Genomic DNA, 144179 nt, shown 5'->3' with positions numbered 1-144179 from the left:
TATTCTTGTTGTTGATTAACACACTGAAACAAATGAAAACTACAGTCAAAAAATAAAAGTAAAATTATAATTAACTGCATTTGTCATTACAACTTAAAAAAATTAGCTATGATTATTTTATTTATAATATTTTAGATATTTTTTAATTACTGGTTATCACTAGGCTCACTTGTACTTAATTACAAAAACTTAATAATCTCTTGATGTATCTTCAAAAATGGCACTTACTGTAAAATTATTTTCATTATATACCTACATACATACACACTTAGATATATAAAAGAAAAAAATAAATTATTTTTGATTGTTACAGAACTTTTGACCTAGACATGTCGCCAATTGGCGTTATGATTGTAATTTTAAAATAAATAAGTGGTTATAGCTTTATACTCAAATTTAATATAAAAAAGTAAAAAATATTTTTAATAAAAGAAAATAATTTTTTTTTTTAATTTCATGAAAGACTTAAATAATTTATTAATTTTCTTCATCTATTATAACTGATAATTTTTGCGCCATTCAATTTTAAAATCAAAAAATTGAAAACAACGAATGAATGTCAATATTATAGTGGACTTATAACATGTATGTACATATATATATACATAGTTTTAAGAGTTAATAATGACTCCCAAAAAGAGTTAAACTGTTACTTTAAACCCGAAAATTTTACCTCATTACATATGATGGCATAACCGCATAATGGAGTTATGCCCCATTATTTTTTAAAAGATTTTGATAAAATATTTTTAATTAAGTTACTTACATCCTAAATATGCTTTCACAAGCAAATGAATACTATGTATATGTATGTATATACTCGTATGTATGTATATGTAAATCTTCTTGGATGTAAGCAGTAAGTTGAGTGGTCCGTTAAATTAAGAAAGACGATAACGTTTTTTGCAAGACTATAAAACATAAGAAGCTACGTTACAAATTTTTAAAAGTCAAATTCAAGTCTATCTTGGCTTTAGTATGAAACATTAACATGTTATCTGTTAATTTACTAACATGACTTTCAAATTGAGTGTCGTAAGGTCCAATTTTTCAAAAACAAAGCTTTATAACATGCCAAATGGTGAGACACTATGTAGATATCTCAAAAATCAACGTTTCTAAATGAGAGAAAACTTAAGTTAACCAAAATGACTGAAAATCAAATTTGCTTAAATTTGTTCCCTAAAAATTGAAGAATAAGTAACTACAGTTAAATTTTACATTAAAATTTTATGGTTAATTAACACTAAAAATTTTATTACTGATTACTTAATTTGCAAATGCAAATTTTTAAATATTAGAATCCTTAATTCCAAATCCTACTGTTGAACTTTTTTTAGGAAGTAAGTAAGTAGAATTGAATGTAGCAATAAATTTAAAATATTAATCAGTTTATTCACACAATGTATATTTTATATTGTACATACATAAGTGAGTACATATATTAGTACATACATACATACATATGTATTGTGTACGTATAAAATTATTTGAATGTTATTATTATTATTATTATGTAACAATTTGCTTGTTCATCCAGAACGGATTACTTATTACAATAAAAAATTATGAAGATATCCTCAAATATAAAAGAAGTCCCTGTGCAATGGAAATCGTTTACTAATTAACAACAAAAAATATTTTATATAAAAATTTTCAATTACATTAAAATATGAAATGAAAGCAACAATATATAAAAAGACAACAATGATTTCGTATTGGGAGCAAGGAAAATTAAGCATTCATTAAAAAAGGAAATCACTATTGTACTTCTACATTTGCAATTGTTACCTATAGATGTACTTATAAATGCTTTTATTATTTCAGAATGCCGGTAGAAACTCATTTTATGCCATTGGTATGTACACAAATATGCTCATATATGCTTAATACAACAAATTCTATATATGCACTTAACAGATAGAAATACAAAATGAAATCATCCTTAAATCAACAATATATACAATAATTTCCAACTAAAAGATTTTAATTTTAAAATCATAATAACTATATTTTAAAAGATTTATATAAAGCTTAGAGGATTGTGATATTAAAATTATCTCTCCTTCATTTTACAACAATATGGGAAATGTGCAATGAATTTCTAATACGTATGAACATTTACATGTACATATAATCAACAAAAATGGATAAAGAAAAGTAGATATTGAGGGAAAAAACCCTTCATTTTCAATGAATATTTTATTCTTTTCTTTATACAATTCTAGCATAAGAAAGTAAATAAATGCATTGTACTATAAATGCAATTCACTTTTAATAAAGAATAAAAAAAAAGTAGAATTAATTTTTCAGCCGGAAAACATTAAATCACTTGTAAGTTTATGTAAATATGTAAAATATACATGAAAAAATAAACGCATAATGTACTGGATTTTTTGTAAAATTGGAAAATTATGTTGTTGATTAAATTAAGCTAAAATTCAGAACGTAAAGGAAAATCTTATCATTCAAATCTTAGCGAACCTAAGCAATATTCGACACAATATTACAACAGATTGTCGAATTGTTATACAATTTTAATTTGGTATAGATCTTGTTTAAAAATTCCAGTTAAATGATATTTACAAAATTTTTATAGTCTTCCGAAAAGCTGTCTTGATTTAATAGAAACGTAGAGCACTCAAAAATTATGAAAAAAATTCATTTATAAAAATAACAATTGTACTGAAAATTAAGTAAAGGTTGCTTATAATTTGAAAATATTCGACTAAAGTGATTTGTTTTTACTAGTACCAAGACATTAATAACTGCGATCATTTCAAAACGATTGAATATTTTGACATGCAGTTGAAAATTTGTGATTTCATCCGCATGTCAGGTTGACAAAACTCAAAAATAATCAGTTAGATCAGCTTGTGTTATGACTGATCGCCATGTTTTTGAAATTGCTTAAAAATTTACGATTTAAAAGATAGTTAATACTTTTAACTAATACTCATTGTATCAAAGTTAAATTCGAATTAATTGCAATTTTGATCAAAATATTTTCTAGATTTCAATATGAATTCAGGTTCAAAATTACTATGACGAGTCTATTTATTAAATGACACGCAGTGCGAATGACAAAATTACTTAGAAATTAATTACGAAAAATATTATTTCTGAAATCTATTTCATGTACTTTTAACATTTTTAAGTCATTTTGCCACTTAGTGTTCAGTATTTTTTTAAACTTAATCACAATTCAACAAAAACCAAAATAGAAAAATACTAGAATTAGAGTTTTAACAAATTATGTTTGCAAATTGACTGATTTGCATTGAAATGAACGCATAATTTAAATATGCAAGAATTTTTTTCTTGCATAGCTTAGAAATTTACAATTTAATTCTGTTATTTTTTTGCATTAAAACAGAGAAAACTCCAAAAACAAAAAAAAATTTAAAATGTTACTTAATTGAGGAAATGCAAAATATTTTGCTTTGCTCATTATTGAATTTGATGTGTTTATGAGATCACTGCACACACACAACATTTCATCTTTTACATTTGAAAAATGTGTAGTTTTTTATTAAGTACTTACTTATTTAGTTGAAAACTAGATCACAATTTTAAAGCATTCATTTTTATGTTAAAGTAAATACACAGTCATTTTGTGTTTTAAAGGAAACAAAACTGAAGTTATTTAAATGTTGCGAATTCATTTTTTTCTTTTCTGAAATTTTCGGGGGGTATACCAAAATTCTTATACTTACTTAACATAATGAAATTCGTAAAATACCTAAGTACTTTTGTTCAAAACTTACTTGCATTAATAATTATAAGCTTTGCATAAATCTAGATAATTAAATTTAAGAAAATTTAATTTATATTAAGTATAAATAAGTATTTATTCTTAGTAAAAAAGTTTAAAATTCAGAACTAATCTTATCTAAAATCAGACTGTTAAATGGACAAATGTCATATGATATGACAGAGATGGCGAACCTAAGGCACGCGTGCCCAAGGTGGTACTCGTCTCTACTTTCCCTGGCACACGCTAATAAATACTTTAGTGCAAATTTTTTATATTTCCGATATTATATTTGCTTAAAATATAAAAATTATATTTGCTAAAAATTGTTTCCAAAAATTTTTTAACTGAAGCCTGTATTTCCTTTAAAAACAACTAGTTATCATCCTGATATTGATGACTTAGCGGCAGCAATTCAACAACAAAAATCTCATTAATTCTATATTTATAATGTGTGTATAAAGAAGATTATGTCAGTTATAAATTAATCGACATATTTGTGTAAATGACAAATATATTTTGTTTATTTTAAGGCACGCGAGTATTTTAATTTTTCTAAAATAATTATTTTTGGCACGCAGTCCGATAAAGGTTTGCCATCCCTATTTTAACATGTCGTCAGCAGTCCAAAAGCATGTCCAAATTAAATAAGATCGACTTATTTGAATTGAAAGTAAACGCATTTACATACAAGTATAGTTTTAGGCAAAATTACAAATTGTGAAACGAAACAAAATGTGAAATTTAATCTAACCCACAGCTTGTAACAGTTTCAAAAACAACAAAATTTTTCGAAATCTCCAAATGATAAGTCAATGATTAATCTTCTCTTATATGGCAATCGATAAATTTACATATGCAATTTTCCCTAAAAATTTTAGTATTTGTTAAGCAATTCAATCAAAATTTCAATTTAATTCTATGCTAACACCGAATAAGTATTTACATACGTAGGTATAGTACACATACATATCTCAGCTTTTTATGCAAATAAAAATTTTGAAAAGTGTAGTGTGCATTTCATTTGCAAAAAAATTACAGTAAATTTAAAGTTTTAAATATTTAAAAAAAAAATTATAAAATCAATTTTTTAAGAAAAAAAACAATTCCGTTTAACGCTGAATAAAAAATACTCAAGTGATAGAAAGAGAAATCATGTATAAGCATGAGTAAGTATGAGTAGTACATAATTAAATTCTCTATAATTACAAAAAAGAGCGAGAGGTAAGAGGGCATTTTACAAAAAGAATCAATAAAAAATCATTCCAGCGTATCCGCAACGATGAGAAGTTTTAATGCATAATAAAAAAAAAAAAACAAGCTCTTTTTATTCATAAAGTTCCAACATAAATGCATTAGTGCATACGTGCACACATACTTGTGTAAGTACTTAAAGAGTCTTACAATACAAAAGTATTTACTTACTTGCTTATAACTTTTAAAATCAAGCGAGCAAAGCATTTTACGTAAATAATGCAAAAAATAAATGCAAAATACTTATAAGAACAAAAACAAAAAATATCGCTTGCAATTTTTTATTTTATGTTTTCATTTTAATTACAAATAAAATTTCTGAACGATTGACCGTCATATTTAATACGGTATTTGAGTAGCATTAAAATGCATTAAACCTACTTATAAGTATACTCGTATGTAAAAACTATTCATACATTAAAAGCATTTTTTTATGATTTTCAATATAGAAACTCCAGCTACTGCATAATATATACATATGTATATGTATGTATATATAAAAATACATTGGTACATACACTTATGCACATAAATATACCAACATTTAAAGTGGGAATTAAATGACTGGCTACTGAATAACTGAACAAAAGAAATTGTTTTATAATCAAAGAACTTTACTTTCTTAAATTTAATTATGATTTTACGGTATTAAATATTACGGATAATTTAACTGCTAAATTTATAACAAATTTTTTTAAATTATTTCAACAAAAGAAAAATTTTTTATTAATAATCTGTTAAAAACAAATATATTGAATTAATTTAAAGAATAGCGACAAACATACATACATATCTAAATAGTTAAATACTCTTAGCAAATTTATTTGCTTCATAAGTGAAAAGAAATCCGAAACCGATTAAAAATTTCTTAAAAACCTAAATGTACATGCATATACACATGTTTATATACACATATAACTTGAAACAGAACTTTTTAAGTTGATATTCAGTACTTATTATTAAAAATGACTTCCATTATTTAATTACGAGAACGATTTCTAGCGCAAATTAAATTCAAATTTATTTTAAGCTGAGTTTAAGAAATTTTTTTGAAAATTAACTTTAATTTTCACTGCCTATAAGTATTAATAATAAATTTTAAATTTAAATTTGATTCAAAATTAATTTTCAATTGTTATATGTTCCCTCACCGACAAAAAAGCCATTCTAGAAAAAGTTCACGGTTTTTTCCAAACAGCTATTGTTTTGACTACATTAATTTTCGATTTTTACGATTTGCATTAGTAAACTTTACATATATTTTTGAAAATAAACCAAAATCACGTTAGAAGTTCGGAATCCCTGTTACTCCAAAAGAGCAAAGGAATTAAGATTAAATATACTTATGTTTAAGCGTTTCTTTTAAAAAAAAATTATAAAATGCTTAATTCCATTAAACTGCCCTAATAATAAAACAAATGGAAATTGAAACCAGTATTTTTTGATTTTCAAAAATTATTACTAATAATTTCCATTGTTTAAATATAGTTTATAGTACTAGACAGAAGACAATTGTCATAATTACACAACAAACTATACTTGCTTGAGGGTCTACTAATGAGTATAAATTCAAATTTTCAATTTAAAAGAGTACCACTCAAAAAATGTAGGAATTTAATTGTGTGATTATAAAAAATTGTTTTCGGTATCGCAGAACTCTATATATACACAATGCTAATACTAAATACCTTAAAATTAGAGTAAAGTATTGAAAGAAAAATTGCACTTGCCTTGTTTTTTGACGGTAAATGTAAAATAATTTCTTACTTCTTACTACTTATTTCTTTTTATTTTCTCATGTACATAATTCAGTTTGGAGATGACTTGCCATTAATTTAGAAAATTATTGACATAAGTAATCTTTGTATTTAAATTTGTAGGTTAAGTATTTTTTAATTCTGTAAACAAGGGATTTTGCTTTCAAAATAGGGCTTCATTTACAAGCTGTTCCAACAATTCTTAACTACATACTCTTTTCGTTTCAAACATATTCAAGAATTAAGTAAAAATGTGCATATTGTGTTAGAATATTTCATATTCTGCACATACCACCAACTATAACTACATACTTATTTATTTATTCCTATAAAACAAAATGACAAATTGATTTCCGGCATATGTTTTACTTACATAAAATTTTTTACATTAGAATTTTATAACAAAAAAATTAAAATTCTAAACCTAGGTATATAGCTCAAAACGTATTCATATACGTTATCAATTCATTTAAATAAAAAAACTATTTATTTTCCAAAATTTTTAGAATCGACAGACCGTGTTGAATTGTAAAAAATATACGTGCAATACTTCTTTTATGCATTTTTCCTCAGAAATTTTCCACTTACTTAAATAAGTCTATAATATATGTTTACTGTGTTGCATACATAACTTTTTGATGGAATAAAGTAAGTACCCCCCATTTTAAATTTTTGCAAGCTGGTTGTCAAATATTTGCTAACATACAGCTACTTTTGGCTCTACTACTTATAGGTTGCCAACTAATCATATTGCATATTTATAGTGTTTTTAATTTACATTTTAATTCATTTAGAATAAAAGCAATAAAAATGCTAAAATTAACTTACTTACATAATAAACTACTTATATTTTTGCCAAGTATACCCAAGAATGAATTATAAGCACTTTTCACTCACATTTATAACTATTTTTAATTTCTTAAACGCTTTCCCATAATGCGCACAATACAGTCACGTACAAACTTATATTTGAGCATACACTTAAACCCATATATGTATATACACACATAAATATATTAACATTTGCATAAAATTAAAAAACGGCAAAAAAAAATAAATTAAAAAAAAAACAGAACATTTTTTATAAACGTCAAGCATAACGCTTGTACACAAAAAAAAACCCTTATTAAAAAACTAAAGGATAAAAAACAGAAGGATAAAAGTTTTTGTATATATGTATATATGTGAATTTCCCATGAGGCATTTATTCAGCCAACTTGTTATAAGTATACCTTGAAAAAATATGAAAAAAGGAAAACAATTTTTTACCTTAACAATTTTCATAAAACGCAAAAAAAAAATTCAATGCTCATAAATTATTCAATTATTAATAATTTTATTACTCAAATAGAACGCTTCTAGTTGCATGAAAAATTATCCTTAATTTTATGCAATTTTTTTAAATTTTAACTTAATAAAAGAAGCACTCTATACACTCCACGTAGTTGGATATCCTTAACATTAATCTTGGTATACTTATTTTCTAAGATTAATTTAATTTAGTTTGAAAGTTTTGCAAAATTTAAGACCTAGTGTATTGTGTAAAAATATCAATACAATATCTTGGGGGAGGGAAAAGGAGAACTTGTAAGATTTACTATCGACTTCTTTTCAATTCAAAAAAAATTTTGAACTACCTCTTTACGAAATTGATCACTAAAAATTGTGAAATAATTTTACAAATGCCCTACGTACTTTTTGTTGTTTCCCAATCAGTGATACTAATCGGTCACTGTCTTATACCTAACCATGAATTTCTGGCTAGGATGGCGGTCATACATGAAGAAATCTCATGCCATACCCGGTAAGATATTGTCGCTCGGGCCCGGTATTTTTCAAATGTCTGAACACCTCAAATAATAGGTGTTCTCCTACTGATCCAATTTCGGGAAACAAGTTCCTCATGGTCTAATTTGGGAAGACCTTCGATTCTGCATAATATTATCTATCATTTACAGCATTCAATAAGCTTCCCATTCTAATAATTTTATAAACACTGAAAATGTTATATAGATTTTGCCCCGCCGAAATACTTTGAAATTAAATGAAAATTAACGAATTGATTCAAAAGAAATTTGTTCATTTTCCGATAACAAGTTTTTAGTCTAATTTATAAGACTAGCCTATTTGAAAACATTTCGTTATTCGAAAAGTTGAATTTTATGACACAAATAAGTGCCTAATTAATATTTCGTATGAGTACTTAGCTTTTCATATTTCAACCCAAATAAGTACTTAAGTGCTCACAAAGTATCAATTTTAGTGATTAACTTTCAACACTTAATTTCAAATAGTGGTACTGTACTCATTTGAATACTCAATTTTACGATATTCGAAATTTCAATTAAAGACTAGCAATATGAAATTTTAATTTTTTCTTTTAAATACAAGATAATGCAACACTCGAGTACTTTAATAACTAAAAATACGTTGTAAAGATGCGTATTCATACTGGCATTGCATTTTTAATGAAATAAAAAAAAAATGGTTAGGTACACACTGGTTTTAAATTTCCATACACTTGTAAAATAGTAGCAATTCCTGTTTCAGTAGAAAATTTTAATCAAGCAAGTATTCGACTTGATATTATTTTTGCACCTGTTGCTTACTTTTCTTTTTTTTTTGGTTAGTTTGTTTTAATGGTTTTCTTTTGGTTTTATTTCTCTTCTCTGTTCGAACAACTTATGCAGCTATCGTTGAACCATTTTAGTGAATGCCATTGCGTACTCAAGTAATATTGAAATCGAAATTTTTTATTAATCATAAAAAAAAAGTTTCTGTTTCCCTTATCTTTTAAGCAGCATTGAAGAGATCCTTTCAATCATCGAATTTTTCTTTGGATTCAAAATGAAATTGATTTTTAATTTAATATTACTTCTTTTTCCTTGATTGTTATTTTATAAGTAATATACAATATTTTTACACCTGGTCAGAAATTCAAGGTTTTCTTAAAGAAAACAAAATAGCATCATGTTTAATTTTTCATTTTTCCATTTTATTATTACTTTCTTATCACTTGTTATAAGGCAAAAGTATAGTTACTTATTTAAGTATAATGAAACATAAAAAATTGATTATTAAAATTGTAATTGGTTTTTTTTTCAATTTGCGGCTATAGAATATTGCAATCGTTCTAATATTCGAGCAAAACGCTAGCTTACATTTGGTTATTTAGGAAAAAAAATTCTAACGTAACTACAAGTTTTCGTTTTGCTTAAGTATTCGAAATATTCAATTGATCCTGAAATTCAGTGTCATAATCTGAATTGTTGGAAACAATATCTGCTGCAAAAATCTCTATTTAAGCATTTACTCTAACAAAACGGTGAGTTAGCATATTCCACAAAATAAATTTTTTATTAAAAATTAAGGTGCGCAATACCAAATATTGAACCTTATTCTAGTTGTCGAAGTAGAGCGACAATTGTCGTTATGACTTGAATTTGATATTCTAAGCCGCGATTGCAGTAACACTTGTCGAGGAATAGCGGGAAAATGTGTTTCAGCCATATTCTAGTCGTCGTTCTGATGCGATATATGTCGTAGTGAAACGACGTTTTGTGACGACAAGTGACAAGCAAGAAAGATACACCAAAAATGCAAGTTAAAACAAAACAATTTAACAAAATCATAAAAAAATAATTAATTTTATACATAAATTAAGTCATAAAATATATAATTTAATTTTTGTTTTTAGCGTGAAAGTATTTATAAATTTGAAGAATTGGAAATTTAATGACAGAGAACACCTTTTACGGGTACTCGTTTCTCCCTAGAATATATTCAGTAAATATACAAAGGCAGATACTTTGGAAGTCTGTAATAGTTTATAAATCTGTACGGAATTATTTAAATAAACTAAAAACACCATGAAGAGTCTATCGAAATTTCAATTGAAAAAATGAAAACGAACATCCAATCGAAAATAATTATGTAATTTACATTTAAATACTTTAGTACATTTTTGTTCCCACACAAGGTCTTAATTAAATTGAAAATACTAAATCCAAATTTCTGTTCTTAGCGTTTCATGTGGTGTTCTCAAACAGTTAAAAATCCAGAAAACTTTCTTTAGGCAATTTAATTTAGTAAATAAATGGTTATGTTCAAATTTAACATTCGAAGGCCCCCTGCAATCAACATTTTTATAATTAAGTATCCATAGTCAATAACAATGTTAATTTTGAAAAAAAAAACTCATCAAATACAAAGATTTTATTTATCTATTCTACAATCGACATTAATCTCCAATTTCAATCTAACAAACAAAAAAAAAACCAATTAAAATCAAGTTTGGTGATTACTTGAACTATTTCGAAATCTTATAATCAAAAATTATTTAAAACCTGAAAACAAAAGTGAAAATGCAACCACCTTACTACTTCGAAAGCCTCCTTTATTTTTATCTTGTTTAAACTTTTAATCGGAAAATTTTAATCAAAAAAAAAAAAATTTACTTTTTGTTTTCATTTTTCCTCGTGTCATGGAAAATAAAACCGTTCTACACTCATTTTAATTATACCGAAAAAAGAAAAAAAGTTTAAAGGTTAGAAATGGTTAGAGAGCAACTACAAGTAGGTAAAACAAGATTTGTTACCATTTTTTTGTTGTACCCAAACTAATAATAACTTTCAAGGGCATTAAATGAAAATCGATTTTTTTCTGACCTAGATTACCTATATTTGTTTTGTAACATTTTATGAAGAAATTAAAGATGCAGCCAATTATGTAAGTTATTCAAATGACTAGTTGAATTTCAAAAAAAAAAAATTGTTTAAGGTTAAGCAAAGCAGCTAAATGAATTGTTCTTGTTGCACTCGTATTAATTATTTTTTTTAATTCTTGTTATTTTAAAGTGTAATGAAGGATTGGAATAAGTGGACTGCAGAACTTTTTCTTTTTCAACATATTTTTAATTAGTCTGGTAAGAAATGCTACTTATATAAAATAAAAAGATATTGAAAAAAACTAGTGTTGTTCATAAATCAGTTTTACAATACAATTTGCTGCACATGCACTCGAGTGTGGGTGAGTGGTTGTCCATAAAATTAGAATTAACCTATGGCTTAACAAGAAGGTAGGTATGGAACTTTTTTTCATAATTCAAAAAATGATTTTCGAAAACGCATTTCTACTCGTATTACTGAAAATTTACCAAGTATTGCTAAAAGAAAAAAACAAATCGTAGAGTTGAATTGCAAGGAAAATTTACTTATGTAGAAACCTACATATCTAACTGTAATTGTAAGTATTCCAAACACTTGGGCAAAAAAAAAAACAAATTTGAATCAAGAACGATTTACTAAATTGGTTGCAGTTCAATAACTGAAATTGAGTCTAAAAAATTGACGGGCACAGTAAAACAAGTTCAATTTCGTACTAATAAGTAGAATTCTAGTTCTCTTAATTTTCAATTAAAAAAATAGCAAATTCCCGGAAAGTGAAATAAGCACATTTGCCCAATTATTTTATTCACCAACATATTTACATAAGTAGGTACTTAAAACAAAAATGCAGAAATCACGAAAACCCCGATAAGTACGATAAGTTGTTGCTTCGAAAAAATTTACTTTATCGACATTACTAAATGTTTAAAAAAACATGATTTAATTAGTGTGGTTAATGACTAACAAAAAAGAAATACTTAAAATAAATTGAAGGCCTCAATTAGTAAGTAAACACTCTTGGCTGGTAAAAGCATATCGCAAATATCAGTGAAGGTTTGCATGTTTTACTTATACCTTATTACAAGATTATTCAATTTTTGAGTATGCCCAGATACTAGGTTTTTATTGCATTTCAGTAGATGCAGGTTACCGGGGTCTCTTCGGTAAGTAGACATGATCGCGTTTGGAAGGATACTAGATTGTTCAATGTTTTAACACAAATACAATGAAATTATTTTTTTCGAATAAGTATTCCTAATATAATAACAATAAATATTGAAAAACTGTTGGTAATTTTTGTTGGTAAAACTGTTTATGTTTTTGTATTTTTACATTTTAGCATAAATTATAAATTTTACCTGTTCAGGATCAGAATCCGTTGATGGTAATCGTTGTTTAACTGGTACACAAAATAGATCCAGTATGTAAAATTTTTAATTCAAAATTAAAAAACAATTGAAATATCAACAATTTTACATTAAACTTGATACAATTACATTGTATGCAAACGCACACATTTGAACTAAAAATTTTAATAAAAATTCACAATATTAAACACACCTGTGGCTTTAATATGATATTATTTTATATTAATTTACACACACAAATAAACAAGCACTATAAGTAAATATGATTAAAATGGTAAGTATTGTTATTCAAAATAGCAATGCACTATTGCAATCGGAGCCTGTTTATAAACCAATATTTAATACAAAACTTGTATATGTACATATATTTTGTGTTAAAAATGCAAATATTATATTTTAATATACATATTTTAAAGACAATATTAATAATATTAAAAACACTTAACAGATGGAGCCTTCGCAAATATGTTTTATGCAAAAAAAGGCGCAACGTAAAAAAAAGTGAATGCTATTAAAAAAATTTTTAAATTTTGTGTAAATAAATGCACTTTTATTACATATTTTTAATATTTTCTTTTTTTGTTTAGTTTCACAATGAACACATATTATAAAATTCTAAAGATTTCTCTTAAAAATGAATATATAAATATAAGATTATATATTCAATAAGAAAATTTTATTTTATACAATCAAATTTCGATTTTAATTTTAAAACATTTTTTCATTTAATTAAAAATATTTTTGCTTATTTTTTCACGATACAAAAAAATAAAGTAAAAATAACAATAATTAATAGTCTCACAAAAAATACAAAACAAAAAATTAAAATAAATTCGCGCGAAACACCGTATAAATCACTCACAAATTCTAAACACGAATCAACCAAAATGTGGTGAATGCAATACAAACAATTTCAAAATCCATTTCAAAACAAAGAAATTTGCAGCGAGATGCAACATAGGCAACATAGAAAGGAATTAAAGTGTCACTGTCATATGTTAGCTACAAAAATCATTAACCACAATTTCACTAAATGTCAGTTGGTTTAGAGTTGCCACATAAAAAAGTCTTGGAATTTTATGTCAATTTCGACTGATACAAAAAGTAATGTCATGGAATTAAAAAAAAAAAACAATTTTTTGCTTCAAATAATCAGATTATAAAATTCTTTAATTTGATCAGCGAGTCCAAAATATTCATTCATTACGTCCTACCTGTGAGCAATTGTTGAAAATTTTACAGTTGTGCCAAAAGTTTCGTCGGTCGAGTTAATCGAATCAACAGCTTCGAAAATTTGTCAAATGTCTTATAGGCTTAATTGATAGAGATGCATTGCAATTCCAATATTAAATTTAATTGAAATTAAATAGCAAAGCGCTAAATAGCGTATTACTCTATTTACACTACGACGGTAATACTCTGTTTATACTAGGACGGATAACTTGTTATTCTCGAATAATATGTTATGTTATGCATAATGTTTAACTAAATTTTTATATGGAAATATAATCTGTCAAAATAAGACATGTTTTTCAGGATATCCTTTTTAAAACGTATTTTTTATGGTGAATGATTATTTTTGGCATATTTCCCTCAAATCAAAGGAAATTTTGAAAGAAACTTGAAAAAATTTAAAAAAGATTTAAAACCATAATAATGTTTAGTATAATTTGAAATCCAAAAATATTTCAAAATTCAAAAAAAATATTTTTAAATTTTTAAATAAACAAAATATAAAGCAAAACAAGTTCATTGTCAAATAAAAACAGTTTATGTAGTGTGAATCTAATTTTCTATAACAAGTTAATCGAACAGTATAACATGTTATTCTTCTGTAGTTGAATGGAGTACAAACAGTTTAGATTTAGATTCTGAATTAATAACTTTAGAATGTAAATTGTGAATATGTTAATATTTCCTTTAAAGGGAAATTTCTCTCATGTTTAATTTTGGACAATATAAATTATTTTATTAAAAAATATTTTCGATTGCGCAAGTGTAATAATGTAGCACCGTTATTATAAATATTGCTAAATTAAAATTTAAAATATTTCGGATTAATAAAAAATGACTTTACCACCGCAAGCAGTGCATCTAATGTGTTTAACAGTCAACGGAGGGAATCCAGTTTTTACAAGAAAAAAAGGGAATGTGGAAAGCGTAATTGAAAATTATTTTTATTCCTATTTTATATAAACATTCTATTTAAAATATTTGATTTTATATTTTAGCTTCCATTCTCAACAGTAGCATCTCTCAATGGAACACATATGTTTTGTAAATCTCAAGGAATTGAACTTAAAACAACCCATACAGCAGATTGGATATTTGTTTGGAAAGATTATGACTCCGTGACTCTAATATGTGCTGGGAAAAATTACACGGAAAAACATTTGAGTCAATTAATAGTATTGGTTTACAATGTTTTTCTTCTATTTATAACAGAAGACGATTTAAAAGCAACTAACAACTTTGATAGAATACGTAGAGAAACAAAAAACTTTATGCCACTAATTGAAAAAATTTTGAATAACTTTGATTCTGATTTTCTTGAATACAGTGAGTGCATTTTAGCTGTAGAAAATACTCAAATATTGGGAAAATTGAATGAATTTGCATTACAATTTGGTTCATTATTCTGTGCAATTATGATCGGATCAAAAATAATTGTAGCTACAGAAGGATGGTGGGATCTAAACGAAATTGACAGAAAACTTTTGATTATTTTATTTCAAACAACAAACAATCAATTGCGAGATATTCCAGTATATTTACCTAAGAAGAGCCCAAATGTAATATTTATTTTAACTTTCAATAAAAATTATTTTCATTAAATTACAATCTACTGCAGACCGCTTATAGATTCGTAGCAGTACCAATTGTTGGATTAATAACTCTTTGTGTAAATGTTAAAAAATATTTATTTGATTTCTTTTTTAAAATATGCATGTTTTTTTTATTTTTATTTTAAGGTTCTATGTGGCTCAGAACCATCGTACCACGACATCAGTTTACTAACCCAGCAAATATTTAAAAATGATTTTGAAATATTACAAAATGCAGAGAAATGCATACCAAGAAATATTTCTAATACAATTGAAATTGAAGAAAATATATTAGGGTTTGTAACATATCCTCTTAAAAAATTTTACGAGTAATACATATAACACATTAAAATATTTCTATCTTAAAGGCTTTTAGTTATCAATAAAATCCAAAAGAAATATGTTATGACCAGGAATCTTCATCAAGCATCAAACTCAAAGCGTCCTTCAAGTGGATCTCATAGATTAGATATATTGAAATTATTTTTTTATCAAGCCGTTGATATAACAGACGAGTTTTTAAATAGAAAACCAGAAGAGAATAAAGTTAATGCAACTGAATCATATTGGAGTTTGGATTATCATAAATGTCATGCTTATAATGATAATTTTGGAAATTTGATTATAGCTTTATATGCATCTTCAATACCAATTCAGGCAATGAGGTAAATTAGTTTTCTCTTTTTTAATCAATTTTCAGTTTTAACTGAATACTTAGCTCACTTTGGTTCTTCTGCATTAATTATGTGTGTATTGCAGGCTTACAACAAAAAAAACTTTGGAAAATTTAATATCACATAACGAAAGCACATGTTGGAATAATTAAAAATCATTGAATTCTTGAAAGTTACGTATCTTACATTCATTACATTAGATGCGGAGAAATTTTCTTACACATTCATTACACAGGAGATTTTCTTATATAGATTATTAACTTTATAAATACGATTTAAAAAAAAGGAAACGCAAAGTTTAAATTTTATTTTTAAATTACAATCGAAAATTTATTTTTAATAACAAAAATATACACATTTTCTACATGATATTTGTATTATATTCAATTTATTTTAATAATATTATTGTCATTTTTAAATGTTCTTATGGTTTTAATCTTCATTTTCAAAATTAATATTCTGTTATTTGGTTTCTTTTTTTTAAGTATGTTTGGATCGATTAAGTGTATATTTAGTTTTTATAACATTTACTTTTTATTGTATATTATATATTTTTTAATAATAACATATTATGTAAAATATTTAATAATGTATTTGGTTTTATATGAAATACATAATAAAAATGCAATTTACGGATAAAATTTTTTAAAAATTTATTGTCTTTTTTTTTATAGTTACTATGAACGTTAGTATGCCCATTAATACTATTTCTTACAATATGAATTTTTTTATATTATTAAAACTATATTTTAAAACAATAACATAAAATATATGAGAAATTTTAAAGAAGATTAGACACATTTAAAACGAAAAAATAGTAGAAACCTTGTATAGATGATTAAAAATTTATTTATATGAAGTACAATATATTTATTTACCATCATTTTCAGAAGACTTACGCATTACAAGATAATATTATTAAATGATTAATTTTTTCTTTTCATCTTCCATTATTATAAAATTGATATGAGGTCCGTTAAAAATTGATATTGAAAAGTAATATATTCAAAATATTTAACTTTTTGGGGTCCAATTTATTTTATATATGTATAAGTTTTAAAAATGTAAGTAATTGAATTAAATTAAAATAATTCTAATATTAAGTGTAAGTGAATTAAGGAAATTTTGTTAAGAATTTATTTTTATTAATCATTGTGTACAAAACTATTTCTAAAAATTCCTTTACATTCTTTAAAACACATTTTTCCATTGGAGAATATTAAAAAGTCTTATAGCACACATTATCAAAAATTATATGTTTGCAAAACATTTCATAAAATATTAGATAAATAACCTTTATTCTCTTAATATAATCGTCCATATTCTGTTAGTCGTATCACTTGTGGTGGTGAACTTATTGAAAACTATGTGGGTTTTTAAATAGAACTCCAATTTTGGATAGGATGTTGTTCGGAAAATTAAAAAATTTTTAAATAACTCATCACCTCAAGAGATAGAAGTAACATAATGTGTACATACATCGAATATTTTCACATTCTTTTCCTAGTTTCTTGCCATTTTTACTTGGCAGAATTTAATATAATATTTTACGATATTTGAATAGAATTAATTAGAACCTAAATTAATATTTCTTAATTTGAAAAAATTTTTTATTTATTTTTTTTTAGCATACTTAAACGAGATACATTACCAAACCTGTAATTTCTCACAATGTAACGCGTTATAAAATTTTATTTGTCTGTACATTACGCAAATTCGCAAAATATTTGAAACTACAACAGCTTTTTTTTTCTAAATTAAATTAAAATTTAAAACAAATAAATATTTTAAAATATTTTAGAATTGCCTTCAATATTTAATTTCGGTTTATAATATAAAAAAGGCAATCCGTTGCAATTTTAAAAAGCAATTCTATTTAAATATTAAAATTTAAAATTAAAATTATTTTGTTAAAATATACATTTTCAATTACAAGGAGAAAATAAGAGAGCCACTATTTTAAAATTTTATTAAAATAAAGTGTTTATCTAATTAAAACTAAATTTCTATTTTAATTATTTTCTAAACTAAAATGTTTTCTTCATTTTGGAATATTCTCTGTATTGTAATTTGCGATAAAGCTCACTCATATTGTGAACCTTGCAAATTTCATGAAATCACAAAAAAATATTTAAGTTTTTAATTTGGAAGCTGTCGTAAAAATAATTGTGAACAAAAATATAAATAGTTTATTATATAAATAGTTTATTATATAAATAGTTTATTTTAATTCGTTTTGGGAAAACGGAAATTATTGCTATCAACATAAGTCTCGTTGGCATGGAACTTTGAGGTTTTCTTTTGATTTATTACAAAATTTTGAAACATAATTTATATTAGGGTAAGTTTATTTAGTTCTTTTTTTAAAACTGTTTGATTTAAAACTATTTGAAAATACTGAGAAAAACAATGAACACCAATTTTTTAAATTCAATAAAAAATAATAAGTGAATTTTATAATAGTGGTGTAAAATATAAAGAAATTTTTCAAAACAATAAACAAATGAAGTACATTATATTGAATTATTAAATTTGATTTAGTTGAACATATCATAATTACAAGCAGCGACAGCTAAAACATTATTATTTCAAAAAAAATATTGTGCTTTAATTTTGTGACTGGAATAATTAGTAGAAAATGCATTATGAGTAAATAACAAGTAAATTAAAATTTTGTATTGTCCTGTTCAATTACTTTATCACTTTATACCTAAATTAGGTAGTTAAAAAAATAATTACATGATTAAAAATATTTATTTATTTAAATATTTTTAATTTATTTTTCGGTATTGTATTTTAATCTTATTTATGCAAAAACGTTTCTATTTTCATGAAAATAATTTATTATATAAGCAAAAAATTTCTTATATTTATAAGTTTTTCTTTTTTTGTATTATAATTTTATACGCTTTCAAAGCAACAAAATAAAAACTATTATTAAATATATTAATACAAACATACATTAATATAATAGGCTGATAATTATTGTCAATTTGTATTTGTTTTTTATATTTTTTTGTGCATTAATACTATTAAAAACAATTTCTTTTCAGAAATTTTACTTTAATTTATGCACATTATATTTTAATTTAATATATATATATTTATATATATATACAAATATGCTTCTATGAACGTAAACCTTTTGAATTTCATTTAAATTAATAAAAACACAGTGCAAATCACAGTTAAGAAAATTTTAAATTATTTCTTAACAATTACAAACTTATTTCTATTAATAAATAAAATAAAGATTAAGCTTGTAATATTAGGCTTATTACTTATTTTATTTCAGTAAGCAAGCATAAATATAATTTATGTTTATATTTGTTTTTTCTTTTTACATACATACATATTTAATTATTTCTTTTTTTTCTATTTTTTTTAAATATTAGAAATTAAAACTTATAATTTTTGGCGTACATAATCCATTGGAAAATATGCAATAAATTAATTTTCGTAATTTCAAGAAAAGGATGTTAATAACAATTAAAATTTAATCAAATTAATTGAATAACAATATTTTATATAATTTGCAAAGCATTTTTGTTTCAAATTTTATATCTGATTTTATATTAAACTGTTTATTTTAGAAATAAATAATTAAATATTGTTACTATTGTAACAATTTAATTAAATATTGATAACAAGCAAATTGAAATTCTAACATGAAAATAATTTTGTAACATATATTGATTTGGTAACATATATGTAACGCGATATTTTAACTAAATATTAATTATTGATTACTAAATATGTACATTTCATATATATTAAAATCCTTATTACATTACTGTTCAAATTTCAAAAACATATTTTACTCAAATATAAAGATTTCATCCAATATATTTTTAATTTTTTGTACATGTTAATCTAACCTTAAAAAACATTGTACGCCTGATTTCTTTTTGTTTTTTGTATTTTTTCTTTTTCAACACTTTTTATGAAAACAAAAAAAAGTTAAAAAAAATAATTTTTTAAACAAATGCAAATAAAAAAAAAGAAAACATTTACGAATAATGTAAATTTTTTAAACATAATTTGAGACTTAATGATTAATCAAGGTTTGGATCTAAAATTTGTGCTAAACTTGCATATGTTCCAAATATGAAACCGGCAAGTCCAAACATTAGTATTGTAACATCTTTCCACAGCTTCCAATAATATTTACCGAATCCAACATTCCAAAATGTAACGATTTCAATTATTGGTGGTGCAATCAACGCCAGCGTTGAACTGCTTACTGCTCCAACTAATGAAATAATTTGTGCCAAATTTGGTATAATAGCCGCAAGAACAACTAAAATAATTTAATTATAAAAAAGTTTAAATTGACGAAAATTACAAAATTAAAAAACTTATACTAAGCATTACAAAAAAAAAATGTTCTACAAATCTCAGTTTAACAAAATATTTAATAAGATTTATAAATCTTTCGAGTTCGTTTAAAAATTTAAATTAAAAAGTCATTTGTTCGAAAATATCGTTATATATTATAATTTATAATATGCAAAATATCATTTATAGAACATTTTTAAAATTTCAGATAGCTTTTGTGTAAAAATTTTTAATCAATACCAGTAATGAAAAAAATTAATATTTATTTCATTCTAAAAATTTCAGGTTTGTAACTCAACCCAATATTTTTTTCTATAAACAAGAAATAAATATTAATTTCAAGCATTAAACTAGTAATTTAGATATCCATTCAGTTCAATCATCATTTTTTATTATAAATTATGAATTTCAACAATTATATGTAAGTAATATATTTTTTTGGAAAGAAAATCTTACATGTAAATGTGACCAAAATAATTCTTAATGAAACTTCTGATAATCTTTTAGCTCTTTCTGTATCAAATTTACTTTGAACATATGGGCTAATTATATTAACTGGTACATAAAATTGTAATGTATATGATAAAAATATTGCTACAGCCATCATAACTCTGACCGATTGAGAAAATCTATAATAATGAAAAGTTTTTAAAAAATCTCTGTTGAATATTTAAAAATTTTTGTTATTTATTACTTACATTTCATTTGGTGGAAGATTTAAAGTAATACTTCCTCTAACATTTTCACCATATTTTAAATAACCAAAAAATCCTACCGATGTATATAAACATGCTACAATAACCATACCGGTATTTAATACACCAGTCCAACCACCAAAATCTTCAGGTGTTTTCATATTATTTTCTAATGGTAAAATAACTCCAATTCCTTCAAAAGCATATATTGCTGTACCAAAATATAATGGTAAAGTTGCCCATGTACCAATAGGTTTAACTGTGTCAGCTCTTGGTAAATCTTTTAACATATATAAAAATGTTATAACTAAACCAAATATTGTTAATAATGAAGCCGCAAATGATACTGGTGTCAGGTACTTTAAGTTTCGAACTAAATTTAATGCAATCATTGGAAATAGCATAATTAATAAATAAATTCGTACATCAATTTTAACAAAATAATGTGCAACAACTTCTTGTATATTTAAAGCAACAAATACGAAATAAACACAACAAAAACCAATTTGCGTTACAAAGAGAAATGTATTTACAGCTGATCTAAAAATAAAAATATTAATGTTACTACTATTCACTATTTAATTGAAATATTTTCAATATTTTCTTACCTTGCTAAATTTGAATAACGATTTAAAGTTTTTGGACCAGTTTCAAAGCATGTATAGGCAACTTCAGAAAATGTCAATGATGGTGCTTGTATTCTTCTACATAGTTCATGTGAACAATTAACTAACATATGCATACAATGTGTACAGATAGCACCCATTATTAAAGTACCAAATAAACCAACATAAAGACCAGCATTTTTAAATGCATCTGGCATCGCCAGTATTCCAGTACCAATATTACCTTTTAATAAATGAATCATTGTATCAAGATTCGATGTTGGATGCTCTAATGTTCTATGCATCGATGGATTATAATCGGATTTATGAATACTATCATTTGATGTTGATGCAACTAAAATATAAATATAAATTTAAATTCAATTTTAATAAGGTTAATAAAATAATTTTTAAATATTATTTAAGAAAAAATTAATAATTTTCTTTTAAATACTTACTGCTATCATCGCTTTGAACATCAACCAATCCATTGTCTGGTGAATTACGTATGTCGGGTCTTGGTGGAATGCTATGACCTTGTTCAAAATCAACATCCGATGAACGCAGTAACGGTTGTCGTTCTGTGTTCATTTTCTTCCCACTCTTTAAATTTAAATGAAATTTAATAGATAATTAATTTCTTAATAAAAAAAAAATTATTATTTTAAATTATAACATAAGCCAAAAAAAAATTCTTTTTTAGTGCAGGTGCTTTGGTGTTAATTATAATTTTTTATTTAAGGTGTAAAGCGTTTATGAATTTTGAAACTTCTAAAATAATTTTTTGATTAAATAATTTAGTACCTTAAAATTGTAAGTTTAAGGTATTTAAATTGTTTAAAATTAAGGTATTAAATTATTCAATTAAGTTATTTAAGATGAACTCGGTACTTCATATTTGAGCTGAATTGAATTTAAAAACCATATATGTTACTACAATATCGAATTCATGCTTAAAAGACAATCTGAACAAATCCAAACATTGTTGAAAAAATGTATTGCTTTTGGTTCAGAAAAGTTCTTGGTTTGTAAATTATAAGCTTATAATAATTTTCTCATAAAAATCTTTTTCTGCTTGAAACTAGTTGAAAGGATAGGCCCATATATTCTCCTGTTTTCAAAAAACTAAAAGGTAATTTGAAAAGCACTTAATTATTGAAATTAGGCGATTTTTGTGACTTATTGATTGAGGGAAATGTTAAATTATGGGTGTTATAAATTTATAGTAACCTGTTATATTTTTTCAACTATAAAATTACCCACAAATTGCTTAATGTAAATTCAAATAAGAAACGGTATCACGAAGTTCAAATTACACCACATTTTCTGCTCTTTTTTTTTACCATCTGTTGTCAATAATTATTTTAGATTATTTTATTTATATTGTGATTAATAGATTTTCTATTTATTTATTGAAAACACTGAGATGCATAACTCTTCTAAACCGCATTCAAATATTTATTTATTACATTTGTAAGTACTCTTCATATATAAGTATGTATATATTTTTTTTTTTTAAATAATTATGTACTTGTAATTTTAATTGTTTAAATAAAATCAAAAGAAAATCAAATAATTATTTTGAATCCAGTTCAAAACTCGAAATATTATAAATTCATATTTAATTATTATAATATTTCAAAGAGATTATCAAAAAAGTCATAAGCAGACGGTGCTAATAAAAAAGAAAGAATAAAAATTAGTCTGACACAAAAATATGTAATTTTATACAAAGTAAATTTATTTTTTGTTTTGTTTCTGTTTCAAGGAAACCTTCGCATCTCAAACAATTCACATATAATATTAAATTGGTGATTAAAAATTTAATCATAATCTTGTATAGGAAAATTTTTTAAATGAAATGAAAATAATGCATTTCTGATAAGCTATATTTGTGCATTGAATTTATATATAAGTATGTAGAGTAGATTATAGAAATGAATTGTTCTGTTTTAAGAGAATGCATGCGGTTAGAGAATGCACTTTGTGAATATTAGAACGGTATGTATGCTTTTTTTTTTGTGTTGAAATTAAAGAAATGAAGAAATGAAAGAAAAAATATTCCATAATATTTACTAAAATTTCCATTGTGAATCATAAAAATATAGTATGAATATCGTGACATGGACTCGGCACTTAAAGAACGTGTATTTGAAGTTCAATGAAAGAAGAATATGTTAACATAATTTATTTTCTATTTATCATACGAATTTGAATACCGTACACTATCACGAAAAAAATTAAAATTATTATTAAAGGTCAATGACTTAGAAAGTTTAGATATTAGTTATAAATGTAAAAAAGAAAATATTGTTGAATTGTTAAACTAATTCTTTTAAAATTAAAGTATCCACTCTTTGGGAAAATTATAGAAATATAAAAATAATGAATAGAATTAAAAGTGAACGAAACTAGCTATTCTGTCTCTGCACACTAGAGTGCTTGAAAATTCTCTAAATTGTTCCGCAAACCTAAATGTCTAATTAAACAGTTGTAATTTTCTAATTCCACAGTATTCTAGTGGGGCTATATCTATTTGATTTTAGTAATAAAATATTACAGACTTAAAAACTGAAGTAAAAATTTCCGTTTTGTGATAAATCTAATTTTCAAGGGTAAAACCATTAATAAAATCGTTTCATTCTTCTGTTACTCCATCTTTCTTGTTTCTTTTTTTAAATATGTATAAGTTAAGTGAAAGAAATGTAACTATTGAGAATGTAATCTGTGGCGGGATAACCAAAATGACCTAAATTTGTAATTAATTATGTCAAAGGTCGCACGCTCAATATTCAATGTCAGGTCATCAATTTATTAATTTTATTTAATTAAAAAAAAAATAAAAAAAAATTTTATTATTTTATTTCGAATATTATTTTTCTACTTTTTAAAAGTAAAACGTAAAATATTTAAAAAATAATTTTAAATTTAAATTTATGCTTACAAAAATTTCTAGCAGAATGAGTTCACAAATAAAATTTTAAAGAATTGAAAATAAATTTGGCTTGTATTTTAAATCCAAGGATGCATTTAAACCTGCTGAAATTATTATGTAGTAAACATTAAATGAAATTAATATAACTTTTTATACTATGGGCCAAGCGTTGTTTTTAAAATTGAAAGACCTTGTGAAATTATTTAAATTAAACTTATATAAAACATATAAAAAATAAATAAAATCATACTGTGCAAACCACTGGGTAGGTGCAACTTTGCAAATGATTTAATAATAGAAATGTTGCTATATTGAAATATTTTGAAAAGAAGATAATATTGTTCCGAACCTGCATAACGTAATAATGTGGAACTTTATTTTCATAAAGTTAGAACTTAGATTCCAAATTTTGACTAAAAACAAATAAATTGAAAAACTTTCATGCACATTATATTCCCAAAATAAGACGTTTAATTCATTGCGATTTCATGCATTGGAATGAAGTACTACATATTATGGTCACATTTAATAACTTCAACAATAAGTTATGACTAAATTATAAGAAATTCGTTTTTGAAATTATAATTTGATATAATTCATACACTAGAATTTCAATAAAATAAAACGAGTAAGTACATAAATATATGTAAATACATAAATTAAAATGTAAATGTAATCAAAAACCCTTGAACATGAGCGCAAAAATCTCATAAACACACATAATAAATAAGCATTTATCAATACAAAGAAGAAATTTTTACATAATAGCTGAATAATAATATGGGTTAAAAAATGAAATTACAAGTGTGATTATGAGACATTCAGGCATGTTTTCTGATAACAAAACAACATTATTGTTATATTTATACGGACGTCTTCACATATATTCATATATACATGTACACGTACTTTCGTTTCATATGGTTAAATATTTACTGATTAATAATGTCAATAGCAAAAATATAAAAGGAAAAATAATTCCACATGATTTATATTTATATAAATCCATATGATTTTACGAAATCTTATCTAATAATAAAAATTATGATTAATATTTAACAATATTTATGAAAATTTAAAATAGGCGTTAATTGATTGAATAAATCAAAATTGAATAGTACGAGTATTACTATTAAAAATACGATTAGAACTATTTTAAGTTTCAATTGAAAAATTAAATAAAAAATGGGTGGTAAAAATAATGTGGAATTTATGTGTTATGACCCAAACGAATTTTAAATATAGTTAAAATATAAACTAATTTTTCTAATTAGTTCCTTATCCAAGGAAGAAAAATAACTTCTTCTATAAAGAGGAGACAAACAAAAATTTATATATTCTTTGGTGAGAATCAACCGCTTTTCGTGGATACAATCGTGCTTACAAAATAAAATTTGTTTATTGAAAAAGGGCGTGGGTAATAAAGAATAAAATCTTGCAAGCATGATGTACACATGGAAATCTACGATGATTCAACGGCGCTCAAAAAGAAAATCACTAAATTGTAAACCACTTAATATTTTTCATCATACATAAATCTGATAAATATTTTATTATTCGAGAATTCCGACTACAGACATATTGGTCGCACGTAGTAGATTTGACATTACATACATGACATATGTGACAGATGTTAAATAGTAAAATTGAAGATTCTATTAAAAAATAAAATATTGACAGTGTTCTAAATTTCATGCACTTTAAAAATTTAATTAATTAGATTACAAATTTTTATTTATTATCAATATTTTTATGACTATGAAAAAGTATATTCTTTTTTTAATTCATTGTATTATTCAGAAATCTCAATTTTCTTCTGTTTATTTTTCTCTTTTTTAATAAATAATTTAAGATTAAAATAATAATTATAATAGAAAATGATTACAATGTCAAATTGACCTTAAATTCATAATTAATAGAAAATATTTAATAAATTATAGAATAATAAGGGCGAAATAATAGGACAACAGTCAACATTTTGAATATGAGATTAAAAAAACCTAATATTTAGTTGAAATATTTTTTTTTCAATATACAAGTGATTCGATTTGCAAAATTTAATGTTTGAAAACAATCGATTCTCGATTTAATCGGCAAGATATCTAAAAGGAATCATTTAATTTTAATTTTTTTGAATATTTTCAAATAATTTACAAATATGTACAAATAAAATAAAATATAAATTTTATTTTAATTTTTTATAACTTCAAATTCTAAGCGGGAAGAAATTTTAAAGTTATAATTTGTATAACACTTGTTTCAATATTTGATCATATTTGATCTTACTATTATATTTAAATATTTGATACAAAAATATTTAAATATAATACTTAGTAATAGAATATTGTTACAAATTCAAATACAATTTCAGCCACATATATAAAATTAAATACATATTTTCGTTTTCTATGCGGTCTAAAAAATTAATCACATTCTTTTACCAATACATTTCAAACTCAAATTTAAAAATTTTTTCAAGAATTTCTTTAAAAATGAATGCACAAATTTTTTATAATATTATCAAAGAAAACATTAATAACCTGGCACAATTCTTTATAATATTTGAAAAATAAAAACAAAAATCTATTACGTAATCATAATATTCTTCGAAAAAAAAATCGTCCGTTTCTTCCATTTCCGATAGTATAGGTAGCAAAATTAATCAAGTTTCGATCAATTCAGATAAAAGACTAAAAAGGGTTCTGAATTTCCTACAAATTCAAAGTTATCCTACAAATTTTTTTTATAAATAAAAGCTTAAAATTTACCTAAAGAGTTAAAGTTTTTTTTCGAATTTTTTTATCACTCACCAAAAAGAACAATAATAAATATAATTCAGAAAACAAAAAAACGAAAAGAAAACGAAATGAATGATTCATTGTTAAAAAAAAGTGTTAACCAGGCATTTAAAATTGTTAACAGATTTAAGAAAGTAAGTTTGTATGTGCAAATTGTGAATGTTATACATTAAGTATAATATTTTTTTTACATAGTATGTATTGTTATCGACCACATTGTATAACATGGTCATTAAACAATACTTGGTACTGCATAATGAGCAGCAAATTTTATGCACCATGTTTTTAACGGTATTACAAAAATCGTTTCTCAACTTTCGGAGTAAATTGAGCTCTGACAAAACACAGAATTCTCAAATTTTCAAGATCAAATATTTGAGGTGAATGGAAATTTTTTTTTTAATTTTAGTTTCTTCCTTTCAGAATTTTAAGATTACCAAAGTTCTTGTTGGGTTCACAATATTTTATTACAAACTATTCAAATTCAAGTATTTTTCAGTTTCAAATTACAAAACGCGAAAAGTTAAAAAGTGAAACAAGAACTTGAAAAAAATTCTCTTCTAAAGCAAACAAGAGCGAATTAGTTAATAATTAAATTAACAAATTTTTAATTGTTCATATTTAATAATTAACGAATTTTATTATTTTTTTTTTTTGTCCTTTAAAAATGATTTCTTTCAACTAGCTAACTATTAAAAATATTTTATTTTTAGAATATTATGAAGAATAATAACTTTTCTTATAAGACCTGCTTTTCGCACTAATTTAATATCGTAAATCATCGGTATATATACGTAACCCTTTAAATTGAATAATTTAACAATTAGCGCAGCACGCTCCTATAATTTTAGCGTATTGATTTATTATAAAAAAAAATTATATTTTCTCCGATGAAAACAATCACACCCATTATTATGATGAACAAACATTATTTTTAAACATTATTTATTATTTATTATATTGGGGATGCTAGTAATTTTCCTATTGTATTTTAAGCCGTTGTTAGAAGTGTTCAATAATTTGTAACAAAGTTAAACAATCTATATATTTTTCACTATAGTTGTGATTTATAACAACTACTAAAGGCTTATATACTGATTGTGTCACAAAATAATTACATATATCTAAATATTTGACAACACTATACAAAAAGAAGTTCATAAAAACTGTAAGCTTCACCGAAAACGTATTTTTATGCAATTTCACACGTATCCGCATGAACTTAAATTATTTTGAAAAGTTCACAGAACAAATTCCAAAAAAAAACACGAGATTCCATTGTTTGAATTTGTTAATACATATGTACATACATACATACACATACACTTCTAATAAATATAAAAAATCTAATAAATTCATTAAAATTCATTGTAAGTAGTAAAAAAATTTCTTTATCAAAGTTTTGATTAAGTGGGCTACATCTATAGCTGCGTAATATTATTAATTTATTATGTTTCTAAATTATGTTTTATTATGTGAAAGTGAAATTTGTAATTTTAATAGAAATTACAAATTTTTCATAACAACACGACCAGAACTTATCTTTTATATCATTTTAATATTAATCACACGACAAAACTGAACAAAATCTAATTCTATTAAATTATGCCGTGTGAACTGACATATGTATATGTATGTATGTGAATATGTAAATATGTTTACGATAAAATTGAACTAATTTGAACTTGATATCGGATGGTTAATAAAGCTTTATCAAAATTTTATCATTCAGGGAACAATTTTTCAAAAGAATAAAATCGAACGTACCTTCCATTTTTTATAAAAATCCATTTAGAAAAAATAATTCTGTTCTAAAATATTATTTAAAATTTAATTTTGATTCAATAAAAAAAAACACTAATATTTTACAATTAAACAAATTCAGTACATGTGCACTTGTTCCACCTTTTCCAAAATTTTTGTAATTTATTTTCTCAAAGTCAAAAAATAATTTAATAATTTATTTTATTGTATTTATAAATATTTCAGTTTTAAAATGATTAATTTTAAATTTTATTTTTTGTTCCGCGATTGTTGTTATCACAACGGCAGCACAATAAAGATTGAGAGAATTTTGTTGAAAAAAACATGTAAATTGTGTATGATTTTTGAGTAAGAGAAATTCAAAATACATTTGTTTTATTTACCTACATAAAATGCATTTTTTTACGTTATTCTTATGATTATTATTGTTTTAATTCATTTTAATATGAAATCGTCTATATTTAAAATTAAAAAACAAAATTATCAAACTTTCCTTCCCTTCAAAGTAGTTTTACAAAAAATTCTTGAAAAATTGCAAATTTTTAAATTAAAAATTTTCCACTCGTTTATAACTAGCTATGTACTGATTATTATTTAAAATGTTTGTACTATTTATGCTAAAATATATAAGATAACAGATTTTTAAAGATTTTAAGTAATATTTATGTTTTTTCCAAAATTGTATTAAAGACAGCAAATTTATAAAAGAATGTTTTGTAGGATCACCTTTAAATAAATAGGCTTTTTCATAAACGTAGTCATGAACAAATATTTTCAGTCTAGTTTGCCTATAAACATTATTATATTTTCGCAATATAAGCGAAATTATCATGAGTAGCGCATTTAAATCATATGAAATGCTTTGATTTTATCAAGTTTTAAAATCATGAAATAAAAATTTTTTTTTGCATATTTACGTTATATTTTTGCAAGGGTTACGTTTCTAAATTATTATTTTGCAGTATTGCGTTTATGAAAACCTCTAAAACAATACAATACAGAGAATAAAGTATTCAAAGCAAATCTTTTTATATCTAATATTTTTGTATGCAGAAAGCAGTGTTTTGCATATTATCTTATATTATTAGAAAATTAAATATAAGTAATGAAATTGTTTGAAATCATCTTTAAAAAATTTTACATATTGATTTATTTTTAAACAAGAACAATTTAAAAAAAACATTTCTTATCAATAATAAATTTGTATAATTATTTTTATAGTTTTTGTATTGCTTTATGCAGAAAAAAATTTCTATATAAGAATTTTCTTAATTAACAATTAAAAGTTTTATTTAAATTTTAAAAGTTAAGAAAGAATTCGATAAAGATTTTGTAAGAAATTGATAATAGTTCAAATTTTGATATTGTAGTTCTTAAATTACCCCTTGCTTATCAATAGTTTAAAAAAGGGCTAAAAAATTTATTTAAGCTTGTTCGATTTTTCTATTTAAATTCGATTACAACAATCTTCTAACTCAAACGTATGCTATATGAACTTCTGTTAGTTCCAAATGCATTCTTATGCGCTTTAAATTTAATCTAAAAAGATTTAAAAATTAAGAAATTGAAGTAATTACTCGTAACATGAATTTAATGTTGAGATGGTATCATAATATCTAGAACTTTTGAAAACTTGGTTCTGATTTGTATAACTATACTTTTCTTAATTTTTATGTATTCTAGCCATTTTGTGCAATAAGAAGTATGCAAATACATAATTGTCACGTATATTATGTATATATTTATAAAATATAATATAAAACTCATATTGTCTTTGAACTTTTATATTATTTCAATATGATTTCACATAATGTTCCATTTTAATTGCAATTTAATTTCATTAAAAATTAAAATTATTTATTATAAGTTTTAGTATAATTATTTATTGTAAATTATATTAAATTAGTGATTATTAATAAGATTATTTATTTTCAATCAAATGCACTATTAATATTGTTAATTAAATTTTTAAAAATATGAAAGGTTTCTTTAATATGTGTATGAAAAAATATTTAAGATAATTTTTTTATACAATTTAATGCTTAACGAATGGAAAATTTTTAGACTACTAGATTCAAATTAAAGGATTTATTTGTAATTTTAAAAGTTATGGATTCAGCAAAAAAAAAAAAATATTTTTTTAAAATTTTCCACTATAAAATTAAGGAAAGGTCATAAAATAGGAATTTCAGGTACAATTTTATTTTACGAAACAATACAATAAAAACACTTATTTAAAATGTTTTTAAACAAAATGCATTTAATTCTGCTACCTGGAAATATTTTTGATTCTATTTTTTTTGAACAAGCATCTAATAGTGTTTGCCAAAAACTGACTATCTTGCCTTTTAGTAAGGTTCTTAAATTTTCCAATTACACGTTAATTTTAATGGAGGTCTAATTTTAATTGAATTAAGGAAAGGAAAGAAAACAAAAGTCTTTAATTCAATAAAAAATTGAATCAATTTATGAACATAAAGCATCAAAAGGGATCGAAACCTCAGCTTCATTCAACATTATTTGTAGGTTAAGAAACTATAAAAATACTTTATGTTCAATTTATAATGATATGGTTATCGATTTTAAAAATTATTTTCGGGCCGAAAAAGGTGGTTAAATCTAATTAAACGAATTAGTTGATAATTCTGGGACCAAAAAGGTGATTAAATTCAACTTAAATGTTATGGTTATTCAAATGTTAGTATTTCACAAATAAATTTCAAAACTACCCACTTACCATTGTGAAAAATTTGATAAAATATCTTGACAAAATATGTAAAAGAAAATTTTAGGCGAAAAAATAAGCTAATTGAACAAAAAGCGACAAAAATATTTCAGTAAAACAGGATACCTATATCTATAGATTTCAGTTCACTTTCAATTTTGAATTTATGAGTAAAAAAACTAAAATTAAATTAAACAAATGTGAGTTAACCTTACTTTCTAACATTCGTACAAATTGAACCTATAGTTTAAGTTTTTATGAAAACGTCTTCAGAATATTTTGATAAGCTTTCACTAACCACAAAGTTTGGTGACTAATGTAAAAGGGGACTGGTTGATAGGAAGGGATCAACCGAAGCGAGGAAAAATCAAAAATTTAAGATAAATATTATTCTAAGGAATAGCTTAAATTTAAAGCAATTTTAAGTTTACGACAATTTAGATTATACTATTTATAACTTTTGGAAAACAAATTCTGTAGGTCTGCGTTTAAAATAGTCAAGTGAGATGACAAATTTAAATTTATTTCAACCATTAATTTTACTTTCACTACAAAAAATAAATATCTTCCTTTAATGCAAGCCAAAAAAAGAACAATCTTATAGATTATCAAAATATTTTTTTCCTTTAATTCTAAAAACTTGTATCAAACATAATTCATAAGAAAAGCATATATAGTAGTAATAATAATAATAATAATTGTTAAAATAATAGTTATAGTCATAGTAATAATATTGTTTTTTTATAATATTCTTTTAAAGACAACTTTGTTTTTGGTTTTTTAAATATATATGTAATAATTATTTTTAACTTCATGTTTAACATGCTTGCCTTATGTTAATTTTGACTTTGTCGACTTAAAAATATAAAAAAAAATTAATATTTTTAATAAAACTATATCATTCATTTGAATGATAAAATAATTGTTTAAAAAACAATTAAGGTTTTTTTCTCTCTAAATACATATTTTTAATAAAATAAATTTAACATTGGTATCAAACATTATTTTTCTTATTTAAGTTATATTGTAAATAAACAAAAAAAAAAATTATGACATAGAACTGCACGGTAGTCTTGGTGATCCCATTTGTGTTAAAACTCTATCTAGCCATTGTAATGGACCATTTAAATGCAATTCTATCCAACATGGTGTTGATGTAACAGTTTGCCGTCGATATTCAGCACCCCAACCTTTAACAAATGATATTCTAATTGTACACATACGTGTTAGTTGATAAACAGCTTCAAAACCTTCTGTTACTGAATCTGATAATATTGCAGCAAATTCTTGATTATTAAATATTTTTAAATTACAACCAGGTGGTATTTTACATACAGTTGCTGGATGCCAACCATATCTTAGATTACAATTAGGGCTTTGTACAAATACACTAGAATCACTTAAACATTCTGCAAAAACTTCACCACCAATATAATATAAACGTACACCTTTACCAATGTGACGCCTTGTTTGTTCAATAACATCATTACGATTGACATTTGATAATAATCCCAAACAAAATCTTTCTGAATTTGATGGATCTGTAAAACCGTCAACTGTTATAGATGGTTGTGATGCATGAAATATTTCACCAACTCTTATACTTAATTCATAATAGCTTATTGAACACCAAAATGCTGGTTCATGATATAAAACTGGTTGAACTTCTAATGGTGGACTTGGTGATAACGGAGAATTATAATTTTCGGTTTGATCCATAGGATCACCATCTTCTGATATATAACCTGGTGGCGGTGTTTCAGTTAAAATAATATTGCCTAGTAATGGTAAACGTGGATCCATTTTATGTAATTTTTGTTTAATTATTTTTTTTTATTTTTTTTTTTTGTAAAACAAATGCTGTTATATATATAATATTTGTATGCATATATTACATGAATGTTATTTAGTATTCCAATTTGAAAATATTTAGTTATTGTGATGTATTGCCATTTTTTTTTTTATAATAGGAATGAGAATTTAACGATGATTATTCCTGTAAAGGGTTTGCCAAATCAGATGATACATAATTACTAATTTGCGATAGCCGTATATCAAATCATTGTTTTTTATTTAATGTTAAGTATTAATAACTGTAACTTTAAAGCGTACATTATATAAACCAACAAAAACAACACAGCAAAATTATTATTTTCTTACAAAATAATTTAAATAAATAAATCGGACATATTATTATTAATTTGGCTATGTGGTAAGTTTTTTCTTTTTAATATTAGAACGAAAAATCAAATCAAGCAGCGAAACAAATGATTCAATGATTACGTCTACAATCTGCAGTTTTGAACTTCAATTGCCTTTTTTTAATCATTGAGATCAAAAATTTTATTTGCATTTTTTTTTGCAATTTTTAATAAAATTATTTTACAAAATTTTCTAAAAATCTTTTTTTTTTACTATAATGGCTTAAATGTTTATTTGAAACAATTTTTAGTGATTGTCATACAAGACAACTTAATCGATTAAGTATTGTTTTAAGGAAAAAAAAAACAAGCATATTTCATAGTCATCAATTCGTGAAAATGCTTCAAATACAACACGTGCATAAATTGAAACTTAATACAAAAAAATATTTAGTAAGATTATTAAAAATTTTGTTGGATTTTTGTTATTAAATGTTGTTGCTCCTTTTAAAGTCAAAAAATAAAATAAGTATCTTTTATATTTCAATTTTTTTTGCATTTTATATAACAACACAACAAACATCATGCATCATAATTTTTAATTTATGAGCAAAACTTATTTAAAACAAATTGTACAAACTTTTTTCATTTACTTATTGGCTTCTAATTATATCATTAGATGCTTAGCTTAAAATAAATCAAAAATAGAATAAATATCGCCATCTCACTTTAGTTGTGTCGTAGGTCGAAATTTTCAGTTCAATTGTTAAAACTTTAAATATTTGTATTTATAAAATCCAATTAAGATCTGAATCTGCTATTGACTACTACAGTTTAATTTAGTAGATATTTTAATTGATCAACCTTTAAAGACTTCATCTTAATACAGTCACATATTTTATACTAACAATTTATTTATTTTCAAATTGAAATTACACTAAATAATTAGATCAAAGGGTATTTTATATTATAATACAACGCCGCTAGTTTAAGTTAAAAAGAATAATATAAGATTAATGAAAACAAATACAATACTAAATAAGCTATTACAAAATTTTGGCAATTTAAAAAAAAAACCAAATTAGATGAACAGCTGTTCAAAACCAGAAATTTTTCTTTAAAAGAGAATTACTCCCTTCATAAGTAATTCAATACATTTAAAGTGATAAAATTTTTAAGGAAAAATATTTGCATTTTATTATAAATATACAAAAATTTATAACACAAATTGGAAGGGATAAAATATCGGAGTACTATAACTATTACTCTTTAAAACTGCTATTAAAATGTATGTTAAGGGTTATTTGTAAAATCCAAGTAAAATTGTTTTTAGTAGACAAAAAATTCCACCTAGATTACGAAATATTCAATTTTTTTTTTCAATTTGCAAAACTATAATTTGATTAAATACATACATACATACATATTTGTATATGTTATGTATGAGCTTTTCTAAGATATTGTCAAAAAAATTCTCAAACTGGTTTCACAAAAAAAAATTTAAAAAAAATTCTTACTTCATTTGTAAATTAACCAAAATAAATATCACAGAATATTAATGAATTGCCCTTAACAGTTACAGCTAAAATGTCTGCTAAATGTTTTTAAATAAAGTACTCGTAAATATGCAAAACTATTTAGGTAAAAGTGTGTTATATTAAATCCGTTTTGTAATTATCTTATTCAAAAACAACTAAACATCTTAATCCTACATGATCTTCATATTCTCGCTTTGAATATTTAAACAGTTTCCCATGCTTGTTTGTTATGTTCATGGTAGTGTCCTAAAAACAAAATAATAATCAATATCTATTCTTTCAATAACATAAAAATACTAATAAATTTAGTAAAAACGTAGTCAATATAGTTGACTGTCAACTTGAATTTCTGAACTTCCCGTCCATTCATAATTTTTTACTTGTTTCTTAATTAAAATGCATCTACAATAAAATGTATTAAGTAGGTGCCTACAATATTAAATTGTAAAGGTATGTATATTAAGTAACTAATAAAAATAGGAAAGTCTTTTTACGTCATTTAATATGCACTATTTTCAGTATCATCTTATTTTATAGTCATTCTCTTCTATAATTTTCAAGGTTTTTACGGTTCAAGGACATCTTATAAGGTTCAAGAACATCAAAGTAAAAACAATTCTATATTTAGGAAATTACTATATATTACCTACCTACCCTATCTATACTATACCAATAAACCTATAAGATTTTATAATGTTAAGCATTAATATAAAATTTATTATTTTTTTATATTAAGTAGAATATAAAGTGTTAATGTGCAAAAGTAAGTGCAAAAACTTCAAAAAAGATTAAATCGATTACAAAAACAAAAATTAGGGAAAAACAACAGTGGGTTATCTTCAAAAGAAAACAAAAAACAAAAGAGAAACATGAGCTCATAAAATCAAATCAAATATTTTAAATTTCGTATTAAATAAAAAATATAAGGTAAAATATAAAATAATTAAATATAAAAATATACGTAATTTAATAATTTATGTAAAAATCAAAACTTAAAAAATTAAAAAAATTAGGTAAAATAGGTACAAAAAAAATAAAACACTTACTCGAAATTAAAATAAAAGATGATATTTCGACAAACGTAGACAAAAATCTCAAAATTTGATGACAAATTTAGCCTTGAAATGTTCCAATAAACTCGTATTTCTTTTTTTGATGTGAGCAGTTACGTAGTTATAAGTATATAAGATTATATTTTATTCTTAAATTGGTAATAAATTTTAAATAAAAAAATTAATTACTTAGCAAAAAATTGCAAAAAAAAAAAATTTAAAAAACAGCCTCAGGTTCTTTCGTTTTGATTCCAAAGACACAAAATTATTCAAGAAAAATAAAATGTGTTCTCTATTTGCAAATTAATTTTTAGCCAATTTCTTTTTAATTTCAAAAAATATCAAAATTTTTCTTTCTTTATTCGTGATTTTTGCAGAAAAATTCACACATTTCCTTCTCTTCTTTTGTTCAATTTCTAACCTTCATAAAGGAAACAAAATAATTTTTTTTTTGTATATTAAAAAATGTTTGGAAGTGAATTTTTTTACTTTTGAAATATTAAAATAAAAATTAAAATAAAATATAAATTTTAACTCACCTGTAGAGTGGTTAAAGGGGTTAAATCATCCATTGATTTTTCCCCAAAGCAAACGTAATATGCGTGTGAATTTAAATTACTTTGAGATCAAATAGGAACCTTTTTAATTATAGATTCTTTTTCTTCTTATTTTATAAAGGTCGATTTCTTCTTATTAATTTTAATATTTCTTTTTTTTTAACTTAAAATTAATTTTACTATATAGGTTGTTAAATATTAATAAGAACTTTTTAACATAAATATGCTAATTTTTTGTGTGATTTTAATATTTTATATTTATTTTTTCTTCTGGGGGCTCATTTAACAAAAATCATTGGTTAAATTTGGATTTCTTTTGAACTTTTTTTCTTTTTTTCCTTTTTTTCTTTCTTTTTTTGTATTGTGCAACTTTAAAAATTCATTCCTTTTCTTAAATGTAGTGCTATTGAACAATTTTCAAAACTATTTAAATTAAATAACTTTAAATATATTTTATATGAAATATTAATATTTTTTAAATATATAAAATTTCTATAATTTTTTTTGGTTTGTAAAAATTTGTATAAAAAGAAATGAACCTTCCTCACTCTGCTCTTGCAATTTTTCTACTTTTTTACCTATTTTCTTTGTTTTCATACGAGAAGAGTAATGTCAAAAGTATTGCCAATATGTTTGTTATATTTTTCTAATTTGTTTCTATTAAAAGATTGGTGAATTCAAATGACAAATTAACGAGCAAATAAGTTGATGTCAAAAAATAAGTATGTACGTGAATTATAAAAGTAGGCATAGGGAAATTTTTTCTCACATATTCATACAAATGTTTTTTATTCTGTAATTAAGAAAAATTTCAGATACTTTTATAAATATTCAAAAACCAATACTTTAAATATTATAAAATTATTTGAATATGTAAAAATATTCACTTATAAAATATATGGCCCACTGTACTACTACGTAGTAGTGCTTAGTACTTCTCAAAAAAGTATTTATATATGCCATTCATACAACTCAATTATCTTAATTTAAAAAAAAGATAAGCTTTCTGTGAACGTGTTTTTTTTTATCACCAAAAATTATTTAATTTTTTGACAACTAACTACAATTTTGACACATGCTTTGAGGTCGTGAAAATCCTGTATTGCATTAAATTTAAATGCAAAACACAGAAATGGCACATATCTATATTTTGAAAATTTTTTTAATAACAATTTATTTGTTTTAAAGTAAACGTTTCCAGCAAAATAATGAATGAAAAAAGGTAATTTGAAATTAGGAACGAAAAATAAAACAAATAAGTATGTTAATACGAGATTAAAAGCAAATTAACAAATATTGATGTTTAATTTTTTTATTTTTTTTTTATTTTATTTATTTCCATTTTATTTTTCGTTTCACTAAGTCTGCGTAAGAGGTAGCAATATAAATCAAAACAATGTCCGGTTTAACTAGAACAGAAACTGTTGAGATATTAGGTATGTAAAATGTGTATTGTCCTCACTAGATTTTAAATGTGTTAATTATGACAAAAATTGAATCAGGTGGAAGTTTAAGGTAAACAATGAAATTTTTTCGACCAATTTCACATTACACCTTGGCATAATATCAAATTATTACTGCAAGTCACAATAAAATATACATATTTCGTTAAGGACCTTCAATTTACTGTAACACTGCGAGAGCGACAGTCGCACAAAATGTCAAAATTTATTCAATCAATTCAATCTATTGATTTAAACACGGTTAGTTATATTACTATGACATAAATCACCCACACGCGAATGACAAACGTCATTCTTAATTTGGATATAAAAATATGCGGGAAAATACAAATAAAAAATATAAATAAAAATAGATTTTTTTAGATTGTTTTTAATTAAATTGCTGTCGCTATCGCTGTCAATGTAAACTGAATCGCAACAACGATTTTTCTGCAATAATTCGTACGATTCTCGTACTCGGAGTGTGAATGAAAGTTGTCGAATGTGAACAGTGTATTATATATACAAAACATGTATATTTTATCTTGTTCCTGATTTTTTGATATCTAGCTTGGTTTCTCAACGTTTTTTTACATTTTAACAAATACTTTAGTTGATGAAAATTCCATTACTTTCATACATCTTGAAATTTTTCTTCTGGAAAACAAATTTGACATTTAAGCAAAATTTTTTAGAAAAGTAACAAGCAAATGAAAAGGAAAATGAATTAGAATTTATGAGAAAAAATATTTTAATTCTTTTGTATTTATACGATTCTTTAAGAGGTTGGTACATTTACGTGGTTTGTATCTTAACTATTTTTTCAAATACAAAATTTAATTCCTACAATTCCTGTCGAGGTATATTTAACTGAATAGCAGCCTTAAAGTGTATTTAAGTTTTAAAACAAAACTTTCCTTTCATTAAGTAAAAAATTTTATAGAAAATTTTAATTTAATTTTTTTGTTGAAATACAATATTTTACGTGCATTTTTTGTTGTTATTTCCTTACGTACCTATGAATTTGCAATGTTTAAATAGACAAGTTGTTTGCAAGTAAGTTTTCATCATATAATTTGTCAGTGTTATCTTATCTTTCTTCGCAATATTTTACATACTTTGTTTCTTTCAATAAGATTCAATTCTGTTTCAATTTGCGTTTCATTTAAACACTTAAAACATTGCCTTCATAATTAAAGTGACATTTATTTGACATATAAACAATCTGACGTGTCAGTAACTTGTTTTGACGTTTTAGTTTTGGTGTGGAAGGAAATTATTATCTTCAAAAATTTTTTTTTAATAATTATACATTAATTGCATATTGGAAAAATGTCGAATTTAAAAACTGTTCTAGGAAAATTTTATAATGAATACGTTAATCATACACCAAAAAAACTGAAGATAATCGATGCTTATTTATTGTACATTTTACTAACCGGTATCGTACAAGTAGGTTATATGCATACAATTTCAGTGTGAAAAAATTTTAAAGAGAAAATATTGAAACTTGATATTTTATTGATGCTCAATTTTATTTTCAGTTCGTGTATTGTGTTTTAGTTGGAACATTCCCATTCAATTCATTCCTATCTGGATTTATTTCAACAGTGAGCTGCTTTGTGTTAGGAGTATGTCTACGTCTCCAGGCTAATCCCCAAAATAAAGCAGTTTTTCAAGGAATATCACCGGAAAGAGGATTCGCAGATTTTGTATTTGCTCATGTTATCTTACATCTAGTTGTAATGAATTTTATTGGTTAAGATTTATTTTCAGTACAACAACTAAATCACAAGAACAATTTTTGTATTAAGTTTAATAATAAGTAAAACTTACAATATAATTTTTTCTGTGTTTCTTTCTAATATATTATTCAAAATATTAATAAAAATATCTATTTCACTTCATGTAGATATGATAATGTACGTATGTAAAGATTTTCACACTTAAAGATATTTCGAATTAGTTTTGAAACTTACTAAACTTCGTCATTTCATAAATATTACTAAAAGTTATTGAATTTAAATTTTGTAAAATGAATACCTACCTAGAAGGTGAAATTATAAGCTTATACTTATTACGTATATATGCCAGTATTCTCAAATGAAGGAGTGAAATGTTTTATTAAGCTTGTATTGCTATATCCTTTGAAAGCGACATCTCTAGCCGTATGAAATTATGGTGTTCATTACCTTACTATTTCATTCGTGATCGAGTTGCTATAAAAAAAAAGTTTGAGAATTACAATTTTGCAAAAAAAATAAGTAAGACAATATTTAGAATTTATTTTTATAAATATATAATAATATTATGCATATATATATAAAACTGTTATAATATTTTTGTTTAAAATTAAGCGATATCGCCAGAAACCTGTCTACATACAATATCTATCTAAATATCGTTTAATATAAGATGTATAAATAATATACATACATATATTAACGTGAAATATGAATTTATATATGTATGCACTTATGTATTTATTTACATGTGTATTCAAGTAAAAGAAATTAGTGCAATAAATATCAGGATGAAAAAACAAAATTATGACAAATATAATCCATTAAAAATTAAATAATGGTTTTAAATAACAGATAAAAAATTATTAACTTATTTTCTTTTTCTCAAAATTAAAATTTATATTTAAAATTTTCTATTTCTAAAAATAAATGCCATATTTACTCGGAGAATTAATGAACGTGTTTTTCAAAAGTGGTACAACGTACGAAAAATGCATTTAAAATTTTAACACATTGATTCCAAAAAATTTGAAATATTTTTAAACATTATTCAATCCATACAACTCACTATTTTTCCTTTCTAAGTATGTTACAGCCAAAAAAAAACAACCAAACTGTAAGATACATTTACCTATTATCTTGAAGAATTTATATACATAATTCGCAGGCCGGTCTTGTACTTGAATCTTCAAATTAATTCTTTTGAATTTCGTGTTCTTCTTAATATATGCATGCATATATACATATGTATGTACTTATTATACATATCATTGGATTAAATATACCTTTACGCATTATGAATGGACCCGTTTATATATTTATATGTGGGTTAAATGATACATTGTAAATAATAAACAAAATAATACAACAAAATAATTTTGATTATTTTCAAAATTTTATATTAAATTATAAATGGAACAATGCTAACATACAATGGATAATTAGAATATTCGTAATTAAGAGATAAAATCAAAGAGTACATACAAATAGAATTCCTGCTGTATTATTCTAAAATTACGGCTGGTTATTTGTTTAACAAAAATATATTTGTCATATTTTTATAAAAAATATTTCTTATAAAACGGTCATTTTATTTTATATACACACGTATATTTGGGTATTATGTATGTACATATATGCATACATATATGTATATATGTTCAACTAATTTATATGGAAGATTGTATATAATAAGTATAGTTTATTTAATATGTATGTAAGTATTTACTAAAACTGTTTTCCGAAAATGAAATGGCAATGAACACAAGTGCATTAGCCTGTAAAAGGTCACACAATTGCGAAATATATTTAATTGTTTCTGAATTCTTGCATTGCATGTACATATAAAATACATATGCATGTATACATTATTAGAAGACCAAGTAAATTATAATTCCACATACAGAGTGCATATAAAATTCGTACTTGCATCATGATTAACGAGTTTAAATAAGAAGTTTTACATAATATGTAACTTGTACTAGTTTCTCTTAACCGAGTTTTGATAAAGAAGTTTATTAAAAATTTTTTTTTGCAATATTTGTGTTTAACGTATAACAAAATTCTTTTTTTCTTTCCTATAATCGTTCTTGTATTTTTACCTGTCTCTCAAAATCTGTTTTTGTTTTCCAAAAGTAAAAACACAATAAAATCATAAAACCGCTGTCTTGTCTAGAATAATTATTGGCCCATTTTAGCAACTTTTATACTAGATCATTATTATAGATATTATGGACTTATATTACGTTTGACTATATATAGTTCTTTCAACATTTTTACCAGCTTCTAGTCTTTAAATATAGAACAATATTAGCAAAATCTGAAAAAGTATGAATTTCGGTTATTTTATAGAATTTTTTATAGGTTATTTGATTTTACAATTTTGTGTTTAGAAATTTTTCTTAACACAAAAATAGTTCTTCTAAATTTTATTTAAGAAATTTTTTTCTTTCAATTTAGTTCTAAATATTTGATGTCTTATTTTCTCAATTAATTAAGAATTAAATTTATTATTCATAGAAAATATTACAAATATTTAGATCAAATTACTTATGTATACCATCAAATGAAATTCGAAAGTTTCTAAAAATAAAAGTTGACAAAATTTTAATTTTGTGTTGAATTATATGCAAATATTTTGATAAATAAAATTAAATAGAAAAACTTGTAAAAAATTAGAATTTTATTAAATAATTTATTTATTCTATTATTTAAAGTAAGTGGTTTGAATTTACTTTAATAAAATTTAGTTTTGTCAATATCAAACAAACATATTAAATTTTATATTTAAGCGAAAGGGGTGAAGAAAGTGAGTTCTTACCAAGGAAGAACTAAATTAAAATTTGGTAATAATAATTAATAGAATCAAAATTAGTAACAATGGAATACAGTCAGCCGCAAAAGTTTTTGTGCCTTAAAAAAAATAAAAAAGAGGTATGTGTTGGAATAATTTGAACGAAATTGATAATTGAAATCAATCAACTCAAAGGTCTGAATATTTTGAACCTGAAATAAAATATGGAACAGATCGAAAATTAAAAATGTATGTAAAGGCTACATGTGTACGTAAATTATTTAAAAAATAACGCATTAATAATAGTGCATTAAGTTTTTTATTTTCTAAAAGATTAAAATTATTTAAATTAAATATAAAGTTCGTTCAAATTTATAACAGTAGGTAGGATACAGGGCGTCTACCAAAACTGCAAAATTTTTACGCAGAATATGCAATCTACTTTTTGTTAAACATTTTGGTAAGCAAATCTTTGATGTAGACTGCCAATTCTACTTTTGTCAGCTATGTACCTTCAGTTACAAAAACAAATTTTTCACTAACATTTTGATGCTTCTCTCCTATTCTTTTTTAAATATACATACATATACTGAAATTTTTGTCTGCAAAAATATGTCAAGTTGGCATCAACTTTACTTGTTTTTGACTTAATGGTACAAAGTGAATTTAGTAAATTCTTACTTTTGTTAAAAATTCAGATTGTACCAAAATTGAGAACGTCAAATTGACTGCAGTTTTTTATTTTGGTAGACGGGGATATTAAGAGTTGGTCTCTTTAATATGCCATATTAGAAAAATTTTATTTCATTTTATAAAATCTAGATAAATAATGATTTTCTGCTTATTATGAAAAATTTCACTTGATTAATTTTAGTTTTTTTTTTTTCATCTTAATTTTATTGATATAAAATATATTTATATTATTTCAAATATTTAAGCACACACACTTATGTACTAATGCTTTTCATATTAATGAAATATTTTTATTTTTATGACAAATATTTTTTTTTACTGCATTGGAATAAGCAAATTTAGTAATGAAAATAATTATTTTTTGAGCAAGTATGGAGTATTTATTTTCCTGATTTTATTTTTATTTATCAAATAGTATTTTCGAAAATATGCAAATGCATTTAATATCTTTCGTATGTATGTTTAACATAAGTCCATTTTTGCTTTGAATGAATTGCTAAATTCAGCATAAACATATATTGCTGAATTGAATTTCAAACTGTATACTACAACATGGAACTTATAAGACAAGAATAACCAAGAGAATTACATTTGATAAGTTTGATGAGAGCACCTAAAAGTACGCAACTTATAATACAATTTCCTCTTTAAGGATGTTCGAGAATGAAAAACATAAATACTTGGGTTGGATGTGCATGTTTTTGGGTCATTCATCCATTATATAACATGAAGTGGTGAATAAAACTAAACGGTTATGAATTTTTTGGTATAATGCAAAAAAACTTAGATTGTACACAAATTTTAATTTCTTAGCAATTTCTAAATAATTTTATTTTTAAATATATTTCAATGTTATGTTTCTTATTTTTCAATTTATAATAGGTAAAAATGAATTTCTAACTATAATTCTTCGATTACTCCATTAGGTGCCCAATGCTAAGGTATGGCGTATTAACTGCAAAACAAAGTAAACTGTAATTGTGCAATTTATTATGTAATGTTAATAAAAAGTAGTAAACAAGTTAACGAGTTCGTAAAATGCAAGTTTAGAAAAATTCGAATATGAAAAAAAAAAAATGAACCCTTAATTTATTATTCAATACAATTTTAAAAGGAAAATAAAATGTTGGAATTATCAGTTGAATCGTATTGTAATTAATATCAAATTTCTAATAAGTAATTTATGTAGTGAAATATTTAATAGCGCATAAATTCCATGTAACCAGGGACGGTTCAAAAATTTATGTAGATACTCAAATATATAAATGCGTTTTTTCGAAATTTGTGAAAATTATTAGTTTAAAGCAACCAACGAAGTATTGCAGCAATCATGTCTCATGATTTATGAGTTATGAATTACCAGTATGACTGAAAGATATGGTGTCACTTAACATGACATGCAAAAAAGGCAAGTTAAGAAAATTTTACATTCATATAATTGTAATGCTACTTGGATAAATTTGAAAAGCAATAATTGTCGCTAAAGTAATAAAAATATTGACATATTGGGAAAAACTGCCTCGTTATTCTAAAAATTTTTAGAGATTTTTTTTGTTCTAGAAAGCATCTTAAACGTGTGTCTAATTAAGTTTTAAGTAAGATATTAAATTAAATATATGTAATGAACGAAATTTAAGTTTCTAAAAGAGTCGCTGATAATTTTTAATAAATTTTATCTTTTTATAACCTCAAATTTTGTTTTTAAGTTATAGAACGCTAATGACGATGAAATTTAAAACCAAAAATTTCAAAACAAATTTTATTAAATAATAATATATTTTTTTGTTTCTTATACATATGTACATATGTATGTATAATGTACTACTAAAATATCTGTAAAGAAAGGAATATTAAATTTTTTAATTTGAAATCAGCAAAAATTTTAGCGGGACTTCAACTTATTGTTTTTTGAATGTATAGTAAGTAAGTCACTATAATTTTTTTTTGTTGAATTGTAAACAGAATAAATTTGGTGTAGGTATATGAACCTTCACATTTTTTTTTAAATTTTAGCGAAAAAAAAAATCCAATTTTAGCAGAAATTTACAGGATGCAATTATGTTTAGGTCAGAAAGTTTATTGAATTAATGACAATATTTTCAAAATTTAATACAATTTTTGTTATTCGATACAAAATAATTTTGAATTGTAATATATTCAATTAAAAAAAAAAAAAACAAAAATTTTACTGGCACAGTTGAACAACCTTAGCGGAAACTCAAAATTTTCAATTAAAAAATTATAAATATGCTGTTAATTATTGAAATTTTATTTCATTCGTAATGAATTAGCAAACTTATATTAAGCGCGATTCTATGACTTCAATAAAAATTTACAAGTAGTATAGCAATTTTTTTCAAACAGTTTCAATTTCCAGAAGTACTAAGTAGTTTCAGTTCCAGAAGTGAGCATAGTTGGGAAAAAAAGTTGAAAACAAGTACAGGTTTTATCACTTACGTTATATACGAGTACGAGTAGGTTATGAAATTTCTGTTATGAATTAATTCTGTTAAAAATTTCTGTTTTATAAAGACAAGAATCTAATATTATTTACTAATCATGTCTCCCTACAGATACGCAATATGTAAAAATAAATATTTATTATTTTCAAATTAAATAGCGTACTAGCTATTTATTACTGAGGTTTCTTTTTGTGCACCAATGTACTCTTAGTAAATAACCTCTCAAATTTCAATTTTTAGTGCTTTATATTTATGAAATTATGTACAAGCTTTTCCTAATTTCTATAAAAGCAAAGGTTAACGGTAAATATTTTACCTTCAAACAAATATAGTATTTTATCATAACCGTTGAATTCGGCCATTATATTGACTGTGATTTCAATTTTGGTTCTTTTTCCTAAAAGTATGCAATCACTTTTAGTTGTAGAAAAAAATTTTAGTAAATTAATGAGCTAAGAATTAAAGTAGCTAGTTAACTACATAGTTTTTTTCTTAAAGTATTTTCACTTATTCAAGTAAAAAGGGGCTACATTTAGAAACAAATGGTTTGACCGGAATTTATTTTATTCTAATTTTTCTTAGTTTGTGTTTTTCTCGCTAGAAGTTTGTACACCATGTATTTACAAAATAATTTTACCAGCCATATCATAAACGTTTTTTCAAAAAGTATTTGTAAATTAAAAAGTAAATAATAGGACAGGGGAGGGAGAGAGAGGGGGAGAAAAAAAATGAAATATTGTTGAAAAAAGTTGAACAACTAAGTGAAAAAGATTGAAAGCGAAAACTAAGCTTTTTCTAATACTATATTACTTTTTTCATTCTCTTTACTCTTTCCCATCGCTCAGTTATCAAAAAAGTGCTTCATGTAAATGTTGTTATTGTTTTGCTATTCTAATTCTAAATGCACATACAAACATAGGTAAATTGACAACAAAGTGTGCGTAAAACGTTTACGTATTTAATTTACACAGAAAAAAAAGCTCAAGCTTATTTATTCAAAAAAATTTTTTATTTTTATTTTTTTCTCTTCGTTTCGTTATCTATTTTTGCGTTTACTTATAAACTTTATTTTTTTATTATCAAATTTACATTTATAGAATAAAGAAATTAGAAAACAAACTAAAGGAAAACTTTTTGATTCACGGTTAAATTTTTTTTTGTGCTTTTGCATCAAAATAAAAAAAATGAAAAAAAAAAATAAGCGCAACACCAAAATTCCAAAATAAATTTTGTTACGTTTTTTTTATGACTTAATTTTTGTTTTTGTTTTTTTTTTGTGCGAATTCGCGAGTTTTTGTTTGTGCAAAAATTTTTAAGAAAAACCAAAACAAATAAAGCAAAATGTGAAAAAAATAATTATGTTTTTTTTTTTGTTTTTATATTTATTTACCAGAAAAAATTTTGTTTTTATTTTGTTTTTTTTTTTTGGTTGTGTTGAGTTTGTTTTCTTATTTTGTTCGCAATGGATGGATCAGTTTCGTTTGAAACGTCAAGGTGTGCGGTGGAATTTTAGGAAAATTAATGTAATAAAAATAACGTGGAAATTTTTTCATTTTTTTGCCTCTACAAAGTTATGATAAAAATTAGAAGAAAAAAAAGAAATAAATAAAAGCCGTTTAAGAAACGGTTCTTTTTTTTTGAAAGCTTTTTATTAATTTTAAAAAAGGTATTGTAAGAAAAAAAAAAGGAGAAAAAAAAACAAAAATTTTAGTTAATCAGGCAGAAAAGTGTTTTTTTTTTTTGTTATTGTTTTCATAGCGTGCGGTTGATTATTTTATTAGTGTGTTTTTGTTGTTTTTGAGGTTTTTGTATAGCTAAAGATTCTATCAAAATTTTTTTTAAGTTTGTGAACTTTTTAGTTTTACAAGATTATTAAATCAAATAACTACAAACCCGGACATCTGCGGTTAAAATGTAAAAAATAAATTTTTTCAGAAATACAAGAAAAATAATTTACAAAAAATTAAAAATTGCGTTTACATTTACACATACTTATATATGCACATAAGTACAAAGGGATTGTACATACAATATAAAAATAATATTTTGGATTTGAATTCAACGAAAAATTAAAAAGAAAAATTGAAAAATAAATTGAAATTAAATAAAATTGTTATCGAATAAAAACTATGATTACCGGTTTTCTTAATCCAAAATTAATGAAAAATTAATAAAAAAACAGAAAATAAAAAAAAAAAAATTAAAAAAAATTATAGCAACGCCATTTTATAGTTTAAAGTTATAATTTGCGAGTTTTTTAATTTTTTCTAAAAACTTTGACAAATAAATAATTCTTAATTGCGTTCAAATGTACTTACCACCATATACACGAATTCAAACACATACGTTATGCTTATACATACAGTGTTTTCATGTGGTAATGTAACGGTATAAATAATTAATCAAATTTTTTAAGATTAAAAGAATTTACGATATTTAATTAAGTGGAATTTTACAAAATTTAAATAAGAAAAGTAAAAGTATTACTATATTAGAATAGAAAAAAAAAACATTGTAAATGTGCTCCTTTAAAACTCTTCACGTAATTTTTATAATTTTAATGTATACCTACATATATCTAGTTAATCTAAAGAATTATTTATAATTTATTTGAAAAGTATAAAGAAAAAAAAATAAAAATAAAATTTTGACGAAATTTTTTTCTAAAAATAAAAATTAAATAAAATAAATTATTTAAATAAATATTTATGAATCGGCCGTTTTTCAAGGTAAGCATTAAAAAAATTGTGTATGGTAGAAAATAAAAAAAAAATAAAAAAATAAAAAAGAAAGCGCCATACTTAGAGGAATAAAAAAATTCAAACGATATACCTATATAATAAAAAAAATAAAGCAAAGCAATTTCCTTTGATCGTATACCGTTCGGTATTTTAATATATAAATGTGTTCAAGTTAGATACATATTTAAGTGCCCTAACGGTGCATACACATATATCAGTGGGTATATGCACCTGTTGTGTAAAATTGAGTCAAGATTCTATTCAATATTTATTGAAATTTTGAAATTTGCAATATTGTACTTATAATGCAATTGAAAAAATTTTGATTTTTGGTTAGAATTATAGATAGAATTAAACGAAAAGTCAGAAATATAAAAATTGTTTGACAAAATTTGGATTTATTTCTTATCTAACTATAAAATGTTTTCAAATTATATTTTTTGTTGAATATATAAGGTTTATAATTGAATATATAAGGATTCGATCAGTTATTTACTATATAAGTATACTTTTTAAGTAATTCCAATGTGCCATGTTACCAGCTTATTCTTTAAGGAAAGAAATAATTAACTTATAATTTTTGTTCATTTCAGTGTACTTAATATGAAAATATAAAAAATTAAAATTATGTAATTTTATAATTCTTCTAAATTTTTTTTCTATTGTATTGTACATAAATATGTATTTCAAAAAAAATTCGTTGTATTTTGTCATGCTTTAGAGTTATATATACATATATATATATATATATACTTATGTGTACGTGGACAGGCTAGAAACATAAAACACATTTCTTTAATTCTTTTCTGTTTCTCTAAAAATAATTTTTCATAAATTATTATTATTTTCTTTAAAAATAAAATTTTTGTTATTACAAATCTTTTATGAAAACATTCTTTTGTCCCAATTCCATGTATAGATATGTACACTTATAGTAATTAGCTTAACATAACATACAGTGAGTCTTATAAATATTTGGGTATATTAAGTTTTTATGCATAAACAAAAAAAAATATTAAAATATGTTAAGTTCCCTTTTAAATAAGTAAGTTATACGACAAATATTTGTCTAAAAACTTAACACTGGAATGAACGAAAAAAAATATAGGAATACATAAGTATATATATATATATATATGTAAATTTATATAAAAACTGTTTGCAAATCATTATTTCAATATGCATATATATTTATATTTATAAAATATGCATATATATTTTAAATTGGGTGGTTAGTTTTCTATCATTAAAGCAGTGTACTGGATTCATTATTCGAATTCTACATCTGTAGCGAATTCGACGTTCGTTACTTATATAAAACTGAAACTCAACTCTGATCTCCGCACGTAAACCACTTTGCAAATCTGATAGGAATATAACTGAAAGCAGGAGTCAAATTTGGATTCGCATTTTCTTTATGCCCCGATATAAAAATATTATAAAAAATTTATTAGTATACTTTTAACGAATCGTTTTTAGTATAAAAATGGGGCGAATAGATACTATGGAAATTTTTCTATCAACTTAATAAAAAAAAAAATGTTAACCATTAATTTGAATATAACGTATTATGGAGAGCCACTGTATTATTAGATAATATCATCAGATAATCAAACTCATTTAGATATTTACTTGTCATTAGAACATCCAAAAACAATTTTTTTTTCAGTAATGTTAGGGGGTTTTCGTTTATTCAGTTCTAGAATAGTTCTAGTTTTTAGCACGTTTGCAAATTCATGCTACTATATATACTAAAAATATAGATTGTTCGGAAATTACTGTCTGCAATAAAGTGCGTTCGAAAATTCAATCTTTAATAAAGAAATGTCAGAAATGTAGCGCAGACTTTTAGTTTAAATTTTGTCGCTGCCTTCTGAAACTTCTTTTTTTTTTTCAAATTTAAAATTATAAATTTCAAAAAATTTTTTAAAAATTTTAAATTTCAAAATGGCAGATTCAGTTATTGAAGGATTATTAAAGTAAGTTTTCTTGTTAAAATTTCCATATTTTGCAGTGAATTGGGGGGCGAAAAGTATTGCGATACTATTTTATAAACAATGTCATTACTGTTATTTTCGAACGACTGATTATTTAGAAGTTTCAGAATTTGTAGACTGCGTAAACTAAAAAAACTTAGCTGAAGTTTTTGCATACTGTTTAACGCTGTGGCTTAGGAATTTTAGTTCTAATGTAGAACTTTCAGTGCAGCGTGCATAAACGAAAACCCCCTTATAATATAACATTATATATCCATAAATATATACAGTAAGAGCTAAGTATGTAAATTTTTACCTCTATTTTGAGGCTGAATTTATAATCTAACCAGATTTTTACCACCCTTGAACTAAGTTATGTTTTTTGATAGAAAAATGCCTCTAATTTCCATATTCTGTATTATTATTCTGTCATTCGCATCTTAAAATGAATATTAGAATAAACTCTTTACATAAGCAAACCATTACAAAGAAATTTACCTTCGTTATTGGTTTTTTTTTACTATTTGAATGAAAAAAACTTCAAAAAACATTTATTGTCATATTCCATATTGCTAATAGACAAGTGAAAACGTGTAGAGTCAAAAAAAAATTGTTAAATTTTTTTCACCTGTTGAACCACCTTATGGAATGGCCACCTTATGGGGATTCTACTGTATATGTATGTTGTTAATATTATTTAGTTTATGATTGATTTTTTTAATAACATTTTAATTTTTTCTCATTAACCTATTTCCTATATAAATCATTGCAGTCTATAATCTACATACATACATATGTAACGTATAAGCAATAAAGCACATTTTTCGTTTCACGAATTTAAAATTCTTATCATTTCGTCGCAATTATTTTGCTAACTTAGACACAAATTGCATATTTCTATTACATTATTCTATAATATTTTTTTGAAAAAAAAAAAACAAAAAATACTTATTTACTTAATTTGCAACAAATTTTTTGCTACAGTTGAATAAATAATTTAGTAAGAGTACAAAAAGTTTTGTTTTTTCTATAAAATAGAAATTTTAAATTCCCTACAATAAAAAAATCATCATTGTTATGACGGCGTTTTAGTTCGTAGTTTCTTATTACGACCTATTTATTATTACATCTCTTCTAGATAGTAAACATAAAAACAAGTACACAAACACTCAACTGAATATAAAGTAAATATGTATGTACATATATAGGAATCGTAAATTCAACACCTTTGCATATTTTGCGCTATTAAAAATTTTTATTCTAAAATAAGTGTTTTTTTTTTGTATTTTCATATTAAAAGTAATTTGATATGTTTGTTATTTTAAGAAATTTTTAAAATTTAATTAATTTTTTTTTTGAACAAAAAATATTTAAATACGAATAACATGTGAATGACTGAGTTTATAGTCAGTCTGAATTATTTTTAGCTAAAATTATTATTAATATTGATTAACGTTGGGTCAAACCAATGGTTTGTAATCTAGTACTTTTCCTTTCAACAAGTGAAAATAAAATACTGCTTTTAAAAACAATCTAGCTAAGTACTACATTATTAAAATTGCTTACATTCATATGCATACTTTTAGGATGAACAATGTATGCAGTCTTTGAATTAGAACAAAAAAAATTTAAGAGGCATTAACATAATACTCGAATTCAATATTTCTACAAAATTATCTTACCCAATCTTTTCAAAATTTTGACGAAACTGCTCTTATTTATTATCTTTGACCTTGGATCTTTTTAAGATTATCAATTTTATTATTATGTATGTGAATATTTTCAACTATACATTCCAATTATTTTTTAATTTCGGCTCAAATTCTGCTTCCAACTTCGTTTTGCAAATTTGCAACAACTTCGTTCTCCCAAATTGATTTCCTAATATCTAAAACTATATTTTTCAAAAACCACATTTGTTCCAATAAAATTCCACATTTGTTGGGAATTCGTGTACGTTTGTAAGTTTCATTTCACAATTAAAATTCCTCAAAGAAGTTCGAATTTTTTTTATAATTTTTACTGCTTCCATATACATATTTTCTTACATTAGTTGATTGTTATTGAGTTAATTTCCTTCAAATTCCTTATATTATTGAATTTATTTTCATCAATTTGTTAATAATTTTGTGAATTTAATTTAATTCTAATTCTTTCTACATTTTTCAATTCAAAATGTTACTCTGATTGAAAGAAAAAATTTTTGACTTAATATTTTGAATTTGAATTGATAGCAGTTTTTAATTTTCATGAAATGAATATTTTTTTAATATATGTACATATATATGTATGTACTCATATAATAAAATTTTGCTGGTTTATAATCGAAACTTGTTCATATCAAATTTGGAATGAGTGTAGTAGAGAAAGTTGTGTGAGATACGAATTGGTTATAAAATTAGGTTAGGGTCTTAAAGATGTTTTTCCGATTTGAATTTTTTGAATTGTAATTTAAACGCGAGGGTTGTGGCTACAGGCTATTCATCTCTTAAGCCGGACTCATATCTGGATCCTTCAAAATTATGATATTTTTATACGAAAATAATATGCTTGAGTTCGAATCCAGATTTTACCATTTAAAAAAAATATTTGTTTGTATTTTAAAGTTTTGTTTTGTACAACAATAAAATTTACATTGAATAAAAAAAATTTTTGATATCTAGAGACCTTTGTTCAAATCGAAATTTCTGTTAACATTTACAATATTAATAGATAAAAATAATTGCAATATTAATATTAACAAAATTGTATTGGAACTGAAAAACATTGAATAACAAAAAAATAGAAAATTATTTGGATAGAATGGAGCGGAAATTACCATGAATTACGAGTTTCGGCAGAGAGTTACGAAGAGAGTTTACAGAGAGTTTCGTAAGAGAGTTTCGAAGAAATTAAAAATATGTATGTATGTAATTTATTCAGATAAGAAAAAGAATTTGTATTAGAAAGAAGATAGAATGAAATTAATAAGAGTTATAACAACTTTGAACGAAGACAAATTCTAAAGAAAAAATAAAAATATTGAAAGAGACGTTAACATAATATTCGAATTTAAGGGTTATTTGCGTGAGTTTTAAAAAAAAAATATATTTTTGCATAACATAGTATTTACAGTTAGTTTTCTGCATTTGTAGAAATTTTGAAAATCTTGCAGTTTCGGAAATATATGTTGCCAAAAATTCAAATTTTACAAATTTCGAGAGGCGATAATTTGAGAAGGGATGAAGGTGGAAAAAAATTTTTTCTAATGAAATAAGCTATTTATTAGTGTCTAAAATCCAGACTCTTACAAATTAAATCTAAAAATGGATTTTAGATAATGGTAAATTTTAGCTTCCATTTTTTTTTTTAAATTTCAGATATGGTTTGCCGCGGTAGCAGAAGCCAGCCACTATTTTTCTGCGTTTGCATAATTTAAAAAATTCTTATGCCTTCGCTGCAATAAATAGTTGAATTTAAATGTTTTTAAAATTGCACACAGTGATATAGGAATTTTAGAATGTCATTATTATAGCGCAATATTATTTATTGTGTTAAAAATATTTTCTGCGCAATATAGTATTTCAATACTATCAATTTTTTAAAATTTTTGATTATGTTAGCATAAAATATTTTACGATATTCTGTGTTTTGTATGCCTCGCATTCACTAAAGTGTTTATGTGTGAAATTTATTACTGGAATCTATTTATGTAAGGAAGAGCTTCTTTGATTCTTAACGATGGAAAATTCCATTATACGAGTATGTTATTGACAATTAAAGTTATTAGGAAATTTTCTATAAATTAATGGATTTATTAAAATAAATAAATATGTACATTGAAAATTTTAATAACTTTTAAAATATATACATTAAAAATTTTGATTAACTAAAATTAAATTAAAATTATTAAAATTTAAATTATTATAAATTAAGATTATTAAAAGAAAGTATTTGTAGGTTTCGAATATTTGGTGGCGCGTTTATTACTTTGAAGGTTATCTGGTTTGTTGAAACGGGAAAGTACTGTACCTTATAAACTATTTTTCAATTTTTCGATATCACATCTTACTATTGTATTATTTATTGGAAAATTTTAGAGAAAAATCAAATTCATTTAAAATTGTAAAGCATTGAATTTTATTGATAATTGTAGGATAGAAAATATGCATATGTATGAATGTAGAAAACATTCAGCACATAAGAACTTACTTACTTATATTGATCTTTGGAAATATTGGCCTAGTTTAGCTTTAAATTGTTCTTTACTCTATTTGAAAATTATATCATATACACGAGTATATAAGAGATTTCTAAAGAAATTTTAAAATGTTTTTTTTCTTATATTTGATTTTAATGAATCACAAGTTTAAATAAAAAAATTTGCCGATTACTATTTTTATTTTGAATAGATAAAAATCTTATCTATACTATTAAATCTTTTTTAATACTTTTAAATTTTACTGAAAACCGATATTTGATATTTTTATTTTTCAATTGGCTATGCAGCTTTACAATATGACAAGAAGGAGTTTTATTGTTATAATAGTTAGAATTTATTCAATTTGTACAGTTGAGGCACATTAATAAATTAAATTATAATGAAAAATAAATGAAGATTTTTTTTTTTACTCGAGCTACCGCTTTCCAAAATTAGTAAAATTTTTGATGCAACTTTTAGATAAAGCTGATTAAAATTTTAAATGAATACAATAGGTTTGCATTGAAGCAATAATATATCTTCCAGTACTGAAATTACAATCAATGGTTAATTAGAAAAGTAAAAATTGCATGTGTCCTAAGTCACATGTAAGGTTTTTATAAAAAAAGATCAATAAAACATATAATATATATACAGAGTAACGGAAAATGTCTTGTTATTCAAGAATGCAATCTAGAACTACCATTTCGTTTACTGGAAATTTAACCGCTAAACCATCCTGCAATGAATCAAAACTGGGGTTCAGATGGGCTGTGTCGTTTTGTTTAATCTGGAAATTTTTCTTTTTCCTTTATTTTCCCGGGGGTTTTCACGGTAATTTTAATATTAAACTTTTTTAATATTAAACTTCTTCTTCCTGCGTACATCTTGGCTCTATATATTTCGTTATTATTTAATTTTTCATTTTCAACTTGACTTTTTATAGAATACAATATTTCGTTTATACACGTATTTTAAAATAATACAATTTAATTGTAATCATAATAAAAAACGACTGAAGGTTTTACCTCAGTTATAAAAATATTGTATGTTTTCTTTTCCCCCGGGGACCGAAGCCCTTGGATCCTTCTCACGTCGACCCATAGAACCTTTTGTGATTCTCTCCGAAGCATCTCCCTCCCGAAGCATCTCAGTCGCAGCTGCGAGCAACCGCCTCGCACTCACGCAATTAGTGCTCCAGGGTTTCTTCCTCTTACAGACATAAACGGCAAACTTCGTCCGCCACCCTACTCATCCTTTTCAGATGGATCCTCGAGAGACAGTATCCAGTGGGAACAACCACCAATAGCCTCACTCCACTCAGTGTACACAAGATCGTTCTCCTGGGCTCCCCAAACCATGGCTCCAATGAAATGAGACGCATTTCCCTCCTTGGCAAGACCATCAGCTCCCTCATTCCCGCCCATATCGTAGTGTCCCAGCACACACATCGAGGTTAATTTGTTGTGTCTAACCAGGTCGCCAAGTGTGTCCGATGTAAATACTACTTGTTCATCAAACAGTACGGATACGGAAGCGATTTCGTAACGGTTAATTGTAAACAAGATTGTATGTTAAATGAAATTGTTAACTGTGGGAAATCGAAATATGTACTTACTATTCATAGGTACTGTTTACATAATTTGTTAAATTTATTAATTTAAAATTAAATTAAAAAAGCGGCTGTTCCAGATTTTTTTAAAGTAAAACAAGCCCATTGGTATCAATTTCTTTGGAAATTCGAGTTTAATGTGATTTGTATATAACTTTTACAAAGGAACAATTTTTCTGGTAATTACAAGTAATGATGCAATATTGGCAAGGTCAGCTACACACTTATTTACTTTTTCTTTTTCAGTTAATTGAATAAATTAATAAAATATTGTACTGTTATTAAGTTGTTTTACAAGTTTTTTTTTTTATAAAAGTTATTAATACGGACTTTCATATTTGCAATATTGTATGTTTTATAATTTGGTTAAGATTTGATAAGGTTTCTCATATGTATATTTATATATATAAAACTCTGGTATAAATATTTGCATTATTCAGAATTTATATAGGATTTGTAAAAACAAATATCTTATTTTAACTCATGTATTTTATTTAAATTTCTATACGTGCAACAAACTAAATTAAAAGCTAGTATTAGAACATCTTTCAAACTTCATAAGTAACCAATATAACGTTGATTTTAGTATAGAAGTAAAATTTTAATTTTTGACATTATATTTTTATTGCCCAATGAAAAGTATAACACCAGGCAAATTTTTTTCATTTTGTAAAATTAAATGAATGCAGCAACATGCGCTCTTAAAATAGTTATTATTAAATTATGTAACATTTACTGGAGAAATTTTAATATATTTTGTCGAGTTAGTATTTGTTTGTCCACAGTTTCTATTTATAAAATTAAATTTTATTATTACTTATATAATAAATTGTAAATTATTAGGCATATTCAAAGTATTTTGTAGAGCAAAAATCATTCTTTAAAAATAAACAAAAAAGAAGAGCGGCCAAAGCAAAGAGTCAATCACATTTTGGAGATTGATCATAATATGAATTTGATTGACAAAGAGTAAACATATGTTCGTCATATAAATTTTGAATTGAAAAAAAAATTATATACTTACACTTTAAAATTTATATTATGAGTCCTTAAAGTCTAAAGCTATTTTTTTTAGAATTTATTAGAATAATTTATTAGAATAATTGAATAAAGTAGAAGTAGTAATTTAAAATCCAACAGTACTCTAGTAGAGTACAAAAGTTTTGTAAAATTTGACATTGCAGCTGTTGAATAGAGAAATTTTATTTTAAATTTGAAGATTTTTATTTAAATACTTTTAAAGAAAAAGTCTCATGGTTTAACGTTTTTCGAACTTTTTTTATTCAAATAAACCTTTTCAAATGTTCTCAGCTCATTTCAAAAAATTCACCCGAGAACTCCAGATTACTCGAAAACTAATTGTTTTCTTGGTGAATAAGAGCTACATAAACAACTGCTTTTGTATTTATTCTTGTGACTGTTTTTAACCTTTTCGACAGCTTGTAAGATAATCAAGGTCAGTATCTAGTATGATAGCACATACTGGCCTAAAGCTTAAAGTAATGATTTTGTTTGCTAAAAATTTATCACAATATATAATAATTTTAATAATTGTATTATATTGAAAAGTAAAAGTTCATTAAAATATTAAAATTTTATAAATAAAAAAATGCCATAAATTAAAATAAAAATTAGTTTAAGTCTATATTATTTTACTTGTTACGTGCGCACGTGTTTTGAAAAATTAAATTTTATACAATACCATAAAACCTTAAAAATTGTTATCAGTTCAAGTTACAAAACCTAAATCAATTAAAAATATTACAAAAATTATAAATTATTTTAAAATTTTTTTATTATTTTTATTTAGTTGCTTTTCTTCTTTACATTTGTGGTAAATTTTCTAGAAAGAAATTATGTACTTTTACATTTTGTTGTTTATTTACAAAATTATTAAAATTTTTCTAAATATTTTATCAAAAATCAAATTTTAAATAAAATAGTAAATTAAGTATGGATTAACAATAAAATTCACTTTATAAAACTTATTGCTTATAACATTTCTTAAGGTAAGAGTCTCAATATTGCTGCGATAATAATATTATTCTCATATTTGATCCAACTCAGATCAAACCCTGTGTTTAGCTCAAAAATAAATTCTTGTACTGGGTTGAAAACCGTGCTACTGTACTATTGAACTCAAGTACACAATTCAAATCAATTTCACTTTACTTTCGTCCTAAAAATAAATCGTATACAAACACATCCATATATCAATTAGTCAAATTTAATTAAAACTGATACTCAGTTTAATTGCTAAACCGATCAATGACTATAAAATCAACAAATTCTGTTCAGCCTATTTCAGCGTTACTAAAATACTTTTTAACTATTTTCAAAAGTATCAATGAAAGCAAAAAATCATAACAAAACAAAAATACGATTCTTTTAAAAAGTCAAGTTGAAAATGAAAAATTAATCGTGAGAAAAATAATAACACACATTTTTTATAATTTATGAGTTTTTAATTTTGTTTGTATTGCTATTTTTTTTTTGTTTAAATGTTTTGTTTACAAACTTGTTTTTATTTACGAAAAAAGAAGACAAAAAAGCAACCGCCTAAAAATGAGAAATTATCTTTGAATATTTTTTTTAAGTTTAGACATAATGACTTTTTGTAAACAATGTATGAGTATAATGGTTTTGGTTTATGGCTACACTCAAAAAAAACAATTAAAAATTTGATATAATTTGGCTTTGTGTTTGTTATGCATTATATAATTTTGTACTGCTTTTTAAACTGTCTGCTACTCGATATTTTGCGGTCACGGATCTAAATATAGCTCAGATATATCTTTGAAGCTGTAATGTAATGTCTTGACAGGTTCGTCTAACTGCTACATAACCTCTAAAAGCTTATGTTAAATACATATTAAAAATATATCAAAACACAATTTGAGATAACTACTAGAAATTCAATATGAATTAAGTGCCATTTTGAGTTTATAGATGCTCCAAAAATTTTATTTATCTGGTTCTCCAGGTTGTGTCACCAACTTATAAAATTTAATATCAAATGTAAACTTTATTGTCACCATATTTTTTGCAGTGTCTAGTTATTAGTTGCAGTGTCTAGTTACATAATATATAGTTTAATTTTAATTTCAGTGCTTTAACAGTTAATCAGTAAATATAGATGCAAAAAATGTCAATCAACAAATTAATATAAGCAAGAGCAATCCCACCTGTGTTGGAATTGCTCTAGGTATTTTGATAAAAAGTCTATTCTAGTGGTTCATTGAACTGGAAAATATTATTTTTTTAATCATTAAAAAATAAGAGACAAAGTTGTTTTGTCAAATATGGAATAAGTATATGTGTATCAATTTCTTGAAAAGTATGTATATGAAGTTTTATGTCACAAAATAGAGACTTTCTACGTAGTTAGTTTAAAGATATAAATCTATTTAAATATATGCATGTGTGTGTCATCAAAAAAATGTTATTTTTTAAATGAATAAAAAATTTGTTATTGAAATTATCAACGAAATACTTTTACATTTTTTAATAAACAAATTATTTTTGAAATACATACTTCAAATTGCATACGTTGCTTATAATGCTATAGGAGAGTTCAAAATAGGTCAATGTCCAAATAAGAAATGATCAACTTTATAATATATGTATGTATGTACATATGTGCACATTCACTTAATTTAGTAATGAAAATGACTAATCAGTAAGAAATTTAACATGTTTTCACGTTATTAGTTAAAATGTTTAATAACAAGATTATAATTCTACTTTTATAGAAAACGTAATATTTATTTGTAAAATTGTATAGTGAATTAGTATGATTATTTAAATACTTATGTAAAAAAATCAAGTTAATACTGTGATGACCAAATAATATTCTGATATTAGAAATATTTAATTTCTATTAAAAATGGCGACTTAAAAAACAATTAAAATCGACTCTTATTAAATGGAAATTAAATTAGAATGAGTAAACTGTAGTAATGAAATGTGTTTAAGCCAGAAGAAACTTAAATATATAAAATAAATTAAAAATATAAAACAAAAGAAATTACTTAAGTACATTCAATAATAATTTTTTACAGAATGTAATTTAGGAATTTTTTGTGTGTTTTTTCTTAAAAACAAATTGGATGCTAAAAACATTATTTACGTGAGCGTTTAATACAAATTTCATTTTCAAAGTGAATTTGAACAATTTGCTATAGCCGGGTTTAAGTGTGGCTCAAAAATAATTCATAATAAATTGTCAAAGTATACTAAACATAAATATCAAATGTTGCCAGTTTGTTTGGAATTTAATAAGGTGCAAGTTGTTCTAAATAAGTAAAAATAAACACACCCATTACATAATAATTGCATAACCAATTTATTTATGTACATTATAGTATTATCACTTATTTGGGTACAAGTGCACTTAATTATACCCTCAGTATAATAAACGCAGTACCCTGTTGTTATCCACATGCCCATAGCCAAAATCAATAGGATATTAGTTTTTTATTTTCTGAAATTAATTTTTTTTTTGGAAATCCGAAAAAAAAAAAATTGAAAAATATTTTTTCTATGCCTTATAATGAATTCGATTCAATGAAATCATATTTTCATTTTTTAAAATCATTATAGAATCAGGAAAGGGGAGCGTTTTTCTCTTAAAATTCTATTGCGTTAATTTAACAACAGAATTTTTATAGTTTACGTCTGTCTTAAAGGGTCTCTATTATACAACCTATTAGTAGAAAAACATACCTACATACATAGTGAAAGCTCAGTTGTAATGAAATTTCATAACTTAATATTTGAGATATGTACATATATACGTATATGTACATAAGTATATATAAATGTACGTGTTTTTTTTTTCATTTATAAAATGATAAGAATATTAGAACACCAAAACTCACATATTGAATATTGCATTTTTCTATAAGGGTAATTATTGCTTTTAATCAATTCTGTTCACAAAAATGCAATATTTGCTAAGTCATGAACCTGGGGGGAAGTCCCGAATTAAAAAAACTCAAATACATATGGAAAGAATTTTAATTTTATTATTTATTTTTATTTTATTTATAGCTTTTTATTTAGCTACATTTTGGTAATACAATCTTCTATTGTGGTTAAATAGTTTTGAAATTTTTCACTCGTTATAAATGTACCTACATACATATGTACATTATATATTTTTCAGAGAAAGAATTTTGTGTTTTTAACACGTTTTACGCCTAAGTGAATGTACACAAAAATATATCCGTACTTAATTGGATATACAGTAGAAACTCCATAAGGTTATAAGAAACAAGCTCGATGTATAAAAGCTATATAAACTAGAAAACTTATATAAACGCACTAAGTATACTATATTATTAATTGTCTTTATGGGTCTTATGAAAGTAAAATATTTTTTGAAGTTTGTTTCATTTAAATGATGAAAAATAACAAAAGTAAATTTCTTTGTAGTGATCTATGTAGAGTTTATTTAAAAATGCACTTTAATATACAAATGACAGAAACTGGTGGTCCTCATATACGAAATTAGGAGCTGGTATAATTTAGGCGGTGCACATCTGGTTATATTATGCCAAAGTAATATCACTGTAGATGTGAAAATATATGAAGGTTTTATTTATGAAGTAAAATTTTGCTCATACCACTCATTATCAAGAATTTCCAAATATTTAGAAAAATCTTACGATTATAAATCATGTTTCTTGTTCTAGTTAATTGAACACACATATATACATACATTATTAAACTAGTAATTAATTAATGAAGTTGGTGTTTGAGACTCCTTTAGAATAATTGTTTATGACTTTCTTTATTTTAGATAATAAAGTCAAAGCTAATGAATTTTGGGCGCAATTTATTAGCCATTTAAATCAAAATCCGGTAGAAATAAAAAACGATGCCTTTAAAAATTCTCAACTTTTTTTTGTAACCCATACACTTTTTTACCTATTATTAATAATTATTGTAAAGTTATTAAGAATTTGCTATATAGTTCAAAAACTTTAATTTGTGTATATGTAACTAAATTAGTAATAATTAAAGTGCTCATCAATAAAACAAGAAAAAAATAAAGTTGAGTGAAAATACTGCATTTAAAATACAGCCTATGTATACCTACCACACTATTAAAATTATTTTCATTCATAAACGAAACTATTTGAAGGATTGCATTTATTTAGGATGAACGATTAATGCAGTCTTTGAAATAAAGCAAAAATTAATACAAAGAGAGGTTAATATAATGCTCAATTTTCAGGCTTAAGATTACTTGAGAGGGGGTGGAGATGGAAAAAATTTTCTTCTAACGAAATAAAGTATTTATTAGTGACTAAAATTTCAAGCTTCTATAACGCAGCCTCTAGAAGAAAAACGACATCAAAAATTTGGAAAAACCGGATTTTAGATAACGGTAAATTTTAATGGCCATTTTGTTTTTTTTTTAAAGTTTAACTATAATACACTGCGATAGGAGAAGCAAGCCACTGTCTTTTTGCTTTTGCCAAATTTGAAAAATGCTTATGGTTTCACTGCAATAATTAGTTGAGAAATGGTATTTTTAGGGTTTTGGGGGGGATTTAACTTCTAGAGAGGGGGAGATAGGTAAAAATTTTCTTCTACAGAAATAAGTTTCTAGTAAAGATCTATCTAGAAGTTTTGTAAAAAGACACACGGACAGACGGACGGACGGACAGAGTGAAACTAATAAGCACTTTTTTCGAAAAATTTTTGAAAAAGTGCTAAAAACTAGACAGAATATCGATTTTACTACCAACCTATAAAAAATTTAATTTCAGAAAAACAATAATTTTATTAATATTTTTTTATAGCTATCGCCGTAAATTAAAAAACCAAATAAAGGCTTTAAATAGCAATCAAGGAGGTTTTAAAGTTAAAATTTATAAAACTCGTTAATATTAAATTTTATTCGGAATTTGTATATGTTGCGGCAAAGCAAATATGTAACCGAACTTGTAACTATTGTAATTAAATGAAATTTATATTCACTTTTAGTAAGTATTAAAAAATGTAATCTGAAGGAAAACCTTTAATTAAAATCGTTTAACATTTAATATTTCTTTTAAAAATTAATTAAAATTACAAATTATTTTGCGTGTTCAATATCATTCTGTCTGACCCATATTACATAAAACATATAACATAGATACTATAGGTACTTATTTATCACAATTAGTTTAATAACCTTTTTATACATTTGCAATGAACTTCAATTTTTAATTGAACAAATTAAGAATTTATGCTTACTTGTACATGAGAGTTTTATATACATATATAAACATTATTATTAACAGTTTTATTTCAAGGTTAATGTACACATGTACGCATTTTATTGATTATTAAGTGAAGGGATTATAAGTGTAGACTTATTACACATTTAATTCTTTATCAATTACAATTTAGTAGATTTTTAGAGGATAATAGTTTTGGTAAAGCACTTATATTAGGTAGGTGTTATATATTAGAATTGTCATATTGTGTGACGATAAAAACAATTGAAATACTTAATGTCAATGAACTTTTTTTTACGACCAGTTGATAAACAATATAAAATTGAAATGTTTTGTAAAAATAAATAAAGTAATGGAATAATGGGGGAATGAAAAAGAATTTTGTCAAACAATGATTTATTAAAGTTAATAAGTACTATTATTAAAGTGAATAAAATTTATGATGTCATTACTATAGTAACTTGATGTTGAAAGTTTAATCAAACAACAATCGTCTTCATTCCTCTAATTCTATTTTAAGCATTGCGCTAAACAGATATGATATTTGCGATTACGATATAAACGTAGGAAACGTAGGAAAAAATGGTTACCGTTTTTTTTTTACAATTAAATTTCATAGTTTAAGAAGGCAGATAGAAGAATAAATTTTATAATAATATTAAGATTTATTTAAAATTCATACTTTATTCAATATTGGACCGCCAATATTAGCGATTCCAGAATGCAAAGGGTTAATTAATAAAAGAAAAACACAAAATTTTACTTACTATTTTTTTGCAAAAAATATTCAGAAATATTATAAAAGGTCAAAATATTATGTTGCTAATGATTTAACCAAAAAACTTTATATACATGCACATACATAACAACTTATATATGCGAAATCAAATTTCGCGAAAAATGTGATCAGAATAAATAGTAGCTCAAACATTCCTCTTGCACTGATTCAAAGAATATAAATGAAAACTTAATTGTTATTTTGCAAAACAATTTTATAATTTATAATGAGCTTACAACAGTGCCTGTGTATAGAAGTTTGATCAAGTTTATGGCTTTGATTTTTTCTATTTTGTTTTTTATAATTTGTTAAAGAAGTACATATTTAAAATTTTGGTAATTAAAAGTCATGCTGCTGATGACAATTGAATATTTTGTGATTTTTGAGTTCTGGTCAAGTGTAATACTTTTGATACACTAACAGAAAGAAAAACAAGTTTCTACTGACAAATTTTGTGTCATTATTTTCTTTTGAACTTCGATTATTATATGAAGTCAAAATGTAATCTAGTTTTTACCAACAGAATTGCATACAATTTTACAATATCGAGAATTTCTTAACAATCGAGCGAACAAACTAATTGAATTTGTATAAAATATTTTTAGTGAGAATTGTCGGTCTATCTGATTTGATGAAAATTTATATCTGAATTTACTTTTGCCATATTACGGATTGTTAGACTTTTTGAGTAGTTCAAGTCTCAGTAACTTGAACTTATTACGGGTTGGTATTACTTCCTGATCATACAGAAAGAAACAATCAGTGGTTTTCTTTAGAATTTTAGGAAACCAAACTTTAAGACCGATTTTTAATTTTTGATTATTTTTAAGGAACCAATCGATAAAGTTTTAAAAAAATTTAAGATTTAAGTTTCAGAAAAACTGGATTACAGAAAGTGAAATGATATTCTTAATATTAAGAAAATACCTTTTATGAAATCAACGACTGCTCCATATAAGAAGGAGAGAGAGAGAGAATTTATAGCGTATAAAATAAAAGTGTAAGATGTATTATAATTAAAAGTCTCTTTAAAATATGCAAATAAACTGCTCGACTAACAAATTCCTGAATTCATTTATTAAATAAATGAAAGGAGATATCTATTCAAAAAATATTCAATTTTAATCGGACCGAAAGATTTTTAAACAAATGTCAATTAAATTTAAAACCTTACGTAATACATTTACATAAATTTTAACATATTTTACACTAAACACGTGTGTACTTAATAAAAAATATTTTTATGTCAATATAAGCTTAAGCACGCACGATCAATTCATTAAATAAAACATTATTGTGATTGTTCATGTCATATGGGCGATGTTTATAACATGCTGCAGCTGAAGAGCACAATATTTTCAATGTTAACATGGTTTTCAATGTTAAAAAATTTTTTGATTTCAATGTGATTTTAATTATAAAAAAAATTTAAAAGCACTTCTATGTTTTGTTATTTACTGTGATTAAAAAATATACAAATATTAGAGATTAATGAATGAAATTAATTAAAAGAACGAAAAACAAGTTTCAAAACAAAAATTTATTAATTATAATAATTTGATATTTTTTTTTTTAATAATTTTGTAGTCAAAACAAAATGACGTGACATTTACTAAAGTAAGTATGTATGTATATAGAATATATAAATGAATTTTAAAGGAAAAAGTGTAAACGAAACAATAATGTGTTAATTGATAATAATTGACATTAGGATTAGGTGTACACATACTTATTTAGAATAGGCATAGGAGTATTGAAATTGAATAGAATTGAAATATATTTTAAAACGACCATAAGGTCTCAGGCAGACTTGAAATTTTTAGTTTTAGCAATATTGTTGCTTGATTGTAGAATCGTTCCTTGCAAGTCTACCCAACTAAACTTGCAGTATACCAAGTTTAAATTGCAAATAAAAATTGCAGTCAGTTTGTAAAAAATTTCAAACTGTTTTATTGCTTAATTCCATGCGAGAATATAGTTGCATGTGTGCGCGCTTGATTTTAAACCTATGGAATACAAACAAGCAATCAAACAGTTGCAAAATTAAAAATTGCTTGTCTATCTGGGCCCTAAGTATAATGGTTTCAAGTGATTTTTATATTTGTTGAACTTAAATATTTGTAGAACAGAAGACAGAAGTAAAAGCTAACCTATGAATTTAAAATATCAATGGCTTGACATTTATTTTCATTATAAAAATGTGTCAAATAAATTTCGTTGGAAAAAATATTGTAGTATACCGCAACAAAAAATATCAGATAATATTTTTGAGTCAGAAAAGCGTTAAAAGTATGTACTTACTTATACGTCTGATTGCAATCAATTGATAATGACTGCAACGATTATGAGGTTATTAAAATTAATTGATAAAACCAAATAGCAGCATCCATTTATAAAATTTCTTACAATCACACAACTCCATCCGCTTTTCTAAGAATAACTAAAACAAGCCATTATTATTGTTATGCAACGTAATAGAGTTATAAAGCTTCAATATCGAAAAAGTTATTTGGTTTCGGGCACAACAATCGTATAAAAACTTTCGAAATGCGAAAGTGTTGAAATTTCTAGTTAATTTTCGATTTTATAACACAAATTAAAAATTTATTTGTAAAAAAATAACATTGTTAAGGAATTTTAATGCGGAAATGATTTCATAAAAAAAAAATTTTAATTTGAAGAAATTTTAAATTTATTTTTCAAATACAATTTTTCTATTCCTATTCTCTAGGCTTTAATTTTTTGTAATCTAGAGTTAAATAATACTTTAATCATTATATAATGATAACAAAAGCCAATCTAATCTTTATTTCTCATTCGAAAATACAATAATATAAATGGCATGTGTTTAAAATTAATTTTGAAGATAAAAATTATACTTTTCGGCTATAAATACAAACTTCAACATTGTGTTAACATATATACGTACATAGGTGCAAATGTATATGTGCATTTGTTAATAGAAATTAAATTTGTGTATATATACAAAGTATAAGTATGTATGTAAATGTGCATAAAAATAGGAACTTTGTACAAATTTGTCTTTATTGTAATTAAAATTTTATTAACCTTGATATTTTTATAATAATCAAATCCATAACAAATGAGAACGGCCAAAATGAAGATGTCAATGAAAAAAATTTTGGTGTAAACGACTTGATTATTTGAAGTGATATGTTTGAAAAATATCTATGTATAAGCCAGTTATATGTTATGAGCTAGAAACTTCAATCACTACTATATCATTTGAGTAATTCTCAAAAAACTACAATATCATTTAGGTCATTTCATTTGCATAGACAAGTTTACATTACTATACGCAAACAGTATAACGAGCTAGAAAGAAAAGGGTGATTTTTTAAAAGACTTAGTATTTATGCACTTAAAATCAATAAAATTCATTTAATTCAACAGATATGTATGTTTTTTTATCCTCCAAAGAATGCATGAATTGAAATCTTAGTAACTGAATGTTATTGAGATTTTCGTTTGAGATGAGAGACTTTAAGGAAAATTAATTTGAGCTCAAGAAAAATGATGGTAGTTCGTACACTTTTTTGTTATGTTTTAAAAATTATCAATTTGTTTTTAAATTTCAATCAATATTTTTATGACAACAGAAAAAGAAAAATCGAAATAATGTAAATAAAAAATTAGCCACATACGATTGGTGAGGGTGTTCAACTCATCCTATAATAAAACTTGTTCTTTCTTATCTAACTTAATTATTCCTTAGAAACAATATTGTATTGACAAAAAATTGCTCAAACCAGGTTTGCTTTTATCTAGATTTTCTAGTTTAAGCACTTACCGTCTTAAAATAAAAGTTATTGGCCTCAAATACTTTGTTTTTTTTTTGCAAAAAGTAAAAATATTTCAAATAAAAATAGTTTACCTCATTTTGTTTTTAAAATATGTAATAAATATTAAACGGTCAGAATTTATTCTCTTGCATTTCGGTTTTTGTGTAAAAAATGTATCAAATATGATCTAATAAAACCGGATATTATTGCCCAATTAAATTAAATAATATGGTTTCTTCTGATTTGAATAGGATATTTTTAATGAGATATTGCAATATTATTTTTTATACTGTGTTCTGATCTTCTAGTAATAGCTCTGATTGAAAATCCAAAACACAATTAAAACAGAATATATTAAAGAATCAATTAACATAACAGAAACAAGCGTTCAACATAACAGAAATGTGTTAAATTTTAAATAATATGCAATGAATAATACAAAATTACATTAATATTGCGTAAAATGCTTCAATCAACAATTACAACTTATAAGCTGAATTGTTTATGAACAATTTTACTGCAATTTATACACAGCCAGAATATGTTACTCCCACCGTAGTTGATAGCTAGAAATACTTAAATGCTTTTGATCAAATTTAATTAAAATGAGAATTTTTGGAAAATATTTAATACGTCAAGATATTTGATACGAGAACTGCATTACCTAATTTCAATTAGAACATCTAGAGTTTACAAGAACAACATAATTTTTTCAAAGATTTTTTTCCAATTTTTTAATTATGAAAAAAATTTAAAGTAAAAAAAGGCTTTATTAGATTTTTCATTAATTTTTTTCGTATTTCTTACACAGGAATTTTCAACAAATTTTTATTTCATGTAACAATAAAATTTCGAAAGAATTAATTTGATAATGTTTGATAAAAAGTTAAATTGATAATGAAAACCTACATATATCGCAGGTGATATAAATAAAATTTTTTAATAATACCTTGAACTTCATGTAAATAAGAGCACAAATATCACGATGTACAAAAAAAATTTTTTGTATTCTTCACGCATTCTGTTTGCTCACTTACATATTGGTAAAATCACCGTCCATATATGCACATATAATCTCAATAAATATAAATTTTTAAATATACTTATGGTTTTTCAAAATCTAAGACATCTTCTTAATTATATAAGCACCCATGATATTGCAAAATTTCATTCAAGAAGTAAAATTTTTTGTAAATGTATAGAAGGTCAACTGAAATGAATTATCAATTCGGACAAAGTCAAATACATATTTAGTTTTGTTCTGTTTCCTTGTATTTTTTTTTTGTAAATCAAATGATTTTTTTTCCAAAAAAAAATAAATATATAAGAGCAATATTAAAATGATTCTTATTCAAATGAAGAATTATTTAATCTGGTTATATTATAGTTACATAAGTAATTGAAATGAAAATATGAAACATGAATTCAAAGACCTTTTGAGAAAAAATGTAAAATGTGGCTTACATAAATTATAAAAGTGGCTTAAGAGCCGCTTATTGTGTGATTCGTATAATTTTTTTCAAACTCCTATTCATACAAACAAAGTTCTTTTTACATATATCATCTAATATACACAAATACTTACATCTTTTTATATAATCTTAGATGGTTATCTACTGACCATATGAGAATATTATATAATGATACATATACATATGTATGTTTATGTAGCGTAGCGATCACATTTAAAATTTTAATAATAATTGATTTTTGATTAAGCTTTCATAAAGTTTTTTTGTTTTTTTTTTATGGTTCAATTGATGACATAATTGTTTTTTTTTATAAGATCATTTTATTTTACAAAATTATTGAAACATGCTTTAATAATAAAGATATAAATTCAAATGAGACGAAAAAAATATTTAAAGATTTTCTGGAACTGGGTCAAACTCTTATATTTATATACATACATAAGTATAATATATATGTAAGTATACGATTGCCAAATATTAGAATTTAAAATTGTAATTAAATCATAAATTATATGATAATTTATACGGTATAAAATATTCAACAAACTCAAACTAAGAAAATACATAATTGACTCGATTGAATCAAAAGGGAAACAAATCTAAAAATTAAATTTTATAGATATTGACATAAAAATTGGACAGAACTTTTTTCTCAATATTTCATAAAAAAATCGCATTCTCTTAACAAAATAAAAATTAGCTATAAGAAAGCGGTTTTCTTTCATCTCAAAGTGATCCCAATTGCTCGTTCATGGTAATAATCATATAAAATAGAAAATCATATAGTTTAAACTGAACCTAAAATGCATTCTTAACAGCAACTTTTACATTTTCCGTAACTTAAATTAAATGAAACAAAAAATTTTGAAAATTTATCTTGAAAATTAACGCATTTTGAGTTGTTACAGTTTCGCTCCAATCGACCTTCTTGTTTGTAAATATAGTCAAAAAATCTTTTACACATATTTTTAATGGATTTTAATAATAATATTTGGGATTTTCAAATGTTTAATTGCCTTTTTTAAACATTACATACATACATAAGTATATATTTTTGCATATGGTTCAAGATCAATACAATAAATTGATGGTACCACATGATCAACACAAATAATTTTATGTTTTCAAGGATCTAAAAATCGTTTATATTAACTTTGTTTACTTCTTTTATTATCAAATATTTACATTGCAAACCAATTCTGTGTATTCCAAATCGAAAAAAAAATAATTTTTCTTACGATTTTACTTTTTTATTGTTGTTTTTATTTTGCTTTTTTGTTTAATTTATTTAAAAATTGCGCACATTTTTTATTGTCTAAAAAAGAAAAAAAATCGTAAAAAACCAAAAATTAATTTGCAAAATTTTTGATCTATTACGATTTTTTATTTTGGAGTTTATTTTTTACTATTTAAATTTTGTTGTTTAGAAAAACAGAAAAACTGAAGCTTTTTTTGATGCATAAAATAAAAATTAAAAGTACAAATTTTTTTTTCTTTTTTTTTTTGCAAAATATTTTAATTTAGAATTCCGTTAGTTTTGTAATTTAAAATTTTCCACCACGCGAAATTTGTAAAATAAATAAATATTAATAAAATATAAAGGTCACTTTGTAATTTTATTCCGTTAAAAACTAGAATCTTTTTGGTCTTGTTATTCCAAACGATTAGATGTGATTTCAATATACATACATATGTACATATGTAGGAATTTGGAGAAGTTTTATACTCGAACTAAAGTATGTATAACACTTTAGTCTAATTGTTATTGGTAAGAAGTATTTCTAGTTTTACAAACTAAAAAGATAATTTTTAAACGGTAAGATACTCTTAAAAGCAGTAATAGAAAGCTGTAATAGAACTAATTAGTTTTTGACAATTTTTCCCTAAAATGCTTCCATAGATAGGTACATATAGACGTATATACTTAGGTACCAAAAATTCCTTAAATTTTTTTTGACTTTTCCTTGAATTTCCCTAATCATATTTAAATATGCTTGAGTTAGGCGCATGATTAAATATGCTTTGGAAACTTTTATGCTTTTAAACGGATTGTTCTCAAAATTTTTTTTAAGCCAATGAAGAAACAAAAATTTATATAAAAAATATTTGCAATATTTTATATTTCGCAATAACCCCTAAATCATATAACAGATAAAAATATGACTCATATGCCGAATAAAAGCTTAGATAACAGTGTTGCCAGCTATGCAAAAATTGTTCTAGAGCTAGAGTCCGGCGTATAAGAATTGAGTTATACTCAAAATTTCAAAAAGTTAAAAAAAAAACCATCGAGATTGACTTTTGATAACTGTAACTCGGACATATTAAGTTGTGAACATAATCCCAATACAAAAGTCTTACCTACTCAAAAAGGTTTATATGTAATGGTACCTACATATATAGCAGAACAATCATATAATTTATTATTTCATGTCAATTTTAAAAATTTTAATTGTTATACTGATCAAAAATACCAGTACCAGGATATAAAAAATAAAAACTAGAATTAAATCTTGCAATTTCTGGAATACTCCACAAGTGTCAACATGAAATTCATATTCAAATTCTATATCAAATCGAAAAAATTGTATTTATATATGTATACGTATGTACGTGTGTTTACACACTATTTGCCCATTATTTTCAAAAATAATTAAAAATATTGATAATATTCAAAGCTTTTATGCCGAAAAAATTTATTCATTTAAATATTTACATATAAATAGACTTAAATCCAAAAATAGAATAAAAAAAAGAATAAATTTATATTTACACATACCTATACCTACATACTTTTTGTATGTTAATTTAAAGAAACCGTACCTGTGCATTTTCTAGCAAAAAATATTTACAAATGTGTCAAAAAGAATTAAAATACCTACTGTCCCGTCAACCTAAAATGATAAAGAAACTTACCTCAAAAAACAATATTGGAATAAACATAGTCATGTACACATGTATGTAAATATTATACAAATATATGTTTGTACACATATATGTATGTAGGTATGTCCGCATAAAAAAGAGGTTACTCTATTTTTTTTATTTTTGATATTTTTCTTATTTTTTTTTCTTTTATTTGCATTATTATTTTTTATAGCTTTGTCCATGAACTTCTTATTTTATACATAAAAAAAATTATTTATACAATTTATAGTACACATATGGGATCCGTATAGTGTTAGCACCTTTTTGAATTAGTGTTGATATATATATATATATATATATATATATGTACCTTGCTGTGCCTATCTGTATCTGCATATGAATATAAAATAAACGAATAATATGATTTCACATGCCCACACAAATAATTTGTTTATTAAATTTAATATCACACTGTTAATATTATGACATGAACTCTTCTTGTATTTATACAAAATTATCATACACACTATTATGTAGTCCATACATTCTAAACTATTCTAATCATACTTAATCATATATATAAATTGGAATTTTAAACATAAAAGGTTATAACTAAATATTTCACGTTTTGAAATTTTTATGGTTCTTGTTTTTAAAAATTTACTGATTATAGATAAGTACCACAGCTAAATATTATTACTATAAGTTTCCAAACTTCTAATTCTAAGTATCACTTTCATCACTAAAACTTAAAAATTGTTAAATTTAAATGCAAAAAATTGAACACTTAGAAACTTTAAATAAAATAAATACAAATGTAATGAAATTTTTATAATTGAAAATCATTATTATGAAATTGAACTATACCAAAAAATATTAAAATTGATCACAACTTGATCGTTGAATATTAAAAGCGATTTGAACTTCAAAGACACAATGGCCAATATCGCAGGGACCAAAAATCCGCCTCTATTCGATTCTTTTAAACATCTATAACCTACAATTTATTGGAATTTTACGTAAATTATGAATTTCTAAAGCTGTTTAAAAAATTTATGATTTCTCATTGACTATTTACTAAAATTTACTACACTAAAATAAAATGTCGATCTTTAAGCTTTTTTGAGATATGTTGATTAATGTTTATGATTGTGTCTTCACACTACGCACATTTATACAAATGTATAAATTGTTTATGTATTAGCACATGGGTATTCACTATATGTATGCTAAGAATATTAGATAAATGAAACAAAAATAAATTCAATTTTTAATCATATAGACTAGAATGAAATATTTTAATAAATAAAGCTATAAAAGAATAAAAACAATGAAAATAAAACGGAACGAAAAATAAAAGTACATTTTAATTTTGATATATGCAAAAATTAATAAAATTAAATTTAGTGCGGGTCAATAGTCGAACTCAAATCATGATTAAAAATGTTAATTAAAAATCGAACTGAATTGCAAAGTACTTATTTATTGTTGGAAGTAAATTTAAACACAATTTAAAAAAAAAGATTAGCGAAAAACCAAAAACAAAATTTAAAAGAAATATTAAATTGTCATTTCCATACGGAAATTGCGATATTGAAATTCCTGTTTTAATAAAGAGAAATTGGGGCTAATCTGAATATTGAAGCTTTATAGACACGAATCATTTGTATGAATTAGTTTGTATTTACAAAAAAAAAACATCGAACTTTTTACCATTATTCTATCATTATCGATACATAGAATAAACCCCTTTAATTAAGAAAGTTTCTGTTACAAGTAAATTACCAGAAAAATGCTAATTCGTACATGTTCGTATATGTATGTATATAGGGTAATACCACATTGAACAATAATCAATGACGAAATTTCACTTTGAATTATTAACTTTTATTCTTTTGAAATTTATCACAATAAATACTTATAATTTTTCTGTATTATGTAAATAAAACGAATTTTAAGCTCAAAATTTAATATTAATTTTAATTTGAATTTGAAATTTCAATTTCTGTGATTGATTTCACCGCTTTAGCATTTTACCAAAATATATAAAGATATTTTCAACTTTTACTCGTGGCTCATTACACAATGAGTGTTATTAAATATTTAATATATGTATTCGTCCCTGTATATTTACATGATTTAAAATATATTACTTATAATTTTACTTATCAACCTAATAAACGTGTAATATGTAATTTGTTAAAGTTACCCAATTTATAAATTATTTGGTTATATTTAAAAGCAAAGTGGCGTTTTGCTATTTTAAAATCTTAAACCATATATTAATTTGGGAAGAAATAATTTACCAACTTTACTAATGTAGATTTACAAAATAACTACAACTAGACTAACATAATTATCGTTGACGATAACTTAATTACGCCTTATATACTTATATACTATTATATATACTATATAATATTATATTATATGCTATTATATATATACTATATATATATTACGCCTTATATATTACATTGGAAACTTCTTTTTAGTATAACTATTTATTCATAAAAAAAATTCTATGTAGACTTAATAAAATTAAAAAATATTTAATTTAAATTTTAATATATTTTCAAATACCTAATAAAAGTTTAATAAACTTGATTAGCGTTTCACTGCAAACAGTCTAATTTATTACAGTCGAATTAATTAATTACATTTATCAAATTTATTTTTAAGTTTGATCATTACAAATGAATTGTAAGAGAATTAAAATGTATGAAGAAAATTCTGACGTATATTTTTACGGTTTCAGGTAAAGTCAAATTTTGCGCCAAACAGACTTTGCCTTGGTTTTATTTTTACGTAGATTTTATTTTTCTTTTAATAAACAATGGACTGTTTATCTTTGATTTCTATATTAGGAATTATTAATACATTTTTATATTAATTAATTAATATGACAATGTTGAATTATTTATGAACTTCGAAAAATCCAAATACTTTTGGCCATTCAAACAAACTTTTATAATAAAATTATTATTCTAATAAATTGTTGCTCATTTATAAACTTGTTTATGAATTTCAATAATTTCAATTAATTATTGATCATACAAATATTAGCACATGCGAGTATGCATTTAATATGTGCATGTATTTCGAAAATGTGGACATATACATGAGGAATATTTTAATATGAACTATACATACTACAATTGGGTACGCTAATATGTATACCCTTTCGGGCATAATTTTTTGTGCATATACCCGTACTTTTCCATTTCCTATTTGATTAGGAAAATTACATGTGGGCAAAAAATGCATTGCATACTTATAAAAGATTTTTGTTTATACGCATATTGCAAATAAGCGTCTTCAAATGTATATGTCGTAATTGTCATTTGAATTGATATGTCTAAAATACAAAAGTATACTTACATACATATTTGAAATATTTCATTTTTGAATCATCAATTAGTGGATTTTATTAGCCAAAAATTTAACAAATTCGTTTAAATATACAAAGATCTCAATGTAATGAACTTAATTCTGATATTCAGAATCCTTAGAATGCTTTAGAGAGAAGAGAAAATAAGGCATATAATGTGCAAGTGCCACATTTCAGTTAACCCTGGCTGAATTTTATGCATTTTATTTTAAGTAACAAGTAAAAATATTTTGTTTTCCACATCGTACCAATTCATCTTGTAACACATCAACACATATAATTTGTTTACATACACTTACATACATTCGAAATTGAAAATTCTAATTTTTGTATTAAAATTATAATTTTTTCGCCCACCCATATAATTAAGACATACATACATAATTTATATACATACAAAAATATGTTTGTTCATCATAAAATGACAAAAAAAAAATAATTTAATAATTCAGTTTTAATTTTTTATTTTTTAGATTTTTGGCCTTTAGACCGGCAGAAATTTTCAATAGTACTTACTGTAACTGAAACAAAAACGAAAACAAAATCCAAAAATAAAAAATTTCTATAATTAAAAAAAAAATTAATAAAAAACGAAAAAACAACAAAAAAAGAGCAAACAAAAACATTTAGTCTGAAAAAACTATTAAAAAAAAATCATAATTGAAAAATTTCTAAGAAAATTTTTGATATTTTGTCAATAATAACCCAAATTTGCTAATATAAAAAAAATATTCATATGTATGTATGTAATTAAAAAGTGATTAACATTGAATCATTTGCATAAAATTCCATACAAATATTTAAAAAAATAAAAAAGAGCAAAACAAAACCGCGCAATCTTTAAATGATAATAGGAATGAATTATCAAAATTGTATTAAAATTTATATGAAATTGTGTAGTTAACACGGACGCAAAATGTGATATTAGAACTTTTTATTAGAAAAATATTAACAACATATACTCGTATATACATACATACTGCTATACAAAATTATGTATTAAAATATAGTAACGAAATTAACATATAAGAAAAATTCTAAATAAATGTTTTTGCTTTCTTTGTATAATTCTCTAATCAGCAAAAAGAGGTTAATAATATAAATTTAGAAAAAAAAATATAGTAAATCCAAGTCAAACATATGTATAAACATATACAATAAAAAATATATTAAAATTGGCAACCAAAAAAAAAAAAAAAACGCACACAAATATACTAAACAAAAAAAAAAAGAAGAAAAGAAAAGAAAAATGAAGAAAATAAATTTAATAAATTATTTAGATTTAAGAAATATTTTAATATTTATAATAACAATTAAAATAATTATTGCCACCGAAACTACTAATAATAATAATTTAAATAATATTAATAAAATACCATTCGAACGAAATTCGAATTCGAATTCAAATCAAAATAAAAATCAAATTGTAAAAAATATTAGTTTTGAAGAATCCGATGATGAAAACGAAGATGAAATTATAAATGATAACAGTGATGATGATGTGCATATCACAAACAGTGATAACAAAAATAATAATAATGAAAGTAACATAAATAATTTAAGAAAAAATAATGTAATAACAACAACAAGTTCATCCATTTCATCAATTTATGGTAACAATCCTAGGGAATCTTATAACTTTAATAATTTTCAATGTTTTAGTAAAGAAGAAAAAGGTGAGTTAAATATTATTTAATTTTATTTATTATAATCTATAATAATTATTTTAATTTAAGTACTTATATAGTTTTAAAAATATTTGATATAATAAAGTTGGGTGAAATCAATGGTTCATAAATTAGCACTTTACCCTTAAGCAAGTGCAAAGCAATATTTCTTTTAAAAAATATTCCGTGTACTTACCTAAAATAATTTATTAATACGCATATTTTATTACAATAAAAATATTGCATACTTTTCGGAGGAAAAATTGAAAAAAAAAACTTTAACGTAATGGTAGAATTCGAATAATAATTACGTGCGTTAAAACAAATAATGGGACAAATAATAACTTTTGAATGAAAAGGCACTTACGATTGGTTTCTCGCTTTTATAACAATTTGGCAAAGTTTGTAGTTTCCGAAATATAAGGGGAAAAAAAATTTAAATATTATTAATTTCGTGAAACGTTAGTTTAGAGGGAAGGAACTTGGAAAACAATTTTCTTTTTATACGAAATAAATTATTTATTAATGGATAGAAACTGTTTAAATTTAAGATTGTTACCGTCTAACAGAAAAACTGTGTTAAAAATTTGAAAAACCGGTTCGAGATAAGGATTAAAATTGTTGCTACTTTTCTGTGTTTGCGAAATTTGAAATATGTTTGTGCTTTTGATATTATAAATTGTCAAAAAGTGGTATTCTTGCTGGTTTAAGTGACTATAACTTTTAGAAATGGAGCGAGACAGGTAAAAATTATATTCTGCAGAAAGAGGGTTTTTTGCATCTAATTGTGTATAAAATTTAAGCTTCCTATTTTAGAGGATGTGAAACAACTGGACAAAAAGAAAATATAATAAACAATTTTTTCTAATTTAGCTGAAAAAAATGATAAAAATACTTATAAGATTTTATATCTTGTTAAAATACTTTAAATATTTCGCTACATTAACGGCAAGTAATATAAGTGCTCAATTTACGAATATTACAATTATTTATTAATCAATAATAATTAATTACAGAATAATAAATAGATTTGAAATCACAATTGTTACGTGTTGCCATTTAAGGTTTTGTGCAGGTTTTGTGTTTGTATTAACCAAACCGTCATTGATTGAAAATTTTCACAGCTTATTGCGCACGTAAGAGCTGCAGTAACATGCTTGTACACATTTTAATTGATATTTTCTGTAAAAAAAAAGTAGGTTTAGTTATACATAATTGGAAAAATTTTTGTAATTAATGTTATTTAATTATTTATTGTGTTACCCAAACTAATGCTTTGTGAATGTGTGGCATACGTTCAGTTGAGGATAAGCTTCATTGACTGTGACTTTTGATACCTATTTAATTTGGATCGGATGCAATTTCTAAAGGCTTAAAGGTCAGATTTATGTTAATATGGATAGGAATAAATAAAAAATTTCTATACGGATGGACAAATAAAACAAATTAATTTTAAAATGTTAGAGTTATTCATAAATAATTTATAAATTCATTGAAATTCTTTAAGAATAAACTTTTAAATATATCTTCGAAGAATATATGGTCAAATAATTAATATGGACTCGCATTTATAAATTAATTGATTTTTTTTAAGTTGAGGCAATCCTTAATATAGTCCAAGATTACGTTTTTCCAATTCCAACTACATAATAAATTTATATATACAAATTTATATACTTTACGGAATGGCATTAACTAAACCAAAAGTGTAAAAAAGTTGAGGTTCCTTTTATATGCATATGAATATGCACACATGGTCTTGTTATTACCTGTTATACTTGTAAACGTTCAAGTTGAAACTCATATACAAAATTATAACAATTTTATATTTTTTAAAACTGATACCAAATTCACTTTCGTTTTTGATCGCTTTTACGTCATAAAAACCTGATTTATTTTATGTAAACTGGCATACGTACCCACTTTACCTTTGTTTTTGATTGTTTGCATATTTTATAATATAGTAAGGATGGTTATGGTTTATAAATAATAAAAAAAAGTCAATAAAAATTTTAATATCTCATTACTTACTGTTTAATAATATTCTAAAATTATGTTTAAAGTTTATAAAATTGGGCAACAATTTCAATTTATATTGGCATATTGTATAATATACACGTAATATACAATACGTGTCGGAATATTTATGCAGCAATTCAGAAACCGAATTTGACCAAGCTAATATACTCGTAGGTAGTTGAAGAAGTGATTTAGAATGTACATATTTATACATATAATTAAAATATTTTCGACATTGAAGAATTAGCCCATTCTAAAGGATTTCTGAAATGTTAATTAAAGTGAAAAACTTTTATGGATTTTATATTTAACAAAATATTACTTTAATTAACAAACGAAGAGGCACTTAAGTACGAGATAAATTTCGATCCTAAAAGTTGTAATTCAAAACAAGAAAACAGATAGGGGCGTGCAAAATTTTTACAGTATGTCAAATTTATAAAAAATGTCAATATTTGTGATTTTATATTTATGTGTAACTATTAAAACTTTTTTTATCACTACATACATACACACAAAATAACTAATAATCACCTGTATTATGAATTAATTTATTTTTATTAAAAATTTATGGCATGAATAAAATGTTGTTTTTTTTTTGTTTTATTTATTATGCAAAATTATTCAGTCTGCTTCTTTAATGTACAACCATAAATAATTCTATCAAATTTTTTAATCAAATACAATTTATATTTGGACAAAAAAAAAACAAATTGTAGAGATCAACTTTGAGAGATTCAATTGTCAATCTAAATATAATATTGTGCATGTTTGAGTGTGTATATTCGTTGTATATTTTACTTTATGTTTATCTTAATTAAATTTAATAGTCAATAATCAAGTAGTTGAACAAATATTTTCATTAATGCCAATAAAACACCAACTTGTCATTTACATATTTAATGTTTTTTACTACTTATTTTACTACTACAGTAATCAGCACATCCCTAAGATTTTTAATATAATTTTAAATTTTAAAGTAGAATCAATACGAGAATTGATGGCAGAGAAAAATGAGTAAGTTGCACCTTTATAATCTTGTAACTTTAGAAACGAAACGTTCCGATCTCTGAGGGAGGTCGTTAGAGTATTTTTTATTATTAAGATGTTCGGTTGGCAGAGATAACGTACGAATAAAATTTTCAATTTGTTAAAAATAGCTTTCACTTCTCCTATTATCCAGCGAATTCCACAAGCTCATAAGAATCTACCAGTTCTCTCTTCATACTCGTTAATGAATATTTTAAAAATTAATTTATCTTGAAACATAAAAACGTTGTACTTCGGATGACTTGTTTCGTAAATTATTATAGAATTTTTTTAATTAATTTGTATGAGATACCGGAAATATTTTATTATTACTAATTGCAAATTGTTTTTTCAAATTTTCCAAAATTTTTTGTACTTTTTTAATTACCATAGGAAGTAAAAACGTTGTTTGCATTAAATATTTTTAATTTTCTTATATTTTTATTGCAATTCTAGAAGGAAATGTAAATAAAATAATGTGCATTTTATTCTTATATATTTTGCTTACAATTATTGAATTCTCAAAATTACTCATCCAACTAAATCTTAAGTACAAGAATATATTTTCTTATCCATTACTTATAAAAATGAATTTGAATAAATAACGTTATTAGTTTCCTGTAAATAAAAGTTATTTACATTTCCGTATTTTATTATGCGTAAAAATATCAAAAATTTTAATTTTACCAACATTAAATTTTTAATTTTTGTATGTACTTAATGAAAATAAACAAAAGAGGAGAAAATTTCATCAAAAAATCGAAATTCGACTGATCATGATGCATAACAAGTTTTAATAATTGTATTTGAGTAGCACAATAATTATACGTTATAAAAAAATTAATACGAATCGAATTTACTTGACTGTAGTAAAGAATGAAATTTTTTAATATTAAAAAAAAAGGTTTAATCAATGGTTTACAAAACAGCACATTTACCTTTACCACGTAAAAACACAAATAATATTTTATTTACGTATAAAAATGATTCAAATTAATATACCAAAAGTACAAATTCATCTTACACGATGAAAACCAAAAGTTAGTTAAGTGACTTGTGAAACTCTAAAAAAAATTAGAAAAGTCAGTTTCAGAAAAATTCGGAAAAATATAATGTACTAAGAAAATGTGCTTTCTATAATTTCTAAATATAGTCAAACTACTTTTGAAGTTGTGTGGCAGCTAACAACAACTTTTAATGAATAAGTATAGCTGCCATTTTATCATATTTTGTTTTATAAAATTTCAGTACTGTAGGTAGAACAGTTCTTAAGATAACAGGCAAATAATTCTTCAAATTGTATGGCAGCTAACCGGACGAACCAAGAAATTTCAATGTGTTTTATCCAACACAATATAGTATATTCTGTTGCATGCTAATTCAGTACTAAAGTATAGCTTCCACAGTTTCTCAGATTTTTTTTTTTTTTTTTCAAAAAAAAAAAAAAAACCATACAAATTTTGAAGTTGTACCTCGACCATATTCAATTTAAATAGGGTTCTGGCATTTACTATAATAAATCATTTGTGAAAATGTGATGGACTTAACTCAATTAGGTTTTGAGTTATTTCTTAGCGCTACAAACGGTAAGGCAAATTTAGTATATCCCTCGAACATACGTTCGTACGGGTATATCGAGGCGCTACAAATTAAAACAAAGCTAGTAATAAAACGGGTATAATTTGGATGAGGAAGGAGTTAGGAAAAAATTGTTTTCTTAAGAAATGAATATAGCTTACAGTCTCTTAGGGAAGTGTTGCTAAAAACTAAAAACAATAAAACGGATTTAAAATAACGAGAAGGAAGTAAGTAGGGAAGTTTATTCTATAGAAAAAAGTTTCTGAACAAAATAAATTTGTGTGTAAAAATTTAGCTTTCTATATTTAAGGGAGTTGGAAGTTTTGTTAATAGACATACGGATGGATTTACGTTCAGAAGGACAAATTGTTACGTAAGGAGATGCACAAACAGATAAACGAAAAGAAACGCACACAAATTCAAAAATTTTCTTCTAATAATTGAGAAATGATCAAATGAAATTGGTCTCACTTTCTGCTTAAAGCCCCAAGAAGAAACCAAGAATTTAGTCCGCAATCGAGAAGCAAGCGCCATATAATAAAATCATATAATTACGAAAATCATATTTTTCATACGATTTCACTTTTAATATTTATTCAAAAAATAATTTCTAAAATTGAAAGTATAGCTAAACAATGAATTTTTGAACTTTGCAGTGAAATGCTATTTATAGCTCTTACCCATCATACGATATATGTTCAAATGACTGCAATTAAAAAAAATCTGATGTGGTCAGCACATAACCGACCGCATTGTGTATTGTCTAGTTGAGTGAAAGTGATACAGAATATTAAAAAAATGTCTGTTAAGTACTTCTTTCCAATTTTAAGGACATTTGTAAGCTTATAGTTAACATATCTAGAAAAATGTAAATTTGGCTCTTAGTACAGTTTCGCTTTGTGCTATCCGAATTCCCTGAAATGCCCACCAGTTAGTTTTGGTAATGGCTAGAACTCAAATATCAAATTTCATGAAATCCCATCAATTCCTTCCGTAGATATGGTGAAAAATGTAAAATCGGCCCGCAAATCAGTTTTCGAGGACTGATGTTTCCAAAAAATTTATATGTTCACTGCTTTGATACGAGGAATTCATATATTAAATTTCAATGAAATCGGTTGGTTCTTTCTCTTTTTATACACAAAAATTAATATTTGGCCCGTAGTAAACGCCTAGTTGCCGATGCCTGATTTCTTCCAAAACAGAAATTTTCGCGGACGATCGAGCAAAGCTTATATATGAAATTTCAAGTAAATCGGTTGAATACTTTCTTCAAAATGTTCAAAAATGTAAAACAGGCCCGCTAAAAAGTGCAGTTCCCGAGGCCTGATATATCCCAAAAGTTTGATATTGATCAATCCGTGCCATGGTGGAAATAAACTTACATGTAAAATTTCATCAAAATCGGTTCAGCAGAACTTGAGATACACGCGTGCACACACAGACCGACAGACCGACAGACCGACGGACCGACAGGTTGTTAAAAATAGTTTACTTACACTTCCCTACTATGGAGAAGTGCATTCCCACCGAAAACTCGATATGCAAAATTTGTTGCCATCACATAACCTACCTATTGTTTACACAATACGGTCGGTAAATATTCTGCAATGAATTTAATTTTTTCTAAAATATTACCCGAAGTTTTCAACGCTTACGTAGGAATTGTAGGTTCAAAGCGTTTAAGGATTTTCAAAGTGAGAAACTTTTTCTATTTCGCATTAAGGAAAATTTTAAATTTTCCAAATAATTGGCATCCTCATCCATCAAATAAATGCTAATCAATAAAATAGAGAAATTTGATATTGAACTTGAAATATTGAGACTTGATAATTTAACAATGCGATATTATAAAATTTATTGTCTACTTGTTTGTAATATTTACGATATATATTCGTAAGTAGTATCGAAAATTATAAAAATCGTAAAAATTTCATATACTTACATACATGCATGCACAATACTAACAATTTATTATTTTATGAAAATTTGTTTTTATAAACGTAAATCATAAATAACAATAATTTTCGTTTCGGATTTTTTTCGGTATTAATCCATTTATTTAATGTTAGGGTGAATAAATTATAAATCTACTTGATATAGCTTTAATGGTATCAAGAAATTATACAATAATCCCTTTTAAGTATGGTTTAATAATTTTGTTTATTCAATTTTTTAATTATCTTATACAAATATATAATTTTCTATTAAAAAATAAAATGCGTATTATTAAAAAAATATGAAGGTATCAATATAAATATATTGATATTTTGTCAGAAATAATGGGCTATGCGACATTTTTTAATTTTTACAAAAATTAAAGCAAAATATTTCTCATACAGATTTTTTTGTTTAAAGTTAGTTAAGCTGACAACTATAATTTTAAAGATGAAGTTTAGCTTCCAAATCCGAGAATTCTAAGAAGTAGTATAAAAGTTCTAATATTGTCTAGCTACGGTTTTGAAATTGCAAAACAATGAAAATTTGTTTAATTGAGATCGTTAGTTCAAACTGTTTAAAATATGCAACAATAACTTTTTCTTAAGTTTGGTGCTTAGTACATATTTTCTGATTCCAACAAATACTGATTTGTGTGTGTACATAAGATTATAAATTAGCGCCAGTTTTCCTTTATAAGTTTGCACAATCGATTATTTAATCGAATATTTTTGTTATTACCAGTCATGAGGGAATAAAATACACAATAAAAAGAACACAATCAAATTGAAATTGAAAAAAAAATTACGCGTCCTCTAAAAAATTATAGAAAACAATTTGGTTTTTTTTATGTTTTCTATAAATGTTTTGTAAATAAATTAACAATCTATGTACTTATGTACATACATACGTACATTTAGGTATTAAATATTGTTATCGCATTTCTAATTATTTTCCTCCAAAAAAAAAAACTAAAAGTAAAACGAAGAAAAGTAAAAACGCGTTTAAAAAGCAATAACAGTAAAAAAATGTGATAAACTCTAAGCAATAATAATGAAACACCCTTTTTTTATTACTATTTGCAATGAAAAACAAAAACCAAAAATAAATAATAAATAATAGAAGCCAAAAGCATTCAAAATTTAATAAAAGCGTAAAAAAATTATTTTCGTTTTTATTTTTTATGGTAAGTTTTTATTAGCTTTTCCTTTATTTTTTGAATACTCTTATTAGCTATAAAAAAAAATAAACAAAAATAATCGTAGTGAAAATGATGCATGCTTACTTCGTATGAAATTAATTTAGGAAGATCTAAATTGCTTACTAGTCTGTACTTGTACTTATAGCTTAACACACTGTAGTAGAACTAAAAATGAATGAAGCAATTGAGCTCCTAAATTAATATATGACATACTAAGAACAAGAATCAATGAACTCAATTATGGGAGTCTATTTGTGCTGAATCGAAGTTGTCTATTTGTCACTTATTTATTTTTTTGAACAACTTTTTGAATAACACTCATTAAAAGCCAAATTTACGAAAATTTCTTTGAGTAAACGAACATCTCTTATTATAAACTTTAAAGATGAAAGCAATATAGCTTACCTAAATACTCTAAAAAATAAAAAGTATTTAGAACTTTGACGCAACTGTGCATCAGTGTAAAATAAAATCAAATACGTGAACAACTTAGAACAAAATTTTAATTTCAAAATAAAAAAATCCAGACGATTGCTTTTTTAACTGGCTTAATTGTTAGGAAGAATATATTTTAGTACAGAAAAATTTGCAGAAATGCTCCGATTCAAAAATAATTTAAGGTAAGAACCTTTATTATAAAAATTATTATTTTGGTTAAGTATATAATTAAAAATTATAAAGAATCACAATATTTTATTTATTAATATTTCCCATGTAAAAATGTGTGCCAAATATTGAAGCTTTGATAGAAAATTTAGTGGTCTATAATTTACAACGCAAATTAGTTTTTATTAGCTCTGCAAACGGAATAGTAAATTGGTAAATACCCATAATTGAGCATATTTCATACGGATACAAAGACTTAGAGAAAAAAAATTAATTTTATAGAAAACTTCCAAGCATTTTGGTTTACTTCATCAACGAAATTACTGTAATCAAATAGGTCTAAAGATTAATTTCTTCAAATTCTCATTTTTCAGTTTACATCACAATAATATACATGAGTAATGCAAAGAAAAATTTTATACTACATCATAAATGCTTGTAATAAAATTCAAGGCAAATGGATGAAGTAAGCTTTCTATTTGAACTGCTTTTTACTATACATTAAATTTAACAATTCTAATTAAAATGAACAAACAAACTAGTGCCAATTATCTTATCATGTTTCATAGTAGTTCCAAATTATTCCGGAAATTATCAAATTACATTTGATAATAATTTAAATTTATTATATAAAGCCCTCTGAATGAAATTTTTACTGTCTTACACCTACCAATTAACAGTCCAATTTGAAAATTAATACTTTTTATTTTTAATTTAATTTGATCATCATCGCTAAAGCTATTAAAATTCACTTTGTTTTAATTAGAATATTTGAGTATAAACAAAATAGTAGATCTATTTGGATGTAAATAATCCTATTTACCTTTGTAAGAATATGGCGAATAAGCTTTTATAATATTTTATCTTTTATTATTATGTTAATCAGTCAAAAGAAATATGAATCTTATAGTGGATATCGAGTCGATGCTGTATTTTATTTAATATATTATTTAATGTCTACATATAAATTGTGATTTTTATGATCTTTTAGTGCATTTGTTCAAATAGCTTTTATATTTAAATACTTATTTTATGTATAAGAACTAATTAATTGTGTAATTGTATTTTTTTATACAGGGTGATTCAGAAACACATACAAAAATATACACCATTGGTTAAAGGATCGAAAATGATTAAATATTTTGTTCTGGACTGGGCGCCAAATTTTAAGGGTTTCCGAGCTCCAAAGATTTTAACGAAATTTCACTAAATTTTTACTTATTTTACTTATTAAGGTTTTTTAAATAAATACTGTTTTGAAAAAAGTAGTAACTTCAAACCAACAGTTTCTGAAAGGCCTAGTAAAGGGCTTAAAATAGACATGCTGCTTGATTCTGTATTTTATATACCTTCGGAATACCAAGTATTCGAACTTTAAGGAAAATTTTTTTAACTAGATAATTTCGACTAGATTAAATTTTTTGAAACCTTGAAATTTTTTTTATAGAATTTTTCTGAGCTGCTTAAACTTTAATTTAAGCCCTCAAACATTAGCAAAATTTTTATGATAATCTTCTGTATCACAAAAACCACAAATATTGTGAGCCAAAAATTTAATTAAAATCAAACTAGATGTTGATAAAACTAAAATTAAATTCAATTTGAATTCCTTATCCAAAAATTTTACAAATTTTTCAAAACAAACACCAAATTTCCCTATGAAATTCACCCAATTCGGAAAAATTTATGTTTTTCTTCTTTGAAATCTATTTCTATTCAATCTCATATATTAAATTAATTGCATTACCGGACACCTTTTTAGTTACATTAACCGTATACCAATTTTAGTTTTTGAAAAATTTGTTGAAAATTTGTTAACTCCATTAATTATTTATTAATTATTTATTAGCTTAATAATTTTATCACCATATCATTTACAAACTCCATTTTGTTCAAAAAAAATAAATTTTCCTATTAAAAAAATTTTTTTTCTATTAAAATAAATGTCAAAATTTGTATGCCACGCTTTTAAAAATTCGCTCCAGCTTGTTAATTTTAGTAACTTCAGATGCCAAATGGTGTCCAGATTCCGAAAATATTTTTTTCAAATTTTTAAATTGCACCCAATGAGAGAAAAATGCATTTAAAAATTCCAAACCATATAGGTACCATTTCTTATAAAAATTGGCAAAAATTAAAAACCTAAAATTTTCTTTACCAAGAAAAGTTTCGAAAAATAATTTTTGATTGCTAGATTTTTTTTTTGTTTTTTCTAATACAAAATTCTAGTTTTTCTTTTTAAAAATTTCAAATTTTTCAAAATTAATTTTTGTTTTTCAATTAAAAAGTTTGTATAAAATTTCGTTTCAATTTTGTTATTATTTGTTGCATTTCAATAAAAACAGTAAAATTCAGATTTTAAACTCTCAAATCAAAATAACGACTCTTAAAAATGTCAACTATTATCACCCAAAATTAATGATAGTTGAATAATTACAGCGTAATTTAATACTAAATAATTTAAATCAAAAATAGGGAAAAATAGGGCCTTTAAAATCTTGACTTAGAAATGGTTCGTGTGCTAAATTTTCTGTACCATAAAAATTTTTTTAATGTTTTAGGACTTAAATAAAAGCTTAAGCAGCTGGGCAAAATTCTATCTATATGTCAAAAAAAAATTTTAAGGTTTCAAAAAATTTGTTACGAAATTATCTAGTTAGAAAAAACTGGAAGAATTAAACAAGGGAAAAATTTAGTTTTTGGCTAAAGTTCGAATACTTGGTATTCCGAAGGTACAAAAGATACAGAATCAAGAAGTATGTCTATTTTAAGTCCTTTAGTAGGCTTTTCAGAAACTCTTTCTTTGAAGTTCCTATCTTTTTCAGAACGGAAGTTATAATCAAAAAAACTTTGACATGTGAATATTTTGTGAAAATTCGCTAAAATCCCTGGAACTCCGAAACCCTTGGGATACTGTAATCAATGGCATATATTGTTGTATACCTTTCAGAATCTTAAAGAACCTTATGTTAAAATTAAATAATTTAATAGCAAATAAAAAATCTGAAAGAAAAAAGAATTTTCTTACGCCGAAAATTTGACATGCGAAATTTGGTATCATCACAAAACCTCCCTTCTGTGATGGTACCATATAAAAGCGGTCAGTAAAAGTACAAATTTTGTTAATATTGAAAACTGATTATTATAGTTGCAGTGTTTGTAAACGTTATATAGTTTTCGAGCTAAAGCTAAAATTTTAATATATATAATACATTTTAGCCCACTTTGGCGTGCTCTTTGCAAAAATTTTATTTATTATTTTATTTATTAATTGAAATTTCGTGCTTTTTTGGAACTTGTTTTTCCCTAAGACCAAGGGCAGGCGCTCCGCTTCTATTTAGAAATCAAAACTTATCATTTTTTTCAAAGATATTTTGCAACTGTATATGAAGATAATAACATAGCCCCATTTTTTGGAATAAGCCGTAAATTAAGAGAAATTTAAGAATAAATTTGTCATACAATAATGTTATAAAAAGTTTTAAAATTTGTAAGTTCCGATTATAAAAAATTTAAGATTTGAGAAGCAAAATTAGAAATTTTTTTCCGGAGACACATATACGAATTTTACGGTTATTGAGGGGCTAATTTTTGGTCCCATACACATACAAACACTACTGATTAAATAGATTATTCTTTGAATTCTAGTGGCACAATAGAAAATAAAAATTATAATTAGTCTCATGTTAATTTCTCTACTTATTCTAATGTCAATTTAACCTCATAACCTAATGCTTTAATTGTTATACAGACTAAGTATAAGAAAATTTTTTATAGCCGAATTACAAAAGTAGAAGAACAAAATTATTGAATAACAATGGTAAAAATAGGTGTATGACATAAAAAAAAAGTATAAAAAACTTTAAAATTTTTAATGAACATGAACAAAAAAAAAATCATAAGTTGTACGAAACTGATGGCGAATACAAAAAAGATGATCAATAATTTTATGAAAATATTAGCATAAGCAAAGATTAAAGATCCAAATTTAAATATAAAAAATTTACACACGGACATACTAAGCTTTCTGCTTTTTTTTTTATTTAATCAGCTGAAATTGTTGTTTTCCTCTTGTTTTTAGTCTTTAAAAATAAAATTAAACTTGACAAAATAAAAAAAAGGTGCTTAAACTTTATGGTTTTCATATTATTTTTATGTTTTGTGTGTTGATGTGATCATAATATTTTAATAAGATATTTGAATTGGTTAAAAATATTGTTTATGTTTTTATGACGTCAAAAAGTATAAGGGCATATTAATTTAATTATTGTGGTCATTTGTTTGCACTTTTTGAATTCTAAAATTTTCCTATTAGCCTTCAGACTTAACTCTCGTGCGCCAAAAAATATTGAACAATTAAATTTGATACCCTTGTAAATAATTAATGAAACGCTAAAGTCAAGTTTATCATAAAATTAGTGATCTTTTAATTTATTATTTTGAATAGAAAGTTTAGCGATAAAAAAATAATGAGGAAATTATTAAGGCTAAACGTAAAAGTTAGTTTAAAAATGAAATTTTGAGGAAATTTCTTTTGCATTTTAGTAACATAATCTTTCTTAAATCTTTGTATATTAAAAATTTTAAATAATATAACATATCCGTTGTAATTTGTGGATTCTAACATCGTGTAGATCGACAGCTGCACAATATCGATTGAATAATCGAATATAGTTGATTCTTTCAAATGAAGAACATTTATTATGCCTTAATGATTTCAAAATAGCTTGCAATTTACAACACTTTCTTTTACTTTACATCTTACTTAAACTACAATCTTTTTTCGCTTTAAAATTTTGAAATAAAAATTTTAAAATTTTGTTAGTGAGATTCGATTAAATTTATAAGGAAGAGAAAATTTTAATTACGATAAGAAAATTTTTAGCGGAAGAAAGCACTACTAGAAAAATACTTACGCTAATTTGATAATTTCTTATCTCAAAATTGTAGATTAACGATTGGGCAATCTAAAAGATTTATTGAACCCTTCCTCCAGCCTTACGCATCTTACCTAGCTAGAATACGTCTTTGCAATTTCCTAGCTTCTATTGAATCTGAGTAAAAGTTTTGTAGCAATATTAACTCATTAATAACGAGTTTTTTTCATATAACAGTCTTATTTTTAAAATTAATTCTATTGTGCCCATAGTAAACTTTTTTGACCGTAATTTTTTTTTGTAGACGCGTAACAAAAATTTAATAAAAATTTTGAATTTATTTAATTTTTTACTTATCAAATAAAAAAACGGACCATAAATATCTGAATATTTATACAAACATTGAATTTTCTTTTGAATTTCAAATAAACTAGGAAAATCAATTATTTTCCTTTTGTTATTAATATAGAAAGATAATAGAAAAGAATATTATGGGATGTTGTAAATTAATTACAAGCGAACATTAAGTGAAACAATTTTTTATAAAAAATGGAAATTTAATGTAAGAGTCAAGCATAATTGTTTAATTGGAATAACTGGAATAATTACTTTTAATTGGAATGAACGGCTTACAAATACGTTTACAAATATTTTCAGGGAGGATTCTTAATGATTAATTCAGAAATGATTGCCTGTTGAAATAAATTAATCTCATCTGCACCATAATTATTTGCAATATTTGCACCGTAATTGAAATAAAAATATTCCTGGAAAATACGCCTTTTACGTTAAAAAATTTTAACAATATTAAGTTGAAATCTCCATAATTTTTTAAGCAAAGTTCGTATTATGAACTTAATCCAAAATCAGAATGCCCTTTCCAATATATAAAGGTGATGTATACCTGTAACAAAAAAATATATTTTTAAATATTATAATTCTTGCAAATTTAAAAAAGGAAAATTTTTAAACATAAATGATGAACTTTCATTTTGAAAATTAAAAGGAAAACAAAAATTCTTTTTAGGAAAAATTTTGCACCCATTTTATTAACAAAAGTTTTTGTAATCAAATAAAGATGTACAAAGAAACAAATTCTAATTGATTTTGAATTAGTGAATTTCAGGAAACGACATGTACATATATGTTTGTAAGATTGTACGACACCTATTTGATGTTATCATTTGATGGCAATTTTTTTCATATGCCAATCCTTTTAAGTAAAAGGAAATCAATCAACAAAATTGTTGAATAACTTAAAAATCTTTTTGAAGTTTATAGAAATTAAAATGTGTTGGGAATGCTCATTTAATGTATCTACATATTTTCAGAAAGTAAAACGTCGATTAATCTAAAAATTTCACTTTTTATACATTCTGACATTTTAAACAAATATTTTTTATGTTCTTTATGAATATAAAAATTAGTACAAGGTCAACTTTTAAATTTTTTTATTTATGGAAAAATTTTGGTGTTCTAATTATTCTAATTTTTTGGTAATTGGAAATATTTTTGGTTAACTCATATTTATAAAAAACTAACAACGCGGTAATTTAAAATTAAGTTCATTCATTGTTTGCATTTGGTCTTACTTCGCCCTTAATATAAGTATATTATGATTGTTAGGACTCGGCCCTTTTTATTAAAATTTGATTTACAGTTTTTTTATTAATTTGTGTTGTAAAATATTTTTATGGTGGTGAAATATGATTTTGATATCAATAATAGATCAATATCGTATTATAAGTTGTATATAGATTTGCTGCAGAGCTTTATAAATTTTCGTGTTATTTTCATGTTCTCATAAGCCTGTTAGACAGTAGAACTGATTAAATAAGTATGATATTTTTTTATTATTGTTATAATGTTATTATAAATTTTTCCGACAAATAAATAAGATCTTTTCTTCAAGTTTTACTAATCTGTCTTCGGTAGCAAAAAATATAAAATTGAAAATACAATTACAAATTTCCAAAATTCTATTTAGAACAATTTTTCCTAAATTTTCCAAATTAATTATGAAAGTTACGGTATGGAAAAATGGGATTTTGGGTTTAAATATGTATTTAAGCTCCCTCCTTCCCCATCCTGGAAAGATTTTCTACAAAAAACAGTCCCAGTTTTCTGCTATGGTTACACCCTGTATATTATTTTTTACTCTACATATATAGTAAAGAACTAAGATATTCCTAAAAAGTTTATTAATTTTTTCTTATTCAATTTATATGCATCAAAACATTTCAGAGTCTTCCTACGCTATTCTTGAATAAGTACACTCTATTCTCTTGAATGACTATGCTATACAAATTTTTTTCAAATTCATTTTTCTTTATTTTTGTTTATATAAGTTTTTTTTTTTCTTATTGTAAATGTGTCTAAACAAAAGGCACAGGAAAATGTTAAAAAGTTTAAGAAAATTTTTTTAATAATAAAATTAACCTTGAAGTCAATCATAATATTGACGTTTATCAAATAATATAAATATACTTAAATAATTTCAAGATTTCAAATTAAATTTGTATTCCTCTCAAAATATATATTCATCTTGTAAAAAATTAGTATCTCTTGCGCGTGTGCTATTTGCCGTAATAATTTATTAAAAACTCCAAAAACTATTTTTCGTATGTACGTAAAAACAACAATTATTAAAACTGCATTCAATTTCTATCTTCTCTATTTGATCTATTTCACGTTCTTTTCCCATATTTTCCATATTTTCGCCCATATGCCCATATTTTCGACCAAATAATTTGCCCCATTAGGTTTTAGCTATCAATTTTGAAATTCTAATCTATACCCACGGGTGAATAGCTGGACAGAAAAATTAAAAAAGGGGTTAAGTTCATTTTTTAAAAAAAAATTTTGGAAAAATTTTTAAATTTTCTTTCAATTCTTCGTTCGATTTTCTATATGGGAATCGTAATTTTTCTTATATTATAGATCAAATATTAATGTCGCCAATGACTTAAATGAATTTTGTCAGTTAAAGCAAACTTGTCAGAAATGTTTGTTGTTTCTTTCTAGAGATCTATATGAATAAGTCATTCTTATACCTTTACCATACGAAATTCATTGGCTCAGAACGACTCGATAAAACATATTATACTTAATAAAATTAGTTTCTAATCAAATTTTAGAATTATGGCTTTTTGCACTGCTCTGTTTTTAATTTTAAATGTATTTATTTTTTGTTTTTTTTATAAAACACTGATAAGATCTTCGGCTCATTTATAAAATTGCTTTATGTATACATATATATAAGTATTTATAATTGAATTTGTATAATATACTTATTATATAATTTGGCAATCTACATTGCATATGTATACACTGTGCGTACGCTAACAAATTAATTTTCAATTGTTTAGAATAAAAAATAGGCATAAAAATTCCGAATTACTCTGAATAGTAAAATAATACAAAAATATCACATGTGGTATTTAAATACCACGCCCTATAATTCTTTTAAAATGTTTAAAATTTTATTTTACAAAAATTTTATCTAATCAATTTTCAATAAGTATAACAGTTTTATATTATTGTTTTTGGGATTCTTAAAAATTTTGATCTAATCACTGTTATAAAATTTTAAAATATTTTTCCTGTTTTATAAATACATAAACAACAATCCTAAGACGGGCTCCGCATACTTAAATAATGAAAAACAAAACAATAATTTTGACTGAGGCTAGAGACATTCTTTTGAAATACATTTTAATTTTTCTATTGATTAAGGAATTGCTAATTATTCTGTAAGCGAATAAAGGTGCTCAAGAAAGAATTTTGATAATTTGCTGCTGAGATTGTAACTACTTATGTAAAGAACTTACCATATCAAAAGGAATAAAGCAAATTCATGAATAACTTTCATTGGCCATATGAAAGTAATTTGGTATGATTAAATTAAGTAAGCCACTGATTCAGTCAGAGAATTAATAAAATTTACCAATAGACAAGCACATTTTCATTCCAATTTCCTTACATAATATTCAAATAAATCTTTGAAGTAAAACAATTTCAGACCAATATTAAAATTTCGATTTCAGTGAAATATAACCAAAAACTTAAGTAGGCGTATATGTTGATATTTTTTTACGTAAGTGAGAAAACATAATGATAAGATGATAAGGAAGTGACAGAATTCTATATCAACCAATATAGCAAGTATTGTGCGTATAAACGTAAAATTTAACTGAAAAAAATGTACCACATGTTCCTCTTGCAAATTCGATGTAGGTTTTTATGTATTCGTGTGTTTTATTTTAAAAAAATTATTTAATAAATTTCTTATCAATTTTTTATTTATTTCTCTTCTTTTTGTTTTCTTTTTTTTGGTAATTAAATAATTTTGTTTTAGAGGTAACAAAAATTTCTTATTCTTACGATAAGGTATAATTAATTTTTATCTTTATCAATTGTCGTAGTTAGAAAATACATTTTTATAACAGTACCAGTTAACAAATTTTTGACATATGACTGACGGTACAAGTTAATTTATTTTGCGTCATTGACAATTAAATGTTTACAAGTATACAATGTATTTAAACACACGTACTTAAATAAAAAAAATATTTTAATTAATTTTTAGTTGGTTTTTTATAGATTTTATTATAAAATTAAAGAAAACAACTGCAAACGTTATTACGAATTCATTGTATTAAGTTATAGAGTGGGCGAATATGTATGTATGTGTCTTTTTTCTAATAGCCTAGTTAAATCATTGATAGTTAAGCCTAGTTAAATCATTGATTTAACTAGGCTGGTGACTTACCGACCAAAGATTTTTTGTTTCATACTAATTATTGGGAATATTGAATACCACAGTTCAATTTAGTTTTCGAACTTGGATTTATGCAGTTTTAGGGCTCAATAATGAAAATGATAAAATTAAATCTGCTTATTACCATGCTAATTTTGTATAAATGTGAGAGAAATCTTAAATTATTTGTTAGTACTAATTCATTTCAATTACTGTGAGGGTACGCCTCTGAGTATGTATCCTTACATCTATTTCTACAAGAATTGTACGATTATCGTTAGTGGTAAAAAGTATAGCACCGCAATAGAATCTTTTCTATTAGAACAGTTTGTAGAAAGAACAATAAAAATTTTAAAAAAAAGTTTTTTATTTTTTTTTTTGACATTTTATCTTTTTTTCTTACATTTTTAAAGAACATTTTTTATTAAAAAAACAAAATATCGAACAATAAACTGATTTGGGTAACTTCTACTTTTTCTTGATATTTAAAATGAAAGCCTGTAAGATCAAGGCTTCATGTATCTAAAATCCTCTAAACAACAACGATTTGAAGATCTTATATAATATGTACCTGTTTTTCCATTTCATTATGTTGTGAAAATATTTGAGAAATGGTAATTTTCCTCCGTTGAATCTATTCTACTAGAATTTAGATTCGGTATGGAATATAAATTATCATTTAATTCAAATATAGGGTTAATATTTTTATCAATTTCTTGTCCATTTTCTTCTATTATTTGCAAACTATCAATATTAACTTCAATTGGCACAAATATTTGATTTAAATCTAATGTTCTTTCTATAATTTTCCATGATTTTATAAAAATATTTTGAATCCGTTCAAATATTTCAGCATTAAAAACTGATCTAGCTGTATTTGTTAAATCAAATGGCTCTTCAATACATAATAAATTCCATTGATGAATATTATTTTTAATTGTTTGAGCTTCACGGCATACTTCAATTGGTAATAATTTACCAGTTCTAACAGATATCGCATAATTTTTATAATCAAATGTACTATAATATTCTAAAAATTTTAAAAATAATTCACCTAAACTTTGTTGATTTTCTGACACAAAATTATTACTAATATCTTCTAGCATATCAATAAAACCGAAATCATTTGATTTCAATATAATGTCAAATTTTTTTGGATAAAGTTCATGTAAACATGGTAAGACAGGTGGTGTAACACCACATTGTAAAAAATTTATAACCATTAATGTTAAAGAATAACTAGATATTGTCATTGTTTTTGCATTATTAATATGATGATATTTTGCCCATAATTTAACAATTAGTACTAATGGTCTTAAACGCCAATCAAATTGTGTATAACAGTATAATAAATGTGTATTACGAATACCAACACAATTATTACAATTTAAATCAACTTCTTTCATATATTTTTTATCACTAAATCTTAAAATTGGAACTTTTGCTTCAATTAATACAAAATTATCGAAATTTTCATTTAAGCTGCTTAAAAAATCTTTAATATAATTTAAATGTGATATTGCTTCAGTACGGGGCTCATTATTACTTGTAGTTTTACATAGTAAGCATATATCAATGTCTGATGAATCAGTACCGAAACCAGATATTGTTGATCCAACCATATACAAACTATAATATGGATGATTTTTTTTTATTTTTAAAAATAAAATTTTCCATAATTCAATTTTTTGCCTGTAGGTCACCTCACGTTGTTGATTTTGTATAAATTTGTTCCATATATCAATTGATAATTGATCCCATTCATTCGAATGTATTAATTGTTCGGGCAGAGTTTTGATTTCAATTAAATGTGATTTAGCTAAAAATCTGTCTGGTGGTGTACTATTTTCTTGAAAATTATAATAATATTTTCTTCTTAAATTTGGGTACAAATAACGTTGCTCTCGATAAGAATGTTTATCATAATTTAAAAAAGCATTCGGAGATCTACTTCTACATAATAGTGGTTTTTGATTTCTATCGAAATTCCATGTTGATTCAATTGATGACCAGTCTTCAACGCTTTTATCAAATTCATCACTTCTTGGTGAATGTAAATTTTGGTTATATGCTGCTTCATTTGGATTTATTTGATATTGCTGTCCATTATTTGATTGCAATAGAAAATTATCGTAAAGATTCATTTCAGAAATATAACTATGAGCAATATTATTAGTTTTCCATTGAAACAATTCATTATTCGTGCAAATGTTTTCTCCTTCTTCTCTAGAAATTGTTCGAGACAAACGTTTTTGTATGAATGGTTTTGAATTAAAGCTAAATGTCGAGTTTGTTGGATCCAAAACAGATCCAGATCTTTGATACTCTTCAATAAATTGAAAAATAGAAGACTGTAATTTTTTTTTGATTTTATTATTAATAATTACCAGATTTACCTGTTGTGTTAGTGTCAACTAGTCTTCTTATAGGTAAAGTTTTAGTTGTTTTAGGTGTATATTTATGTTCAAATTTAGATTTATACACTTGATCAGCAACATTATTTTCAAAATGTTTGTCAAGGTAATTAATATCTGAATCAATAGAATATTTTAATGTTTTACAATAACACAATTCACTACAATAAGGAGAATCTTGAAATGATAGTGGCGTCATCTTTGTATTGTTTGGAAATGATCGTCCTTTAGATCCTCCCAAATGAAATGGTGACTTAAGTGGATAATAACTCGTTTTTTTAAAAGGTGGCAATAATCTTGGTAATAAATGTTCATGTTGTTGGTTATAATAAATATTTGTATGTTGATTTCTGCTAAAATTCTTATTATAATTTATTTTAGAATGGATACTTTTATATAAATTATCAAAGTTTCTATCCTGACACTTATGTAAACAATAATAATTATTTACATAATCTTCATCAGTCATGTAATCATTACACATTTCCGGAGCATGTCTTTGAGGGAATCTGTAATTATTTTCTAGTCTAGAATTAAAATTTCTATCTATTTTGTAATTATTGAAATTATTTGAACTTATACTGCTAACATTAGGAACATTTGAAGATGGTATTCGAAATTTTTCATCTCTATTATTTCTTAAATAATCATGTGGTGATAATCTCTTAATAGATTCATCAGAAAAATCTGGATTTCCAAAATTTATATTTTCATCATTTAGTCTGTTTTGCTGTGGTGAATAATGGAATGGTGGTAAATATTCATTACTTGGAATTGATGATATTATAGAACTGTCTTGTTGATTGCTTATTGGATTTGATGCAATTGATGTAGAAAAATTGGATATATGCGGATTTATTTTAGCAAACATTTGAGCTCCAATAGAATGCAAAAAATCTAATGCATATGTTTTTTTTCGTTCGATGATCTTTTTAGATGATTTATTAAAATCAGTAGGATTCAAATTATTCATAATAATTTAAAAGAATGGTAATTATACATAAGTTCGAATCTATGAAGTCCGAATGTATGAAGTATAGATATTTTTTTTTTAAAACAATAAAATTGAAATTCGATTTTATTTATTTTTCCTTTGATTTATGTGACTGTTAACAGATAGATTTTATTCAAATTAATATTTATTTATTTTATTCGAAATTAAATGCCAAGAATAGGCATTTCAAATTTAAAATTATGTGAGAAATTTAAAAAATTAAATCAATATTATTTTATTTTTCCTAATATGTATGAATTTGGGATTCAGATAGGTTTTGCTTCCCAAATATTTCTCTATGATGATGGACAAACTTAAATTATCAAGCATTCGTATAACATTCTCAAACATAATCCTATCCCGTATGTACGAGAATCGTCAACATGTTCGAACTTTGTGCTCAAAACAATGGACATTTCGTGAATTTATTTTCTTAAATAAGTAACCGTCTAAAATTATATAAAAACTATGATCAAAACAAAAGTAATTGTGTTTATTTTGTAAATATGCGGAATTTCGTGAATTTCAAATGTTCTAATGTGGTTTTCATTATTTTGCGGTTATACGTACATTTCTAATCCTAATTTATTATTGCACGCACTATCTACAAATATTGGCTACTATCAAAAATATTAAAAATTTTATTTTTAATGTTCAGAATTTTTAATTTTATTGATAAAACATTTTGCGTGTACTCGTACTTAAATTATGCGTAATTTCTATACAAAGCCTCATTTAAATAAATTTAAACACACTAGGGTGTTAAGGTCGAAAATTCGAATTAAATTCAAAAAAATCATTCCCATTTTTTTAAATTAAAGAAATCGTATAATTTAACAAAATAAGGATTTATTTCAGAAAATGCGTAAGGTAGAAGTACAAGAATATTCACCAATATTCTAAAAGCCGTAGTCGCGTATAGCGTATATTTTCTTTTTATCTTGATTAATCTGCAAATTATAAAAATATTACGAAACTATAAAATTAAGGTTAAAATCCATATTTATTTGCGCAAATGCATTTTTTTTTTAAATGACATCTGTTAAATCTTGAAGAGCATTTTAATTTGTAATTATAATTTAATTATTATTAAAAAAAAAACTGACAGCAGATAAAGCAATTTAATATATGTAAAGCTAAGTAAACACACACATATATGTACATGGAAATTATACGTACATATATGCGTTTTCTGAAATAGATTGTACAATTTTGGAAAACTTGTTTTACTTTAGTACAATGTCCTTTACAATGACGCAGGTTAATTTGAATTCGAAACAATCATTGGAAAGTTTAAATAATTTCTATAATTACATAATATACGCACGTTAATATAAAAATGACTCCAAGAACTCATAAAACTGTAAAATTCTTATTCATATATAAAATTATTCTAGATTGAAAGAAAAATGTTATGAAAAACCATATTGCAATTAAATCTGTTTTAATTTATGCAACCATACTTTTTATTAAATATGCATATTTAGAGAAATAAGTGTGTTATATGTTGATGTCCTTGATACTCAAAACAGTTGAAGATTTCTTTAAATTCACAGAAATAAAGCGATTTCCATAAAAAACACATAAAAATTTAATTACGAAAGTAGTTTTTCTTATATACAAGCCATAAAATAAATTGCAATAAAATAAATTAATTTTAATGAGCTCGTGTGATTCTGCGATCAAGACCTACATAAATAAAAGTTTTCAATGTATAGTTTGTATTTTGAATTTGAAATAATTAAAATTTTAATTTAATGAAAGTGAACAATTTTTCCGGAATAATGCATGTGTTTTCATTCAAATTTTTCCATTTGCAATTTGATGTATCATCAATCGTAATTTGGTAATTAAGACAGGGAAGTTGATCTTATTTTGATAGTTTTATGGATTAAATTTTATAGAAATTCAAATTTAAAAGAAAATTGAGAAGAATGAAATTCGGCTTGATTTATTTTTTTTTCTTATTATAATTTGAAGAAGTAATAAAGTTATCTGCATACGCTAGCTCAAATATGACTGGTATACAACGTTAGAATTGTTTTATTGCTTGTATTTAAATAAGCCGGTTAAGATTGCCTCAAACATTTTAACTTGTTTTCTTTAATTATTTAGTGGAAAACATTTATTTTTGTTGTCTAAATATTGTAAGTTTGTAGAAGAGAAAAATGAATATTTTACAAATGATATATAGGCTCATAAACATTCTGCTGTGGCACATAAACGCAGTCAATTTGATTATTATCGAAAGTTACAATAATTTGTAATATACCGTCTATTTAGATCGATTTAGATTTTCTTTTTAGAACCGGGTTTAAAAAAAAAGAAAAATTATTTCTTGCTAATATCTAAAAAATCTCTTATCTTTCAAAACCTTTATGATAATAACCAAAATTTTTCATAACAACTTAATTAATTTTGATTCGTTCAAAATAATTGTGATAAATGAAACATTTGCTTTTTCATAGATCAACTATCTACTGATTGTATACAACATACGTCAGTACTCAAACATATTTTTTATTTGATTGACAGACATTGGAATTTATTTTTTCAAATTTTTACATAAAATACATAATTATGTAATAATTTTAAATGAAAATACAAATAAATTTTATTATTATTACTAAGCATTCCGAAAATGTCATGTTCATATTTAAATAGCCCATAAAATTTTGTACGATTTCTTCATTTACACATCGTTTATGAATGAATCATTTAGACTTATTTAACTTTTGCCTTTACTAGCTATTTGATAATATCATAAAAAATACCTTACCCCTGCAATGGATCTCTACTTTTGTATTTCTATAAAAAGCTTTCCACTATATAAACATACAAAATGTTTGTATGCATACATATTTGTTACATATAACTATACATGTATAAAATATTTACGCACATTGAGGTGGATCATTTGGATTGCTGTTAAAGGTTAGTTAGGAAAAGTTTTATTTTTATTATTAGAACAAAAATTAAGGCTCTTGGTTCTCTTGGTGTTCTTTGACATATCAGCGTAGTTTGTTTATGCCTGTACCAAAAAGAAATAAGAAAATTGTTGTTTTTGTTATAAAGAAATAATGTAGGTGTATAAAATGTGTTGTTTTTAACTTTGAAAAGAATGCCCATAGGGAACCACCCTAATTATTTATATATGGAATTAGTGTAAGTATTTCCGTATTATTTTAATAACAGTTTTTAAGGTAAAAATTTTCAATAATCACATTTTTAATAAATAACGTTAAAATTTCAAAACAGTAAAAATTCTTCTCCTTTGAACACGTTTGGTGTATTTATAGGTATATAACATATAAATGTATGTATAGCGTATTGCCAAGCCATACTTTTTAAACATAAAATTATTTCAAACATAATTAGCACATTTCTATTGAAAAAATAAAATAATGTTTTTTAAAATATAATATTCTGTCGAGTTAATTTATTCTCAATATGTGCTAGAATAATTTTACGCAATAAAAAATTATTGCATATATTTAGGGTGAAAACATAATAAAATGATCGAATTCGACAGCTAATGTACGACAAAATAATTACTTATTTGTATGACAAAACATTTACCGTTAGATATCACTATTGCAAAAGTTTGAAATAGCAAAAGTTTTGGAAAAACACAGAATCAAAATTTGAATATTGCTAATTTTAAAAGTTGATAAAAATTACAGTAGGAAACAAATTATAAGTATTAATTTCTATAAAATGTTTAAATCTCAAACTTCTGCGATATCAAAAATATGGAAAACGGCCATTTTGCTATTATAATGTTTGACTATTATATTTCGTGGTAGAAGAAATGGTCGAAGCATTAAAAAATTTTAAGCTGGCTGAGCTATAATTCTTAAAGGAAGTGGATAAAAAGTTTCTAGAAAAATTTGTTTCTCACAAAAATCAATTTGTGTATGAGCTTTCAATCTTTAAAGGAGTATAAAGTTTAAAATAAAAAGACGAACGGACAACCACTTTTTTGTGATCTTCTTTCTTTCGGCAGGGCTAGAAATTTTACAATTCACAAAAACTCTTTCCATTTGCAAAAATTCTTGAATGAAATTTGACACATGTCACAAAATACTTCAAAAGATGAAAACACTGAAGTTTGTCTTTTTGGAAGGACAGCGCCATTTTTTAATTGTCATTTGAAATTTGAGCTACCTACTTATTATTATCATTACAAGAAAATTCACCAATAAACTTTTATACATATGTATGTACTTATATAACAAGAACACATTGTAGTATAACATGTCTATAGCTTTTTCGTACATATACTTATGTATATATATTAAAAGTACATAAATTGAGAAATTAAAAAATTTTTGTTTTGAAAAAAGTTCAAAATCACCTGTGACGCAAATCAAAAATAAAATATTGCACACCTTTCCGTACAAATCAATTGATTGATTTGTTATACATAGATTAGTGTGAAAATATTAGAGTAGTTTATTTTTCTGTTTTATTTACTTTTTCATATATACATACATAACTATATAATCTATCTATTTTTGGTAAATCATCATTTATATGTGTTTTGCTCATATTGTGTACAATTGTGTAAATAAAAAAAGTAAATTATATTGCTTTCCAATTTTGATTTATATTCTTACCTTTTAAGAAAATTTAATAAAAAAAATTGTTTATTTTCGATTTTATGAATTATGTGCATATACGTACATACGTGTACATATACATACAAAATATTTTTAATAATTTGAACGAAAAGTGAAGCATAACTCAGTATTTGCAATTAGTATGAAAATTTGTAAAGTTGATAAGTATAAAAAAAAATTTTCCACATAGAAATTAAAATTTTTCAACCTTATTTGAGCGTCTTTTCGTAAGCAAAATTTAAAATCGATTTATATACTAAATTTGGGACATTATAATAGAGTTTCCTCAACAGTTTTTTACGTTTTTTCATGGATCTATATAGATATATATAATAAATTTGGAAAGATAATTTCGAGAATCCAAAGCCAATCAAAATTCATAGCCTCAGAATGCTTCTTCTCTCAATAAATTCTTACAAATTATTAATCTTAATGGGCTACAATTGTGTAGTAGCGAATAGCGACGTTGTATACGTAAGCAAAAGTTGTTACTTATTAAAAGTGTGTGAAGTCACCACCTTTGAAGTGTTAACTTTTTAGTTTCATCAAAACGCCATTCATAATTGAGTTTGCTCATTTTATCTCTTATTTAAATTTAATCTTTTATCCAATTCTTTTATTTCTTCTTTATATCCAGCGTTTTCTCCCAGCATGTAAATACGCGCGTATCTAATTAAAAATTAAAGAAGAATACAATTTCAAAGTTTGTTTCATAGCAGTTTAGTATAATAAATTTTTACAAAGTCTTTAAATTTATTTCAATCAACTTTTTTGTCTTTGTTTAAAACTTCAATATGTATTAAAGTATTAAATACTATATAATACTGTATGTACATATTTGTAAAATACTGTATATGTACTTATTTGAAAACGCTCTACTATAAAATGCCATTTTTGACTTATAGCATATAAGATGCGAATGGCTTATAGCATAATGCTATTAAATTTGTTTTATCTTACTAAATACCTACGTAGTACAGCTTTTTATCTAATATTTTAAGTTTTCCGCAATAAATATCAAATGCTCATTACTGAAGAAATGCGTCATTTTAAATTGACACTTTTGACAAAAACAGCATAAATTTGATTTGTTTGGTTTCGTCAAGAAATATAATTTTAAATCAATATTACATTCGTTGACGAATTTATATAAATGCTGATATACGCATGTGCATATGTATATATTAAGAAATAATTTCGAATCACAATCTAAATCGATAATTCTTAACATGTAAAACAATTGATAATAAAACATGTATTAAAAATAAAATATTATTATGCAAATTATATACAATATTTACATGAAACTTTACAGAATGCCATTAAAATTATGCCATAAGGAAGAATTTTACTTAATGCAATATTGTTTTTTTTCACTTCCAAAATCTATTTAAGTAGAATGTTATTGAGAAAAATTTATATAATTTAAAATGAAACCCAAATATCTCGTTTGTCATGTTATAACAGTAAGGTCCGTAACTGTCTTAATCACAATTACTGTCCATTGGTAATTCGAAACAAAAGCTTTACGTTTACGTAATAGAATATTATAATAGTGCCTAGCCATAGTTGCAATAATCCCCTAATAAAATTTAGAAATTTTAATAACATTGTGCAACATTGTTAAATAACTTAAAGCCAATCAATAGGATAATTGATAAGAAAAAAATTCAATACAAACGAGAAAAAATAGAGTTGACCGTGTCGAATTTGTTATCCTATGTGCGAATAAGTATGCCATAGCTGACTATGGGACAGACTATGACTTTAAGTTGTCGTATTACCATATTAATTTGTGCAAAATTTCAGTACTGTGTTTTCAATATTTTCTAAGATATGGCCAAACTACTATTGAAGTTGTATGGCAGCTACCAGAAGGAACCATGAAATTTCAACGACTTTTATCAAACACGTTGGTCCTACTTATATATTAGCCTGCGCGAAATTTCAATATCACAGCTTCTATAGTTTCTGAAGATATAGGCAGATAACTTTTGAAGTTGTATGGCAGCTACCAGAAAGTAGCCAAGCAATTTCAACGACTTTAATCAAACACATTGGCCCTACTAATATATTCGCTTGTGTAAAATTTCAATATTATAGCTTTTATAGTTTCTAAGATATAGTCAAATAAATTTTGAAGTTGTATGACAGCTACCCGAATCAGTACCCCGATCATACCCAATATAAATAGGGTTCTGGAATTTACTATAATAAATATCATTTGTGAAAATTTGGTGAACTTAGCTCAATTAGTTTTTGAGTTATCGTTAGGTCGGGCGGACGGACAGGGGGACAGACAACTGATCAAAAACATACCCTTCATACGTTCGTACGGGTATAAAAGTATGAAATATAAGAAAAACGAATTTTATAATACTAAAACGAAATATAATGTGAATTTTTAATCATAAATGTATAAATGCATATAAACACAAATTAACTATTCTAATATATTTTGGAAATAACAAACTACATACATATTTGACATTTTCATAATAACACATGTTGTCGCATTTATCAAAAAAAAAATCAGCAATCGTTGCTGTTAATATAATTGTCAAGTTATAAGTGTTATAATTATAAATAACCGAATTGAATTGCAATTTTTTTTTAGCCATAACCGAAGTACAAACAAAAGTATACAAGTAGAATAGATAGTATAGTATGTATAGGTATAGAATAGCCTTATAATAGCAAAAGAAAGTAGATTTAAATGAAGTTGTTAAATATTATTGCAATTGCGTTTGTTATTGCGTTCTATGTACGTATACATATATTAAAAATTGAATTATTAGCACTTGGAACCATATACAAATTGGTTGTCGAAATGATTGATGACATTAAAAGTTTGCAGAACTTTCTGATATTTCGGATTTTTAAAGATTAATTTATCTTTCAAGTTCGCATGATTCTTGTTAATTAATTAATTTTTCAAGTTCAAGATTTTGTTTTCCGATTGCCAGCATTCTTATTCCATCTTCTCCAAATTTAAGGATAATAACAAAATCTTCTTATTTATCACCAAGAATTTTTGTTTGTTTTTTTTCAATTCGATTTTAATGTACACACAATTATTGAATTTAGAATTATTATTTTATTTATTTTTATGGAATTTGATTTGCAATTTTATTAAATAATTTCAAATTGCAATAATAAAAGATCTTGTAATTAAAAATATTAGTTAAGTTTTAAATGGTGTAATTTGATAATTCGTACTATTACTAACTTCCATAAGAGTTCGACTCCACGGGGATTGGTGAACGACGAGTTTCACCGTTGGGAAACGTTAAATATAATTTTTGAGTATTCGTGATATATTATTTATCAGAATTTATTAAATATAGCTGAAATAATCAGCTGAATATTTTACTTAACATTTAAATTCGATTTCATATCATTTAATTCTTTTAAAATTTTAAAACTTTTATGGGCGATTAAAATTAGAGATTATGTTTATTATGAATAAGGTTATTCAAATGTTTTTCTAAATTTTTTAAGCAAAGTCATCATCATGATATTAAAGTTGATTTACGTTAACCTAATTAACCATATGTCCCGCATATTATTTTTTTAATTTTTAATCCTATGTTTTCAAAGAAATTTAAAAAATCATTTAAATAAAATTATTTTTAAAGAATTTTATTGAAATGTAAACACTTCAAGTATTTTAAAAAAAAGGTTGGGTCAAACAAATGGTTTTGCAATGTAGCACTTTTCCTTTGAACAAACAAAAATACTGTTTTTGAAAAGAATCTGCTTAGTATACCAATACGTATCAAATTGTTGTATAATGAGGTGTTAATATAATGATCGAATTCAATGGTTAATTGCGTAAGTTAACACGTTCGCTACCGGAGCTTGAGTAAAAAACTTGTACCACAGACCATGGAAATATTTCTTATGAAATTACTTTAAATGGCATTGGATTTTTCAATATTATATTTATAGCATTAGAATAAAAAAATGTTATTATCTTCAGACCAAAAACACTTTGAAGTTATTTCATTGTTCTATAACCTATTAAATCTGTTTTTGCCACAAAAATAGTGCAATACCGTAGCAAATACTGATAAGATATTCACGCCACACATTTGCGACGCCGGGCTCAAAAGAAAAAACCGATGCGTCGCATCCGATGTGATATGCGACGCTGGTAGCGAGGGTGTTAAGATAAATACCTAAATTTTTTGCTAGCATAGTATTCATCGTCAGTTTTCTGCATTTATAGAAATTCGGAAAAAGCTTGCTGTTTCGAAAATAAAAAGCGCTGAAAATTTAAATTTTACAAATTTCGAAAGGCGATAATTTGATAGGTGATATACATAGGTAGAAAATAATTCTCTAAGGTATTTCTAATGTTCAACTAAGTTGTTACTCGGCGGAAAAAGCATGCCGCTAACATTCTACGTTTGCGTAATTTAAAAAGTGTAAAAGTTTTTTGACTATTTATAACAATAAATAGTCAAAAAATGGAATTTTTAGCAATTTCAGTGGCAATTACTTCTAGAGAGCAGAAGATAATTAGAATTTTTTTCTACAGAAATAAGTTTCCAAAAAACATCTACGTGCGTGTATAGAATTTCAGCTTTTTATTTTGAAGGGTGTGGAACAGACACACCAACGGATGGACAAAGTAAAACAATAAACACTTTTTTTTTTTAATTTTTTTTTTTTGAAAAAGTTCTAAAAATACTGAAAATAAAAAACCGAATTATTTTTGTTTATTTCTATTAATACTAAAATATGTGTAATAAAATTCTAAATTAAGAATTCATTAAAATCAAATTGATGGAATGTGATAACTTTCACTAAATATTTAAAAAAAAAAGAAGGCAGGCGGAAATATTAGAAAAATTTTAATTTTTATTTTTTTTCCTAGCAAAAGTCGAATTTATTTAAAAATTACATACGTATTGTAATATGGTAATATCATATTCGGAAACTATACTACACTATTACTTTATAGGTATAGAAGGCAGAGATTTTAAGAACAAACTATCATATAAAATTTTTGTAATAATTTGAGAAAGCAAAACATTAATGTTTAATTTTGTTATTTCAATAAAACTTAATATACATACAAATTAATATAGTAACAGAAGAACTTACATATCGAACTATAACTACACCTTTTGATAAGTACTTGAAAATTTCAATAAACCAGGCTTCTGGAACTATTACTGAGGTCCGACTGATCGACAATAATCAGGAAATCAGAAGTCAACAAGTGAATTTTTAGTATATGGGTCAAAGTTATGTTTTTGCTCATATACAGAGAAATAATCAAGCAATTTACTTGCAATTTCATATTTAAGTTCTGATTGTTAACTAAATTAACTGAGAAATTTAATCTCTACTAAGAACTAAATTTACCTTTTTTTAAATGTATTAAAAAAGGGCTAAATAGAATTTGAAATAAATGCTTAAAATAGATTTTCATTATTTATGAAAAACTTTAACAATTTGGTCGCTTATGTATTTTATACATCAATTATCTATAGATTTATCTATAGAATATCTATAGAACAATTATCATCGAATTATCTGTAGCTCTATAACAATCAGTTCATCATAGAATTAATTCATTTGTTGATTCCAAAAATATTTTTGGAAATTTTCAAAATTTGAAAGAATAATTTTTTTACTTTTTTGATTGAAATACGTCTATTATATGATAATCGAGTTCTATTGCATTCAACGTTGCAAAGACTTTTTGTTTTTATTAAAAATCAAGCTTTCTCTTCGGCTCATGCAAAAAAAAATCATATCAGAGCAATTATACTTAAATCATATACCTTAAGTATACTTTCATTTAATATTTTCTTTTTCTCTTAACAGTTTAACAATATACTTCAACTCTGTCGAATTGAAAAGGAAGTAAAAGGAAATATCAAGTTATTTTTGTTTCTCTTATTTACGCAATAAAATCGCATGACATATTATTACTGACTTCCATTGAGATCTTGTTTAAAATTTTTCCATAATAAAGTCATTTATTATAACTTATTGAAAATTATTATTGTAAGTTTTAATTAACAAGAAAAGAATGGAAAAAAAATTTGCAAAATAACATTGGCGAACACATTAAATAACAGTATAGTTTTGATTTTTTTTCTCGTTAAATAAATAAAATACTAAATTGGTTCCTCTTACAAACTTTTAATCTTAATTATGCATTCACACAATTTTAAAAAAATTTAAATGACATTGTTTGGTAAATATTTTCATTTGTAAATTGGAAAAACTTTACAAATCGCAAAGGTGGCATGCTCGTAAGCTTCTAAATTATGAGATTTTCAGTTTTTCTGTTACCTACCGGTTTATTAAAATATTTTTAAGCAATTTAGTTAAGTACATTTTTTATTTTCAACAAAATTGAATTCTTATCAAAGAATGGAATCAAGGACGTTTAAACTTGAAATCAACCTAGATTTAAGAAAAAATTTATGAAATGAAAAGTGTAAGTTGCCGCGCGTAGTTAACTTATGTTATAGCGATTAAGTTACGTTGTTCGTATTCAAAGTTATGTTAAGACTTTAATGGTAAAATAAATTTCGTATTTTATTAAAAATATTTGTTAGTCTCTAGTTAACCGGATATAAAATGAATATTTACCTATATATTAATATGTATGTATGTATACATACATTATAAGTATTCCAATTATTCCGCATTTTCGGCTTGAAACTCATGCGTAAGTAGTAATAGTTTACGTATGTAAACTTACGGTGCATGTGTAAATTATACGAACTATAGATTTTAGTTCAAAATTTTATGTTGAACGACAGTACAATAAGTAATACGAGTATGTAGAATAAAAATTAGTTATATAGCTATTATTGGTAAAAATATTACAAATATAACCCTGTATAACCACAAAAAGCGTTCCTGATTTAAACGTTTTTTATTCAGAAATTATTAGTACTCAATTTCCATTTTTAAAGTTTCTTAACATATTGGATTGTTAACCAAAAAATGTAAATCCCATACATCTATATTTTTGTTAAAGTTACCTTATATCATGCAATTTTCAAAATTTACTGCTTTAAGATTGAAATTGAATTGAATTAGATTAGCTCCAATAATGGTACGAATTAATTTCAGTCTATGCAGAATTCATTTCTCTATGATTAAACTATAAGTAATAATGATTCTTTATACAAGCAATGTTAATTATTTAAATATTTCAGATTTAAATTGTACTTGAATCCACAAATGGTTAAAAAAAATTACAAAATAAATGCAATTTTTTATAAATATTATAAGTAAGAGCGCGGCTTTAATTTTTCTTCTCTCATTTTCTTTGAATTTTAATTAAATAAAAATTAAAATAGGTAGAGTTGACCGTGTCAATTCTGTGGTACCCGTATACAAATGTATAATTAATTTTAAGTTTTGTATGATAATTGCAAAATTGCTTCACACTAGTATTCAATATTTTTTTAAATACTGTGATGACAGAGCTTTTGAAGTTGTAGCCAATTTTCATTTGTTTAACTAATAACTTAAGTTTGATTTCACAAATATGTTCAAATATTCTTTAAAGTTGTATGGCAGCAACCACAGGAACTCGACTAATCTGAATGACTTTATTTGAAAATAAAGGCCCTATTGCTACATTTTTTATACAAAATTCCTGTATTGTAGTTTCAATATATACTTTCTGAGATGTGATCAAATTATTTTGAAAATTTTATACAAGTGTATCAGCTGCATAAAATTTAAATAGGATTTTGGCATTTACTTTTCCTTAAATCATTTGTAAAAATTTGATAAACTAAGCTCAATTAGTTTTAAATTATCGGCGGAGCGGATAAACAGGCAAACCGACATGACTAAATCCGGTCTAATTCGATGATGAGCAAAAATATTTATACACATTTATATATCAGACCGTTAGTTCTCAGGGCTGCAATGGGAACGGTAAATTTATAACACCCCGTCGTAAATTTTTTTGTATATAAATTGAGAAAATTTATTGCAAATCTTAATTTTAAGCAACTTATATAAATACTTCTCACATAGGGTACAGTGGGTGCTTATTAGCACATACAATCTATATTTGGTTGAGATTTTTTTTAATTTTATAGAACAATTTATTTTTCTTTAATTTTAGCTGATTGCAAATATAATAATTTGTTACACATATGTACATACATAAGTATGTATTTAGGTAGGCGCTTATTGATTAAAAATCTCATAAAATCAGTTACAATTGAGCTTTCAATATAGTTTAATATTTTATGTTTGCAATCAATTTTAACATTGTTGCAAAAGAAATAAAATTAAATTAAAGATTAACGTTAAGCAAAGCTTTACAGTTATTAGTTTTGCAAAGAAAAAAAAAACAACATATAAGTATAATAAGATAGATTAGATAGGAAAGAGAAACAACAAAAAAAACAGAAGTAAAAATAAAGTAAAGAACGAAAGTTAGTAGACATGTAGATAAGAAACTTATTCGGATTTAAGGCGCTCTTAAACTTCAAATATCATTATGGTTTATGTTATCACTATACTCACAATGTTTGACTCAGAACTTTGCTGATAATTATGATGAACTTTAATAACATTATTCTAATTTTGTTTAGAAATAGAAGCAAAACAATGTTTTGAATTGAAATGAATTCATAATTCTGAATTGAAGAGACCATTACGTCTAAGTATGTAAAAAGTTGTAATAATCATTGAATGAATCGCAGTAGAAAATGTAAAAATTATGTGAATCATACTAATTACTCTACTGATTTCTCTTATTTAATATTTTGCTGTAAAACGGGGGTTCATCAATAAATAGACGATAATTTAAAACAATTTATAAACATTAAAATGTAAGCATATGGTTGACATTATACAGGCATACATACAAATTTTACAACGTTCATAGAAAATTTAACATAGTATGGAAGTATGTACACAAAACCTTAAATTGGCAGGAGTACTATAGACGGAAAAAAGATTTATGTGAAAGGTTGATTGCTCTTATTACAATTTCGAATCTTATTTCGATCTAAACTTTCTATACATGTTTACATTCGTATATACACAAAAATGTTCACAATTTATAACAATTTTGAGGACTAGACTTGGTGAAAAATATAATATTTTTAAGAACGATAATATTCCTAAATTAAAAAAAGTACTAAAATTTTTGGATAGTAAAATAATCAATCTATTTTTTCTTGAATACCCCAGTACCTTAATAACCCTTTTCTAATCCCTTTACAATAAATTTAAAAATAAAACTATCATTTTATAAATTATTGTCAAAATTTTATATAAGTAGCTACTTAATTTTAAAATTTCTCAAAAGAGAAAATCTTAAATTTTAATTTTAATAACAAATTTTTAAATTAATTTTTTTTATTTTAATATAAAAAAATAAATTATTTTTTTTTTAATTTCAGAAAAACATACAAATCTGATGTACAATCCCGGTTATAAACAATCTATAAATATACGAGTTTCAAAAAGGGCCACTCATCAATTGCTGTCAAGAATTTTTGGAATATTTTTACATGAAATTCTAGACTATCAAAATGTTAGTCTTGTTTATTCAAATGTCAATAGTAATGACTCTGAAGTTTCAAAATTATTTCATCAACTTCTTGAAATTGCAAGGTATTTCAATTTAGTTTAATTAAAATAAAGCAATACAATAAATATTCTACATTACTATTGTTTTTCTTTAACAGCGGTGAAAACTTGATTGATTTAGAAGTATGGATGTATCCAAATTTTCATGCAATACCATATTATAACGTATATGAAGCTGGAACAGTTACATATCCGGGTCGTTTTGGATGGTATACGGAAGCGAATTTCGTAACAGATCCGAATGTTTTTGTTGAAGATTTACATTATAGTTTATTTTTATATCCAGATCGCATGTATTATCGTAAATATGTTATTGATAAAATAATTTTAGATGAACTAGAAAGAAAATTTGGTTTTCAAAAAATCGAATTATCATATGAATGTCAAAATTATAATAAAACATGTGCAACAATATTTGCACCAGACTATGAGGAAACATCATTTTTATCGAAACATGTTGGTAAGTTTTTAAATAATGAGCTTATTTTAAAAAGAGAATCGCTGTCCGCCAATTAATTTGATCGTTGAAAGTTTATTATAAATACAAACCAATTACTACAAATGACATTGTGTGTGTGTTCATTGTAAATATTGCAAATATTTTAAATATTTTTAAAAATTTTTACGATATTGCCTTCATTTAATCAAGTATTTCACTTGTCAGAATAAAGCTCCATTCGGATAATGTTTAAAACATAATTTTCTCTTAAAATATCAATATTTTATAGCGCATTTCAAAAATGTGCATTAGTTTTTAAGTCATATGATGCTCTCATAGTTTCTATACCAATTTTCAATAACAAAAATTAGTTAACAAAAATTTTATAATCAATTTAAATTTTTGAAGCAACGCAAACGTTGTACAAATTTATGTAACATTTTTTGTATTCAATTAATTTTAACTTTTTATTCTTACAGAGGAATTCAATTTATATTTACAAATTATATGGATTGATGACAAGCATTTTAAAAATACCTTGGATTATTTACACAATAAATATAAATCACAAAATATTCGGAAGCAAAATAAACGTTATCTGTTCCTATCATGGTCACCATCAGCTATAATTGATGATAAAATTGATTATGTTCAATTAACATTGCCACCATGTGAAAGATTTAAATCAGCTGCTGAAACAACTTGCAAGTATGAAATGACACCAATATTAAAATATTATGAAAGAAAATTTCAAAATTATAAACTAGCATTTAATGCTCTCACATTATTTGAAATTGAAAGAGAAAATTTACGACAAATTTTAATTGAATCAAATTTAGCTAAAATGAACAATCCAAAAATGTCTGTATCTGAAATATATAATGTTGTTGCATGTAATTATTTAAAAAATTATCCAAATGAATATTTGAATTGGTTGAAAACATCTGAAAAAAGTTCATTATTTATTGGTGGAATATTTCCTTTAACCGGAAATGGTAAATTATATGGTAATTTAATACCATTTGTTAGAAGTGCAACGGAAGCAATTAACAATAATTCAAGTGTATTATCAAATTTTCGACTGTCTGTTAGTTATAATGATGGCCAATGCAAAGCTGATACCGTAATGAAAGCCTTCATACATTATTTTAATTTAGCAACACCAATAATTGGTGTATTAGGACCCGCATGTAGTGAAACAGTAGAACCAATAGCTGGTGTTTCCAAACATACTAGAATGACTGTAATATCATATTCAGCTGAAGGTGCATTATTTACTGATCGTAACACGTATCCATATTTTTTCCGCACAATCGGTTCAAATAGACAATATGAACAAGTTTATTTCGATTTGTTTAAGCATTTCGAATGGAGGCAAATAGCTGCTTTAACTGAAGATGGGCAAAAATATACTGAATATATATCGCATATGGACACACTGCTAAAGCAGCAAGGTGTTGATCTCATTCTAAATAAGAAATTTCCTAAGGATGTAACCTCAACTGAAATGAATAGAGTAATTTTTGATTTTCCATTAAATACTAACTTTTAATTACATTTAAAATATTTTATTTCTTTTTTAATAATGACAGCTTCTTCAAGAGTTTAAAAATAAAAATGCTAGAATCATAATTGCGGACATTTATAACGATAATGCAAGATCAATTATGTGTGAAGCTTACAATTTACAAGTAATTATTGTGCTTCTGTTAAGCAGACAATGTTTTCACTATCAAATATTTTATTTATTATAGATGACTGCAAGGCATGGTTACGTATGGTTCCTACCTGCTTGGATATCAAAAGTATGGAATGGAGATAGTTCTTCTATAACAATTGATAACATGAATACAACATGCACAAAAGAAGAGCTGTCTGAGGTATAAATTAAAAATTTTATTTTATTTTTATAATTTTTTCATAATTTTATTTTTAATTTTCATTATTTAGGCGGTAAATGGTCACTTTTCGCTAACACATTCAGCTTTTGCTCCCAGTGATTCCATAATGATAGAAAATAAAACCGTTCATGAATGGAAAGAAAATTATCTAAAAAGAGGTGGAGAAGCCCATTTTTCAAATTATGCAGCATTTGCATATGATGCGGTTTGGGTATACGCTTTAGCTGCCGATAAATTGTTGCATGAAAATCCTTCAGCAATTTATGATTTAAGATCACCTGATGTTATTAAGCGCTTAAGTGAAATTATTTCAGATACTGATTTTAATGGATTATCAGGACGTATACGTTTTGATGAAGGTGGCTCTCGTATTGACAATGTTGATATCTTACAGTGGATTAATGGAAAATTCAATCATGTCGGTACATTTACACCAACAATCGATGAAAAATCTTATAAAATAATTGGTGGAGAGTTGGCATTAAACGAAAGTAATATAAACTGGTTAAGTGGAGAACGACCAAAAGATGGAGCATATCAATGTTCAATGGCAACACTGGCAGAATTTTTACAAACAACATGTGAAAACGTAAATTATATTGTTATAATTTTATCATTAGTCGTAGCGCTTTGTGTTTTATCAACTGGCTCATTTATATTTTGGAAATATAGATATCATGCCAAATTAAAACAATCTGCCAAAGTTATGAAAAATTTTGGTATTGATTTACTTTCACCAAATGCCAAAACTTACAATACTCTTGACAAATGGGAAATATCAAAAGATAAAGTAGTTATAAACCGAAGACTTGGTGAAGGTGCATTTGGTACGGTTTACGGCGGTGAAGCTCAGTTGGATGATCAGGGCTGGACAGCTGTTGCTGTAAAGACTTTAAAAGTTGGTGCATCAACTGAAGATCGTTTAGATTTCTTGTGTGAAGCAGAAGCTATGAAACGTTTCGATCACAAGAATATCATTAAATTAATTGGTGTTTGTCTACAGAGTGAACCAATGTATACTATAATGGAATTTATGTTATATGGTGATTTAAGAAATTTCCTATTAGCAAGGCGTAATTTAGTTGATGGAAAAATAACAGATGAATCAGATATTAGTCCGAAACGTTTATCAATGTATGCATTAGATGTTGCACGTGGCCTTTCATATTTAGCTGATGAAAAATATGTTCATCGCGACATTGCATGTCGTAACTGTTTGGTAAATACACAACGTGTTGTAAAAATTGGTGACTTCGGTATGGCTAGACCAACATTTGAAAGTGATTATTACAGATTTAATCGTAAAGGAATGTTACCCGTAAGATGGATGGCACCAGAATCATTAGGTTTAGGATTATTTACACCAGCATCTGATGTTTGGTCATTTGCTGTATTATTATATGAAATTATAACGTTTGGATCATTTCCATACCAAGGCTTATCAAATAAGCAAGCTTTAGAAGCAATTAAACAAGGCCAAATTTTGACAATTCCACGTGGTGTTAAGCCACATTTGGAGGGTCTAATGAAAGCATGTTGGAGTTTAGATTATAAAAAGCGTCCATCTGCTTCTGAAATTGTTGAATATATATCAAGTAACCCAAGATTATTAACACCATGTTTAGATGTGCCATTATCATCAGTTCAAATGGCTGAATCTGATAGTGATCAATGGGAATTATTACCTGGTTTAAGAAAACGTATTTCCACACAACCAAAAATCGATATTTTACCATCAAAAACATCAAATTTAAATGATTTTGATGAGAAATCTCATTCAAATGGTAATATTAATGAAATTAAAACAAATAAGCCAATAAATGGTATGATACCAATACCATCAACTTCAATTATAATTCATAATAGTGATGATAAAATTATTGATAATGTTATAGGTAATTCCATTGAAGAAAATAATTTAAATGGTTATAGTGTAATGTCACCACTATTAAAAATGGAACCAGAAATTACAAATAGTAATTCAAGTTTAAAACGTTATGTTCCAATGTATAATATTGGAAAAAAACCAAAAATTTATAACAGTAATTGTAACAATAATAATACTAATAATAATAACAATATCAATAGTAGCAATAATAGCAGTCCAATTAATAAAAGATCAATTGATAAAGGTAATAAATTGTTCATAAATGAAATTGAATTGCTTGAAATGAGATCGTAAATTTATAAGGAACAATAAAATTAAAAGTTTCTAATACATATTTGATTTATATTAAATTAATTATGATTTAAAAATAATTTAAAAATTTTTACTGCAAAATTTTCATCCCAGTGTAAGAACAGTATATTTTAATAAATAAATTTGTCATGTGAACTGCCTTCGTATATCATATCTTGTATTTAAATTATTCCATTAAAAAATAGTAAATAATATTTATTTTAAAAATATTTATTTCGAACGAATTTTCACTTAATTTACCATTTGTTGAACATATTCGCAAACATTGCGCCAAATTAAAAATTCAATGTTGTACGATAATGTTAAATAGAATTCAGGTAATGTCTTAAATATATTCTGTTATACTGAATATCGTAATATAGGCGCAACACTAAATTTTTCATTTAACTCATGGTCGCAAAAAAAATATCATTGGAATACAACAACTAAATACAACCAAAAATTATATTAAAATTCTTAAATGTATTTTTATAACATATACATTCATATATAAGTTTTTAGGTTTCGAAAGTATTAAACAATTAATATAAAATAATGCAAGTTAACTAAATACAGAACAGATTTTTATTTTTCTTTTAATTAAGTAGATTTTGAACATGAATAGAGAGTTAGATCAGAATGTGAACAACTCAATTTAATATAGGCTACTATAAAAAAATTAATAAATCAGACTACATACATACAATTAAAATAATTAAAAATTTTGAATGAATGTTTGTATAAAAGTTAAAAATGCTAAAAATTAAAATATTAATAACAAATTTTAATAAAATGAAATTTTTAATTAGAAGACAACAACATTTGAAATTTTAAATTGTCTCGAAAATCACACATATGTACGTGATTGTTCTTAAAAATCAATTGAAACTATTTACACAAAGAATTAATTAAAATATGGTAATTTTTGATTGAATTTACATTAACTGTAATACTATTTTAATTATTATTATATGAATTACAATTAATTTTCTGTAGTTAAAAAATAAATAAATTATATTATTGAAGACTGAACGCAAAATAATGGCCACAATTATACGAAGGCATTATAAAATTTCTATTTAACTAAACATTATCTATGAAGATAAGATAGCCATATTTAAAAAAAAAAAAACATTAATTAAATGCTAGTGACGGCCAATCAAAATATTATTGTATTAATACCATAGAGCTATATTTACCAGGCCATCGAGCTCCGAGTTTAAAAATAATGTCCAAATTTGTATAAAAATCGCAAATAATTTTGGAAATTGTTTATTTAAGAAGAATTTGCTAACAATTTTAGTTTGCATATTATTGCAGAGTTTTTAACGTTTAAATTTCAAGAAAAAAAAGAATCGGAATACTTCGGAATATAAAAAACATTAAGCATTCTTTTTGTAAATTTTGATACTCCGAAATACTTCGCAAAATAATCTTAGCTTGGACGTCCTACATATTTAGGTATTAATAGTACATTTAGAATATTTAGCAAAAGTTTCTTTTCTAATTCATTTTGTATAATTCATCAAGTTATCATGTTTGAAGATTTATCACTTAAACATTCACTTAAAATTATATACTAAGAATTCTAAAATCTTGTTACATAAAAGAAAAATTGTAAGCTTTTGTATAGAAAATAAATTTTATTATTTACATATGTATATGACGTTTCAGTAAACTTTTTTAAATATTTAAAGTATTTATAAAAATATTAAACTAAATTGGAAAACTAAATATAAAGTGTCGCTATTAATTAATGCAAAAAAAAAAAATTGTTTGTTCTAAAGAACATTGAAACTGTTCAAAATTTTAATTTGTCTATTAATTATTAATATTATACGATTGCTAAATTTTGATTTAAATCAAATGAAAAGTTAAATTGAAATTTATATACTATATTAAATAGAAGTGCGCTAAGTAAGGATGAAAATACTAAAATTTGATATAGAAAATACTAAATAATTTGTAAGTAAATTTTGTGTAATTGTTAAGTATTTTAAACAAAATTAAAAATAAAATTTCTTTTAGATATAAAGTTATTATTTCTATTAGTCAAATATTATTCTACAACGCTTTTATTACCAAAAATTTAAAAATAATAATAATAATATTATTAACACTTTTTCTTAATTTAAATGCACCTTAAAAAATTATTTTACAATTCAAACGTCATAATTCAATGTCAAATAATAATACAGTTGAAGCTGAATAGAATGAAAATTTATACAAAACAATTATTATGCCTTGAATTCACCATATTTAATTCTCTCTATTAATGTCACTTGGGTTTGTCATTTAAATTATTAACAATTTGATTCAAAACTACTTTATTAAATTTGAAATTTCTTTTAACCAGTTTCAGCTATTTTAATAAATTTTATTATGTAATATAAAACAAAAATATTTCAAAAATAGTTTTAATTTTTAGTTTTTTTTTTTTTATTTTTCACTTTTAAAAAAAGGAATTGAAAAGTAAAAAAAAAAAAACACACACAAAAAGACTGATATTTAGAATTTAAGTACACGCGCCCGATGTATAAAATTAAATTATTTTTTTATTTTTTTTTTTCAAATGCAACTTATTTTGCTTATACAAAATCAATTATAAATAATTATTATAATAAAACAAAAAATGTAATTTTCATCTGTATTTGTAGTTTAAATTCACACTGTAAAAAAATTAAATTCAATATTAATTATAAATTTATAGAAAAAAGAGTAATTTAAAACTAATTTTTAATAATGTTTAATTAATTTAAAATATAAATTACATTATACTTACATACAATAAATATTTTTTTTTGTATAATTAATAAAATCATTAATTTTATTAATTTTCAATTATTGTAAAAATTTATTTATATCATAATATTATACATAAAACATACATACATATATGTAAAAAAATCCACAATAATAAAAATGTCTTTAATAGCTATACATATTCTGTGTGAAAAAACATATTAAATAAAAAAAAGTAAAAAAATAAAAAAATAAAAAAATAAAAAAATAATATTGTTATAATTAATTCATAGAAAAAAAAAGAAAATTAAATGTATTTTATTTAAAAAGCCGATTACATTTTAAATCAAAAAAGGTCTTGCTACCGTAAGGTAAGAAAATGTCTAACAGCGATAATTGTTATGTCTTACAGAAGCATGAAAGATGACATTGCAGCCTTTAATTTGATCTTTGGTTGATCTTGATAACTTTATTAGTATATCTATAACATTTGGGATAACATATAGGCTTTCAAAAAATAATAAATTTATTTACCGTCATTTAAGGACATTTTGGCCAAATAAATGGTAGAATAAAAGTTTCTTGTCTCATTAAAGGCTGTAACGTCACAAAATATAATAATATTTCTAATCCCCTTAATATTATATGCATTTATATTTTTGTGTTAGTTTTATGCAATTTTACATATAGAGTGTTTTTGAAAACGATGTTCTTAATGCTAAAACTGGAAGTCTTTAAAAGCTCTACATTTAAAGACTTGCAGTCTACCTTAAGAACTACTTTATCAAAAATACCCAAACATACTTTAATAATAATATCAAGTATATTAATAAATAAAATTACTTTTTTATATTCCTCAAATATTACCCATTTATTTGATATTAATAAAAATTAATAGAAAATTTAATAGGAAAATGAAATTATAAAAATTACAATTTTTATTGCACCTGGGGTATATAAAAATAAGCTAATCTAGTGTTTTCATATTCCTTAATATGATATATGAGTAGAAAAAACAAAATGTGTATAATATATTATAATGCCAAACCCTTAGGTTGCCATATCAAGAGTGGGATATTTAAATACTTTATTTATTTTTGATGCTATCGCGCAAAAACACGGGAACTTTTAGTTTTTATTAGTTTGCGTTCAAACATTATAAATTTCAGAGTTATCAGATAATATTTAAAATCTTTTCAACTTTCAAAATTCAAAATTTCATTTAAAAAAAATGTTTATTGAAAATTTTTTATCATATTGTAATTAAAAATATTTTAACTTATGCTGAATTGGACCGTCAAAAATTTGAAAACATGTTGATTAACATATCCACTCAAATTTGATCGGTTAACTTTGATTTTTTTTCAAGTAGCTTTTCAATTGTTATTTGGCAACTCTGATTACAAGGTATTGTATTAATATTATTTCCATTCTTCTTGTAAATTAACCATTGTTGTTAATTTTACTACAATTGCGGTATTTTACTACATTTTGGCATTCCATACTACTGTTCTACTGCAAAGCCATTTTTACTACTTCTTTGCCTTTATACTAGAAAATGTGATTATTTGTTTTTGTTTATGAAAAGTTCATTCGTATTTTTTACAAAAACCATTTAAACAACAAAAAAAAATTAGTTTTTTATTTTTTAACAATATTTTATTATTAATTTATATGCATTTATTTCAAAATTATTTTCCAAAAAAAGTTTATATTGTTAATTTTTGAGCTCGCGCTTTGCATAATATTATGTAAATCGACAGCAAACAGTTCAATTTGACAATCGGAAAAAAAAAAAACCGAAAAAAAATTTAATTACCGTTGCCAAAGTCGAAAATATCAATACGTTGCTTAGGCGCGTAGCTGATTTAGGTAACCTGATTTAAAATGTACAGGTATAAAACAATTTTTGCACAAGTGCTTCCTGCTACGCGTCCATTTAGTCAGATGCCTTACTTTTTATTTGGTGATAATAATAACCGCAAATTACTACGCTAAAGCTCTCCATACTACTTTTTTTGAGGCAAAATACTACTGAAAAATAAGTTGAAATTAACAACACTGAAACTAACTCATTTTTATTCCACTCCAAATTTAACTCCAATAACAAAATTTTTTTTTTATCTTATGCATGAACCATGCGCTTTAAAAAGTTGTGAGTAATATACAAACTATCAAAGGTATTTTTCACCTGACTTTTGATGTTATTAATTTTACTATGCATGTCATATTTTTTTATTTTTTTTTTACTCTAAATAATTTTGTTATTATTGTGATATCGTGTCATAGTACAATCACGAATGTTTTCGATTAAATATCATAATTAATTATTTTTTTTTATTTTTTATTTTCAATGTTTTTGTTTCCTATAAGTGTTTTGTGCAATTTATTTTAATGTACAAAATGAATATTGTCCATTATAAATTATTAATTATAAAATAAAAATTAAGGGATAAAATTTAGAAGAATCCACCAGATATACGTATATCTATGTATATATGTGTGTACATCAATCGGATGTAGAAAATTAATTATACTTGGCGTTATACATACATACATAATGTATATTGTTTTTTTGTAACTTATAAATAGTATAGGTTTTTAGTAATTAAAAATAAATTTGTAATTTTCCCAAAAGTTTTTGTATTAAATTTAAGATTATAAAATATGTTAACATTATTAAGTGAATGCCATTTTTGGACGTGTCGGGATGATAAAATTCGCATCAAAGATTTTGATTTGGGTGCAACTAGATATTATACTAATATAAAACGGGACTTTGATGGAAAAGATTTAATTGCATTGGGGAAAAAAGAATATATAGAACAACGTGATGGTATTGTTATATTAACTAATGATAAAACAATAAGACTGAAAGATAATATTAAGAAATTTGAAGAATTAATTAAAAATCATAGAGTAATTAAAACAGAGTGGAAAAATGGTTGTGTCGTACAAATGTTATTAGATAATGGTATGATTATACATATTTGTGTAAATAATTTGACGGGAGATATTCTACGTATTGCATTTGATAAATTTTTTATAGGGAAATTGGCATCAGATGAAATCACTGACGGTAAATTAGATATTAACAAAAAATGTAAACAGATATATGTGCATCTATGTAACATTCGAATATAATTATTTTTATTTACATACATGCATTCATATATATGTAATAAATATTCGATATATTTTTCTTTTGTTGAAAATAGGGATTTGATTTTTTAATATACTATTTGAATTTTATTTGTAGCAATTTTTTCAAGGCAAAATATTTTATTGGCATATAATACAAACCAAGTTACTGTCGTACATTTACAAAAACCAACAATGAAACGTTCAAGTCCAGAAAAAATATCAAATATGGATCCAAAAATTTATCATGTTCTAATACCTGGATCTCCCGATAAGAAATTGTCAAGGAATTTGGTTGTTAATAGAAGCTTTGACTTAATTATTGTTTGGACAAAATCATCACAAAATGAATTATTTCCATGGAAACCTACATATCAAGATCAAGATAGAGCAAATATGCATGTTTTTAAATTGAGAGAGTAAGTTTTTGTACGATCACTAACATTTTAAGAAAATATTTGAAAATAAAAGACTTAAGATGGAAACTTTAATTTTAATTGTTATGTTCAAGATAATAATGTGGAAGATAATTTTAATATTGACATGAATTAGTGAATATTGATGCTTTTTCAATTCAATAATAAAAGAAGCCTTATAAATATTTGTCACATTTCAAATAATTTTAACTGATTTATTTGGTATATGGAAAATATAATTCAACACAAACTTACTTTAAAACTTTTATTATTATTAAAATATTTTATTATTAAAATATTGCAAAATATCCTACATTTAAATCTTAATTTTTGTACGTTGTACCTAAAACTAACTTATATAAATATATTATATACATAATACATCTTAATATCTTCATATTTTCAGAGATAGACTTGAAGCAATTGGATTTTGTTGGACAGAAAATGAACCATTGTGTACGCAATTTTTAAGAACGGATGAAAATAAAATCATAACAGTTGAACAGAAAATTTCTCGTAAAGGTGAAATAAGTGCAGATATTTGCATTTATGGAATTGTAAAAGGTCGTTTACAAAAAACATCATCACATGCTATACCAATTGGCTCGCAAATTTCAAGTCATCGATTCAGCCCTGATCAAGAACGTTTATTTTTGGGTACTGTTGATCATTGTGTATGCATATATGATATAACAAGACAAAAAACAAAATTTTTACCAAAAACTGAAATTGTAAATATAAATAAACCTCTTTGTACCTCTTCTTCGCATTAATGTAAATAATAAAATATAATATTATTTTAGGCTCCCAAACATAGTTCATGGCATTCAGATTCAACGGTTATATTAATTGGAAATGATGAAGCAAAATTGCAACTTTTTGATTATGCATTAAATCCAATTTCGACTCAATTAATGAGTGAAGACATAATATCGTCAAATATATTAGATATATCCGTTTATTTTATGGAAAAACCTAAATTAATTAGTGCAAGTTTTAGTTTCAAAGTTGATCGCAAAATTAATAATATTAATTATTCAGGTCAATCAGATTTCTTTTTATTATTAATTTTTGAATATGGGCCAATTGCTTGTTTAAGATTTTATGGTAATACTTTTAAATCAGACAGCGGATTGTCAGCTGATGCTTTAATAAGCAAATATTTAATTTATAATCAATTGGATAGAGCAGTCAATTTACTTTTATGTTCTAATTGGGAGTCGAACAGTGCTATGTGTATGCTTGCTTTAAATAAAATTTGTAACTTTGTTGTAACGCGTGAGGATGTTAAACGTAGTCGAAATGATATGTTGAAAAAAGCACTGCGCAGTTTTACGGATCAATTAAGTAATGATGTGAAAGATGAATATGGGGATCAAGTAATTGATTTGAGGCGTCGATTTTTCTTTTTTCTTTTACGGTAATTTATTTTTAATAATTTTTATTTTTTAAACTTATTTTTATATTGCTTTTAGAAATAAACTCTTTAATGAAAGTTTGGAAATTGCCCGTGTAGTATTGGACTATGATTTGTTTATGGATCTTTTCAATTGCACCAAATCTGATCCAAATTTAATAAGTATAACACATGAAGCATATCACCAAGCTGAACAAATAGTAAATCAAACAGAAAAAGATTCAAAAAGCTCGAAGACAAGTGAGGATTCCGAAAAACATAATAGTGATGATGACGATACAACAACAACTAGTTCCATTCCATCATGTGCAGAATATTTAGACAGTTTAATATTCTCATCGGCACCAAAGGATCCTTACCGTCGAAGAAGTTTGAGTTCTGGGAGGGAAATTACTGATGCACATAAGTACACTGAACACAATTCATTTGAAAATACGTGTAAAGATACTTTATTTGGTCATAATCATATACAACAGCAATTAAAAGTTAAAAGATATCACAAAAATTTGAATGAAATGGATTTCGTAATACAAAATGTTAAAAGTTATGTGCCTCCATTAAAATCATATAAATCCACTGTTAATAAAGCCGCAAGTGTAAAAATTAATAAACCGAAACAAGTAGAAATTCCTGATAGCCCAAATGTTTCAAACGGATGTTTTAGATTGTTAAAAAAACCAAAAGAATCACCCTCCAAGTGTTATAGTAAATCGAATTCTAAAGATGAAGTAGATGTTTCTTCTTCAATGTCGATTGCTACAAATAGAAGTTTAAAAAGTAGTAATTATCAGTTGCAAGACCTAGTTCCGAACAAGAATCGCAAAAAGGCGTCCGATTTGTATATAAATTCCTCAACAAAGTATCGTTTACCTGAACAAACTATCGGAATTCCACTTTCTTTGCCAAAAATGCCACCACCACTAAATTTTCAGTCATCAGCAATAAATGCAACTCATCATTTCATTCCAAGAGCATCTACTACTCATAGTAATAACAACTGCAACAATAACGTAGTTGAAAAATTATTTCATCATCGGAAGTCAATGTCACCAGATCGTCTCTCAATTTGTGATCTTAATATTAACAACGTCAGTGAAACTCAACAAACACTTTCAACTTCACCATCGAAATTTACCTTAAATAAATCAATCGGAATACCAAGTTTATTTAATGAATCAAGTGTAGGCGTTGACTCATGCTCTTACACACAAAAGTATTATCAGTATCCATTAGTTTTGGGCCATATTCCTTCATCTACACCATTAGAATTTCCAAGTGCAATAAACCAGTCAATTGTTAACAACAGCAATGAGTTAACCCAAAAAAATAAGAAAGCATCGTCAATTCTTTCAGCTAATTCCACAAGTAGTTCGGTTGGATTAAGTCATGCTTTAATTACTAATAATAGCAGAGTAGATATCAAAAGGGATCCTTTCATCGAAAAAAATAAAGTAAAATTCTCAGATACCGTTCAAGTAGCTGTAGTTCCCGTAAGATTATTTTTAAAAATTTGAACATCTTTAAGAAAAATTTTGTTTTAGGATCTGCCGCGCAAAGAAAAGCCTATACCAATGAAACGTAATGGTTTTATATTTAGTTCTCCTAGTTCTAAAGGCAATTCATATGTCATGGATCCAGAAAAAGAGTTAGCTGAAAGCTTACCGTTATGTAACCCTAGGGAGGAATATTTGAAAGACTTTAATCCTGTTTTAGGTAACATTTTGTTAAAATAATATTGTACTATTTCATTGAATTCAATATTTTAGCTAATGAAAGTGTTACTCAAACAGATCGCAACAATTTGACTGAAAGTGGGGATCTTCATTCTAGCTTTAACGAGAACCATATTTTAATTAATAGAATTGCTAATAATAATACAGATGCCAGCACGAATATCAGCGCCAACTCAAATATCTTAAATTACAATAGTAGCGATAACAATAATGATAATCCTAATAGTGTTAATGACAATAATAATAACAATAATGGGTCCACTATTAAAGTGGTTCATTTTGGTATAGTTTAGAATAATTTATTTGATTATTTATTATATGATTCTTTTGTACAAATTTATTTAATTTTATTTTACATTAAAAATTACCATTGTTAGAAGCTTATTACAATATTATTTATACCAATATTAAAACACAGTTTTTTATTTATTTTATCTAAATTAATTAGTTTTTCAAAGATTAACTTCAAAAAATAAAAACCACGTGTAGAAAAGTCTGAAATATATACATATGTACATGTAAGTTGTACATATTGTTTGAAAATTTAAACTTGTTATACATAGAATATGTAGGTTTCTATCTATCTTATTCTATTAAGCTTTTTAACAATTATTTTTTTTAACTACCTTATTAAAAATTTCTACACATTATTTTTTTTTTGTAGAATCTCGTGTACCTTGCAAATTTTCTAGTTGAGCCTTTAATTCTAGTAAATCTCTATCAGGAACATAACGCTTCTCTTCGAATTCCTCATCATATTCAAACACATTTAACGTTACGCCTTCAGGTAGAGCAGCTTGAGCTATTCGTAAAAATAAAGGATAGGTTGGAGCATCCATATCGGATATTTGAATATTTCGTTCATACGTTGTTAAACTGTATTCTGCCTCAACAACAGATGATGATGGTTTAAATCTTTGTACCAAAGATTTCTGTGGTGGTGAAGCATAGCTAGAAATAGGCACGATATAATTTTAATATTCAGCATGCAAACTGCAATTCTATTACCTTTCTGAAACATCCATTTCTAAATATTCTGCCACATTATGTAAAAATTTTTGATAACTTTCAAGGATTGGGTAATCATATCCTTTTACTTGAAAGTTTAAACATTCGTACTGCGGATATTTGGATTTCAAAGACTGAAAATGCAGATATATAAATATTTAAATTCTATGACGAAATGAGAAATAATTCACATCTAAATAATCTGGCTCATATATTTTGAAATTTTTTCTTGTTGTGGAAACGGAGCGAAAAAGTACTTGCCTCACTTTAAAAGATAAATCGATAACCTTAGAAAATGTTGGAAAACATAATTTTTAACTTAAAACTCAAATATTGTGAAATTTTTACCTTCTTAAACATATTTTGTTACAATAAAATTTGCTTATCGATATGAGAATTAAAAAAAAATAAAGAGAAAACTAAATTATATGTAAATATTTTTATTTTTACCGCAGCTGATAAGTAACACTTGACAGCACAGAAGTACATCATATGTACCATGAGATATTTTTGTTATGTCAAAATTTTTACTAGACATTTAATTTCAGCAATAATAATAAAGCATTATGATTTTTGTTTGAAGTTTTGGTGAATATTTATATATTCATTACTATTATTTATTTATTTCGTTTGAATTCACCACTGTCATTTAAATTATTTTCATTTGATAATTAATATGATTGACATTTATAGTCATAAACATTAAGCTTGTTCACGTTTTCTTCTATTCAGTGTTCATTCACTCAACTGCTACTGCTATAACAAGTCAGCATTCCGAAACGGCATTAATTCATTAAGTTAACATTATTATAATTACGATTTTAATATAAATGTTTGTTTTCCGTATTATATTTTATATTTTAATATGTATTGTGTTTCAAAATCCTAAATTTCTTAGTAGGAAAAATTTTACGCTAAAATTTATGTTTATAAACTTCAAATCAAATTGAAATGTGGACTATACACTACAAATAGTATAACCAACAAAAAATATACATATTTTTTTCAAATTATGACATGAGAAATATGACCAAAGTAATATCACAAAAAATTTTGAATATTTATTTCGTTTAAATTATATTGAGCCTACTTGCTTTTATATTAAAAATTAGATTTTCTTCATATTATTACTAAACTAGCATAATTAGTTTTTTATTATTTCTTCAATTTTTTTTTCCAATTTGATTAAACTTTTGAATCGCTTTTATTCGAAATGCCAATTTCAGACTTAAGCAGTCATTGTTTGAAACCATAGATATGTGCATACATATAGCCATACGCGTGGACATACATACATATATAGTACATCAACCTACTTACTTTTTTGAAAATTGATTTAAATGGATGTATGTACATTCATAATTACGTATTTGTGTTAAGTTTTATTGTTTAGCACTTTTCCCTAAAAAAATTTGAAAAAAAGTTCTTTTTGGTTTACCTCTCTCCTTCTACAAGTTATACCCTCCCACAACCCTAAAAACGCCATTTTTTAACTATTTGTTGCAGTGTTTAAACGCAAACCATAAGCGTTTTTCAAATTTTACAAACAAATAAAGGCAGTGGCTTGCTTCTCCACTGACTCCAAGGCATACTATAGCTAAACTTTAAAAAAACAAAATTTCCGTTCAAATTTACCGTTATCTAAAACCGTTTTTCCAATTTTTTGATGTCGTTTTTGTTCTAGACCCCAAGTTTTGGGAACCTGAAATTTTAGCAGCAACACTAACAAATAGTTCATTTCGTTGGAAGTTTTTTTTCCATCTCCACCTCCTCTCAAGTTATCCCCCCTTGAAATTTGTAAAATTTGAATTTTTCGGGCCTTATATTTCTGAAATCGCAAGCTTTTTCAAATTTCTAAACGCAAAGAGCTAACGCTAAATTCCATGACATTAAAAAAATAATTATTTCTTAACTCACGCAATTAACTCTTAAAATCGATCATTATGTTAATCCTTCTTAAATTTATTTTTGCTTTTATTCAAAGACTGCATAAGTCATATGCAATCCTAGAAATAGTTTCGTATATGAATGAAAAGAATTTTAATAGTGTGGTAGGTATGCATAGACTGTATTTAAAAGCAGAATTTTCACTTGTTGAAGGGAAAATGGCTACAATACAAACCATTGGTTTGACCCAACTTTATTTTTGATTCTCTAATTTTAGTAGGGAGGTAGGTTTTAATTTGTTAGTTTGAAGATTTGTTAGTCAGAGAAATAACTTTGAACTAGTAATTTATGTCAAAATTATATTTATTTCCAACTTTAAATAAAATTCTTAGTGTCTATTTGTTCAAAAATTTTCTGAAATCCTCGTTGGTTTTTAGTGGTGCGCTTCCATTTGAGTTAGTTGAGTTGCTGGCACTTTTGCCAGATATGTTCCTTTGAACAGAAGCTGGAATTAGAAAACTCATTCTAGGCTTTTTGATATTAGATGATTTTGCGCTACCAATTCCTAACATTTTATTAATGTTAAATGGTTGTGATTTTTCAGATTGTTTAGGTGGGGGAGCTGATATAGCAACATTTATTTTATGTTCTTTTAATTCATAATTATCTAATTTAAGTGTTGCTAAAGAAGCTGAATTTTCGTTTTCATATTCAATATAAGCAATACCTTTTGGTTTTCCACTTTTGTGATAAACAATTCGAATATCACTTATTTTACCAAAAGGTTCAAAAAGTTCTCGCAATTCTTCCTGTGTTATATCATATGGAAGTCCTTTAACAAATACTTTTCTAGGTTCTATTCCTCCTGAATATTTGAATTTCTGTCGTTTTTCTTTATCTCTTAGTACGCTGGAGATATACATAGGTCTACCTTCAAGCATTTTTCTGTCTAAAGATAAAGCTTTTTTTACCTCTTCTTCTGAAGATAATTCTAGGTAACAAAATCCTCTGCTTCTACCATTAGCAGCTTTTATTAAATCTATATTAACGATTTTTAATTCGGGTAAACCACTTTTTATCTGCTCTTCAGTAAGATTGTAATCTAAATTGCTTAAAAATATCCTTAAATGGTCTTTTGTGAAATCAATATCATCATCTTCGTGTTCTTTAACGTCTTTCGATTTAAAACTTGGATTAGGCGTTGAAGGTTTTAAGAACAACTCAGTTCCTTTTTTTGGTATTTCTTCATCAGTTTTGGCCTTTTTAACTGGAGCCTCATTTATGGCAAAGGATTTCCTTTTTATACCTTTTTTTTCAGACACATTTTGCTTTCCTTTGTGACTCTTCATTTTGTATTTACTATCGAGATCTTTCAAAAAATTTTCACAATATTTTTGACAATAATCAAGATTAACTTGAGATCCATTACATCTTTCGAATCTTATCCAAGCAGAGACAATGGAGTAAGGATTGTCAAGATCAAAAGAGAGAGATTTCTTAAACAATTTTCTTGCAGATTCTGGGTTGACTCGCATTTCCATGTGAATATATTCAATCCATAAAGCTGATTTTGAGGAATTGTCCGAACTTGCCATAACTGTATCCCATAGTTCTTTACCTTTCTCAGGATTTCGAAAAGGTCCATATTCCAATCTACCCCAAAATTGTAAGATTTCGCAATTACAATCTGCTAAAACCCCCCATTGTTTACCTAAAGCGCTCCAAGAAAGATCAAAATTTTTTCTTAATATTTCAATATCACTTTCACTTTCATAGTCCGTATTTCTCCTTATATAAGATAAATATTCAAGCCATAGCGAAACATATGGTTCAGGTGAATCAAAACCTGCTTCCAATGCTTTCTCAAATGCTTTTTGAACTTCCTGTTTAGGTTGTTGAATTTCTTCCAAAATATACAATTTTTTTATATACAATTTAGGACTCCAAGTACAATTACGAAGAGCTCTAACATTTATATCAAGAGCTGTTTGTTGAAATACTGGAAAATCTTCAAGCTCTTCAGGCTTTCCATCTTCGTCCCGCTTTAAAATAAAATCAATATATTCAAGCCAGCAATTTTCATTTAAACAGCAATCGGTAACCATTCTTTCGTATAAAACTTGAATGATGTTTTCTTCTAATTCTTCATCGGCCATTTTTATATAATCTAAATACGCGACAGCTTTTTCTTGGTAGAATTTTTGGTCGAGATTTTTCAAACGTTCTTCATACGGTAACATTTTCTGAAGATCTTCCTTCGCCCTTTTATAATTTTTATCTATTCTATCCCAATCAACTACTATTTCTAATTTCTCTTTGTTTTTTTCATAAAGCACTTTAAAATCAATGTAACTATTTTCCATTTCATATAAAGGAATTTGAAGTTCTCTCATATAGCTTTGTGCAACTTTCATTAACTTGTCTTCATTACTCAAAGAAGATTGTTCAATATATTTTCTATATAACGAAAAGAAATTTTTACCAAAGTAACAATCTAATGAATAAGTTCCCAGAAGTTCCGACCATATTTCAAGAACTTTTTTTTCGTCAGAAACTTTTGAAAGAAATTTTGCATAATCCAGAGCGACGCTGGTAGAAAAATAATCATTCAATGCTTTTTTAAAAAGGTTTACCACATTATTGATTTCACTTTCTGAAGTACTTATATTACGTTCAACAGAAATGAATTTCAACCATATATCAGAAGCGAGAGGAAAGACATTTGCAAAGAGATTATACGATTCACGAATTTTTTCCAAATCACCAAGTTTATGTGCGGTTTGTGTCAATTTTATGTATGTATCGTAATTTAAGGTATTACTAGATATTTCTGCTAATAATTTCAAATATTCTCTGAGATCTTTTTCTTCGTCGTCGCTCAAGTCATCTTCATCCATATCTTCCTGAATATCCTCCTCAGTTCCCACTTCGTCTTCATCACTTTGAAGTAATGCATCTTCTTCAGCTTCATCTATTTCTGGTATTGTAGACATATTTCAAAAAGCTTTTAGTTAATTTCATAAATTATTTTTAAAAAATGATTCAAGAAACAAATTCCAAACGATTGTAAAAAAGAAAACACACCGCGACGTTTTATTTAAAGCATTGCCAGATAAATTAAGCAATTTGTGGCGGCACTTTGAAAGACGTCAAATCAACATAATATGCATATATTTAAAATGCAAAACGACCTATCACTATTTGTTTATTTTGAGCAAAATTATTATAATTGAATTGAAAATTTTGATTTTGTGTTATAAAAATGTGAAATTTAGAAAATACAATTTGTGAATTCATTTTGTTTATTTTGTTTTATTTTTAATTAAAAAGACTTGAAAAAAGATTTGTTGTGGATTAAAAATTTTTTTTTTTAAATGAAAGCTTCTAATGTTTATATGACGTTTATATGATGGAGCGAGTACTTAACTTGAAATTTCAATCTGCGTATACGCTGTACAGATTGAAATAATGTTACTTGAAATCGACTTAAGTGTGATATTAGTTGACAAGCATTATATATTAACTTGTCATTTTCAGACTTTTAATCCACGTATATGCATTATGTAGTCAATATTCAAGTCAAGTTAATAATCTGACTTAACTTGAAAATGCCAAGTCAACTAGCGTTTATATGCCATCAAAATCCCCTTGAAGTCGGCTGCAAGCTGCATATAATAACCTGCAGTAATAACTAAGAGGAACATATATTTTGACAAGTTTAAGATTTTCAAATATTTTAATATTATTTTACTAAACTTGAAAGCACTTAATGTCAAATTTTGTTTGAGGTGTAAACGCTACCAAATCACAGACCGCATACTAACAGCCCAATTGATTATCTCTCTTTTTCATCTCATTTTTTATTCATTTTCAAATCAAAATTCTTTTTTGAAAATTTTTTGTTGTTTTAATGAATATTTCATTTTTCTAATAAGATTACTAATTTTTTTCATTAGATTTTTGCATTATTTCCTTGAAAATTACATTGTACAAATACATGATAGTTACACATTTTCTTCTCTTTTCGCGAGTAAACAGAACGATACACGATCATGTTTTAAAACTTTATAAAATTTTTCCAAGTTTTATAAAATTTTAAGAAATTTTAGGGTACTAGACAAACCTAATGTTGTATAAGTTAAACAACTTATAGTCGAAATATCCATATGCCTTAAATGTAGACTAATAGAATATAAGATAAACAACGACAACACAAATTTTTTGAACTATTAGACTTCATTAATGTCAGTTTAAAGGACACTTTGGCAGTTTTCTTTCTAAACAAATCGTGAAAAAAGTTTGCAATAGATGTGTGAAAATGCCGAAACTTAAATATGTGATAATTGTGGTATCAGTATTTTTTTTACCATTTATTTGTGGAAAATCAGAACAAGGAAAAACTGATTCTGTCTTAAGTAAAGTAAGATTATATAAAATTATTAATTTACTTTAACCGAAAAGTAGAACTTTTATCTAACTTCAGAGTGAAAAATAAAAACAGATAAAACGAATTTTACGTTTTCCAATTGTTATCTCAGTGTTTTTAAAGATATCTTGAAAAAAATTCACTTTAAATGTATTCAATTGTTTTATTATATCTTATTTTTTTTCTAGAAAGCAAATACTGCTAAAGCTGAAAAGACCTTATTTGCTGGTTCACAAATATTTGTACAAAGTAAGTAAAATTTTGTATGATTCATTGTAAATCTTACTAATAACCTTAAATAAATTTGTAGTTACCTGTGAAAAGAATAGTGATTTTCTTGAAATATATTGGACTTTGTCTAAACGTAGATGTTGGGAAGATGAATCAAATGTATTGTTTTAACTTTTATAATTAAAAGTTTTGAAATACAATTATCGTTGTTTTAGATGGAATACCAAGCGCCTCAGTCAATCGTTTTTAGTGGGAATGAAACAATAACATCGAACAAAATGAAAGTAAAATGTGTAGAAGGACAGCATATAATCTTAGATTCGCTTTTGCCAGAAGAAAAACCTAGTGCTGGAAATGAAAAAAAGAAGCCTACAATACAAATTGGCGATGTACCTTTATAATTTTTCGGAATTTTTTATCAAATTAAATTGTACATTTTTTACAGAAAATTGATAAACCTGTTTATACAGTTTTGAATGACGGAATTTACGATTTTGTGTTATATATCGAGTCAGGAGGTGAATTTCAAACACCAGTACATATAGAAATTCGTGGACCGCATGGTTATTTGTCTGCAGTAGAGTGGCCTCTATTACCATTTTACGGTATAATGTGCTTGGTTTATGTGATTCTTGGTATTACATGGCTAATTGTGTCTTTCGCCCAATGGAGAGATCTTTTAAGAATACAATTTTGGATTGGTGGAGTTATATTACTCGGAATGTTAGAAAAAGCAGTCTTTTACGCAGAATATCAAAGTGTAAACTCTACAGGGATATCAGTACAAGGAGCAGAGCTTGCTGCAGAAATTGTGTCTTGTGCTAAAAGAACACTAGCTAGAATGCTAGTAATCATAATGTCATTAGGTTTCGGTATAGTCAAGTAAGTTTTTAATAGTAGTGGAAATATTTTGCCTATGAAATCTATTACAAAAGTAATTAAGATTCAAATTTTTGCTGAGACTGATCTGATGATATTTTTCGATTATCTCGCCAGACCCAGGTTGGGACCAATGTTACATCGTGTTGTGGGAACAGGGGCGTTGTATTTCATTTTAGCATGCGTGGAAAGTTATTTGAGAGTTATGAGGACAAAAAATAATCAAAGGCATGAGTTGCTTGTTGCAAGTATACCGCTAGCTGTTTTGGATTCAGGGATCTGTTGGTGGATATTCACGTCCTTAGTTCAAACAACAAGAACACTTAGGTTAAGAAGGTATATTCAATAGAATCATTACAAAAATAAATAGTAGTTAAATTGTTGACTATTATAATTTCAGGAATACTGTAAAACTTTCTTTATATCGACATTTCACAAATACATTAATATTTTCTGTACTAGCATCAGTAGTTTTTATGTTGTATTCAATAAAAGCTCATAAATTGGAAAATTGTTCACCGGTATGAATTAAACATTATTTAGCCTATGCATTATAATTATTATTATAAGTTTAAATATTCTAAATTTACTAATTATTTTTATTTTTAGTATTGGCGTGATATTTGGGTTGATATAGCATTCTGGCATGTTTTGTTCTCAGTTCTTCTATTAGTGATTATGATATTGTGGAGGCCAACAAATAATAATCAAAGATATGCTTTTACACCACTATTAGATAACCCAGAAGACGAAGACGAAGGTAATAGAAACTTACCGGATAAATACTATGTAACGCCATAAAATAACTTAAGTTTTAAGTCGCGAAAACTTATTCTAGAAATGTTTTTTGAAAACTTATATTCTGCAAGAAAAAACCATAATTTATTAATTATAATTAATTTTTTTAAAATTTTTTAAACTTAAAAAATCCAAAATTTTTCGAATATGTAATTTAATATGAATTTTAACAAATTAGTTAACTAGATTTTTTTAATCTTATGTTTACCTTAGATTTAGTTAGATAATGTGTAATTGAAATTGTGTTGCTCTGTAATATGTAGAACTGCATTTTATTCATTTTTTTTCATATAATTTTATTCTATTTCTATCCTTTAAATGTAATGTTATATTTCATATGCAATATTTATTTAATAATATTTTAAGTGTAATCTTCTGTAACAATTTTTTGAAAATTCGTTAAAATTCTTTTAAATTAATAGAGAAGAATATATACCAAAATGCACTTAGTATATTTTGTTAGATAAAAACATATTGATTTCAATGAATTTGAATTTAATTGATCTTTTAAATTACTTTTAGAAGAAGAACAATTTGTTTCGGATGCATATGGGGTAAAAATGCGCGGAGCAAATGTCAATACACCAAAAACACCACCACCAAAAACTACAACAACAGAAGAAGATGATCTTAGATGGGTAGAAGAAAATATTCCATCTGCTATTCAAGAACCAACCTTACCAGTTTTAGATTCCGATGAAGAAATATTAAATACCAAATTTGAAGTTTCCAAAATGCAATAAGTTTTTAGAAGTCTGACGACAGTTACATATACATACTTAGTTCAATAAATCTTATTTCGAAATTAATTTTAAAATTATTTAATTTCTATGTTTCTTATAACTAAAGAAATATAGAGAAAGGAATTAATGACGATATCAATTAATTTAATGAATGACAAATTGTTTCTATTTTTTTATCATTTTCATTTTGCAAAATGTACCAATTTTCTTATATTTTATTTACTTTCTTTACATTTTTGCGAAGTAGGATAAGAGTAAAATTATATTAAACAAAATAAAACTGTAAAAATATTAGCTTTGTTTATATTTTTATTTACATAATTATATTGCTGTTCCTGAAAAATTCTTAAAGACAGTACATTAGGTTTTAAAGAAAAATAATTTATTAATTATGATTTCAATCTATTAATTATTATTTACATCAATTTGTGTATATATATATATAAATATATATATATATATATATATATATATATATATATATAAATATATATATATATAAATTGAATTTTGAAGATATTTAAATTATAAAATTAAATTTATGAAAGTTTATGTATTTATATAATATATTTATAATTTAAAAATATGTTTTAATATTAATATACAATGGAATTTTATTTGTTCTTCGTTTATTTTAGGTGTATATGAATTTTGAAAAGTATTTGTTGCTCAATAATAGTAAATAAGCAGATGCGAAGAAATTTAATTTAATAGCATTAAATTACTTTTCTCAAATCAATAATTTTGACTTTTCTTATGTTAATTTTAATTGAATTGTGCATTATTCACTTACGCTTTTCGAACTTTGTAGGTCAATGCATATTCGTCTTTAATTTTCGTTATAAGTATTGCAACAAAAGAAAGTAAAATATCAAATTTATAATATAAAAGTGATAATTTAGTTTCGAAATTATTTTTTATTTAAATAATTACCTGAGCTTAGCATGTTTTATTTAAAATTTTTAATTTTAATTAATTTTTCATAATATGTATAATTAAAAAAAAAATTTCTATTATTTTTTTTTCTTCAATATGGAAATTACTCAAGCTTTTTTTTTTATTTTAAATGAATCAATTTAAAACTTTTTTAGTAATTAAAAATAATTTTTATGTTATTGAATATCTTCATATTATTTTCTCTTCAAATTATAAAGAACTTTTTCTACAGCAAAATCATATATCCTTTTTTATTAATGAAAAAAGGTAAATAATGTAAATATGAATTAATAAAAATAAAACCTTAAATATACATAGTACTAAGCAAATCATTTTTTATGAAAGTCAAATAATATCTACATTAAAAATTATATTAGTATTTTAGATACAAAATAAATTAAATTAGAAGAAAAAAAAATTATTTTAAAAGTTTAAATTTAGTTTTACTATGGAAAGAAGAAAGAATAAAAATTAAAAAATAATTTTGAAATTAAATCTCTATTGTAAGTTAATAATGTGAATACTGTATTTAATTATATTATTAAAAGAATCAATTTTTATTGTTTTATTTATTAAAAATTTGCACTATAGAATTTTTAAATTTGCATGTATAGATTAATAACGGCCTTAAATGAGTTATTTTCAAGTTATATTTTGGCTCAGTTGCGAAGACTAATAAAATGCAAGAAAATAATACCTTCGACTCTCAATGTATTTCGATTAAAATTCATATTGAAAGCTGAAATTACTAATAAGTTTTAGAATATCTAAAAAATTATTTTGGAACTCCACAATAAAAGTTATTTAAACATTGACTAAAAAGATTTTCCAATATATGCTTGTTAATCCCTATAACAAAATCGCATTTCTCAACATATAGGATTTAATTTAAGTTTTAATTGAAAAGATTTGAAATATTTAAATAAAATTCTCATATTACGTACGTTATATATAAGTTGAATGATTTCTTTTCCAAACCAGTTCCTTAATTACAAAGATATTTTTGTTGTAATGTTGTTAAGGTATGCACGCTTTGCATATTAAGTTTGAAAATTCAATGGGTTTATTCTTATACCAAAAATAATCAATTATTAAATAAACAATCAATAATTTTATTAATTCATTAAACGGAATTGTGCTTTTCAATGGAATTTAAATGTTTTGATTTGATTGACTCTGGTGTTCCCTCTGCTGTTTACATATTGTGCGTAAAAGTAAGTGATGAAAAAGATTAAGCAAGAGATATTAATTTCATTTTTTTTACAAGGAGATCATCAATCTTATGTTATCACTTGTATTTGCTGTAATGTGACGAAATAAGACAGTGTTATATTATTCAACATCAATTTTAATCGCTTCAACTAAACCGTCAAAATGGAAACAGTGTAAATCAAATTTTTGTATATAAATTAATGCGCATTACTTAATCTTAAAACCAATTATAAAAACCATTTGAAAATTTTATGTGAGTTTGAGAAATCCTAACATTGCTAAAGGGCAAGAATATGTTCAAAATTGTAATTGCGCTCAACAATTTTTAATTTTTCACAATTAAATTTATTTCGTTAATTTTTTATCTACTCCTCGTTATACCACACCACCGTTATCCTAACTAACTGAAAATGAGGAATCCGAAAATTATTTTTATTTTTTATTTTTTCTATTTGCATTCTACTGTTATAAGTTTATTTTACTGTTCAAAATTACAAAAGAATTTATAAATAATTTGTAAAATACGGCACTGTTTGATTTCAATACACTCGTGTACATAATATACTCGTAAATAGTATGTTTTATGTTATACAAAAATGTTTATGTTATACAAGACGTGTAATATTTGATTTTAAATTTTCAATCATTTTTTAAAAATTAAATTAAAATTGTTTTCTTTTTTAACAACATTCAATCAAATACGTTCCTGATAATTGAATAATCGGGTAAAACTATAATTACTATTAATTGTAACATTTAATATATATATATGTACGAAATGAATGTATAATATACAAAAAATTGGTAAAATAAACAGAAAATTGGTAAAGTACTTTTTGAAATATTTGCACTTACGTGGTATCACAGTTTTGCCAGCGAAATATACCTACGTATAGTTATCGGTGAAAATACCTACGTATAATTAATAATCAGAAAGAATATTTAGCTATATTTTTTCGTTTTCAGTAGATATGAAGTTATTTTGCAATAGTGCTCTTCAGAAAAGTATATCAAGCATAATTTTTTAATTTCTTTTCCTTTCGAAAAATTATTTCATAAAAAATTTTAAATTTCTGTTGCTCTGAAATTTTACCTATATTTATGGATTTCCTAATACTATTCGTGTAAGCTTCTTTTTTCAAAACTTGGAATCAACCTTAATTGTTTCAATAATTATTTAAGTAATTAATCCAATTGTTTTATCATCACTTATATAAATGAACTGCATAACTTATGTTATATAAACATGTAACAAATTAGTGAATAAAAATTTATTAATTCGTTGGAAATGTATCTTAAGAAAAGGATCTGGAATGAGGGAATAATTCTGCGATAATATTATTAAGCTTTCCATCTTAAAGGGTGTAAAAGCTTCGTAAACATGTCCACAGACGGACGTAGTGAAACTAATAAGCAAATTTTTTGGGAAAGTGCTAAAAAAAGAAATTGATTATTATTTTTTTTGGATATACAATATGTGTCTGTCTTTTTCAACCAAACTTGTTACTGCTACAAAGGAACTTGGTTTTTTCAATGATTTCATTTGAAAATTCCTTATTTCTTTTTGATACTAGAAATAAAAAGTTTACGAATTGTATCTCTTCGGTGACCCTCATTGTAAACGTTTCTCTAATTAAAGAATTTTATAATATTATGTTGAGTGTTTTTTTTTAAACATTTTTTATTATTTATTCTAAATGGAGCTTGTATTATTTACATGGAATAACTCTTTATCTGTCTGTCACAGTTATTTTCTATAGTATGATATAATATTTACACGGCTAACTTATCTTGAAAGATATTCAAGATTTTTTGTAATGTCAAGAATAATTACCATACAAGTAATGTTAAAAATTAATTTTGGAATCATTTAAATGAAAATATAAATATATTATAATAAATTTATATTTAATACCGTAATATATTGAAGTAATTATTATTAGTATATGTATATGTATATATAAAAACTAATCAATAACCGTATTAACAGTTCAATAATTTTTAATTTAAATAAATTATTTTATACATTTATTCATCAAAATTTTAATAATATTTTAATTTTAAAGAATTTATATTTTGAATCAAATATTAAAATGAAATAATAATAATATAATCAGTAATTTATTTATTTTATTATGCTATATATGATGATTCATATAATATGTATACATACATATATACATTTATGATTATATCGTAGTAATATGTACATGCATTATTAGCTATTATTCTTATCGTATTTATATAAACATTTCTGTGTATTCAAATATTATAATGTTATTGCAATATGTATACATAATGCTTACATATGGGCGTATTTATGTATGGAAAAATTTTAATTCGTCTCGAATTTCAGTTTAAATATAATTTTCTTGTATTTACGTTCTAAATAAAATACACATATTTATTATATAAATATTATGTATGTATTATAAAATGTGCGTAAATTGAAAATATATATTTATACACAACAGTTTTTGAAATTTATACTTGTATATAATATATATGTATAAGTACTACATTTTTATTACGATATTTAAATAATTTATGACGCCGTATTGAATGCAATTTGAAACATCAAATAAATTGTACTAAAATATATTTATCGAAAAAATTTCAAAACAAACGTATAGTAGTTATAAATTATGCCTACATACTGTGTCCACGAAATTTGTATTATATCCTAGGATAAAATTTTTGTTTTCTGTGATACGAATTCATTTCCCTTTGGAAGATATTGTCATGTTTTATGATATCGATTTCTTAATTAGGTCCTTTTATAGAGTGTCGATTTCTTATATAAGTTAAGTCTTTCGGTAGAAAATGGTCCTTGTATTGTATTCACTTAGAAGATAATATAGCAAAATGAAATGACTGAATTCAATTTAAGTGGCAGAATCTGGCGAATAGGCTGTTTGTTATAAAGAAAATCAAAAACAATATAGATGTTATTATATTATTTACCAGACAATTCTATTCTTTGGAATTTATTTTAAAAAAAGTGAACTTTTTAACTAGACGATTATAAACTTGTGTAACACCAAAATTTGATTTCCTAATCTTTCTTTTTATGTGATGTACATGATTTCCGAAATAAAATGTACTCAAATTTTCAAATGTGTTCGAATGGAAGTTTGTTAACTCATCGGCAAGTTGTCAGTAGTACGGGCAAGTTACAGCTCAGCAGTATTTTTCACAAAATCTTGCAAATATTCTTTCGTTCAAGTTTCTTGATACTATTCTAATAGTCCTTGATAACTGCAAATGTCTATAGGACTTAAGACATTTTTTAGAACAGAGAGATCTATGTAAAATAAAAATTTTTAAACTCTATCACCTTGCATCTATTAAAATTTATGGTTGATCTACAATTCGCACAATTTGGCAATTGGGTTTAAACAAATATTACAATTAGTGATTAGCTAGCCAAACTTATATATGTATATGCAGTATTAGTACCGTATCTGCTGGAGTGAAAATGAAAAACACAATTACCGGGCTCTTGTTAGCTTAACACAATCTATTCGAAATATCTTCCAATTTATCTTCATAATAAATGCCAAATTTTTCTATTTAAAATAAATTTTTCTTATGTTTGAAAATGATAAAAAATCGATTTCAATTTTGGTTGAATCTTCCTTATACGATATATTAATTTACGATATATTGATTTACTTTCACCAACATTTTATACAAATGATAGTAAAATTTTTCATGAAATTTTTAAAGTGATAGTGAGCGATCGGAAACCGATATTGCCGACGTGTTTTATTGCCTAATATTTAAAAATTTTTTGCTGGGATAATACGCATGTTAAATTTTACGTCACACATTTATAAGCATATGTGTATATATATGCGAGCATATACGTATAAAAATATTTTTATTAAAACTAATATGCAACAAAATATTGTCTAAACAAACTCACTTTCGTAAAGTGCACGTACATACAATTACAGTGTGTAATATGGAATTTCTATTAGATTTTTTTTTTGTTTTTTTAATATTTATAGGTTATTTTGTGTTCAATTAATTTGGGGGCTCTTACATTTGCACAAAATACACATTGTAATACGAATACGAGTTCTAAAAATTCAAATGAATTTTCATTATATGTGAAAGAACAGAAAAATTAATATGAACATTATTGTGTAT

At 24.5% G+C, this 144179-nt stretch overlaps 8 protein-coding genes across 15 annotated transcripts; 5 read left to right on the top strand and 3 right to left on the bottom strand.

Moving 5' to 3' along the window:
- The first annotated feature begins 14689 nt into the window (after nucleotides 1–14689).
- Nucleotides 14690–19045, top strand: LOC129615108 (protein fuzzy). Its single transcript, XM_055530183.1, has 6 exons — nucleotides 14690–14959; nucleotides 15031–15591; nucleotides 15651–15701; nucleotides 15772–15920; nucleotides 15993–16289; nucleotides 16384–19045. Exons 1-6 carry the CDS (start codon nucleotides 14867–14869, stop codon nucleotides 16448–16450), a joined length of 1218 nt encoding a protein of 405 aa, XP_055386158.1. The 5' UTR covers nucleotides 14690–14866; the 3' UTR covers nucleotides 16451–19045.
- An 816-nt stretch (nucleotides 19046–19861) lies between these two features.
- On the bottom strand, nucleotides 19862–38025 carry LOC129615244 (proton-coupled amino acid transporter-like protein CG1139). 4 transcript variants are annotated; one of them, XM_055530366.1, is made up of 8 exons: nucleotides 37429–38025; nucleotides 37079–37310; nucleotides 36884–36983; nucleotides 22395–22539; nucleotides 21940–22291; nucleotides 21335–21871; nucleotides 21093–21265; nucleotides 19862–20598 (listed from the first exon to the last, which is right to left on the bottom strand). In XM_055530366.1, the coding sequence occupies exons 4-8, from the start codon at nucleotides 22525–22527 to the stop codon at nucleotides 20354–20356; spliced, it is 1440 nt and encodes a 479-aa protein (XP_055386341.1). In that variant the 5' UTR covers nucleotides 22528–22539; nucleotides 36884–36983; nucleotides 37079–37310; nucleotides 37429–38025; the 3' UTR covers nucleotides 19862–20353. The 4 variants fall into 4 exon arrangements, with proteins under 4 accessions (XP_055386341.1, XP_055386340.1, XP_055386342.1 ...); XM_055530365.1 differs by having other exon boundaries at nucleotides 36884–37310; XM_055530367.1 differs by having other exon boundaries at nucleotides 36884–37305.
- Nucleotides 38026–40145: 2120 nt separating this feature from the next.
- LOC129615427 (dolichyl-diphosphooligosaccharide--protein glycosyltransferase subunit DAD1) lies at nucleotides 40146–40731 on the top strand. Its single transcript, XM_055530636.1, has 2 exons — nucleotides 40146–40340; nucleotides 40433–40731. Exons 1-2 carry the CDS (start codon nucleotides 40221–40223, stop codon nucleotides 40649–40651), a joined length of 339 nt encoding a protein of 112 aa, XP_055386611.1. The 5' UTR covers nucleotides 40146–40220; the 3' UTR covers nucleotides 40652–40731.
- Nucleotides 40732–48078: 7347 nt separating this feature from the next.
- On the top strand, nucleotides 48079–118461 carry LOC129615335 (atrial natriuretic peptide receptor 2-like). 4 transcript variants are annotated; one of them, XM_055530479.1, is made up of 8 exons: nucleotides 48079–49308; nucleotides 77106–78308; nucleotides 113747–113960; nucleotides 114035–114396; nucleotides 114855–115891; nucleotides 115968–116066; nucleotides 116130–116255; nucleotides 116326–118461. In XM_055530479.1, the coding sequence occupies exons 2-8, from the start codon at nucleotides 77882–77884 to the stop codon at nucleotides 118456–118458; spliced, it is 4398 nt and encodes a 1465-aa protein (XP_055386454.1). In that variant the 5' UTR covers nucleotides 48079–49308; nucleotides 77106–77881; the 3' UTR covers nucleotides 118459–118461. The 4 variants fall into 4 exon arrangements, with proteins under 4 accessions (XP_055386454.1, XP_055386456.1, XP_055386455.1 ...); XM_055530480.1 differs by lacking the exon at nucleotides 48079–49308 and adding an exon at nucleotides 63365–63482; XM_055530481.1 differs by lacking the exon at nucleotides 77106–78308.
- A 5098-nt stretch (nucleotides 118462–123559) lies between these two features.
- On the top strand, nucleotides 123560–128225 carry LOC129615057 (WD repeat-containing and planar cell polarity effector protein fritz). Of its 2 annotated transcripts, none has more exons than XM_055530108.1 (7): nucleotides 123560–124276; nucleotides 124457–124757; nucleotides 125161–125485; nucleotides 125558–126174; nucleotides 126230–127661; nucleotides 127713–127884; nucleotides 127962–128225. In XM_055530108.1, the coding sequence occupies exons 1-7, from the start codon at nucleotides 123865–123867 to the stop codon at nucleotides 128195–128197; spliced, it is 3495 nt and encodes a 1164-aa protein (XP_055386083.1). In that variant the 5' UTR covers nucleotides 123560–123864; the 3' UTR covers nucleotides 128198–128225. The 2 variants fall into 2 exon arrangements, with proteins under 2 accessions (XP_055386083.1, XP_055386082.1); XM_055530107.1 differs by having other exon boundaries at nucleotides 127938–128225.
- Nucleotides 128226–128415: 190 nt separating this feature from the next.
- On the bottom strand, nucleotides 128416–129417 carry LOC129615058 (39S ribosomal protein L48, mitochondrial). The gene is made up of 4 exons (XM_055530110.1): nucleotides 129261–129417; nucleotides 129104–129199; nucleotides 128913–129046; nucleotides 128416–128855 (listed from the first exon to the last, which is right to left on the bottom strand). Exons 1-4 carry the CDS (start codon nucleotides 129270–129272, stop codon nucleotides 128552–128554), a joined length of 546 nt encoding a protein of 181 aa, XP_055386085.1. The 5' UTR covers nucleotides 129273–129417; the 3' UTR covers nucleotides 128416–128551.
- A 1733-nt stretch (nucleotides 129418–131150) lies between these two features.
- LOC129615118 (squamous cell carcinoma antigen recognized by T-cells 3) lies at nucleotides 131151–133873 on the bottom strand. Its single transcript, XM_055530193.1, has one exon. It carries the CDS (start codon nucleotides 133790–133792, stop codon nucleotides 131195–131197), a length of 2598 nt encoding a protein of 865 aa, XP_055386168.1. The 5' UTR covers nucleotides 133793–133873; the 3' UTR covers nucleotides 131151–131194.
- Nucleotides 133874–135087: 1214 nt separating this feature from the next.
- On the top strand, nucleotides 135088–138211 carry LOC129615376 (transmembrane protein 87A). The gene is made up of 9 exons (XM_055530541.1): nucleotides 135088–135219; nucleotides 135414–135474; nucleotides 135536–135615; nucleotides 135672–135845; nucleotides 135902–136338; nucleotides 136453–136671; nucleotides 136736–136856; nucleotides 136945–137095; nucleotides 137656–138211. The coding sequence occupies exons 1-9, from the start codon at nucleotides 135118–135120 to the stop codon at nucleotides 137874–137876; spliced, it is 1566 nt and encodes a 521-aa protein (XP_055386516.1). The 5' UTR covers nucleotides 135088–135117; the 3' UTR covers nucleotides 137877–138211.
- The last annotated feature ends 5968 nt before the right edge of the window (nucleotides 138212–144179 follow it).

Source organism: Condylostylus longicornis, unplaced genomic scaffold (assembly GCF_029603195.1).
Source record: "Condylostylus longicornis isolate FDR11 unplaced genomic scaffold, ASM2960319v2 ptg000135l, whole genome shotgun sequence".
NCBI lineage: Eukaryota > Metazoa > Arthropoda > Insecta > Diptera > Dolichopodidae > Condylostylus > Condylostylus longicornis.
This window is presented reverse-complemented; position numbering and strand designations above follow the sequence as displayed.

Bases quoted from the DNA above. Each gene is read 5' to 3' on its own strand.
- LOC129615108 (XM_055530183.1), top strand. From the start codon at position 14,867: ATGACTTTACCACCGCAAGCAGTGCATCTAATGTGTTTAACAGTCAAC. The intron at 14,960-15,030 runs GTAATTGAAAAT...TTTATATTTTAG, and splicing joins AAAAAGGGAATGTGGAAAGC to CTTCCATTCTCAACAGTAGC. The intron at 15,702-15,771 runs GTAAATGTTAAA...TTTTATTTTAAG, and splicing joins TTGGATTAATAACTCTTTGT to GTTCTATGTGGCTCAGAACC.
- LOC129615244 (XM_055530364.1), bottom strand. From the start codon at position 37,461: ATGGATGATTTAACCCCTTTAACCACTCTACAG. The intron at 22,540-37,428 runs GTGAGTTAAAAT...TTAAATTTAAAG, and splicing joins CCCCTTTAACCACTCTACAG to AGTGGGAAGAAAATGAACAC. The intron at 20,599-21,092 runs GTAAGATTTTCT...AAATTATTTTAG, and splicing joins TATTTTGGTCACATTTACAT to TTGTTCTTGCGGCTATTATA.
- LOC129615427 (XM_055530636.1), top strand. From the start codon at position 40,221: ATGTCGAATTTAAAAACTGTTCTAGGAAAATTTTATAATGAATACGTT. The intron at 40,341-40,432 runs GTAGGTTATATG...TTTTATTTTCAG, and splicing joins TACTAACCGGTATCGTACAA to TTCGTGTATTGTGTTTTAGT.
- LOC129615335 (XM_055530479.1), top strand. From the start codon at position 77,882: ATGAAGAAAATAAATTTAATAAATTATTTAGATTTAAGAAATATTTTA. The intron at 116,067-116,129 runs GTAATTATTGTG...TATTTATTATAG, and splicing joins GTGAAGCTTACAATTTACAA to ATGACTGCAAGGCATGGTTA. The intron at 116,256-116,325 runs GTATAAATTAAA...TTCATTATTTAG, and splicing joins CAAAAGAAGAGCTGTCTGAG to GCGGTAAATGGTCACTTTTC.
- LOC129615057 (XM_055530107.1), top strand. From the start codon at position 123,865: ATGTTAACATTATTAAGTGAATGCCATTTTTGGACGTGTCGGGATGAT. The intron at 124,758-125,160 runs GTAAGTTTTTGT...TCATATTTTCAG, and splicing joins CATGTTTTTAAATTGAGAGA to AGATAGACTTGAAGCAATTG. The intron at 126,175-126,229 runs GTAATTTATTTT...TATTGCTTTTAG, and splicing joins TTTTTCTTTTTTCTTTTACG to AAATAAACTCTTTAATGAAA.
- LOC129615058 (XM_055530110.1), bottom strand. The intron at 129,047-129,103 runs GTGAATTATTTC...CTGCATTTTCAG, and splicing joins ATGAGCCAGATTATTTAGAT to TCTTTGAAATCCAAATATCC. The intron at 128,856-128,912 runs GTAATAGAATTG...GCCTATTTCTAG, and splicing joins GAAATGGATGTTTCAGAAAG to CTATGCTTCACCACCACAGA.
- LOC129615118 (XM_055530193.1), bottom strand. From the start codon at position 133,792: ATGTCTACAATACCAGAAATAGATGAAGCTGAAGAAGATGCATTACTT.
- LOC129615376 (XM_055530541.1), top strand. From the start codon at position 135,118: ATGCCGAAACTTAAATATGTGATAATTGTGGTATCAGTATTTTTTTTA. The intron at 136,857-136,944 runs GTATGAATTAAA...TTTTATTTTTAG, and splicing joins AATTGGAAAATTGTTCACCG to TATTGGCGTGATATTTGGGT. The intron at 137,096-137,655 runs GTAATAGAAACT...AATTACTTTTAG, and splicing joins CCCAGAAGACGAAGACGAAG to AAGAAGAACAATTTGTTTCG.